Below are 111,049 nucleotides of genomic sequence, written 5' to 3'. Positions count from 1 at the left end.
GTTTTGTTGAGGATTTTTTTCATCTACATTCATAAGAGATATTGATATTCTGTCTCTGAAGGGGGTCTTAGGGGATTTCAAGTATGCTGTTGCTTCTGTCAACTTTTGGGACTTCTCCATGTGTGCTGTCAAAAATATTCAATAATGAAGAAGATTTGTTGGGGGAACCCCACAAAGTATTGTTTCATCCAAGCTCCCTTCTTTTTTTGTTTAACAAACATTGAGCACTTATGGGTCCATTATAAAAAAATAGATTGATAATTATGACCCTTTGGTCTCAAAGATCTGAGTTAACAAGGCAAGTAGTTAAATCTTTTTTGTATGTATAGGAGGGCTATCTCAATCTCATATATAGATGCTTATCAATGTAAGACCTGGTAATTTTATTTCTTTTCTGTCTTAGTTTAGTTTGTTTTACGGAACAGAATAATGCAGCTTTGGAAAAATCAATAGCATTGGTAAGATCTATCAGCACTTTCACTACAAATGTCAACTTCTATTTAATTGCATGGTTGCCTCTGCTTGTTAATAAGCAAATTCTTTTGAAGAAAATAAGTTATAACTATGATATAATAGGGCCCGAATTGAAGTTGCTCATCTACCAAAAGAGCCCAGAAAAATCTCAGGTAAATACCAACCATTGTTTCAGCAAATTCTGTTGGGCAAAAAATTTTTCCTAAGCGCGATTTAGCTCTGAAATAGATTTCCTAAAATAATGCCAAGAGAAAATTACTTTTTAGTTTATTTATCTTTTATGTAGAGACAATACATCCAGTGTTTGCTTGGATAATATAGTTTGATAGGCAATTTTACACAAGAAATTAAAAAGAGTGAAGGTTTCCTGGTGTATGGGCTATTTCTAAAAATCTGTTTCTATATGTGGAGAACCCTTGCACCTCCGTTCCTAACAAAGTCCATCAAGATGGGTATGTTTACTGCTATTTGTCAAAAGCCCAACTAGGTCATTTTTCCACCCTGGAGACTAGGAATAGGACTGTGCTTTTAACTACATTTGGAAAGATTTATTTTATGGAAATTTCAACACAATGCAATGACTTATCAAAGAAAAAAGAAGAAACTGTATTCACTCCTGTTCCTTCCCCCTCAGTTTTCCTTCTTTTAAAGTAACATTTATCATAATTAACTTTTTGGTGTCGTTAGCAAAATAATACAGACCCAATGTAGAAAATTGAGAAAATTCAGTAAGAAACATTTTGGTGCCACCATTTAGAGATCTCTATGTACATGTTTCTTTAAATGGCAATAAGGTGTTGTAAACTTATTTCCTCTTCCACAGCTTTCTACTTTTCTGCAACGACTGCCAACACCCCTTCTATACAGGCGGTCGCAGACCGGGTCAACCTTCTTACTTCCCTGCTGGCCTTGGCCAGCTGGGTGCCGCCCAGCCTACAGGGCGGCTGCAGGGCCCGAGAAGGCGCGGCCCCTTTAAGAGGCTGGCATTGGGCAGCCCCCACGCTGATTGGCGGAGCTCGGAGCCACGTGGCTTTAGGCAGCGGCTGCGGAGGTCCGGCTCCCGTTGTGGTGCTGGAGCTCCCGGGGGATCCCTGGGAACCCCCGCCGGTTGACACATGTGCGTGAGGAGATACCTGGTGGGCTTCACCTTTTGTACCTGTTACCTGGCTTCATACCTCACAAACAAGGTGAGGGGGGGGCGGGCGCGTGCTGGCTATGATCGCACATCGGAAACCTGAGCTCCCAAATCTTACGTGGAACAAATGTAGCCTCCTGCATTTTATCCAATTTCCCCCCTTTGTTGTCGGATAAGCTAACTCTGCGTGGGATGCGCTTTTAGAAATAGGAAGTTCCCTTGTTGGACTGTACTGTCCCTGTTTCCTGTCCTGTAAAGCATCTTTTATATCTCCTGGGAAACCAGATTTTCATTGATGGATTACCAGGAGCTTAATTTTGGGTTGTGTGGGCTACTTTTAAGGGAAAGAAAGCAACTGAACTCTGTTCCATTGGAGAAGGAAGACTTAGAGAAGAAATCAGACACATTCTGCCTTCTTTTCTAAAATAAGGTCCTGCCCCACAACCCCACAAGGTGCCAGAAGCCTTTAAATAATAGAGATCAATCTAGCTCCAGCCCCAGATCCCCTCACACTACTGAGTCCCAAGCCTAATTTTTGTGTCTCCATCGCAGGCATTTCCAGTATATTCAATTGTTTTTCCATGGAGTTATTTTTTTAAATAAAATATGAATTTTTTTAAAGTGATGTCATGAAATCATTTTTATGAAGAGTCAGAAAAGCAGTGGTACTGTGCTTTTGTTTTGTTAGGAGGAGGAAGCTGGCCTTGGATTTGGTACAGTGGGCTGCACACCAAGCCGAAGTGGTGATGCAAGGTCCAGGTACCTTCTCCCACTATAGGGCCTTTACTACCTGTCCCCCATTCCCCCAAAAAACAAAAAACAAACAAACAAAAACCTCTCTAATTCTCTGGAAAAGAACTCTTAAACAATAACATTTCCTTATACCCTTTCTCCTAATGTGAGTGGCTGTCGTTGTATATTAAGAGGATGCTCTGGAACCCCACTTCCCTGTTTAGTTGATTTTTAGTTATGCTGATGGATCTTTGAAGATCCATTAATACCTCCTTACTGGGGGCCAGTGATGGGTTTGCAGCCTGGCTCCACTTACATGACCTTTGGATCTCTAACCCTAAGTTTTTAACCTTTAAGATGGAATTAAAAAGTCCTCTTTAAAGGGTTATTGTGAGGATTAATAGAAATAATGTCTGTAAACTGGTTGGCCGCGGGTCCCACATCATGATAAATGCTCCATAAGGTAGGTGGAGGTTACTGCAGAAGAAGGAAGAGAGGAAGGAAAGACAGTTTTTTGCTTATGGTATGACACAGTAATTACTAGCTTTTAACAGATTTGTGTCTTCCTCTTGGGACAGGTAGCTAAACTAAAAGATTTTTTTTGTAGCATCTTCTCAAGAGTATATAAATTTGTGAAATCCTCTCCTTTTCATTTAACTACTCTATAATTTGTCTAGCTAATCTGATAGGTATATTGATAAAGTTTCACTTAAAAACAGAATGACCTTCCTTTTATTTTTATATACTTTTAAGAAGGGGTAGATGATATGTCTTTCATGAAAACCCACAAACAATGGCACTGGTTTAAAAAAAAAAAGTATATCTAAGCAAAAAATTGTATCTGTCCAGTAGGCAGGTAGCATTTAGTTTGCAGAGATTTATACCTCCTTTGAATGGATATTTGCATCGGTAGAATTATTTTTGTAGCTTTGGAGGCACCTCCCCATTTTATAATCAATGTAATAAAAACTGGGAACTTTCCATGTGTATCATGCCCCAAGGTGCTAGATAAAAATAAACCAAATTGTCATGTCCCCAGGAATATTTAATCTGAATAATAGAGATCATAGATTCCTAAGGACCCTCAGAATTTAAACAACATGCCAATGGCATCCTTCTGCTTTTTTCACCATGGTTTGGAGTCCTTTGAGAGATATCAGAGTAGACGGAGAGTAGAGTAAGGAAGAAGGCAGAGAGAAGGGGAGGCAAGGAGATTTTATCAAGGTGAAAGAGGAGGTGGAGTCAAGAGTGGTGGAGAGTGGATGCTAGGTAGGGGTGGGACTGCTAGTCATTCATAATGAGGCTCTGTAGGGACTTTGTAACTCTTAGATTGCACCATTGTTTCAACCAAGACCATCTTCTCAAGCCAGCATAGTCATGTTTCCTTCTGACAGCCTTGGTAGATTGACTTGGACCAGGTAGAGGCCAAGTGGGAAAGGAGCTGCCCAGGGGCTCCCATCATCAGCATATTCAACTGTGCACGTCTCTGCCAAATGAATATTCTTTTGAATTAGAGAAATTTTTTGTGTCTATAGCAGAGGATCCTCTCTTCCAATTTTTAGAAGACTCTGTGCTAGTTTCTTTATTTTCATATTTCTCAGTGTAGTTTTCTCAAATTGTTTCCCTATTGGTAGAAAGAAAATTCATTAAAAAAAAATCTTGTATATTCTTAGTCTCACCCCTTCTACTATTTAAAATTTGTCTGACCAGCAAGTGTTCTGGTTTTCCTGGCCCTTCTGGCCAGCCTTGTGGCGTGGTCCTCCATCCTGTGGCAGGTTCAGCAGTAACCAGGTCCAGGGCCATGGCAACCCCCAGCACTTCTTCCCCTCACAGCTAGCTACTAAGCCTTCAGTCTGGAGACAAAGCCCATGTCTGTTCTCTTTTCAAGAACTCCCAAATTGCTTTCTTTTTCCTTGAGAATCACTCACTTCTCTTTCACCAGCTAGCATTTTGCTCTGAGCCACACTTTTCAGTGACATGAGGAATTGCTGAAAGCTGAAATGGTTAGGACTTACATTCCATTTGTCAGAAATTTCTTTTCTCACTGTTGTTTCCCTATTTAACAAGGCAAGTAAGAGCATCAGCATTTTCTATCTCCATTAGTATCTAGGACAAAGCTCAGCACACAATAAACTAAATAAATATTTATCTTCATGAAGGTTGTTAAGGGCGTTGCAGGGCATGGCCCGGATGCTCACTTCATCCTTTATGTCTGTTTTAGAATGAAAATATCAGGGGAAAGTTGGGAAGAACATACTGAAATATGTGAGTAAATAAGCTCCAGAAATGAAGGTCCATTTCTAATAACTAAGCACCAGAGCACAGGTAGTTAGCTGCAACTGTGGCAGTTACAAGCTTGTAACAGGGGAGTTACACATAGGTTAATCCATGGAAAAAATAGATATGTTACCCTTGCCAAACACCAATCTACTCTCTTTTTTTTAAATCACATAAAGATTCAGTAGAGTCCTTGCCGAAATTTATTTAATGGTTTTAGACTTCTAAAAATTTCTTAGTGTTCAATAGTAGAAAAAATAGATGAAGATACCCAGAAGGACAAAACACAATTCCCCTATTCATGAAGTGCTGTAAATTCGATTAAAAGACATATTAGAAACACAAGCTGGCCTTAGCTGAACTGGTTAAAAAAAATACAAAAACCTTAAAGTATTAAATCACAGTGAAAACTATGACACTGAAGCAGAATTAGTTAGAAAAAAGATTCTTAGAATGTAAAAATCAAAATCCTAAAAATGGAGGAAAAACAAAGGACAGACAGACTAGGATGCAGTCTTGAAGAGAAACAAAGAAAGGTGGACATTTAAGTAAACAGAACAGTAGGGAGAATGGATACCCAGGAAAACAGTCTGCATCCAGGGGTTTGTACGGTTTTCTCAAGTTGCTGCAGTTGCTGCATGAACCATCTGGAATCGGGGAAGATGCTGAGTGGCTGGGCATCCCCCAAATCAGAGTCAACTGCTGTGTGTCTCAATTTGCTCAGACACTGGTTCCGTTTCCATGAGTGCTCGGCTTCCACTCTCTTTAGTATAACTTGGAAGGTCATTTTTTTTTTTTTTTTTGCCCAGGGAAGTTTACACCTTTTTGAAATTTGAGAATACTTGTGTTTCTTCCGCAGCAATGTCTTTGATTATATGGTCTCTCTGTTCTCTATCATTTGAAAATGTCCATTAATTTGGTGTTTGTTTTTCAGTATGTCCTCTCTGTCTTGAAATTTACCTACCCAACATTATTCCAAGGGTGAGTATTTTTTATGTTCTTTATTCACATTTGTAGGAAATGTCCAACCAGGATCATTAAATATTCTTTAAAATATTTTTAACGGCTGCATGGGTTGTTTTTTTTTTTGTCAAATAGACATACTGTAATTTATTTAGCTGTTTTATTAATGGGCATTAAAATTATGTCCCATGTTGAGTGTATGAAAACAGTGTTTTCAGACATTTTATATTCAAATCTGCCAAATTTCAAACTGTTTCTTTGGAAATTTCCTAAATAAGATCTTTGAGTTACAGAGTATGAACTTCTTTAGTATTTTTTTGAATATTAAATTCTTTCCCAGAAATGTTTATCAATTCACAGTTGCCCAGCCTGTATATGAAAGTTTCTGTAGTATGGTACCTGAACCATGGCTATTTTTTTTCCTCTCTCTGCTGATTTTCTGTGAGCTGAAAATGGTTATCACATTTTTATCACATGTCTTTTCATTTCTTAGATTATTCATGAAGTTGGACAGTTTTCTTATGTTTATTTTCCATTTGTATCTCTTTATTCATTGAGTTGTCTCTTTGTGCCTTTTACCCTTTTATTTATACTAGGTTTTAGTATTTTTCTTATTAATTTAATGAACTCTTCATATTTTAATGATGTCAACCACCTGTCCATCATGTTCATTGGAATCGTTTTTTTTTTTGCAGTTCTTTCCTTTTTCATTTTGTTTATAATTATTTTGATTATTTAAAAATTTTTAAGTGACATCATAAAGAATTTATTGTGTGAACTTCAGAATAAAGCAACAGAGAGACCCACAGGTGAATCCAGTGTGTGGTCTTGTGACTGAGGGATGCCTCATTTTTAGAAAGAAAACAGAAGGAAAAAGTGGTTCAGAGTCAGAACAACAGTCTAGATATTTTAGAAATAGCATGGAGGAAACTCAATGTTTCCCTTTTTCACCTGCCCCCCAGCTTAAAATGAATTTTAATTTTTATGTGGACAAATATATTGTTTCTTTTGTGACTGATATCATTACTTTTATGTTTATTTTTCTTTATCATAAGATTATATAGATATTCACCTATATTTCATTAAAGCTTTATTCAATTCTTAATCATTGCCTGTTTATTTTGGTGTTTGGCAGAATGTGAAGAAATCACTCTTTTCCTAAGAGTTTCATTTAAATTAGCCCCATTTATGATTTTGTATTGTATAATCCTTCCTTTGCCTTTGAGTTGTTAATATCATATAAAACATTATTTTTCTAGGATCTATGTTTGAGTACTTATTGGTTAATTTTTACAGAAAGGGGCTAGTGCTAAATTATTTTAATTATTATGTGGTAGAGCATCTCATCCCTAATTTTTTTCCTTTTTATATTTGATATTACACAAATAAAAACAAAAAGGCAAGAGTCATGATCTTAATATCAAAGTAGGTTAAATTCAGGACAAATATTAAACAAATAAGGTAAGATGTTATAATACTGGAGTATGCAGTTCAAAATGAAAATTACATAGTGATGAATATCTACCAAGCAGTCAATTAGGCATCCTATTTGTTAAACAAAAACTACAGGAATACCAGGGATAAATAGAAACCTAACTTTTAATAGAAGATAAATTTACTATTTTTCAATGATGGTTCAGTTGGGGAAAAAAACTAATATGTCTGTATATATATATATATATATACATATATATATATATACATATAAGCTAAATAATACAATTAATAAATACCAAACACTCTATCTTGAAAGTAGACATTTTGCCTTCTTCTCAAATGCTCATGGAATATTTGCCAGGAATAAAATGGCAGTTATTTCCAAAAAGTAGCAATTATACAATCCCAGTGCATCAAAAAGAGGAAGTTCCTACCTACAAATGGCTCTTGAATATATTAAAAGAGAGTCTTCATTCATAAGAAAAATATAATTGAAAACTACATTGAGAAATCATATTTTACCTGTAAGATGTACAAAATAAACCTTCAAAATTTGGTAACACAGCATTGGTGAGGATGTAGAAAATAGGTGCTCTCATACACTGATCATGGGGTCGAAGGTGGTACAAGTAGGCCTGAGCGGCACTTTGGCAGTATGTAACAGTACTGCAATGGTTTGAATCCTTTAATCCCGCAATCCCACTTCCAGGAATTTACCTGAGAAGTTTACTTGCACTAATGTAAAGGAAATATGTACAAAGACAAACATGTGAAACATTTGTGACAGCCAGCACTTTTACACAACCCAATTTTCATTTATATAGAGAAGTTATATCCCTAATGAAATACTATTCAAATGTTAAAAAATAATAAGGAAACTCATGTACTTGACATGCAAAGGTCTTCAAGATGCATTTAGTGGGGAACAAAAGCAAGTCCATAACAGTGCAGTCCAACACCATCTTATAGAAATATATGTATGCTTTCCTTATTTAAAAAAAGGTAGAGAAGAGTCTTCACCAGGACCTCCTAAACATCTTTAGAATTGTCCACCTTCTTCATCTGAATTGCTCCTTCCCGAGCTGCGGTCATCTCTCCGATCACTGTTGACATTTGAGCTGGGTAATTCTTTTTGGGGGCTGTCCTGCTCATTGTAGGGTGTTCGCAGCATCCTTGGCCTCTACTCACCAGATGCGAGTAGCAACCCTCTCCTCCCCACTCTGAGGTATGACAACCAAACATGTCTCCAGATTCTGCCAAGGGTTCCCTGGGGGTAGACCATACCATTGAGTGCCACTGCTTGAGACCCAACAATTGGAGGGCACGGCCCATATCTGCTCTGCTTAGCCGGGTCAGTGCAGGTTTCATAAAGGATACATAAAATTGGATCTTATAGGATGGGTGGGTGTTGTCCAACATACAAAGAGGTGAGAAGAACATTATGGGTTGCGGTGACAGCATGTGCAAAATCTTAGAAGTATGACATGGCCTGGCATGTCCCAGAGGCTGTGAGACCCTTGGTAGGGCTGGACTGTGGCTGCCCACCACAGCAGACAGACAGGAGCTGACCCGGGAGAGGGGTGGGCACAAGTCCTGGGAGGCTTGTGTGTCACACACACACAAGTGACTTTGTCCTGTAGGCCAGGGGTTCTCAGCTGTTGTGTTGCAACACATGGGTGTGTTGAAATTGGTTCTGAAGTGAAGTGTCTCAAGTCATAACTAAAAATAAGCTTTTGAAATTTATGAATGATTCACCTAAAATAAAAAAGCAATTAGTCACAACAGGATAAAGTTATGCCCAGAGTATCCCTGTCACCCATCTGGCATCTTGCTGTGCTTCTGCAGGGGACAGGGTGGGGTGTTTACTTTCTCACCTGTGCCTGGATGCTGCATGCTGACAAAGTGTCTCCTGTGAGCTTCGTGCCTCTCACGTACAGCAGAAAAAAGGCTGAGCTGCTGCCTGCGGCACTGGGAAGAATCTACCATTTTTAAAGCAAGGCAGTGACACAATTAAGTTTGCATTTTAGAGCAAACTCTTTGCTGCATGGTAGAGAATGGATGGTGGGGGACAACTCGGGAGGGGGAGAAGCACGGGTACTAGTGCTGTGGTAGGTGTTCCAGGGTGAGAGTCTGGATTAGGCAGAGAAAGAGGGGTGGAGATGTGAAGACTTTGGATTTGAGAGCTGCTATGGAGACAGATTCAATAGGATCTTGTGACTAGATGAGGCAGGTGACTGCGGAGAAGGGCTAGGATAACATTTTGGTATCTGACTTGGCTGAGCAGGACAGTAGGATGACCAAGATGGGGAGGGAGAAGTTCAAGGTAATGTCTTAGGCATGTCATCACTGGGAGCTCGTGTGTATCCTGATAAGATCATGGATTTGGAATCATCAGTGCATGGACAGTGGCAGAAACAAGTGACTTGGGTGAGATTGTTCAGGAAAAGTTTTGACTAAAAAGAGAAGAATATCAGTGTCAGCATTGAATGGTACGGCTGGACTCGGGAATGGTAGAGGTTGAGAAGGAAGGGTCTGAGAGGGGGATGATAATGAGGAGAGCAGGAGCTCTGTTAAATTTACGTGGGACCTTTTCCTTTTCAGGTGGCAGACATTAATTGGTGGCCTTTTGCTTCATGTGTCATGGAAACTGGGCTGGACAGAGATCAACAGCAGCTCAAGGTAGAACAGCTTCTTCCCTGCTTGATTCATGATTCATAGCCTGCTTCCTTTTCACATGATTTAATTTCTTACGGTGTGACATTGGGAACACAGATGTTTATTTGAGTTGTTTGATCTCTTAACCTTGAGAGTCAATGCTTTTATACTGAATAGAACTCAAGTAGTGTTTTCCTGGTTAGTAATGTCACTAACATAGTATTGAAATTAATTGAGATATACAATTTATAAAACTATATTACTCTGGCTTTGTTTAGAGCATAGGACCACCATGAATGGTTATTAAATGAGCTTAAAGGTTTTTTTGTAAATTTTTAATTTTGAAATTATTTACTGCTTACAGAAGAGTTAGAAATAGTACAAAGAACTTCCATACCCTTTACTTATATTCCCCAATTATTATTTATAGGTAATAGTAACAATTATTATTTATTTCATTCTCATATCATTTTCTCTTAATATATGGCTATATATATAATTTTTTCTGAACAGTGTGAGTGTAAGATGCCTCTTTTCTTTAATTCTGAAATCTTCAGTGGGTATTTCCTATCAGCAAGGACATTCTCTTACATGACTACAGCATAGTAATCAAAATCAGGAAATTAACACTGATATAATACTATTATCTCATCTACTGACTGTATTTATATTTTGCCAATTTTCTCAATGATATTCTTTATAACCCTCCCCAGGGTCCAACTCAGACCACACGATATATTAGTTGTTAAGATTCTATTAATATAGCTTTTCACATAGGTTTAAAAGGAATCTCAAAGACCAGGAAGGACAGTTTTCAGCCAAAATTATCATCTGAATGGGCCATCCACTCCTGCCTCTCACCTAGATGAGTCCCCATGATCCTTTGCCACCATCATGCCTTTCCTGAAATGATGCACAAAATGAAATGAAAATGAAGTCAAGATTTATGTGAATGAGGTAAACATCCCAAGTAAATGATCAGGTCACGTTCTCTGCAGTTTCTCTGTTAGATTAGCTGCTTAATTTGCCAAGTCACCCCTTTGCTTAGCATTCCAAAGAAGGCTTGAGATTGTGTCCAGTATAAACATGAACAATTTTGGCTTCTCCTGAAAATACAAAACTGGACAACAGAAAACTAGTATTAAGAGGTTTTATGAAGGACAAACCCTGAGAATATAGATTGGATTAATTTTCCTGACCTGATTACATCGTAGTCTATATTCTGAAAGAATATTCCACACAAGATGTTTAGTCCAAAGGAGTAGTACATCAAGTCATGATTTTGCACTTTTCATGGCGTAATGTCCCTCAACTTGAAAAAATAAAGATACTTTTGGGATTTTATATGTGATATTAAGCAAAGGTCATACTTTATACTCCATTGTTATGGTGGATAGTTCAGTGAGAACTGGGACTTCATTTCAACAAATATGAGTCCTGAGCTCAGTAGGCCTATATTTAGTTAAGTAATGAAGCATCCTGATGCAAAATGGTTCAATTTCTTCCTCTACAGAAGCAAGAGATTGGACTGGAGTGAGGGAATTGGACTGTCAGATTTTGGGCTGAGGTCTATTGGTGCTGATCAACAGGGGTCTTCCACTCTGTGTAATTATGTGTGCATATACAATATCATAGCATATATAACATGTAATATATGACTATATAATTACCTTATAATCTCTGACGTGAATTATTTACTTAATAGTAGTCTTTTAAACATCACCTTAGTCATGTTGCCTTACAAGCTATGCCATTTGTTCATACTTTAAAAAAAATGCTGTGGCAATATACACATAACAAAGTTTACCATTTTTAAACAATTTTTAAGTGTACAATTCAGTAGCATTAAGTACATGCACATTGTTATGCAACCATCACAACCATCCATTTCCAGAACTTTTCCATCATTCCAAATAAATTCTGTTCCTATTATATAATAACTTCCCATTCTCCCTTCCCTCTCACCTGTAGTAACCACTCTTCTACTTTCAATATCTATGAATTTGACTACTCTAGGTGCCTGATTTAAGGGGAATCATATAGTACTTGTCCTTTTGTGACTGGTTTATTTCACCTAGCATAATGTCTTCAAGGTTCATCCATGTTGTACCATGTGTCAGAATTTCATTCCTCTTTAAGGCTGAGTAATTGAATAATATTCACTGTACGCACACCACATTTTTTATTACCTTTGGGCATGGGGAATGACTGGTAGAACTGGTAGAAAAGGTTCTCAGGATTCTGTCCCTGGAAAAAGTCATCCTCTGACAGGAGATGTTTGAGACCCACTAGGCACTTGTCTCTTGAACCCACATGATGCTAGTTCTCAGAAGATCCATGATCAAATTCCCTTTGGGTCCTCTTGCTAACTCTTCACCTCTATTTCTGGGACTTCCTTAGATGGTTTCAAATTCATATACACCACTTCAGCTCAGTGAAGCTTCTTGCCAAAGATCCTAGTATCTTGGTTTGTAGTGGATCATAACTGCTGGCATGGCTCAGGACTTCCAGTTGCCACAGGCCCTTGGTAAAAGGGAGTTTCCAGAAGGCTTGCAGCAGGAACCCAGCCCCAGTTCCTGTGGGTGTGCCTGGCCTGGGCTTGTGTTCACCACACTGCTGTGTCCTCCTGGGTGTGCCTCTCTGACTATGTCATCAGCAAACCCCAGCCTGATTTGCTGTGACTGTAGACTCGTGCAGAGAGAGCAGCGGTTGGGCCCTGCTGAAAACAGAAAACAGTAGGAAGATGATTTGGAGCCCTTGAAGTCATCGTGGAGTGGGGATTATAAGGGTGCAGCAGGAGGGTGGGTCCCAAATTGGTACCAAATAGCATATAGCACAGAGAGCTATTCAGACTCTTCTTACAGCCTGGAGCACAGCTGAATCCCAGATTCCCTCTCAAACAAGGTGCAGAACCTGGCACCGCATGATGAAATCATTCTGCCCCCAGGATGTTTGCCCAGCAGTCGGTCATTATCACCGAGTGTTGGATGACACCCTGGAAGTCTTCTGTCCCGGGGAGAGAGCGCTAGCTTCCAACCACAGGCTTGTCACACTATGGCAGCTGCTGCTTTGCCAAGCCTCTGCAGAATGCTGAAGTGATTTTCCCAGCAGATGTTCAAGTCCTGTGCTGAATGCTTTCTGTAGTACTAAGATGTGATCCTAAAAGAACATAGGAACCCTGTTCATCTGACCAGACACCTGGTAGCACAGTGAGACCCTGGCACTTTGTATTAGATTTTCTAACTAGGACAGACTCAGATGTGATTTTGCTGTAGACTTCAGACACCAGCTTCAGGTTCCTGTGTTGCCAGCCTACATGTTTAAATAAAAACACAGTGAAAGTAATTTTTAACCGGCTTGCCACTTTTTGTCCACTGTACATAAGAGAGCATACTTTCAACTCTTGAGACTTTAAGTATGACAAATTCTAAGTTAAAAATTCTATGCAACAATACTTCAGTGACCAGAGATTTCTAACAGGTGAAGGAAAAGTCCCAGCCCTCAATTTTCCATTGAAAGTCTTTGCTGGAGAACCACACACACACAAAAAAAATCTGATAAAACCTTCAAATTAACTGAACCCTATCCCTAAAGAAATGAACAGTAAGCCAATAAATCAGGGTCCTGATATATTTCTTTTCAATGATTGATTATTTATTTGTTTTTAAGTGAGGTAGCTCATCTTCATGATAACTACTGTCACTGGAATTACCCCAATATGTTTTAATGTGCTGACATTTCATTTTGAGTGACTCTTGTAGTTTTATAAAAAGTTACCTTTGCTCACAGAGGAAAGTTAGCACTTAAGTTCATGTGTTTTTGGTATTTTTTGCTGTTGTTTTCTCTCCAGAGGAATGCTTTACTTATATGTGTAAAAATTACTTTTGGGGGAAAGTAAAACCAACTTTCAAAGCTTCCTCAGGAAACATTGAGAGCCACTGAAGAGACATAATAGTGAATAAACCTGAGTGGCTTTTATATGGTGATTATGCTAGTTTCTGGGACATCAGTCCACAGGGCCAGGGATGGTAAAAGGGACAGGATTTTTTCCCCCCAGCTTTTTTGAGATATAATTGTCAAATAAAAGTGTAAGATAATTAAAGTGTACATAGTGGTGATTTGACATACATATACTTTACGAATGAGTCCCATCATCTAGTCAACTAACATATTCATCACCTCATATATTTATCTTTTTTGTGTGTATGAGAATATTTAAATTCTACTCTTAGCAAAATTTCATTTATATGACACAGTTACCAAGTTTAGTCACCATGTTATCTATTAGAGTCTCAGACCTTATTCATTTTACAGCTGAAAGTTTGTCCCCTCTTACCCATCTCTCCCTATTCCCCAACCACTGGCCCCTGGCAACCATTTCTCTACACTCTGTTTCTATGAGTTTGACTTTTTTAAAAGATTCCACATACAATTCCAAATTCCATGCAGCATTTGGCTTTCCTTGGACAGGATTTTTTAATCTTCTATGTTTATTAGTGGCCCCAGGTTATGCCTGTACACCTAGTATATAGGAATCAACTGAACTCACACTTTAAATTATAGCCGAATCTCACGTCACTGTCACTGTGTGTCCATGCAACCCCTTTCTGGCCTCTTCACAGGGCTAATCAACAGTATAAAATGTAACCCCCCCCACCCCCGACCCCAACCTGAAATCAGAGATGTTGTTGTGTCTTGCATGTCAGCATGAGATTTGCAGTCACCCGTGGATGGTGTACCGGCAGAGTGCTTATGTGAGATTGTGAGATTTCTTTCTTTCCCTTGTTTGTTGGAAATGAGATATGCCTCACTCACTATTCCAGGACCTTGGTGTCCTGTATTTATTTTTACTTTTTGGACAGTTTCTGAGCACTAACATCTCCTCTGTTTCGGGCTGTCTCGCGGTCCATTTCCTAAGGCTCACTTGGTTGCACACCCAGCCTTGGCTCTGCTGGGTGAGGGGTGGGTGGGCTCCTGCTTGGACTGCCCGAGGGATGGACAGGCGTGGTCCTCCAAAGGTGGAGGTGTTGGGGGCTGGGCACTGCTTTTTCGGAGACTCTTTTTGGCTTCCAAGGCTTGTCAGAACCTCACTGGAGGGGGCGAGATTTCAATTTCAGCATGAACTGGGGTTTTTGGGCCAGGGAATGAGATGAGAAAAGAGAAGAAACAATTCCACATGGGAAGAACCAGTTATGAAAGTGGCTGAAAATGGAACTTTACAGAAACCCAGTGGTAACTGGGTTCTCTATGTCTTGCTAGGGTAAGTTCTGGAGGGTGTGGTCCAAGCTGCCTTACTCTAAATCAGGGGTCAGCACACAAGAGCTAGAGAATAAGTATTTTAGGTTTTGTGAGCCAGACAAGTCTGTTGTAACCACTCAACCCAAAGCAGCATAGACTGTGTAAGTGGATGGGTGTTTACCAATAAAATGCTATTTTCAGCAGCAGGCACCAGTTAGGATTTGGCCTGGGAGCTGTAGTTTGCTGTCATGCTCTGTGAGGAGCAGTGTCATCACAGAGATCTTGGGCTCAAGTGGTATTAGGGCTGAACTCTGTCAAGGAGTATGACCCTCTGTGAGTCAGGAGGGGAGTAGAGAATGAAGGGAAAATGTCTAAGAACAGGAGGACTAAGGGAGGACAGGGAGTAAGGCTCTTTGAGGACCCTATTCACCAGTAATGGATCAAAGAATGAAATCTAGGCATCTTCTGTAAGTAGGCAATTACCACAGGCAGAAGTCCTTGTAAATGTAGAGCAAATACTGACACAATTGTAAGGCGTTACTACTGTAGGCAACACCAGTAGGCAGCAGAGGAACGCTGGTATCTCGGTTGCCTGTTATTTTCGTGTTTGGAAACTGTGTTTTTGGTCCACCAGGTGTCAGTATAATGCAGAGTATTTTCAAGAACTGGGCTCAAGGAGCCTGTCAGACACCTAGCAATAGATAAACCTCTGAGTGTTTTCAGGGAGCAGATGTTCCCTCAATAATGCATGCTCTATTTGAAAAACAAGTGACTTAATTTAATTAGCCTTCATCTCAGTAACAACAGTTTTATAATTCATGCCAACAGACTGTTGTTAGCTTCTTGTAAGATGGTTTATTTCTCAGGGTTCTTAAGAGACGGTAGAGTGTCACAAACAAAAAACAAACAAGCACAGAACTCAAACAAAATGCAATATTTGTCCTTATAAATCATATTGGAAGAATTATGCATCTATAAATTATGAAAAATCATGCATTTATAAATTATGAAACTAATTTTCAAACCATATCTGGTGGCAAATAGTCCTTCCCCTCTAGGAGTTGCAGTGAAAGCCCTCCCTCCCCACACAGACACACTCTGTCACTGGCTCTGCAGCTCCCCAGAGGCCCTCACACCACAGACTCTAGGCTCTGCCTGGACCACCTACGGATTCTGTTCCATCCTGCCTTCTTTGTTAGTAAACAGGACAACGAAAGAAGAAATCAGCACGGGAGGCCTGGATGGTGCCACCTTGTGAATTAAAGGTGGAGAAAAGGTGCATTAATAATATGGACCTGGGGTATTCCTAGTGTGCGGCCTTTGGCCGTCTTCGAATCATACGGCGTTAGGGCCTTAAAGGGAGGTGTCTTAGATCAGGGGCTACAACAGACATACCACACACTAGGTGGCTCAAACAACAAATATTTGTTTCTCACAGCTCTGGAGAATGGAATGTCCAAGATCAAGGCGCCAGTGTGGCTGAGCTCCCATGAGGGCCTCACTGGTTTATGGACCACTTCTTGCTTGCTGTATCCCCACACGGTGGAGAGACAGAGAGAAGCTAGCTGTTCTCATATGAGAAGTCTCTTCTCATAGGGACATTAATCCCATCAGGAGGCCTCCAACCTCACGACCTCCAAAGGCCCCACTCCAGATACCATCACACTGGGGGTTAGGATTTCAATATATGAATTTTGGGAGGACACAAACATGTGGCCTGTAGCACAGGGTGTGTCAGCATAACCTCTGGAAGGTGATTTTGTAACCAGTTACAAACTTTAATGCATATATCTTTGAACAGCAGTTCTATTTCATAGAATTTATTCTGAATATTACAAAAACATGAATGTGAGAGAGGATATATTCAGGACAGCTATTACAGCATTAGCATAGTAAAAACTGGATTAACTTATGTGTCCAGCAATAACCTGCTATTCGGTTATTGTTAAGTTGGGGATAATTATTTGACATGGAAAGATGTTAAGTTAATCAGGTTATAAAAACAGTGTGTATAGTAGGATCCTGTTTTTGTTGAAGTGTTCTTAGGTGTGCACATGGGCACTGTCCAAAAGGAGATGCAGCTAAGTCTTAACAGTGGTTATCTTTGGGTAGTGGGATTGTAATTATAGTATTTTTCTTGATTACCTATACTTTCAAAAACTTGTAGCATGGATAGGTAAAGAGATAAATTGTGTTGTAATCTATAACCATGCAAACAGAAAACTAACTGCATTAAAAAGAACATGTTTTTCATCCATAGACATGAACCTTAGAACTTGGAATAGAGGCAGGTATTTTGTGACTTACAAAAAGATGGATCTTTTAAATACCTCAAGTAGTCTGTAGCCAAGTAGTACATACATACTCTCCAGAAAGATACCAGTTCGTATCTCACAGCAGTGTGTGAAGGCATTGATTTCATGATCCTCTATATTAGATACTAAATTTTAAAAATCACTAGTTTCTTGGGCAAAACCTAGTATATCATTGTTTTAATTTAAAGTTCTTTTATTATTAGGGAGGTTGAATAACTTTCCCTGTGTTTATTGGCCATGTGTATTCATTACTGGCCAAATACACCATAAAGAAAATCGAGAGATGATTAACAAACTAGGAAAAAATACTGGCAACATATAAAACAGGCTGGAGTCTAATACTGTTATTGTATAATGAGTGTTTACAAATCACTAAGAAAAGAAATCAACTACCAAAAAGAAAAACAGTTAGTGGATACCTTTAAGTGATGGATCTAACAATTCAAATTGTCAGCTGACTGATCTGAATTGGGGAATACAATTACAAATTTAATAAACATTTAATCAACATTCTTATCCCCACTATATAAATGAAAAATCCAAGTTCTCATTGCAAACTAGCTCTAGAGTTGAGCTATGGATCCAGGCTTACCTGACCACAAAGGCATTCTTTCCACTGTGCAAAACCCCTGCTCTGGACTTGGGTACCTTCCTGCCCCTCCCATGACTTAGGTGACCCCTAGGTGACCCCAGGCTTAAATGACCTGACCTGACCTAGGAGAAAGGGCACAGACCAGGGAAATGTGGGAGGTTTGGCCATCCCTTAGAGCCAACTGCTGGAACATTCCTTGGGAGTGAAGAAAGCTAATTATAATTTGCCAAGATTTGAGTAACCATGTAAATATTATAAGATTATGCTTACCAGTGCCCAGAGCCAGGTATGAATTCCATCACTTATTGCTCTATCAGCCTAGAAAATAATTCTCGGTTTTAGCAGCGCTAACTAGAATTTTAAAATTATAGTTTCGTTTCTTCCTGAAGAAATTACATTGTAAAAACCAGTTGAAGAGATGGCAAACATAAAGAGGCACCACTCCGTAGCTCAAGTTTCACCTTGTCTCCACCCTACCTGGAAAAGTATAGAAGACTCAGTTGCCACACATTTTATCTGCCCCGGGTTACTGTCGAAAGCTCTGACCCCTCCATGTTGAGATAGCACGTTAACAGTTGTGGAAACCTTGTAAGCCAGAGATCCAAATGCAAGTTTCTGAAGCAGCAAGTGTAAACAATTATTCAGGCCATGGAAGTGCAGCTGCTAACTGACTGACTGTTCTCCTTGCAGCTCTTTCATGGAGAGAGACCTGTGCGTGGGCTCCCAGGACTACCAGGCTGACTCCTGCCCTTCTGTCCTGCTAGCTTGTAGATTTCATGAGTGCAGTGTTGCCTAGAATTTGAGAATAAATATTTAATGAGGAATAAATTTGTGACAAAGTCTTTGGGGACCGTAAGAGACTCATTACTGTGAATAATGGACCAAAGGAGGAAATTAAGTTGAAGAAAATGTATTTGACTTGTACGCTTAAAACTGAGGAATAAGGGGATACAAGAGAACCCAATGTAAGACATATTTAATAGTCATTTTGCTCATTGGAGTACCTTTTGGTGAGAAGAGGAAACCTATTCTCTGACCCCAGGTCCTTACATCCATATCCCTACCTGACATCTCTGCTTGAATGTTCCAGAAACTTCTCAAGACTGAGTTGAGGATTTTCCCAGTCAAACCTCTTCCAGTTTGTTGCATCTAAGTGCACCACCATCCATCACACTCTTTAAACTGGAAACCTGGGAGTTATCGTTGGTGTCTTCTACACTCATCCCTCAGTGGAAATCAACACCAAGTCCTACTGATTTCTCAAATCAGTCCATTCTTTCCATCTCCATCATCTCTTGTCTGGGCCACTGCAGTGCCCCCCAGATCTCCTGCCTGCACATGCCAAATGCCATTCTAGTCTGTTCCCCATACTGTAGCCAGAGCAGTCTTTTCAAAATGTGAATAAGATCTTGTTACATCTACCTGCCTCTGGGTTTGTCTCTCCATCTACTCAAACTACAATTTCCTCTTGCCACAGGACCTTTGGATATGCTGTACTCAATGTATGGAATGTTGCATCCCTTCCACTTCTCTACCCCAACCTCTGTACCCAGTTTAACTTTGGATTCTATCTCAAATATCACTTATTTGAGGAATGTTTCCCTATTCTCACTAACTAGGTCAGATGCCCTTCTAGTATAGCATAGCCCTTTACTCTCCTTTGTAACACCTATCAGTGTAATAGTTTATATTCATTTGTATGAATAAAACACACATGGTTCCCACATTTATGAAACTTACAGTTTCTTTGAGGGGTAGGAGATGCATTAATAATATATGCAAAAGTTCCCTTATCTGACTCTGTTAGATAATTGGTGGGTTAATTTAAAGTCAGATAAATCAATGAATCATCTTTTAGTGAAACAATATTTTAATTTCAGATACATGAAATCCTTCTGGTAAGGATTTCCCTTGTGTTTGGCTTATTGACTAGTGTTCCCTGGAGCCTTCTTGCAAAAACTGCATTTACCATATACCCTATGATTTTCAGTGGAGCCAGAACTTTGATGATTTGGAACAATATACATGCAGAATCCTTCTTGAATTATGATTATTTTTCCTTCTCCCTCAATCCCTTCATACTTGTCTTGCCCACACCTGTTTTGACAGCAGTTTTTCCAGGGATTCGTATTTATTATTCTGTGTGGGGAAGGAAGGCAGCTTTCACGCTCATAAGAGCTTGGAGGGCTGAAGAGGCTCTGCAGCTGACCGTTCTCCTGCAGGTGTGAACTTCTGCCATTGGCACGCGTTGCTTTGACTTATCTCCGTTGGAAACAGGCCCTGAGCGAGAGCACAAGCTCCAGTGGCCCTGTGCCTGGGTCAGAGGCCTGTGGTTACAGCCAAATGCTTACATGGCCACCTGGTAGTATTTCCCAGGAGTCTCTTTGGATATATTTTTTCTAGTTAAAATGATTTCTTGTATATTTTAGGGTTGAAGGCTTAAAATACAAGATGTTCCCTAGCCATGTTTTCTTATTCCCGCCCATGGCCCCTCAGATGCCCTGATGTCTGTTGGAGTATATGACTCAGCAGGAGTTTGTAAAGAGGAATGGAGCACTTACCTTACAGTCCGAAGTGCTGGGCCTGCTGCAGCCGGCCAGTGACTGTTTTACCCAGCACCCTCTCCCTTCGTCACCAAGGCTCCATGCCTAACGTGCTCTGGGCCTCCTCTGGTGTGCAGCCAGCCATGGCCTGATCCCATCTCCTTGACCCTTGTGAGCTCTATGTCTAATGGGAAAGCCTTTTCCTAGAAGAGTAGCAATTGGCTGGGATGCTGACCAGTTAGGATGGAGGACAGCATCTTCCTCTCTGTGCTCACCTTTTGGTGAGAAGAGCAGAGATCAATTATTGTCGCTGGAGTAATAACAGAGAATATTCCTCAGATCATTAGCTGCTTGGTCTGCTACCAGAGCAAAATCATGTCATGTTTGCAGCTAATCTGATCACATGGCAGCTTCTCCCATTAATACAGTGTGGTCCTTGAGGGCAAAGTATGAAAGGGTGGCTAAAAACTAGGGCTTCACAGTCAGGCAGACTTCAAACCCTGGCTTTGCCATCACCAGCTCTTCTGACCACAGGCAAATTATTTACACCCTTTGCGCCTCAGTTTCCTCATCTACACGATGGGAATAGTAATTAATACTTTTCTCATAAAATGGTTGTGCAGATTTCAAAAAGATACAGGCTAGAAAACATTTAACACAGCGTCTGCTTTGTAGCAAATGCTTAATAAATGTTAATTGTGATGCTGCTGTTAATAATAATTCTGGTGAGGTCAGCACCTTGCAAGTTGCTTTAAGTTTTGGCTGAATAATATATAGGAGTAGAGTTTGAAGGCCTGAGTAGAGACTAGAAACATGTTAATGCTAGGTTGCCTGGGAAGTTGTAGAAAAGCAGGTCTTACCATAGATGGAGGGCCTGCCCATCCTAATAAAATAAACAAAGAACACTTCTTGAGCAGGTATCATCTCAGGAGAGAAGTTCATTGAGTTGGTTGGATTATTATGTTATACCCTGCTGGAATGGTTTCCTTTATTTATATCCATTATTAGAACTCTGGAAACTTGCCTTAGTGGACAGAATGCATTTGTAACTGCTGGAGGAAGCAAGTTTCAACCTCAGTGATATGCACTCCATGTAAAACTGGGATTTCGCTTTTCTTGAGGACAGCAAGATTCTAAACTCATGAAAAAGCAGCTCTTGGTGTGGCCGCAGTTAAATAAAAGAAGCGTGCCTTTTCGGAAGTCCTTAGAGATATCCTAAACTGGCATTCCAGGTTAATGGTTGATGACACCAGCACATGGCCACCAGCTGGAGTTCTAGCACCTTTAAAAATCTCATCCTTTGACACTGTTCCCTTTTGTTGTGGTTCCACAGAGCTGTTTGATATATTGCCTAGTTAAATAGCCTTTTAAAATTTTTAATAATTTGGTATGGGTTCAAAGCCTCTGGCTACTTAAAATCCAAATAATAATGTTCACTGCTCCTTCAAAAAACCCAGATCTGTTCTCTGCCAGCCCACAGGAAAGCTTCTTCCTTCTCAAGCCCATTTATGCCCTGTTGCGGGGTCAGTAATGCTGGGTGGTTGGGGTGTGATGGCTTTGTCAGCCTCCATCCCTGTCCGTGGCTACAGACCACGTCACACTTGACGAGCCACTCGGATAGTTAAGCCACCACTGTTGGTGCTTCAGTGCATAGCCAGGGTCATGCCTTCCAGATAAGTCTTTTAGACATAAAATGACAGAAGTATGTGGCCTTGTTCCTCCTTCCAGATCTGATGTTCTGATGTGGCTTCCTGCTTCGGTGCTGTTTGTGGGAATAATCTACGCTGGTTCCAGAGCACTGTCCAGACTGGTAAGTGTTAGAGGTTTGGGGGCAACAGCTTCTCTCTCCTCTTCGCCTTTGCCTTTTAACTTACCATGCCTCAGATCAGTTGGGACAAAGCATCTGCTTTAATAATGATACAGCTAGATTGGAGAACCAGTCTTGGACCTGGGGCCAGCATGGAGCCTGTTATCCCCTGCTTCCTGAGTTGAAGGTAAGCGGTTAGCAGGGAAGGGCCAAATAATTCTACAAGATAAAGAGACCCAGCTGGAGATGCAGGAAGAGCCAACAGCCATATTTGTGGAGGCTGCCATAGGGAGGGCCAGCCTGCTGTGCCTGAAAGCAGACTGTCCTCTGGAGCAGGAGAGGGTTCAGCCTGCTCCTTGCTTTGAGGAACCATAACACTGTCCGTTGGTAGTGTGGCCTGAGGTGTGCTGGGCTTGGTTGTGGATGTAAATGCCTGGCACAAAGTTGATACATAGTATATAAGGATGCTAGTAAATGAGTGTCCATCCTATCTGTCCACCCCAGCCACCCAGGATTGAGCTCCTCAAAGGAGGGAACTGTGAAGAGCAAACTTGACAGTTACATTATATGGAACTAAAATTTAGTTACTTTGCCATCAACAAAGAATCCATGAATACCACCACTATCCAGAGACTCAAAGTAAGTCTTAAAAATCAGGAATGGTAGTAATGCCTCTTCCTGTCCTCCCTGATTCTTAACCATTTTTATCTCTCAGAAAAATGACTGTATTCTGACTTTTGGAAAAAACACAAAATTTGGAAAACAATTTAGTCTTTTTATGTAAAGTTTGTTGTGCTGGTTCCTTAGATCTCAAATATGACAACAGTAAAAACAAACAAAACTGCCTAGCTGGATAATGATATTGTTAGGACAACTCCAAAGTTGCAAAACAGTGGTTGACAATTAATGGCAGTAATTTCTAAGTTGAATCATCATTTTTCTTTCATGATTCATAAGTTGAGTGGTGGGATGAGGTGTGCAATGGAGGGGAAATGGTGGGCCTAAGAAATGATCCACACTGGTGTTCAACCCAGAACAGGAGGCCAGTGCTGGCTTTCCGCTGCCTCTTCCTGATTCTGTCAGGTTCCTGCAAGTCTGTGGCCATACTTTGAAACCTCTGGCATGCAGAGGGTGCTTCTTGTCCTGTAGCAGAATATAGGATTTGATTAAAAAACAATGTGTTGTTGTCCAAAGGCTCTAAATTTTTTTATAGGATCTGGATAGTTATGAATGCCAGAGTTTTGAAGTTTTAATAAGCATGGTGTTGTGCCAATAATAACAGCGTTTTTTGTTAGTGCTTTTTCATATATTTTCCAGGTATTCCTCTGTTTCTCTCTATGTCATTCTCAGTTACCTGACAGGTGATGCATATGTAATCATCTGACAGAGGAAGGAACTCACATGTGCAAAGACTTGGTAACCTGCCTCTAGTCTAGATGGTGGCAGCTCTTCTGAGTCCCCACCTTTTGTCTTTTCAGATTTGACTCTTTAGGACCAACATGAGTGGATTTTGGAATGTGCCCAGGGTATAGTAGTCATGCATAATAACTTCAGACTCTTTGGGTTGCAAATGTTAGCTCACAAACTGGTTTAAGCAAAAGGAAAATTGACTGGTTCACATTCAGGAGAAGTTACAGGGTAGAGGTCTACTTCAGGTATGGCTTGATCCAGAGGTTCCAATGACATACTCTGAATCTGGTTTCTGTCTCTCTGTCTTCAGTTTTGCTATATTTTCACAGCCAGGCTCTCCTCTCATGGGTGTTGGTGACTCCAGGCTCACATCCTCACAATGGAAAGGATGGAAAGTATAATGGAAAGAAACTGTCTTCCACGTAGCTCCTGCATGAGTCCCAGCATTCACTCTGATTGCATCAGTGAAGGCCACTGCTTAGCCCAGTTCTGTAAGCTAACCAGGAGGATGGAATTACGCTGATTGGCCAGCCCCAGACCATGGTCTCCCTGAATCATTCCCTGTGGCTGGAAAGACCTAGAGCACTGTTTGGCCAGCCCTGGTCGTACAGGGTCCCCACCCTGATCCTATAGACTGAGAGAAGGTGTAGCAGATCCTCAGTATTGGGGTGCTTTACCAAAAGGGATAAGGGTACTAAGTGGCAAAAAAAAAAACCCTCTGAAATTCATTGTTAATGTCAGTCTGACACATTTTCAGGTAGATGGGAAGTGCTGTAACCAAGAACAGTGTTTCTTGAAGGGTGCTCCACAGTCTGTGAGCTCTTTGTTAATCTGTCCATAAGAAGATTGTGTCAGAATGTGCATCAACTTTGGCACTAAACACACTGCTTAGTTGAACTTCCGCCCCCCTTTTTTTTCTCACAGCAAGACTTTTTGAAGAAGGAAGCAATGCCCTGGTTTCCGTTCTGGTGCGAGCTCCTTATCTTCTGGAGGCCTGGCACTTGGAGCGGCATTGGTCTAGGGCACAGCAAAAAGAAGCTGCTGCCGTTCCTGCTCCTTGAGCAAAGGGAAACAACCCAAACCCAAATATACCCGTTTAGAGTGGGAGGAGGATAGAAAGGACACACCTATTTGTGGTTTTAGTGGAATAACTCAACCCAGCATCTTTTCTTTGTTTTCTGAGTTTTTTTGTTTTTACATAATTGCTTTAGAATTTGTAGAGTGGATTGAACATGAGACACTCATACAGCTTGTGTTAGATAGAAAACAGGCATCAATATGCTGGTGCCAAGCTGTCAGTTTAATGAATCCACAAGGAGCTGGGGGAAAAGTGTGCTGTGGAAATCTGTGGTTATATTGTTATGCAAAACACTGTCAAGGTAGTTCTGCTCCATAAAGGACTCCTTTATCTGACAAGACTTTGAAGCTCTGTTCTCCTGATGTGCAGCTCCTGAGAGGAAATCGGTTTAACTCAGCAAGGCGCAGTAGGCACAGTTCTTAAAAAAATTTTTCCACCTCAGACTCACAACTGAATAATATACAGAGTTAAGGAAAGGAGATTTGTCTTGTTGCTTTCTATTCAGCAAATATTTATTGGGGATCTACTATGCACTAGAGGCTTCAAGACAAATAAGATGTGGTCCCTGACCTTGAGGAACTTCAAGGGAACTTGGGGAGAGACACAGCTCACCACCGGAACAGACACCAGGAATATTCTGTTAGCATGTGCCAGGCACTTTCCATTGCCAGTTGCTCCCACTGACATATGAAGAAACTAAGATGCAAATTCTTTGGTCAAAGTCAACAACTAATAAATGTTAAAGCAGAGATGCAAACCAAGCCTTTCCAAACCTAACAGTTCATCTCCAAAGCTTACCTTCTTTCCTCTCTAAAGCATGCCAACCAGAGATGAGTTTATCAGGACTGACTGGAGAGGAGTGGAGAGAAACTGTGTTGTTGCTCTCCCTTCTGCTGGGGCTAACTTGGATCTGCTTCTCCAGCTTTCTTTCACTGAATAAGGTTGCAAGGATGATGACCTTATGGCGTGAGTGTCAGTCCTTGGGAGGACAGTATGACCTTGACCTGTTATTATTACGTATGTGACACTTTCCTGGCTGGATCCCTTGTCAGCCAAACAGAACTGCCTCAAGGCATGTGCTGGTGAGTGTTTGGATCAGATGTACAAATTCATACATTAGGGAACTTGCCACTGAGTGGCTGTTTTGCCTGAGGATTTCAGCCTCAGGAAAATTCACTGTGGATTCAATGAGACCGAGAAATGACAACGGAAGTTTTTGGGGGTGAAAGGGCTTATATGGGCTTTATTCTCCCAGTGGTAGGTCAAGCACTAGAATCACGTCTGCATCCAGCAGTCTGAAGGTCCGTAATCCACCTCTGTCTCTGCTTCCGTGCAGATCACTGGGCAGAACTCTTTATATAATGACTCAGTTAATAATAGCTCATTGCCTAGGGTGTGGAAGCATTAGCCTAGCAGTAGGCCAATTACATCATAAAGTACTTTAGCATCAGGTGAGGATCCAGACCATAGGAACTTCCATTTCCCCACAGAGGCTATCCTGGTGTTGGTGATTTGGCCACTCAAACCATGCTGTTTTCTTGCTTGGGGGAAGCCAGGGTCAGCAGCTGGAGGACTCCGCAAACCTAAGTTAAGACACCTTGACAGGACTGCACTTGTATTCTTATCCAGCTCTTTGATCTTGGTCCTTCCCTAATTGCTTGTCAGAATTTCTGTTTTCCTCAGTACAACATTCATTCAACACATTGGGATGGAGATTGGATATGGGCGTTGATGAGAAAACGCACTTGGGCGGTTAGACCCAGGTGAAGTAAGTTACGCAGTTAAGTAAACTGGAGCCCACGAGTCCCCTCCCCTGTGTTTGGCTCCAATATTATGTAAAGGAACTTGGATTCAAGGAAGGAAGGACTGTAAATGTTGATGTAGAATGTGGACTCTTCCCCTAATGTTCCTTGCTACTGCTGATTAGTGACAGCTCTTCTGGGTCACACTGTTTTCTTATCAGAAATGATCAGAGTCCAGTTGCAAAGATTACTTTTTAAGATGTGGACTCAGTGGCAAAATAGTAAACCCTTCCCCTGGATTTCAGTTATCTTCTTGCTCCACCTAAAGATGTTCTCATAACTCTTATAAAATGACTAATTAAAATGGAGGCAAAAAGCTCCATGACACTGGATTTGGCAACGATGTCTTGAATAGGACTCTGGAGACTCATGCAACAGAAGGAAAAAACAGATTGGACTTAATCAAAATAAAAAACTTTGTTGCATCAAAGGACATTATTAACCAAGTAAATGGGCAACCCACTGAATGGGAGAAAATATTAGCAAATCATTTGTCTGACAAAGGATGTTGAAATAGTTTCTAGGCCCAGGATGGAGCTGTTCCTACCCAGGGTACCACATCAGCAAATTGAGCTTCAGTGTTCCTGTAAATGCCCTGCTTGACCAGAAACCCAGAAATGCAGTGTACAGGTATCTCCCACTTTCTGAAAGTTTTGAGTTACAACAGTTTGCTTTTCCAAAAGACCTACATTAGTGCGTATGTAAAAGCAGAATTCCCCTTGACATTTCTTTTTGTTAGCGAAAAAAGGTATTAATGTATGTCTTTTGGAAAACTAAAGTATAATGGGAACTTTTGGAAAAGAGAAGATACATCTTGCTTTATGCCATTTCAGCTTATGAAAGGTTTCATAGGAACTTTTACTTTTGGAGGGTGGGGGAGACCTGGATCCAGTTAGCCAACCCCCAAATGCCAAGCAACTCTGTGCTTTATATGTACTTATTTCCTTGTTCCTTGACCTTCCTAAGGTCAGATATGCAACACCAGCCAATCGGCTGTGTTTCCCCGTTGCCACTTCTAATGCTCCGTAAGTCTTGCCCAGAATCCCCGAGGAAGAATGTTCCATTGCTTGTGAGGCATGGTGCTCCCCCATCCATGGATTGTTTTCCCTTGAGTAAAGGACATCAACTCATTACCAAATTGTTTTAGTTTGTCAGGGATTAATACAAAATATATAGAAATATATAGAAAACTCTTAAAACTCAACAACAAAAACCAAGCAGCCCCATTCAAAAATGGGAGAAGGATTTGAATGGACATTTCTCCAAAGAAAATGTACAGATGGCTGATTAGCTCATGAAAAGATGCTCAACACCATTAATCATTAAGGAGATGCAAACTGAACCACTTCATGCCCATTAGGATGCCTATTACCAAAAAAACAGAAAATAAGTGTCAGTGAGGATGTGGAAGTTTCACTGTTGGTGGGAATGTAAAATGGTACAGTTGTCATGGGAAACAGTATGGGAGTTCCTCAAAAATTAAAAATAGAATTACCATATGATAGAGCAATTCCACTTTTGTGTGTGCACCCAAAAATATTGAAAGCAGGGACTTGAACAGGTATTTGCACACCCATGTTCATTGTGGTGTTAATCATATTAGCTAAAAGTTGGAAGCAACTGAAGAGTCCATCACTGGGTACATGGATAAAAAAGTGGTATGCCCATACAATGGAATATTACTCAGCCTCAAAAAGGAAGGAAATTCTGCACATGCTACAACATGAATGAACCTTGAGGGCATTATGTGAAGTGAAATAAGGCACTCACACAGGGAAGAATGCTGTGTGATTCCACTGGAATGAGCACCTCCAGTCATTGAATTTATGGAGACAGAAAATGGAGTGCTCGCCAGGGGCTGGGGGAGGAGACAATGGGGAGTTAGGGTCTAATGGGTAACAGAGTCTGCAAATGGATGATGATGATGGTTGCCCAACAATGCACAGCAGTGTGAATACTGAATGCCACTGAACTGTACATTTTTGAAGGGTAAATTTTAAATGTATGCTTTCCCAAAATTTAAAAAATATAATTATAAGACAATCCTGTAGGATATGCATATTTAATTTGACTGAATTCATTTCTATGCACTTGGGTAAAAAGTATGAGAAAAACAGCAATTCACTGAGCAGGCCATTCTGCCCTCTGTTCCAGCCCTTGGATCTATGCCCCCACGGGAGTGAGCTGAGGGCTGCTGTGCAGCAAGGCCTTTTCTTATTCCCATGAATCTCAGCAAGCAGGAGGAGCTCTTTTTATTTTAAGATGCCTGTTTTTCATACAACAAGGCCTCTTATACACAAGTCAACTTCTTTATATGATTCATAAAGGAAGGACAGAGATGGCTTCCAAGCTCGCACCGGAGACTCTGGCAGAGAAGGAGTCTGGTCTTCTGCCCTCAAGGAGTTTACCATCTAATGACAGAGTGATAAAAATTAATGTAAATTAACACATCTTTAATTCATACAAATCAATTTATGAATGTTTTCTCATATACATATTCAGATACTTCACCCTCTTCCCAAAGGGATGTGTGGTGGCTTAAAAGAATAATTACAATTAAAATAAGGTAAACATTTTTTTAATAAAGAATACAATTTTAAAGGAAATCTAGGTAAAAGGCAATAGAAAAATGAGATGAAGCCACAGAGAGAGTTAACACATAGAAATTTATGCTGTAATATCTTGCAAAATAAATACAGCTGGGCCTTGAATTTAGCTTTCAGTTTTGTGTAGCCAAATAAAAGTTACAACACTCTGAGTGCTCGTAAGATAAGAGCAGAGCCATTGCTGACAAAAAGCAAAGCTCTTCCTGTCTCCCAGTTCCTGAGTCCTCATAAAGGTAGACCAGGTGCTTGGTGAGGCAGGACCTTCATAAACATCCTTATGACAAACACAAGGCTCACCTAGCTTCTGGGATTCTCAGTGCATTTGAGCTTGGCGATATAGCACAGTGTAGTAGGAGCAGTTCTCTACCGCTAAAACCACTGCTCTCCGGTTCTCTGGCTCCCTTCATGGGCAGCCAGACTGCCCTTAGGCATCCCCTAAGGAACATGATTCCTGGAAGGAATTTGATTTTGATAAAAATCCGGTAACAGACAGTTTAAAGTTACATTCTTTGGCAAGAACCTAGAGTGCAATTATTCTACATTGTAGCTTAAGGTCACACCCACATATTTGAAAACCACTGAAGGAGAAAGTGGGGTTGACATTCTTTGACAAAAATTAAGAAGCCGACCCAGACTCATGCTTGCCTAAGGGAGACGCCCACACCTCGGCAGAGCCACTTAAGGCCGTGCTTGTGGGTAGGGCCAGGATTTTCCGTAGGAAGCTGTTCCAAGTCAGTTCCAACACCTGAATAAATAACAATCAGAACTTCAAAATTCCACTCAGGGTAGCCTGTGAATAAGTAAGAGTTACCAACCTATCTTCACAGCCAAAGAAACACTTCCACTGGTACAGGTATGAATACTGAATTGTAAGCTAATGGACTGGAAGTGAGCTGCAAATTGTTCCCCCAAGTAACTAAATGAATTGTCCTGCAGGGTTGTTGTGTCAAAAATGATGTGTCAAAAATGTGTCAAAAATGATGACTTGGTCTTTATAGTAGTTGATGTTGGGCCACTTTTGCTGATGAAAAATAGTAGAACCTTTTTTTACCAAGGCCATTCCTAGAGTCGTGACAATGTGGAAGAGCATACTTATTTATCTGTTCTCTTTAGCAGCAATCAAGTGCCTAGATTGTTTAAAAGTGGTTTCAAATTATTAAGAGGCAAGTTAGGAAAGAGAACCAAAGTATATCTCTCCGTTTTCTCAACTGTAAAATGAGAATGCTAATAGTATCTACCTCTTAGAGTTATGCTAAATACATAAAAGCAGAATAGTAGCTGGCACATAATAGTCAGTATATATTAGCTGTTATTATTGCTGTGATCATTTCTCAGAACTTTTGTTCTGAGATGTTACTGATTTGACAAAAGTAAGTCCTGCTAAGCCTCACTCCATAAAGAAAGGGCAGGTTTTCTATAAGAATCAGTCACTAGCCGGTCTCCTGAACTAATAGCATAGTTGAGACTGGGACTTGTGCACAACGGAAAGTCAGTAATTAAGGTTGCAAGATGCCTTAATATGGGTTTTGATGGATCTCTGCAGAGGCTGATAGAGTCAGTTGTAGAATTACTGTTTCTAAAGCCTTGTTAGCATCTTGGTAGAAAAAAAAATGGTTTGAGAAATGCAGATTTAATTTTTTTTTAATAGAAATGGAAGATATCCCTTTCAAAAATGGCACAGAATTTACTCTGAGTTCACCCATTTTAGGTCATGCCAGTTTTATTACTGGAGGAAACAGACTGGCAGGATTTGGAACACACCAGTCATATGGGACTTTGAAGAACTGTAGGTCTAGCAAGTTTACACTGGGGGCTTGATGGAATTTGGGTATTACAACATTGAGGCTAGGAACATGGGCTTTGCAATTAGCCAGGCCTGGAGTGGAGCCATTGGCTGTGCCCCTGAACTAGCTGTGAGCACTCCAACAAGTTGTCTGATCTTCCAACCTTCAGTTTCTTCTTCTATAAATCAAGGTAATAGCATCCATTAATAGAGTTATCGGGAGGAGGTTTAAATAAGAGAATGCAATTAAAATAATTAGCACTGTGCTTAACACATTTTTGGTAACTATTATTAGTGTACTTTAAAATTAATTCTATATGTGTAGATGCTTTTCCAGAATCTGGTCAGAGTAGGGCCTAGGGAGATTGAGAAACCTGTCTACAGTTTATAAAATTGAGAAAATTAAGCCTCCTTGAGGTCTGGAGTTGGAGTCTAGAGTTCTATAATCTTAGTCCCAAATCCAATTTCCTTACTGATTTTATAGTCAAGGAGGCAAAAACATTTAAAATAAGGTCTTAATTTTAAGTAAAGAAGATCCAGGTCACCCTTTCATGTGCCCTTTCTTGTACCACATGATTACCTGTCCAAGATTTTTTTTTGCTTGAGATTTGCAAGATTTCTTGGCCCTTTTCAAGCCAAGAGTAGGAGGCCAGGGCCCAAGTTTGCCAAACATGGACCACTGGACAAAGCCTGTTTTAAAAAGTCTCTTTAATAATTGTAAAACACATTAAATAATTCAAAATATAAAAATGTAAGAGGTATAAAATGAAGCACAAAAGACAAATGAAAAATTAGAAAATTAAAGTATGATTTTAAAAGGAAAAAGCTGTTCGAATTGAACTTTCAATGAAAGATAAGAGTAGAGAAGGCAAGAAAAATATAAGGCAAGAATTTCAAAAGGAAACAAAACAGTGCAAGTTGAAACAAGCCAAGCAAACATGTTATTGTCTGCTTTGAAACTCCTAGCAGCTTCTAAAGTCCTCAGCAAGGTCCTTTTCCCTGACATGGCCCATGATTACCTCTCCACCTTCCTCTTCCCACCTTCTCCCTTCCACCTTACATTCACTATGCTGAACCCCTGCCAGGTGCCTGAGCAGTGGGTCCCCCCTCTCCTCTGGGCTGCTGAGTGTTCCTCTGCCTGCGGCACTCCGCCCCTCCTCTTGTTTGGCTCACTCGAGCTCACCACTCAGTTCTCCTTTAGATGCTGGACTTCACTTCCTTCATGAAGGCTTCTCTCCACACACTGGATTAGGTGCGCCTTCCTGTGCTCTGCATCATAGCTGTTCCCTTGATAGGGATCTTCCTATCATGTGACCACCTTGTTCTCAGGATGTGTCCCTTGCACCTGCCATGGTGCCTGACACAGTAGGTGCTTAATAAATTCGTGTTGAGAATATCCATAGGAGGGGAGCCTCTCCCTCTACCTTACCAAGAATGATGCAACAACAGAGAGCACTAATCCAGGCAGGAGAGCTTTTGCTAGACAGCATTATATATGTAAATGCCAGAAATTCCCACAGATCTTTATTTTTAAGTAGAAATCAAGTATTACATAATTATGAGTTCCAGTAAAATATTTTCATGCTTATTCTGTTTTCTTTCAGGTCATTCCTGTGTTTCTCACTTTGCACAATGTAGCTGAAGTTATCATCTGTGGGCACCAGAAGTGTTTTCAGAAAGAGGTAAAGATCATGCAAAATGTTGGTTTCACTTCCCTTACTTTAAATTTCAAAGAGGCACCTTTTTTTTTTTAATGGACAGAATTAGTGTCTACCTTTTCCTGCCATCTGTTCCCAGTTAAGACTGCCTGACAGTGGTCACTAATTTCAAGGACTGTGGTTTTGACATTCCTTCGGTTCACTGAACATATGTGGGAATGCTTGTTGATCTGAACGGAACTCAACGTCTGGCCAGGGCTGAGCCAGGGCCTTGGGATACAAGGAGGAATTCATTGTGGGCCTGGTGGGGGGACCATTCCCACCCACAGCTAATCCCTGAGCCACATGGAAAAGCTTGGCTGAGTGTCACATAGGCTGCTGGGAGCCCTCACCCACCTGGGGAAATGTCCTTTTTCCCCAGTCCCCACTCTGCCTCCCACCAGCCAGAGCAAGTTTCTTCACCCCTTCTGCTTTCCGTCTGTGCAAAGGGGATAGTGACCACACACAGCTCATAGAGTTATTGGGAGGATGCGATGTGACACACCTGCTAAGTGCTCCCAACAGTTTCTGGCACGTAGTAGGGGCACTGGGCATGTTAGCTATGTTAATGTTATTAGTGGTTTTAATTTGGTCCCTCTTCCGGGAGTTCCTTTTTTTAACATTTGTCCATTTGAAATGCTTTCGTATCAGTATTTTGGCACTTTTAACTAAAGGAAGTTTAGCCAGCCATTCAGGCAGCATGCTTTCTACAGGCAGGTATGGGAGAGAGACATGTGTGCCCCCCACCAGTGGCCCTCTGCACGCCTGTGCACCTCTGCCATCCCGCATGAGCTCCCACCCTCCCCTGTCCTGGGTGGACCCCCTCTCCCTCTGCCGGCTTACTTCCCTCAGCCCGCAAACACACTCAGTGTTCTCCATCCACCAAGGATGGAGCAGGCCTTGGGCGACCCCCTCATATTAACCCAGCTTTGAAGGCTGCGCTTATAAAACCATCGCCGACAGGAAAGCCAGCCTGCTGCCTGGCCCCTGTGCCCTCCCCCTCTTCCTCATCACACCCTTGCCCTTCCCGTCATGGCTCCTCAGAGAGGGTCAGTCTGGTGCTGTCCATGGCCTCATGACCCTCTCACCTTCCACCCACTCCTGCCCCTGCCTCCCTCCACCCCCATTACCCTGGAGTTGTCATGGCTGAGGTCTCCGATGGCTTCATTTATGGGACTCAGCTGGCTTTTCACACCATTCATCACCCCATGCCCTATTCTTGAGTCTTTTGGTTCTTTGACCTTCATTTCCTGTGCCTGCTGCTTGTCTTCCACGTCTGCTCTTCCTTCACAGCACCTGTCTTTCGTCTTTGGTCTGCCCCTCAGGCCCTCCTCAGGCTCTGCCTCAGGAGCCTTCTGTTCCACGCCATACACTTTCTGGACAGTCACAATCACACCCACGGCACCAGCCACCTTCAGTTCCCTGGGGACTCCTGAGCTCCCATGTCTGGCTCAAGTCTCTCTAGAGCTGGGGTCCCTGATCAGCTCGCCTACGGTTCTCAGCCTGGCTGTTTCCCAGCATCTGAAATGCAAAGGGATCAAATGGAACTGCTCTCTTTCCCTAACTTGCTTTTCACCTGTGAATCCCACTGCTGGTCATCACCACTCAAGTCAGAGATGTAGGGGTCCCTGTAGGCTCCTCGGTCTCCTGCCCCTCGTAGCTGTCTCTTTCTGAATCTGTCCCCTCCTCTCCATTCCCAGCTGCTGCCACCTTAGCTCAGGGCCTCATCTGCCTGTCTAGGAACTGAGGGTTGAGATCTTGATCCCCTGATTCCTCAGGGAAGCCAGGTGGGATCTGGAGTGAGCAGTCCTGGCTTTAGATGATCGTCGTTTTTTGGATATGCCATAACCTGGCAAAGGCTGGGGGGCACCAAGCCACCCAGATGTACGCAGTGCCTGGCTGGTTTCCCTGCCTCTGCCTCTCCCCCCATTACCTCCTTCCACAGTGCACCTGAGTGGCCTTTCTAAAACACAAATCAGGTCATGTCCCCCCGTATACAGCCCTGCAGGGACTGCCATGACCTGCATGGGGCATGCAAAACCCTTCACCCCTGGGCCCATCCACCTCTTGGGTTTTAGGAATTCCATCCACAGCCAAATGTCTCGCTTTTCTTAGGCCATGTCCTATTGCTCTCCTCTGATTTGTCAGCAGCCCTCTTAAACACCCCATTCACTCTGTGAATATCTTTGAACCTGCTTATGCACCCCCTGTGCGAGGCCCTGGGTGTAAGGTAGTGAGCAAGAGGCATGGTCACTGCTCTTCTGAACCATCAGCTGGGAAGGGGAGATAGACACTAAACAAATCATGAGACCTACTTGCTGGATTGTTGGCCAGAGAGGCCACTCTGGGGAAGTGACATTTAAATACAGACCTTGAAAGGTCAAGCAGGAGTTAGACAAGTAGGGATGGGGTCCAGGGGAAGTACCCAGGAAGAGAAAACAGCAGATACAAAGGACCAGATGTGGGAAGGTCACTTGGGGCCAGTGTGGCTGGAGCTTGGTAACAAAGCAGAGCGCTCAGGATGAGGCCAGAGGCTGGGGAGGAGCCTCAGTGGCGGAGCTAGCCAGGAGCTGGAATTTATGCTGGGTGCAGCGGGAGGCCACAGCCAGGGAGGCTGATCAGGTTCACAGTGTTCAAGGCACATCCAACTGACTGCAGAGGAGAAAGAATTTCAGGACACGAAAAGGGGCACTGTGGTGACCCCAAAGAGGCTCTCAGTACTGTAGGCTGATCTACATGCAGTTGGAGCCTTCCCCGTACCTCCACCTTCCTCTGTCATTTTACTTCTCACACCATGTTGCGATTTCTGTATGTCATCACTTCTAACATGTGCTGCTTTTTCTTCACATTAAAAAATTTTTTGCTTCTGAAACTGAAATGCTTTTATAATCAGTGCTGTGCCCTGGTCTAATTTTCTCTTTCTTAGTAGTCTATAGAAGAAAGGAAACTCTGTGATCAGTGGCATCCTAAGTTTAATGAAGTACAGGAGTTTTTTCCCTGTGTCTCTGACTGCTTGCTCCGAGCCCTCTCATTGTAGGGACCATGTGGTTGTGGCTCCAGGGCTCAGCCCCAGAAATGCTGCCCAGCTGAATATTCACTAACTAGTCACTAGTTTTAGGTTCAGAATCTCACCAAGAGCAGCTCAGGTTTGGGAGACTGGCTCAAGCCACTCAAATTCAAAAATGGCTTCTGATTCACAAAATAGATACTTTTTTTTGTGAATTAAAAAAATGAAGATTAAGATTTACCTGGTTAAGGGATGATATCCAGGCATCCCATGGGGCACTACTTCCTGATGAGACAGATGAGGGTGAGCATATAGGACAGGAGGCTGGAGAGTCCTCAGGGATTTTTCCATCAAGCCAAGAGAGCCTGTCTTTGGAAGGAACAGGATAGACACCAAAATATTTTGAATCTTCCGTTCCATTTCATCACTGACACAGAGCAACATCATTTCTTGTCAGGGCAAATTAAGGAACAGCTGGGTGGATTACGTATCTATTTAGTTATTTTTAAAAACCTCTCCTTTATGAATGTAAAGTTGTAGAAAGTGCAGAGGAAAAAATCCCCGAAACCAACTGTGATCTAAGAAAACTATTCTTTCAGGCTTTCTTTCTATGCACATGGGTAGACATACTTACACAAGTCATAAAATGCATCCAGTTTTTTCCATTGATGAACTTGTCAGAAATCCCTATTTATGTCCTCATTCCACTCCACATGGAATATGCTGTGTCGGCTGGTCCCTATTTGTAGACTTGTAGGTGGTTTCTAGTAGTTTGACTTCAACATCTGCTCTGTGGTAGATTGCTGTGATATGTTTTCAGTATGATTTATATTCCTGGTCATTCAGCCTAGAGCCTTGCCTAGGTGGCCAGATATTGTGAGGGACACAGTCACACGCCATCTCTCAGGCTTTGCTTGTGGCTCGCAATGAGAGCTCTTCTGTCCAGTATATCAGGTTTCACAAGAACCGACTTTGGACAGTAAAGTTGGCTTCCTCATGACCCCGTTCCCAGACGATGAGAATAACCTGTCTGGAGCTGTGGTTCATTGTCACCATCCACAACCTATCCTTTGTGTATGCATGCATAAACACATGTGCAGTTCGACTACAAGGTAATGTGTGGCTTGTGGAATTAGTCTCACTACCTTGCAGATAGATTTATCACAGTTTCACATTAGAATACTGCTATTCATTCATTTGTTCAACACATAGTAAGTATATACCATATATCAAACATCTTGCTAGACCTACACCTACAGAGATAGAGAGGACAGGTTTATCACTCTTGCAAAACTCAGGTTGTAAACATGTTGTCTGGTGCCCGAAGGATGACATATGGGCAAGAACAGGGGTGTGGGTAGACCAGGGTGACCACCTGTAAAGCCTGCTTGGAAAGGTCAGGCTAGATTTGAACCCAGAAACACAGACGCATAGGAATTTTCTAGGCGGGTGGGAGAAAGGCACTCCAGGCAGGCAGAGGGAGCAGCAAATGAAGACTAGTGGCCTGAAGAGGTCTCATTGCAGGACTGGCAGGCTAACTGTGGCAGAAGGGCATCATAAAAGGTCAGGCTCTGGAGCTAGATTTCCTTCGTGCAAACCCTGTGACCTTGGACAGCTTAGCTCATTTCCCATTGCCTCGGTGTCCTCATCGTAGCATATAACCGAAGACTTAATTAACCCGTAATGAAATGAGTCAGTACGTGTAGAGCACTTAGAAATGCACCGGCATGGTATAAGCGGCCCTCAGAGTGAGCTAGCTAACCCAGAGCAACATCAGCTTTTAGTGTTATTTTTGGCAATATGGCTTTTGAGAAGGTGAACTGACCCATTCAGAACACTGAGAGGTCATTAGACTTATTACTGGGTGGCTATGGGACTGAGGGGCCTGGGCCTGTCATGGCCTGACATTCACTTCACAGGTGTTTTCAATCCCTGGGGGAACAGAGTTCAGTAATGAATTTATTGCTTGTTTTCCCTCTCTGTGGCTCAGGTTCTGGGCTCTTTGAGTAGAGGAGTTTAAGATAAAACAGGATTCTCTCCTCTGGGGGCTGGGTGAGCTCCTCAGGCTCTGGGATGGTTTGCTGCCCTGAAACAGAAGCCCCCAGACAGCTGCGGGGAAACCTATTCCTCATGCATGAGTTGGAACATCCCTTTCATCTCAGGCCCCTCCATTCCTACTCTTGCACCAAACTGTTGAGATGTTGGCTATATTTAGCTCAGAATCTTTTAGTAGCACATTTCCCCATGGTGGTGGCAGGTATCCAGCTGTGGTGAGCGAGGTCACCTTTGAGTGTGTCATCCTTTTTGAAGGTAAAAGTGTCCCCACCAGGTGGCAGTGGAGTCACGGTTGGCATTGCCTCTGTACTCTCCTGAGGGGAGGTCCACAGGGTAAGAGATTAAAAGATATAAAGATCCAAGCCACTGCTTTGTACACAGACATAATCTGCTTATTATAACAATGCAAACTGGATTATTTAGTAATGCATGAAAAGTTGAGATAGTCTCCTCAGCAAACCACAAGTTTCTCTTGTCGGTACTTCACTTTTTAAAAATTGAGGTATAATTGGCATATAAGATTGTATTAGTTTCAGGGGTACAAAATTATGATTCGATATTTATATATATATATTGTGAAATGATCACTGCAAAAGTCTAGTTAACATCCATCACCACACGTAATTACAAATTTCTGTGTGTGTGTGTGTAATGAGTGCTTTGAAGATCTACTCTCTTTAACAACTTTCAAATATACAATACAGTGTAACTAACTATAGTCACCATGTTTTATAAGTTACATCCCCAGGACTTAATTATTTTCTGGCTGGAAGTTTGTATCTTTTGAGCACTTCTCTTTTTTTTTTTTTTTTTTTGAGAGGGCATCTCTCATATTTATTGATCAAATGGTTGTTAACAACAATAAGATTCTGTATAGGGGACTCAATGCACAATCATTAATCAACCCCAAGCCTAATTCTCAACAGTCTCCAATCTTCTGAAGCATAACGAACAAGTTCTTACATGGGGAACAAGTTCTTACATAGTGAATAAGTTCTTACATGTGAACAGTGCAAGGGCAGTCATATCACAGAAACTTTCGGTTTTGATCACGCATCATGAACTATGAACAATCAGGTCAGATATGATTATCCATTTGATTTTTATACTTGATTTATATGTGAATCCCACATTTCTCCCATATTTTTTTTTTAATAAAATGCTGAAGTGGTAGGTAGATGCAAGATAAAGGTAGAAAACATAATTTAGTGCTGTAAGAGGGCAAATGTAGATGATCAGGTCTGTGCCTATAGACTAAGTATTAATCCAAGCTAGACAAGGGCAACAAAACATCCACGGATGCAGAAGATTTCTCTCAAAACGGTGGGGGGTGAGGTTCTAAGCCTCACCTCTGTTGATCCCCAATTTCTCACCTGATGGCCCCCCTGCGACTGTGCCTGTCTTAGGTTGTTCCTCCCTGGAGGAATCTTACCCGTTTGAGCACTTCTCTTTTAAACAGTATGTTTATACTTCATACTTTATCTGGAGTCAAAAAATTGTAGTTTACCCTCAGCTAGCAAAAGAATCCTTTTGAAATGTCCAGAATTAATCTGTTATTCTAGCTGCCCATTTCCCCCATCAAATATAGAAAAATCATGCGTCTCCCTGCTAGAACTTTTTCCTGAGTTCAAAAGACAAATTCCCTTACATTTCAGACAGCTCTAAAATGCCCAGTTTCGATTTCCCCAGTCTGCCCCTTTCTTCTCTCTGAGGGTGGAATCAAATGTCCCTTCTCCTTTTTTCTGTTTCTTCCTTTATGCATCATACCAGAGAATGTATGGCACTTCAACTTCAGAGATGGATTAAGAAAAGAAAACTTAAAGAGAGAGATTGTAATCTAAGTTGAACAAGAGCTTAATTTCTTTTCTTACTCCGGTTACACCAATCTCTCTCTCTCTCTCTCTCTCTCTCTCTCTCTCCTCTTCTCGGTGTGTAAGATATTTGAAGGCTTCACCCCGGTGATATTTTGTGTTTTTGTGAGTAAATGTTGTTCTGATGGTGAGAATGGTAAACTGCATATCCAGTGTGCTGTGCCTCAGGGAATCAACTCTGCACCTCTGAGTCATCCTTCATTTTGTTCAAGCAGGAAAAGCCTCAATAAATACTAAAGTGTAGCAAGCTGTTAAGCCCCCAGTAACTGTGCTCGTAGTCTGTTTGCCTCTTGATCTAAGTGTTTTCTTTTAAGGAGGGGAAAAAAGGAGTTTTTAAGGACTAATTATAAGTCTCCTTGTTTTTATACAGAAAATTTCTCCTGCAAAGATCTGTAGGTAAGTTTTTTCTTTTTAAACCACAAACCAGTAAACAGATTTAACCTGATTTTGAACTTTGATGATAACTGTTAAGATTCATATTTGAGAGCTGACAGAGGAATTTGTTTTAAATACTTATATATCCCTATTTTGTGTCTTATTCTAAAATTTATTCTTTCCCTTTTTCTGAAATATTTTATTGCTAAGGGGAAAACAACCTGCAGTAGATTTCAGCCACTGATGCCCGGGCCTTCACTAGGAATTGTGCAATACTGGTGGAGAATGAAAATGGAAAACATGGAAATGACCTAACATTTTAAAAGTAATGTTTGCAGTTTATTGGGTTCTTAAGATTTCCCATGTTGGAAAAAGCACTGGCCTTTGAGTCCGGGAATCTGAGTGTGGTCGTGGGCCACAGCAAAGTGTGTATGGGCAGGTTTCATAACCCTCCATGCCTCAGTTTCCTCAGCTGAAACCTGAACTGGGCTGGACTCTCAGTAAGGTCCCTGTCCCATTTCCCCACCCCTGCCATGTGCGAATTTGGGTCTGCATGCCTGGTTCTCTGACTGCTTCCTGCCTCTTCTGCAGCAGCTGTGAAGCTCAGTCCTGCAGATGCAAAACTAACAGAGATGCCTTGATATGTGGATTTAGGACTTTTTGTTTCAACTATGTCTGGGCTCCATCCAGTCTCTTTCTTTGCCTTTATTATAGACTGCTACTTGGAAAAGACAAACACAAAAACAACAACATCAGGATTCATCCTCTTGTTTTAAAGATCAGCAGATGTTAAAGAGAGGCATCACAACCCACTAATGCCTGATAAGTCAAGTAGCACTCAAAGCCAAGTGTGGTGGGAAGCCAGGTCTCACAACTGGCTGTTCCCCATCTCCCCATAGCCCAAGGGGCGGCCTTTTGGGGAGTCTCTGCCACTCATGGCCTGTGGATGGGGAAGCATCCTATGTCCTATAATGTCTTCCATTGTAGGCAGACACCAAACCTATTTGAATTCTCCTCTGCTCACACCTAAAATCTGCCTGTTCCTATGCAGCCCCAGAAACCCTTCCTGACAACCTCCCTCCACTCACCCGCCCTTTGTGTCCGAGTCACTGGGCAGTCTGGTGCTTTGGAGTCTTCTGGTGGCCATTTATGTGTGTGCCTTGAAAGCTGGGGAGGCTATAGGCATCGGGCGGGTTGGACTGGAGAAGCTTCCAGTGCCTCAGGATGTCCCATGTCATCCTGACCTGCCCGAGGCCCTGAGAACATAGTACAACGAGCTCCCATCTACCTCTCACCTAGGTTCACCCACTGGTAATTGTTTTTTCCATTGGCTTTCTCTCTTCATACGTATACCTATACATATATTATCACATATAATATGTAAGGATATGTATATAACTATTCTTACTATTTTTTTTTCTGAACCATTGGAGAATAAGTGCAGAGATCATAAAACCTAAATACTTTAAAGTTTAAATCTGAAAAATAACAATTTCTTGTATAAAACACAATGCAATTATTAAATTTACAAAATCAACATCTTACCCAATACTATTATTGTCTTAATATTGACTCCGTGTTCAAATTTGGCCAGTCACCCCAATATTGTCTTTTATAGTAATCTTTTCCCCACAGATGTCATGTCTTCTCCATACCCTCCAGTGCTCTCTGTGGCATTATGTTTTCCGGAGGTGGCATAATTGTAGTCCGAATGCCCAACATCCCACTGGTATACTTTTTGGGGATCTGTAGTTTTTTTTGTTGTTGTTGTTTGTTTTTTTGTAGATAATTGTTTTTTATTGAAGGGTAGTTGACACACAGTATTACATTACATTAGTTTCAGGTGTACAACACAGTGATTCAACATTTATATACATGATAATTCTAGGTACCAGCTATCACCATACCAAGTTGTTACAATATTTTGACTATATTCCTTATGCTATACATTACATCCCGGTTACTTATTTATTTTACAATTGGAAGTGTGTACTTTTTTTTGTTGTTGTTGTTGTGAGGGCATCTCTCATATTTATTGATCAAATGGTTGTTAACAACAATAAAATCCTGTATAGGGGAGTCAGTGCTCAATGCACAATCATTAATCCACCCCAAGCCTAATTTTTGTCAGTCTCCAATCTTCTGAAGCATAACGAACAAGTTCTTACATGGAGAACAAATTCTTACATAGTGAATAAGTTACATGGTGAACAGTACAAGGGCAGTCATCACAGAAACTTTTGGTTTTGCTCATGCATTATGAACTATAAACAGTCAGTTCAAATATGAATACTCATTTGATTTTTATACTTGATTTATATGTGGATACCACATTTCGCTCTTTATTATTATTATTATTTTTAATAAAATGCTGAAGTGGTAGGTCGATACAAGATAAAGGTAGAAAACATAGTTTAGTGTTGTAAGAGAGCAAATGTAGATGATCAGGTGTGTGCCTGTAGACTATGTGTTAATCCAAGCTAGACAAGGGCAATAAAACAACCACGTATGCAGAAGATTTCTCTCAGAACAGTGGGGGTGAGGTTCTAAGCCTCACCTCTGTTGGGGGATCTGTAGTTTTAAAAATCTCTTTATTGTACATTTCACAGACAGTGTTTTTCTCAAGTGAGCCAGCTGTGGTTCTGCAGATGTCCTGCAAATGCCTGTCTGTGGGAAAATGGCTAGCCAAGCACTGGGGAAGGGACTGTCTGGTTACCAGTGGAGCACATAATTGGAAACCACATAGGCGGAAGGGTTCTCAGAGGATGACGGGTATCTGGGCTCGGTCTCACAGGAGCTTTGCCTTATCTACGCTCCAGCTGAAGCTTCCACGCTCTCTGGGAAGCCCTTTGATGTTGAAAAGTGAAGCTGTGTGTTCTGTCTCCTCCACAGCGCCCTTTTCCTCCTGGCCGCGGCAGGATGCCTTCCCTTTAACGACCCCCAGGTACGTACAGGTAACTCATTTGCCTTCCAAGGACTTTTTACTCTCCGAAGCCTGCATGTCTGAGCAGAATTGCCTAGTCCTTCCTTTAGTATCAGAGTAACCTGAGCATTTACAAGCTTTCAGCTGGGTACCTTTGGGCTGGGCCAACGCCCTCCTTCGGGCCTCTGCCTTCTCCCAGGGCTGCCGCGGGGTGGCGGAACTCTGCCTCTGGGTGCCGTGCGGGTGCTTGGAGAACCTGCAAGCCGGCACCCAAGAGGCCGCAGCCTTACGCATTGAGGCGAAGAGGCTTTTTCCCTCTCATACCTGATATGCAGAGGGGCTTTTGCTTCACTCCACTGAGTTGTTCTTGATTAGGCTCCGAGGACCCACCCCCACCCCCAGCAATCCTCTTACTACTGGATCTGCTGTCTTTTCTCCCGCAGCAATTATTCAGTCCCCATCAAGTGTCAGGCACTGAGCCAGTTTCTGGGAGCACAAAGAATTGCCCTCATCCGGGCACAAGTCAGAGTCTAGTCAGGGGAGGAGACCGATGATAAGCAGATAATGAGAACACAGGGGGGCCAGGACTCTGCCCAGGGAGCAGGGGATGCTGGGAGGCAGCTCCAAAGACTGGGGGACTCGGGAAGTAAGACTAGCTAATGATTGCTGGGAGCCTTCTGTGTGCCAGGCTCTGTGCCAGGGCTTGTGTGCTGACTTTATTTCAAATCTCACAAGAGTCCCACAAGGGAAGGGACTATTATTAGCTCCATTTCATGGCTAAAGAATAATGAGGCTGAAAAGGTCACCAGCTAATGAGTAAGTGGGGATTTTAGAATTTAACCCAGCTCTTCCTGATGCTGGAACCAGACTTTGCTTACTGGATTTACATCTTGAAGGCTGAGGAGGAGCTGGCCAGAAGGAAGCAGGTGTGGGCAAAGTCTCGCAGGCATCCTGATTACTCTGCAATTTAACTTTATTGAATACCTACCGTGTATGTTCCTGTGCAGATTCCTGCCCTTCTAGAATTTTGAGCTGGTGGGGAAGCATGCATGTTTGCAGGAAGTACAAATTCTCTTTCTCTGGAAAGGGGGAAGCTGATGGGACTGGAGGGGTGGGCAGGGGCTTGTCATAGAAATCCTGGGGTGTCATGAGTTTGCATTTTATCCTGGCATCACTAGGAGACTGTTGAATGGTTCTAAGTAGTAGGTGACACGCTTGGATTAGCCTTTTAGAGATTAGCAGCTTGGAGGCAGTGTGGAGAATGGGCAGGGGTGCTGGAGGCAGGGAGCCCTGTTAGGAAGATGTCAGAGGCAACTGGGTGAGCACTGAGGAGGGCCTGGCCCAGGGTCTCAGGAGCCCTGTCTGGGCACCATTGCCTGGAACTGTGCACTGACATTTAGGGTTTCTGTTCACCACTCTGAATTCTGCTTGTCTGTACTTACTGCCATTTTTTAAAATCCTGTGTTGCAGTTTGATCCAGATGGATATTTCTGGGCTGTAATTCATGTATTCTGTGTGGGTAAGTTTTAAAAGAATGCTTACTTAAGTATTTGAGCTTATTGTTTAGACCTAATTGTATACCCAAAAACTTTTTAGTGACCCTGAACAGCAGGAAGATTAAATACAGGGTGTCAAGGTACAAATTGAATGGGTGTTTTCTGGATTGATTTTCCTGTTTTGGGGTTTTCCTCAAATGTTTCCATCTCCAGGATAGTCTCCTCTTTTTCCTGACGACATTCCCTAACTCAGTGTGGCCCAGGTCCTGCTTTGCTTGGGTCCACTTTTGGGATGCTGGTTGGTCTTCCTAAAAATGGTGGGAAGAGACCCAGAAGGTTGTGCCAAAAGTACTCTCTCTCAGCAGTATAGCCCCCAAAATGTAAGTGGGCAAAATAAAAGCACCATCGGACTTTATTTCAAATCGTATATTCAGTGTTTCTGGTCTGTAGTCTGACAGAGGGAAGACCATGCCCTGCCTTTGTTGCACACAGTTCAGAAATCCAGTGGTCTTGCTCTTTCTCCTGCACACCATGCAAAGGAAACCAGAAGTTTCCTGTGAACTCTATCCATCTGTTGATCACAGCCTCTCGGCCCAGCACTCCTTGAAACCCTCTGGAGTGGTGGTGGTCTCCCCCAGTTGGCTGTGGGTGACTCTCATAGGGAAGAGGGACCCTTCTCCATGTGTGTTTTGTGTAGGATGCCCTGTACCAGTAACACATACTGCTTCATTTTCAGGGGCTTATAAAATACTACAGAAGTCTCAGAAGCCTAATGCGTTAAGGTAAACTTTGAAAGTTCGGTGAGTTGCTGTTTGGTTAAAGGCAAGAGGTGAAAATCATGGTATCGTTTGGCCCTAGACTGCACTTCTGGGTTGTAGTGAGGGCAGCAGCCTGGGCCTACGGGGCCATTTCTCTTGCTCTTGGGCTGTTCCAGGCCAGGCCTCCTCCTACCTGAATCATATCAGCTGTCAGCAATGTGCAAAGATCAGGGAAGACTATTCCTCCTTCAGGGGCAGCCATTCAGATGACATTTTTACAAAAATTATGTGACCAGCTGCTCTGGGCCCCGGTTTACTTCCTCCAGCTCAGAGGCCAACTCTTTTTTCTTGTTCCCCCAGCACCTTGCTCACTTGGTTTAGACCCAGAAGTCTCTCAGTCACTAGCTCTGTTGTAGGGTAAAATGAGGCCATTGTTGTGGGCATTCAATGGACTGGCCTTGGCAAATGTAAATGAAAAAGAGGAGAATTCAGAGCTCAGTTGGGCTGGAACCGCGAGGTCAGAGCCTCTAGACTGGCCCGCTGGCCTCTGGGTTTTGGAGCCCGCCTGAGGCCTGAAGAGGAAAGGTCTGAAGGGAAGGATTCCTCAGAGGTTAACAATCTGAGGGTGTGACTCAGTCTCTAGAGCACCTTTTGTTCTTTTAATAAAGTGTTTATGCAGCAAAGAGCCAGTACAGTTGCCCGGAAAAATACAGGATGCTCAGTTAATTTTGGATTTCAGGTAAGTAGTGAGTAATTTTTTTTTTGTAAAAGTGTGTTCCATGCAATATTTGGAACATACTTATACTAAAACATTATTCTTTATTTGAAATTCAGATTTATTTGGGTGTCCTGTACATTGACTTGTCGAATATGGCAGCCCTACAAACCAGTCCAGTGGCCTGAGAGAACTGACATTCCTTCTAAATGGCAGATGTACACACAGGAAATAAATCACCTCAAGTGGAAAAATGTGAGATAGGAGGACATATTCTTAAAAATGAGCTAGGAACTAGTTTTGAATATAAAGTTCTCTTCACACTATTTGTTGATAATTTATAAATGCAATAACTTACAAATAGATTTATTAATAGATGATAATGGCTATTTTGTGTATGTAAAATACTTCTATTATTTCAGGTTTTTCTTTCTTTTTTTTCCTCATTCCTTAGCGACATTGACCAGCAGTACTTAAACTATATATTCAGGTAAAGTATTATTTACATTTTCAAAGAACAAGTCATATCTTTCTAGAGCTAATGGGTTTTTATTTTCCCAACAATATTTTGATTAGGGAGTGCTGAGCCAGTGTGCCTGCCAGGAAGGCAAGCTAAATAATTTGTGAGATGATCGGAAGTTGAGGAAACCAAATAGTAGTGCTGCCCTTAGGCCAGATAAGAGGGGCCTTGTCCAGCCCGAAGCCTCAGAGGGCCATGCCTCTCCCCTTGGAATGTGGGGTCCGCAAGGCTAAGGGGACGTTTCTTTCCAGAGCCCAACCCCTGTCTTCTAGCAGGGCCCCTGGAATTCCCTACTCATATGGTCCTCAGCTGGATTCCGAGGCCTCCCTGGGCCTGTTTTTCCAACAGATTCCCAGACCCAAGCAGTGTCCAAAAAAGGCTGTTAGTAGGGGGAATGTGGATGAAGGAAGGCCTTGCACGCTGAGGTGTCCACACACAACTGTATGAAGCCCTAGTGTGCAGGATGGAAGAAGGGATGGAAAGAGAAGGGGCACATTGGGAGCTGGGAGCCTGAGGCTGGATCTCTCCAAGCTGCCGTTCTGACATGAAGCTCCAAGGACTCCATGAATTCTAAATTTTAATCTGGACTTCCAGGTTGTTTTGCAGGTATGTTTATTAAAGCAGGGTGAAGTTTGAGACTTGATTTATAACAGTTAAATATGGTATATGGACTTCCATTTGTGCCCTTGCCCTAAACTAACCGAGGAATAAGGTTCTGTCTACTAAAGAGAAAAGCTGGGGAGCATTCGGACTGTGCACTGCAGCACCTAACTGAGAAGCAGCGTGACGCGTGCTGTCAGGAGCCCATTTCCCGAATGTGGCAACATTCAGTCCGGAGGACCAAGGTCGGAGCTGTGCCTCTCAGCATTTGGTCATGCTGATTTCTGCAGGAAGTTACTTGGCTTAAAATGTTCAATATGAGCTGCATTCTCCATTGGCAGATAAAGCTCATAAATATCTTAGTATTTATTAAAATGCCTTTTTGAAAGGATTCACTCCCAGCATGGCTGTGAGCCTCTTTTGTACTCAGCTGAAAATCACTGGTTCCACACTGCCCAGGCCCACCAGCTGCCTTTTTGAGAGTTTTCTGAAAACGCAGGAGGCTCTTGGTGTTCAAAATGTTTCTGCGGCTTTGGACTACTTCAGGCGGTTGTTTTCCTCCACAAAACATGTTGCCCACTTGAGTAGTTAAGGAATAAGGGAGTGGAAAAATGAGCCTCTGTGATCCCCGGCAGGTTTTCCTGCCCACCTGGCTCTTTCCCCCGTGGGAGGCCATCCCTGCAGGGAAGCCTGGTGCTCGGGGCTTCCTGGCTGGGCCTCCCACACACCCCACTGAAGCCACAGTTCTATTTCTGAGGTTCTTTGGTACAAGTGATGGTGATGTGTGGGCCAGTATGAGGGCCAGTATTTGATTTCCCCTGGGCCCTGGACACCGAGGGCATCAGCACCCAGAGATGCGCAGTGCCAACTGGAGCTCCGCCTGCCGGGGCCAAGAAGCACTTGCATCTTCCTGTTATTTGCGAGAGGCCAACAGGTGAATGGTTCTCTACTTGGTACATACTCCTATTTTCTTGAGGATATACTTGCTCCCTGACTCTGACTTTTAGGTGTTTCTCATATAAATAAGAGGTTTAAGGTCTAAAGCCCAAGGTAGACGAGAAAGGGGGAAGAAGAAATAAGGAGGATGTTTTAGGGCTGAAAATGAATAGGATGTCTAAAATTGGTAATTTAGAGTTTGCTTTGACCAGCATTTTGAGAAATTTAGGTAATTTGTAAGGAATAAATATTATGGGATATATGCCTAGCACCATTTCTTTTTAATAGGAGCAGACACTAGTCTCTCCTTATCTCTTAAATAGAAGTTACCGTGATGTTCCCTGTTCATACTCCACCTCCTTATCTGACAGGTGAAATTGTGTGTGAGAGAGAGAGACAGAGAGAGAAAGGGAATATTCTCTCTGGGCTATGACTTTGTGAAACAGAAAAAATGTACTGGAGTTTAGCCTATGGAGATTCTATTTTTTATCATATGTCCCCATTTTATTTCCCATGAGCACAGGAATGTTTTCTGTTTTGTTCACTGCTTTATCCCCAAACTGGAACAGTACTTGGAACTTACTAGGCACTCAATAAATATTTGATGAATGAGTTTTAAAAATCTGCAGTTTATCTGGCATGAGATGCCTTTTATAATAGTGTGATTTCTTCATTAGAGTTTACATTCTTCATTACTTTACATTAGAGTTTAATATATAATCTTAGAAGTCCAGGGGGCTTCAGGTTGCATTTCTCTTCAAGCATATTTCTGCCAGAAATATGCCTAGAGGTGATTAATTGCAATGCAGAAAACGTATGGAGCACCTGCTATCTCTCTGGCCTTGCTATAGGCACTTGAGATCCAAAGATAAATAAAATATGGCTTTTGTCCACCAGGAGGTCACAGTGTAGGAATTAGTGGTGTGACACTACAGTTGCAAAATTCAAATTGGAATTAGAAACCAACTCTTTTGTTTAATTATTTCTTCTTATATTTACTCCGTAATATTTTATTTTAGGGTCTCCCTTTGCGGGTGATTCCAGTGATGGGATTTTTGAGTACCTTAGCAAGGCCTGGGAGGTGTTTTGGGATGGAAGAACGCTTTTCATATCCTGCCATAGGAGCAGTAACTTCTGCTGCTGAAGTTCAAACCAAAGGGGGCCCAGGGAGCTAAAATAATGGAGTATGTGTTTTCCATAGAAAGGAGAGATAGGAAGCAAAGGACAGAAGGTCTCTGGTCTCATTTATAGCATGTATATTTTTACAGCTACATGTCAACCCTGTCTTACTAATCTACAATTTCTGAACAACTATTCATATGGCTATTCTCCATTACCTTTCTCCTGACCCTCCTCTCCTCCAGCCTCTTCCCATGATGCTCCTCTAAACCATCAGGAAACCTGTGCTTTAAAGGTAGAGCAAAGGAAGAGCTTAAGGAAAACAAATGGTACAGGGAGATAACCCAGGAGCAGGGCAGGGCAGCGCTAACCAGCTAAGTGGTTTGCCCATTCAAAGCTATCTTCTGCTACATTGCCCATAATGTCAGCAATTAGAGATTTGTTGCCTTGGGTCCCAATCCTAGTGCACTTTAGAGCCACTAGGGGCCCTAACAAAGTAAAACAACTGATGCCTGGGCTATAGGCTCAGAGATTCTAGCCAGGATTTTGGGCTATTCTCATGTGCAACCAGAGTTGAGAACCAGAGTACACCTAACACTTAAAAAAAAAATTCCCTCCCATAGTTGAGTAAAAAGTTTTACTCCTAACCTCTAACTAGACCAGCTGCCTGGATGGCTTGGAGATGTGAAGGGTGTGAATGTGGGCTTAGGACAGCCTGAAGATACTATAGATGGACCCTGGGAGCTGGGAGAAGCTTCCAGAGAGGAAGATGGGAGAAGGCCAAGCACGAATATGGCCTGAATCAGAGGAATACTTCTTTCTCCTTTTTGGCATCAATTGCAGATCAGTCCAGGTAGTTTCCAGGCACATGATGGATGGGGTGGCTCATTTTGTGGGCTAGCTTCCTGGACATTTAACTTACCTTCTCTGCAGTTAATTTCATGGCACAAATAGATGCAGCTCACAGTCAACAGCTAGCTTTTAGTGTGCAGCTTATTGGTAATTGAAAGTTGCTTTGTCTAGCATACAAATACTCTTGGTAGATGTGGTGAGCATGAGAATTCTTAGCAGCATAGCTGACCTCAGAGGATGGGCACGGATCCTTGGTCCTTCATAGGGTAAATCAACCCATCTGCCAAAGCCTGAAGCAATTCCAGAAATTCTCTCTCACTGAGGAGTTGGATTTAGGCAGAATGGGACCATTTATTGCAGATAATTTGCTTTCAGGCAGATTTCACCGTTTCGGAGCAGAATGGGTGGAAACATCTGCTGTTTTCTGAGTGCTGGGGAAGCTTTCTTCACTACTCTGCTGTTTCTTTTTCAGTGTGGTGCTCCTGGCGTTTGCATCTCACCCCACAGGTAAAGGTCATTTTGTTTATGTTGCCCCTTCAGCCTGGTGCTCTGGCCCAGGTTATGTCTCAGAGATATTTTGTAGGAGATGTGGTTGCCTTCCAGGATGCCAAACTCAGAGTTTAGGAATGGCCCAGTTATTTGAAACTGTTCTTAATAATCCATTATGGATTTTTTTGCCTGGGAATTTATTCTTATTCCTTCTTGACTTTTGTTGTCCACATTTTCATCTGGTGTGTACTTGGTTATGCAGACAAGTTTATGATCTGCCTAATAAACTAGAACTTGCTTTCTCCTCTTCTAAACTTCCTTCTTCATGCATCCAGAGCTGCTCTCCAGTTCTGTTGCTAAAGGGTTTGATGAGAAAGTTCAAATTTGCTCTATTCCTAACTAACATCGTTTTCAAGATTGTATCATATGTTATCATACAATATCCATAATTGCAGATTAAAGATATAAGGTTTTAAAACTTACCTTTACTCTTGCTGCCTCAGTTACTCTGTAGTTGTGTCTCAGATTCAGGAATTGCCCACTATACTCCATTCCATTGTTGTTTTTTACTTTGAAAGGTTTTGAAGTTGATGCCAAAGATAAAGAAATAATATCTGTGTGTGCTGTGTCTGAATATACATGTTTTATTTGTCATGCTTCTTTAGGGTTATTGACCAGTTGTTCTGCATAAGGCATTTCCCCAAGCCCCCAAGGGCTCAGTATTCTTGCCTATAAAATGAGAAAAGTCACCAAGTGGTCAGCAGCTTAACGTTGTAGATCAGCCTGCCAGAAGAGTAATTTAAAATAAGCTTCAGTTTCTTTCTGAGGCGACGAAAATGTTCTAGAATTGGGTAGTGGTGGTGATTGTACAACTCTGCCAGAACCCTAAAAAGAATGTATGTCTTACAAGGGTGAATTTTAAAGTGTGTGAATTATATCTCAATTAAAAATGGATAGGGGATAAAAAAAGAAATCTCTGTTATTTGAGAACCTGTTTGGAGATCAGTTATGCCAGGAAAGGCTACTTGCAAGGATTAATTTTCCTCTAAATTACATTTTTAAGTTAAAAAATAAAAGAAGGGACTTCAGATGCTCGCCTCCTATGCCTTCATTGGCATCTCATGGTAAATGCCTGAGGACAGGCCTGTTGGGGGCAGTTCAGAGAGCTGTGAAGGCTGTGGGGTTCATCAGAGGGGGAGCCTTGGTACATGTCCCTGGCAGGATTCCTGGCTGCAACTTCGGTTTGTTACAGCTTTCAGGTAGCCAAGGTGGTATCTTTGAAGAGGCCAGGTATGGAAAGCTGGGCTTCTGAGAAGGGCTTTGCCGGCCTGATGAGACTGGCTTTGAATGTGACATGAGAGAAGGTGGAAGCTCAGAATCTAGAAGAGCTCTGGGGAGTCAGTCTTTGCCAGCTTTATAAACCCAGGTTGATTGCCTTAAACTCTTTGGTGGGTCCTGGTGATGTTTTCTCATAGTAGTATATGGTTGATTACAAAGTTTAAGCAAATAAAACACCTAAGGAGACTATCTTTCCTACAGAAATGTCCAAGTGTTCTGATTGGGTGGTTTCAGTTCCTCCCAGTTGGTTAGCTTCTTCATTGGATGCAAGGGTAGTCTAGCCTTTTTTTAAGATGAAACAACCCTTTATTCTTTTCGCTCTTTCTTATTACACTTCCCACCTAGAATGTGCACTGCAGGGCATGAGCGTGGGTCAGGGAGAGCATCTTCGTGTTCCCCACAGTTGCACCAGTTAAGACACAGTAAGAGTCATGGCCATGGGTGCAGTGTTTTATGAAGGATCTGTTTGTAATTACTGACATTTTAAAGCAGGGTTTTATTCTTTTTGGTTTCTTCTCACCTCTTCATTTTTTACTTTTAACTATTTGGTAGTACTTTTAAAACATTTAAAAATTGAGATACAACTTCTATATATCAAATGCACATTATCTTAAGGTCACGGCTTGGTCAGTTTTGACAAATACATACTCCTGTGATACTCACACCTTTATCAAGATATAGGGCATTTCTCTCACTAGAGAAAGTTTCCTCACACCCCTTCTCTGTCACTCCTTCCTCACCTACCACCAAAAGCCACCACTGATCTGATTTCTGTTACCATCAGTATGTTCTGTTTATTCTGGGGACTCATAAATCTAAACACACAGGAAGCGTTCTTCTGTGTCTGGTTCTTTCATTCAGTGAAGAGTTCAGAAAGTCATCCATGTTGTGTGTACCCCTGGTCAGCCCCCTTTTATTGCTGAGTAGTGTGCTGCTGTATGAATGTACCACCTTTTGCTTATCTCTTCACCTGTTGATACTCACCTGGGCTGTTTCCAGATTTTGGCTCTTATGAGTAAAGCTGCATGAACATTCCTCTATAAGACTTGTTGTGGACTTGTCTTTTCATATCTCTTGGAGAAATACCAGGAGTAGAATTTCTGGGTCATAGAGGAGATGTATGTTTAACTCTTTAAGAAAGTGTCTGTTTTCTAAAGTACTATTTTATGCCCCACCCAGCAGTGTATGAGAGTTCCAGGTGCTCCACACCTTCACTGACATTTGTTGTTGTCAGTCTGTGTTAGCCATTCTAGCAGGTGGATACAGATCTCTCAACAGTGGCTTTGACAGAACCAGAACTGCCCTTCTTGCTCCCTCCCGAGTGACTAGAAGAATACACATCCTTGTCGTTGCAGATGATATCGCTTGGGTTGCAGCCTGTGGGGCGCCTTGGGACAGAGTGGCAGAGGTCAGGTAGAGAGCTCCCCGTGTTGTGGGCACAGGCCCTGCCACCTTCCCTCTCTGGGAACTGGTTTTGCTTCTTGGTGGGTAGAAACTACCTCCCCTTCTGATCTTCCACCTTCAGGATTCACCCAGAGACTCTAAGAATCTTGGGACTTGCTTCCACTTGGACTGTTTTAAGAGCAGTAGAGAAACTCTTCCCCTGTTTGAAAAGTTCATTTCATATTTGCATGAGGCCCCTCTGCTGTGGTGTTCAAGAGAGCATTTCAGGAAACCAGAAGAGCAGGGAGACCCAGAGGAACCTGACTGAGAAGTGACCCTGTTACCTGGAATGCCTGTTGCTGGTGGGTGAGATAAAGGAAGCAACACCAATCGCTTCTCGGCACTGACCCGCCTGCTATCTTCCTGCCATCTCTCAGGGCTGAAATGTGGTGAGAGGCGATGTTCTTGATGTGTAAATATCAATTAGTCATGAATGTGGCAATGTAAGATTGTGCTACACTTTTCACAGTGGCCGTCTCATGCTCTCTAACCTTCCAATAAATGGGGCCCCTGCCTCACTTGGAAGCAGAATCTGAGCTGCGAGGCACAAAAGTGGAGGCTCAACTCAGACTTTATTTCACAAGCTGCATGTTGATGCCACAAAACATGTTTACAACTCCTGAACCATTTCATGTGTGCTTAAATTGTGCATTCGCACCAGGTGGTACAGAAGCACTGTCTTTTGAGCATCTTTACACATTTTTTAGGTGTCTGGATTTAGTTCTCCTATGGTTGAGCCAGCCAGCCACATATGGCAACATCTTTAGGGCTGTTTGTAGCACAGTTGTTAACCTTTGCTATTTAGAGGTTGGTGTGGACCCTCTCAGTTTAAAAACTCTACTTTAGTAAAAGAAGAGGCAGACTGAAGGCAGCAGAGGGGAAGCATTTGGGGTCACTTTGAATTAAGGACCAGCATAGCCAACTGGGAAGTGTTGGGGACATTCTCCCCAGGGAAAGCAAGAGGAGTTTGGGTCCCTCAGATACTCTCAGTTCAGTAGCGCTCATTGTATGTCAAGGATGGCCTGACACAGAGGATGTAAGTGGTGAGTGAGCTAGAGCCCCTGCTCTGAAGGACTCGAGAGTTCTAAAGGAGAAACAGGCATGGCATCAACTAAGTGCTGTGTGAGACGTTTAGAGATTTTAGAAATGGCTTAAAGATAACAGTGAGCTGTTCTCACTCAATAATTTATAGCATCGGTTTTCAGGATTTGGGTGAAGGTTATTATCTAACTGGCAAATTCCCTAGGACTGTGATTTTTTTTCTATCTTTTCCTCCCTTCCACCTCTGACACTCTACTGCTCTTTAGACCCATCCACAGCCTGCACTGGGCTGTAAAGGTTGCCAGTGCACCGTGAGTCCAGTCTACCTCCTTGGATCTGTCTCTGATGGGAGACTGGGTGCTGAGCAGAGGCAGTGCCTGAGGAATCTTGAGGTCCTGAGTTTAATTGGTCTCCTCTCTGCCGTTCTCATCATCACACTGACTGCCCTGCAGTGCTCTCCCACTGAGAGGGAAATTGGGAAAAAGCCAAGATCCAACAGCTGCCGAAGAGACAGAGCAAATCCTCTATGGGCGTTCCTTCACCCGCCGGAACAGGGGACTCTGGCCGCCCTCTAGGACTAGGGAGCCCAGGGCTGCCTCAGCTGTCACTTCTGTGGGGGAAGGGACTTCAGAATAAATGGTGCTCTTCATGCCCCAGAAGTCTGCGCCTGATGGTGTTGTTTACAAAGCCCCTCCACCAATATAGGTCTTTAGTAGACAACAGAGGTATTCAGTGGAGTGGAAGCAGAGAGCGCAAGAATTAACCTCTTATTAGGCTGCGTGAAAACCAGATCCCAGGAGAACCTTTCCTTTTAGTTAAACACTCACATATGCACATACAAAACAAAACAATAGTCACACTAAAAAAACAACCCTCTAGGGAAGGAATTCAGATGGTTGAATATTTGAAATCACTGAGGTCCCTGAAGAGGGATAGTAGTCCATTGCATCTTTTGTTCTGAAACCCTTGCTAAGTATAGTGAAAAGGAAAGCTAGCCTGTATATTCCACCGCCCGCCTGCCATGCCGTGACTAGTCAGGATGACCAGCCCTTGTGCCAGTCCATCCAGAACTGAGAGACGAAGGCCAGGGGTCTGGACCTGGCTCCTCCAGGCTCAGAAATTCCAGATTTGGAAGGATTAGGCTATCTGCTGTGAAAATGCTGAATTCCTTTTCTCTGGACGTTTTTGGAAGGCCTTCTGCTTTTTTAATCCCCTGACTTCTTGTTTGTGACTAAGTTCAAATTCCAGAGAGGGAAGCAGCCAGTATGTGTGATTATTTCCTCTTGCACCAAGTGGAACTAAAAGAATGAACTTACTTCACTAGAAATAAATGTACCCTTTGGACCTTAAGCCAAAATGAGTATGCACAGTCAGTCTGGCCCGTATGCCATTTGTGCAGTAATTAAACACAAAAATGAGAAAAAGAGGTCCGTGGCATGCATTCACAATCTTTATTTTAGATATAAGGCAGAAAACAAGAGAAGAATCTTTAAAAGATTCTTTTTGTCCTAACTCAGCCATAGGCAGGGATGACTGCCTGGTGAAGAGGAAAGGATTTGGAGTGATTAGGGTGCATATTCTGGCCCCCCACCTCAAGGGTAATGTTATCTTAGACAAATGGCTAAACTTCTTTGAGCTCCAGTTAAGACAGAGGTAATAAAACCTCAGAGAGTTGTTAACAAAGATTGAAAGAGGTAATGTGCAAAAAGCTTTTAAGCATAGGGCTCTGCACAGGGCAGATTCTCACTCAATGGGCTTTATTATTATCAGACTGTTATTATAGGCCAATGCCAATAACAGAAACTTGAGGAGTGCCAGAGGGAATTCAGTGCTGGGCAGCTCAGTGCTTACAGGGCTGCTGTGCTAACAACCCTGCCTTGTGTTTCCAAGCCAGCTGGGGCAGGGGACGTGCAGGCCATGGTTTCACCCTTGCTCTGCCCCACAGGTGATCTCCTCAGCGTTCTGGACTTCCCGTTCCTGTATTTCTACAGATTCCATGGCAGCTGCTGTGCCAGGTAATCTTAACTCACAAACTGTCCTACTATTAATTTGTATGTTTCTGTACCACCAGCTGTGGCTTCCTGAAGTCTAAGGTCACAGCCAGGTATCCAGATGAGCGGCTGGAGGGAGGTGGCGGGTGTGGGTGTGGCAGCAGCCCCTCGGCCATCAGTGGGTCGTTAGGAATATCCCCAGGCTCCGGGAGCCTCCTGGGCCGGAAAACCCCTGTCCTCACCAGGGCAGTGGCTTTCAAACTTGTAGGAGAGCTAGGATTCCCCCACTTTTTTTCCTCTACAACCAAGTCTTCTCTAGAACTTCAATATGTAAAATGATGAAACAGATTCAGTTCAAGGGCAGATTTGGGCCTAGAATTTCACCCTCTCCACTTCCACTTTGGTTTCTCTCTTGTTCCTGAAGTGCAACCTCCAGAAATCCTTGACTGAACCCTCAGACTCTTAAGAAGCAAATTTTGGAGACCAATGACTAGGAGATGTTTAGACAGCAAGATGGTCAGTAGTATTTGGCCATGGGACATATCCAGGGACATAGACCAATTAGAAGAATGCATTTAGATACATAGAAGTTCATACCCACCCTAACCCTCTTTCCTGCCACCATCCCCACTTTGCTTGACTTTATTACACTGAGAAATGGAAAGGCTTCTGTAGACAGTGTCAAAGCACGTATTCTGATGTGGTGCCAAGATTGTAGTTAGGTTGAATTCCAGCCTTGCTGCTTGCTAACTTGTGGTTTTGGGTCAAGGCAAAACATAGTTTGTATGTTACACAAGCCTTAGTGTGTATTAAATAAGATATGTAGAGCCTGAAGCATCTTGCCTGGCTTAGTAAATGATGGTCATTATTATTATCTGCTCAGGTTGACAGTCAATAGTCAACAAACCATGAGCAATTGCTACCCAAGTCAGACCACCTATTTCCACACATTAATATTGTACCTTGTGAAGTGATCCTTTACAGAAAGTCGAAAAGCTGGTACGTAGCTAGGTGCTGTTTCTCATGGGTATGTTAGGACAAAAAGAAATCAGTATTATAGAGTTTATTTATGCATTTGATCCTCGGAGTGATTTATCTGTCAGCCTCTGAAAAGTGTCAGAAAAACACCAACAGAATTCATCTCAGTCCCTGTATATATCAATATGTCAGAAACAAGCCAGGCCTCATCACTTGCCTGACTCTGGTGCCCGTGGGCTGGTTTCCCCTTGGATCTGGTTCACTGGCAGCACAGAGAAGCCAGGTGCCAAGAGGAGGCAGCCACTGTGTGGTCATGTGCAAGAGAGCAGCCCAGTTCACAGCCCTTTGGTGGGCTCAGGGGGTGACGCTTTAGCTCCATTGGTGCACCTTTTCATCTGCAACTTTCTCATAACCCAACATGAAAAATCAGCTTTTCTGTTTTGGTTTTTCACTTTTAAAGATTTAGAAATCTTAATTTGAATAGATTTAACTTTCTATTACCTTCTACCCCCTGGTTTCAGTACAAAGCTTAACTTCTTTTAAGAATGTGTCAGTTTCCCCCACATCATCTCCTTCATGACTGTATCTCGGGCTAAGAATTGTCACCTTCAGAGGTCCTGGGGGAGCTGAGAAAGGGTCATGGAGGCCGGAGGGGACAGTGGTAGCCATGACCTGGACACCCCATTAGCAGGGGGCCCAGGCTTTTGCACTTGTGAGATCCTCCCATTCCTTTTAAGATCTGCCTCCATAACAAGGGATAGAAGAGCTGATATTAGAAGGAGAAAGAAGAGGGATCCATGAGTAATTTAGAAATGATTCACTGACATACAAGTCAAGTGAGGGAGGGACTCATGTGTGCTCTCCTGAGTGTGTCAGTCACACCAGGAATAGCTCTGTTCCAGAAGAGTCTGTGCAGAGGGAAAGGTGAACATGGAGGCATGCCCTTCTGGCTTCAGGCAGAGAGGAGAGGAAAAGACCGGAGGGAAAGGAGGCATGGGAGCTAACAGGACAGGCACCTCCTTGGATGTAGCGGGCGCAAGCCACCAAGAAGTACCCTGCAGCGCGGGCTGCCTCACTTCCCACTTGGCCCCGGCCCCTGGAGCATCTCACTCGGGCTCCCTGGTCACAAGCACATTGCCATGGGGAAGTTTGAAGAGCTGGGGAGAACTGTTGAAAGAGACTGGAAACCTGGACACTGTTTGTGCCAGTGCCTCTGTTTCTTGTTAATAAACTGAGGTTTGATGGGGAGGGGGCAGCTTTCTTTTCTCAGAGTCTGATTCCCATCAGGTGGGGTAAGGACCTCTGTGCTCATTCTGGCTTTCAGAACACAGAAGCTGAGGCGAAAGAAGAAGGGAGGAAAGGGGGTTGTGGTCAAAGTTGTGAGGGTCAGCAAGCACAGCCAAGAACAGAAACCCAGGCCCCTTGATTTTCAGCCTACTGCTTACCCACAGGGGCCCCCTCGCCTTTCGGGTGTGAGTGACTCAACGACTTGTCCCACAGCTGCCCAGCCTCCATGACTGCCGGTGTGAACCCGAGTGAGCTCTGCAGGTCACCTGGGCCAAAGAGGCTGAACTGTAACAAGGGGGACCTAATCCCTGCCTCATCGTGTCCCTGGATAGTGGCTGGGAACTAATCTAATGAAGTAAAGGCACATATTTCTATGAAATTTAGCCTTAGGTGTGTTTAATTCAATTCAACTTTCCTTTAAGTAAACTTGTCAAGCATTTATGTAATAGCCACTATGATCCAGGCCCCGAGTTTGGCCCTTTTGGGGAAAGTACAGAGAAGCTCATGGCTGGGCCCTGCCCTCTCAGAGCTCACAGTCTGGGTTGGAGCCGCACACCAGTGCCTGGACTGCAGGTCAATGTGGCCCTCTAGGCCCTGGAGGTACGGATGAGGTGCAGCTCATACGAGCTGCCTCTCTGGTTAGGGCACAACTGCAGTCCTATCCCGTGCATTTCAATTTTCAACTTCTAAGGAAAGTCACACTCAAGCCCCTACGTGTGCATCTTTGCAGGAAGTCGGCTTCTATCCTGCAGACTCTCTACTACATTTTCTTCCCCAGTTTCTCTGCCTGCAAATGCAAGGGAACATGACCATTCTTTTGGAGTGCCCTTTGCTTGGAACTTGACCACACACTGATGCTTTAAAAAATGGTACTTGTGCAGGCTACAGCTTCCCCATTCGCTGGTGTGCCAATGCCATGCTTGTCCAGACCCTGAATAACCCCTGAGATGCTGCCTCAGCCTCAGGCTCCTGTGGTGGGGGCTCTTTCACGTCAGACACATGGGCTTAGGCATCACTGCAAAGCATAACTTCTCTGTGGGTCGGACTTCTGTTACTGGAGCCAGCCCTCTGCTTCGGATTCTTACCCTGAACCCAGGGGCCAGTCTAGACTCTCTGTCCTCATATGGGGAGTTTCACTTTGGGGATCTTTTCCTGGCAGGTTTTTCTGCTTGAAAAAAATCGGAGCTCTACCCCGGCCGGCACCAAGCTCCAGAAACAAAATGGGAGGGGCAGAAGGTCTTGTCCTCCATATTTTTTTCTTTCATAGTTTAGCCAGAGGCCTCCCAAATTTCTATACCCCACCTCCCCATTTCAGTGAAACACTCTCCTTATAGCTCCTTAGAAAAATAGAGTTTGAGTTTTTAAATTTTGGATGTTTTTATCCAGAGATGACTAGACTACACAGATGAGATAGAGGTTGTATATAATTAGAAATTGACTGGTAAAATGTAACAGAAAATGGCTATTGGCTAAAGGAAGATAAGCCTCACTAACAAAAGAATATTTTCTCCTTCCAGTGGATTCTTAGGATTCTTTCTCATGTTCAGCACTGTGAAGCTAAAAAGCCTTATGGCCCCAGGACAGTGTGCAGCCTGGATTTTTTTTGCTAAGGTAAGAAAGAGGGAAGAGTTGGGAAAACTCTTACCTCAGGAGCCTTTGTAGGCAATGTTCTTAGAGCCTGTGTAATGTCAGCTTTGATCTTCAAGAAATCATTTCCAGTCCCAGGCCCAAGCCTGATCCTCCACTCATTCAGGCAATAATGTCTGAGGCCTTCTGGCTATTTTATCAGCATGACATAATTTTTATCATGCTCCTGAAAGGTGACCTGGGTAAGCCCCTTAACTTCCCTGAGCCTTAATTTGTCCACTTGAACATGAGAGGTTTTGTCCAACAAAATCTCTAAGGCTTGTCCAGTCCTAAAAGACTGGATGCATGGGGAGGTTCTTACCTTCCTTCCTTGGGACTCTGAGGGTGTCCAGAGCTCAAATGACTTTCCCAAGAGATCCAGACAGGAGTGACAGAGAAAGAAAAATAGGCAGCTGGCCAGGTTGGGCAACTCCAGTGAAGCAGTCAGAAAAGGGACTATTAAAAGAGTGCCCATTGCATTTCTGATTGACCATGGTTGGAGCATAAGAGAAAGAGGTGGGAAAATAAGGAGCAGAGAAAGCAGCTGTGGGATGCATGACCTTAACTGAGATGTTTGGAATTAGCTTCTTTCCAGTGGAGCATTTCAATTCCCTGATGTCTGTGAAGGAGTCAGGTTACAGGGCCCACAGTGTAGCTTCCAAGGAATAAGATTTCTTCATTTAATCTAGTGAAATAACCATTTAAGCTTGTTCCTTTAGTCATCTTCATATTTGTTGGCTGACTTTTTTTCCCCAGAAAACAAAAACAAACATTTTTCTTTGAAAAATCAGATTTCATCCAGTGATATTTTTACCTGCATGGTCTACTTTCTAAAAGTATTAATAATGCTAATTCCAGCAGACGGTGAAGAGAGGCTGAGATGCTGATTTCCAGCAGGATGGAATGAGAAGGTTGCCAAATTCTCTCCCCAAAAAGCAGCTAGAAAGCTGTGATAAGATTGTCAAAAATATCCATTTCAGCTCTCTAAAAATTGACCAAGGCATACAGCACGCTGAGAAGCATTTGTTCATGAAAAGTACTAAACTTTGGGTAGAAACAGCATGAGCAACCTGCTCCCATTCCCTCCTCCCCAGGTCTGTCAGTGTGATATTTCAACCAGAGCAGGGCAGGCTGTGAAAACCAGCAGACTTGCTGTCACTTCCATAATACTCTATTTGGAGTATTTTTAGTTAAAGTGGCCATGTCAGTGGTTAAAATTATAGAAAGAGTTGGGAGTTCCACTCTCTTGAGTTTACAGTCCTCTTCGGGGCAAACATTGGATCAGTGGTCTGGCTGGAGACTTAATTGGTAGTCTTGGGAGGTGAGACAGCTGTAAGGGCTTCATAGCTCTGCATATATCCTAGATTGACCTTAGTTTGTATGCACAAGCAGCAGAGATAAGAGTGTGTCCAAGTCACCCACAAGTACCTGGCCAACAGAGCTTGTGTGCATACACAGAGGACATGTGAGAGAGCCAGCAGAAAGTAAAAGCTGGGACAGATACAAAAGCAGCCTCAAGTTTGAATGTGCTCCCCAGCCCCCACACAGACTCAGAAGCAGAGAGAAGCCTTTTTGGCTCAAGGTGTTTGAGCAAAATGTCTGACTAGTGTTTGCCAGAACACTAAGCTATACAGACATGGATATGACCCTTAGAAATCCAAGCTTAAAAATAAAAACAAGAAAAAATTGAGAAAAGACATGAACAACTGTACCTTGTACGGGGGATGTTTCATGGACTTAGTCCACACAAATTACTAAACAAGCAAAATAATAATACCAGTTAACAGTACTCTGGGGAAAAAGTCAGAATCCAGAGTTGCTATCATATGTTATCTAAAATGTTCAGTATTCAGTGAAAAAATTAGAGGCACTCAGAGAAACAAGAAAGCATGATTCATGCACAGATAAAAGAGCAGTTAATAAGAACTGTGTTTGCATGTCTGTCCTCAGATAAGATTTAGCAGAAAGAGCCTGCAAAGCAGCTACTTAACTATGTTCAGAGATATAAAGGAATCCATGTTTAAAGAATTAAAGAAAAGACCCGGTGAATACAGAATCTCAATAATCAGATAGAAATAATTTTAGAAGAAACAAATGGAAAATCCAACACTAAAAAGTACAGTAACTGGAATGAAATGAGAGAATTCTGTAATGGTACTCAAACAAATTTGAGATGGCAGAAAAAAGAATAAGTGACCTGGAAGGCAGAGCAAAAGAAATTATTCAGTCTAAAGAACAATTTTTAAAAAGTGAACAAATAAAAACAGAGGCTCAGAGACCATTTATTTGGAAATTAAATAACATACTTCTAAATAGCCTATGAGGCAAAGAAAAAAATCACAAGGGAAATTTAAAATATTTTGAGCCAAATGAAAACAAAAACACAGCATGTCAAAATGTAGGGATGCAGCCAAAGTAAAGCTTAAAGGGAAATTTATAGCTCTAAACACCCATCTCAGAAAAGAAGAAAGATCTCAAATTAATAACCTAAGTGTCCACCTTAAGAAACTAGAAAAAGAAGACCAAACTAAACCCAGTGTAAGCAGAAGGAAGGATATGATAGTTTAAGTAGAAATTAATGAAATAGAAGACAGAAAAGCAATAGAAAAAAATCAGTTTGTTCTTTGAAAACATCTACAAAATTGACAAATCTCCAGCTAAACTGACTAAGAAAATAGGAAAGAAGATACAAATTATCAAAATTAGAAATGAAAAAAGAGACATCACTACCGGTCTGATAGAAACTAAAAGGATTGTATACTATGAATAACTTTAGTCATGCATGTTATGAGTAACTTGATGCCAGCAAATTAGACAATTTGGATGAAATGGACAAATCCCCAAAAAGTTACAAATTAGGAAAATTCACTCAAGAATAAATGGAAAATACTGTAATTAAAATTCTTTCCACAAAAAGCTCAGGCTCAATTGGATTTATTGATGAATTCTATTTAAGGATGAAATTTTTTCTTCACGAATTCTTTTATAAAGAGGAAGAGGGACCAACTCACAATTTATTCTATAAGGTGTTATGCTGATACTAAATACCAAACCAAAAAAAAGAAAAAAAACCCTAAGAAAATTTAGGCCAATATCCTTCATAAACATAGATGTTTAACAAAATATTAGCAAACCAAATTTGGCCACATGTAAAAAGGATTTTATACCATTTATCCCAGAATGTAAAATTGGTTTAACATATGAAAATTAATATAATACATTATATTTATAGAATAAGGAACAAAAATACATGGTCATGTCAATAGGTGCAGAAAATCATTTGACAAACTCTAACACTCATTCATGATAAAAACTCTCAACAAACTACTAATAGAAGGGGACCTCCTCAACATGATAAAAGGCATCTGTGAAAACCTATAGCTAATATACTTATTAGTGAAAGACTGAATACTTACCCCTGAAAACTGGGAACAACACAAGAATGTTTGCTCTCACCACTTCTATGCAACATTGTACTAGAGGTTTTGGGGAGTTCATTAAGCACCTCCCAACACACACATACTCAAAGACATCCAGATTAGAAAGGAAGAAATTAAATAGCCTGTATTCACAGATGACATTATCTTATTTGTAGAAAATTATAAGGAAACTATAAAAACACTAATTGATCTAATAAACAATTTATCAAGGTCTCAGAATGCAAAATCAATGTAAAAAATCTATTGTAGTTTTATAAGTAATGAACAGTCATTTTTATAAAAAAATGAAATTAAGAAATTCCATTCATAATAGCATCAAAAAGAAAAAAGTTACTTAGAAATCTAACAAAGAAGTTCAAGATTTAGACACTGAAATTTATAAAACCTTTCTGAGAAAAATTAAAGATCTCAATAAATGGGGAGACTTGGTATTGTTAAGATAGAAATTCTTCCTAACCTGATCGATAGATTCAGTGTAATTTCTACCAAAATCTCAGGAAACTTTTTGTGCAAATTCACAAACTGATCCTAAAATTTATTTGGAAATACAATAGACAAAATAATTTTGTGAAAGAAAAACAAAGCTGGGTGACTTAAATTACACAATTTTGAAACCCACGTAAAACTAGAATAATCAAGATATTGTGGTATTGGTGTGAAGATAGGCATTTGTGGTCTATTGATTTTCAAGGAAGGTGCCAAAGCAATTCAATGAGGAAAGGATTTTCTTTTAACAAATGATACTGAAACAGATATTCATATGCCAAAAAAAAGGACTTAGACCCTTACCTCACATTGTTAACTCAACATGGATCATAGACCTAAAGGTAGGAGCTAAAACTAGAAAACACAGGAAAAAAAACCTTAATGACTTTGTTTTAAGCAAGGAGTTCTTAACTATGACACCAAAAACATGAGCCATAAAATAATCGATAAATTAGGTAACATTGAAACATTTTGCAACTCAAAAGACACCATTGAGAAAACAAAAAGATAAGCCATATCCTAGGAGAAAATATATGCAAATCATATAACTGATAAAGGACTTGTATCCAGAATATATGAAGAGTTCTTATACTTCAGTGAGACTACATACAACCCAATTAAAAAATTCAAAAGGTGTGAATAGACGTTTTATTAAAGAAGAGAGATGAATGGTTTATAGTCCAAGAAGGAGCTCAACATCATTAGTCAATTAGGGAAGTGCAAATTAAAATGATGATGAGATATCACTACACATGCACCAGAATGGCTATAATAAAAAATATAAACACTATCAAGTGCTGACAAGAATGTGGAGAAACTGGAACCCTCATAAGTTGCTAGTGGAATGTAAAATGATATAGCTACTTTGGAAAACTGTTTGGCTGTATCTTAAAACGTTAAACATGAATTGATTATACAACCCAGCAATTCTATTCCTAGGAATCTACCCAAGAGAAATGGAAACTTATATCCACACCACAAAAAGCCTTAAAACATGAATGCTCAGAGCAGCATTATTTGTAATAGCCCCAAACTGGAAGCAATCTAAATGTCCATCAACTAGTGAATGCATAAACAGGATATAGTGTATACATAACAATGGAATACTATTCTGGAATAAAGAAGAATGGACTGCTAATACATTGCTACAATGTGGATAAATCTAAAGAAACATTATGCTAAGTGGAAGAAGCCAGTCACAAAATAATACAAATAGTATGATTCTGTTTATGTGTACTGTCCAAAAAAGGCAAATTTATAGAGACAAGAAACATATTTGGTTTCTTGGAGCAGAGGATCGATTACAAATAGGCTTCTGGGAGTTTTTTTTAGGTAATGAAAATGTTAAAGCTGAGTCATTGTGACCGTTACCATCATTGAAATTAATTTATTAAACGTGTTCATTAAAAATCATTGAATTTTACATTTACAGTGGATGAATTTTATGGCACGTAAAGCATCCCTGAAAGCTGTAATATAGTGGTGCTCAAACAAAGTGCATTAATCTTGTGTTTTAGGATTAGGAAGTACATTTTTCCTGTGTATAGGCTTTGCCTGTTTAGCCACTATTTTGATGAGTCTCCTTTTTATTTATTTTATTTTTTCTTTTCTCCTTAAACTCTGAGGGAGGTTTATAATTTTCTCCTCTATAATTGATTCAAAAGTGGAAGGATTCTTAATTGGCTGCTGTGGTTTAATGCTCATACTCCTTAAGTATGGAGGATTGGATAAATGTGCCATTACAGTCTCTTGAGGCCTCAGTACATCAAGCAGTATCTCTCTCTCTCTCTCTCTTACTCTATCTCTCCTTTTTTAAAATTAAATTAAATTAACTTATTATTATTATTATTATTGATATTGTTAATGTACAATTACTTGAACATTATGGTTACTAGACTCCCCCTATTATCAAGTACTCCCCACATATCCCATTACAGTCACTGTCCATCAGCATAGTAAGATGCTTCTCTCTCTCTTTTTTCTTTTTTCTTTTTCTTTTTTTTTTTTTTTTGAGAGGGCATCTCTCATATTTATTGATCAAATGGTTGTTAACAACAATAAAATTCTGTATAGGGGACTCAATGCACAATCATTAATCAACCCCAAGCCTAATTCTCAACAGTCTCCAATCTTCTGAAGCATAACGAACAAGTTCTTATATGGTGAACAAGTTCTTACATGGTGAACAGTGCAAGGGCAGTCATATCACAGAAACTTTCGGTTTTGATCACGCATCATGAACTATGAACAATCAAGTCAGATATGATTATCCATTTGATTTTTATACTTGATTTATATGTGAATCCCACATTTCTCCCATATTTTTTTTAAATAAAATGCTGAAGTGGTAGGTAGATGCAAGATAAAGGTAGAAAACATAATTTAGTGCTGTAAGAGGGCGAATGTAGATGATCAGGTCTATGCCTATAGACTAAGTATTAATCCAAGCTAGACAAGGGCAACAAAACATCCACGGATGCAGAAGATTTCTCTCAAAACGGTGGGGGGTGAGGTTCTAAGCCTCACCTCTGTTGATCCCCAATTTCTCACCTGATGGCCCCCCTGCGACTGTGCCTGACTTAGGTTGTTCCTCCCGTGAGGAATCTTACCCGTCTCTGGCTAACCAGCCATCTTCCGGGGCCATACAGGGAAATGTAAAGTTGGTAAGTGAGAGAGAGGCAATATTCTTTGGAAAGGTTAGCTTTTTACTTCTTTGCAGATTTATGCCCTGTGGCTTCTATGCCCAGCATTTGTCTTGAGGTATCTTTACCACTTGGAAGAATTACGATACTTGGTAATTTTTGATATGAGGCATGAATTCTACTAAAGTCTTTTTTCTTTTTTATATGAAAATGAGCTGTTATCCTCAATGGCATAATATTTACCTATTCTTTGGGCCACCTACACATCAAAATGTGCTGACATTTGAAGTACAACAAAATTGTACTTAACAAGACAGCATTTCCCCATGGTGTCCTTGCGACTCTCCTGGGCACCAGCATATTCAGAAAATGTCTCGGAAGAATGTTCCCTTGGCCCCAGAGGAGGATTTGGTTCTGTGGAAAAACTCCAAGGTACACAGGCAGGGAGGTCATTCAGAAGAAAGCTGAGGGTACCTTCTTCCTGGCTCCCAAAGGACCCATTCTGGACATTCTCCAAGGAGCTGTCACAGCAGCTTCATCTCCTCCAAGTTCTGAGAAAGGCATCCATGCTTCTCTCTGGTCCTTGTCTTTCTGAGTATCTTCTTTGGGTCTGGGAATGCTCAGCATGGAAAAAATGTGTAAGTCATTTTACATGTGTTACCACGATTATTATTGTATTTCTCTCTGGGAATTTGAGAAAGTCTAAGAAGCCAAAAATAACAGAATATTTAGTATCTTCTTTTTTATTTCTCCCTTCGTTTTAATAAATGCAAGCATGTGAAACCGAACTGCACCTTCACAAAATCTTGGGATCCCTTCCCACTCATAATGTAAAGTATTGATACAGGAAAGAGTGACTGAGTTAAGGAGAAAAGCAATGAAATGTGTAGCCATATAGAAAGATGGGGTATGAGTGTATGTTTTTCTCCTAGGCTTTCTCCAGCAGATTTAACATCTCACATGAGAATTTTTCCTGGATTAAACAGTGCCTTGTCTCACCCTTGTTAACTTCAAACTGACCGGGGTTCTCAGCATCCATGGGAAAGAAGCAACTGAGGTCAGAGTGAATTTATGGTAAGAATGAGCCAGGAGAGGGGAGGTGTCCCCAGACAGCAGCCCCAGTCAATCCTCTAGGGTTCTTAGGAGCCAGTGTTTGCCCCTGTCTCAAAGCTCTGACTGTAAGAAGGTTTTCCTCCTCTAAGCTAATGCCATAGTTGGTGCCACCACTTCATGCCCAGAAGGCAATGGTAGACCAGAAAACCGAGCCCCAGTCTGTTCTTTTCATGACCCTGGGCATAATGAATGCCTGTCAATGTCACATCCCAGGCGCCTGACTTGCCTCCCTTAGTGTCTTGACTGACACTGTCATAATTTACCACCTGCCTGAAACAGCTGTTAATTCCATGGGATTTTAAGGTAGATTCTCATAGTTTTGATGGTATTAGAAGTGTCTTATATCAAAGTATTTGGTCTCGCTCTGCATGGTCTTATTTTGGGACCATTCTACCCATCAGTCAACAACATGAGGGAAACCTTTGGAGAGGGAGGTGGGGGGCATGCATCAGTGCGTGTGCAGTGTGTGTCTAAGCTGTTTTATGATCTGGAGGAGAAGGTGAAAGTGTCGAGGGTGAGACCTTTTGGGGACATTGCTGAGCCGGGTGGTGCTGATTCAGGCCCTGGGAAGGGGAGAGCTCTGAGGCCGAGGCAGTCGAGTGGCTGACTGGTTCCTACAAGCCCGGGTTGCTGGGAAAGGTGGAAGAATGGAATAAGGGCCTCCCAGGATGAGAGGCAGGGACCCCAAGGCAGGATGTGCAGCTGGAGGACCATGAGAAAATAAATTTGACTGGAGAAGGAGAGTGGAGAGGTGTGGGGGGAGTTGGGCCCAGAAGAAGCAGCATAGGAAGCCCTAAACGCGAGGCCACCTAGACCACTGTGAACCTTTGGATGAGACTAATGGTAAATAATGTTTCATCAGATAATATGGCAATGGTGCTTTAAATAGATTGGAAATGAGTTCCAAGCATTTAGAAGGGACGTAAACCAAGGTAGTGATGGCAGGCATAAAGAGAAAAGGTCAACTTGACCAACAATTTGAATAAAAATAAGTATTAATGTATCATATAATTGGGTGATATGATAAAGGAATTAGATAACAAAGACTCAGATCATGTTAGACAAGTAGGGAGTGTGTAATGATACAGGGAATGATGGATAGGGAAGATCCAAATGGTCCTAAGGTTTGTAGCTAGAGACACAGGAATCCACAGCATTACAGACAGAAATGGGGTGATTGTGAAAGAACCTCTTTGGGGAGGAAGTGATTGGGGATAAAACATCTAAACAGCTGTTTGTGTTGGACACATGGGATAAAATGTAGTTGAGAGTCAGGGCTTTGCGTGTCTGTTTGGGCTTCGCCTGTAGATATGGTGTTGGAATCAAGAAAGTGAATAAATAGATGAGCTCACTGAGAGGGGGGAGGGATTTGGGCAGAGCAGGGGCCTAGGACTTCTCCTGGGAGATGCTTAGATGCCAGGGACCGGTAATGAGTAGAGAGAGGAGTAGTCCCTGAGAGGCAGAATGGGAAACCAGGCAAGTTCAGGGTGGGGAAGTCTCAGAAAGAATTTTAAGGAGTAAAACCAAATGCCCCCAAGAAGTCACAGAGATCCGGATTGAGAAAAGACCAAAGTGCGGACATTGCTAGCCTTTGAGGAAGCAGTTTTAGTAAAAGGGCAGGAGTGGGAGTAGGCAGAGGATGGATCAGAAATGCCCAAGAATACATAGGAAGTGGACAGAAGGTTGTGATTGGTGATGGGCAGGTGGAGAGCTGGCTCTAATGGAGATAATTTCTTTTCTAGGAAAAGAAAGACTTGAGTAGGCTTGAAACTAGAAAAGAAGACACCCATAAGCAGAGAGATGCGAAAATGCTAGAGAAGGAGGGGAAATCGGGAGAACATATTTCAGTGGGCGGTGGAAGGAGTGTGGCAGCTAACTTTAGAGAAAACAGAAGCCTTCTTTTCTGAACCTTAGCAGAGGGGAGCTGATAGATGGGGGGAGGCTTTCCCCTGAGACGAGTAGCAGAGGGAGTGGGATTTCAGGGGGTAAAGGAAAGGGAAGAGCACTCATGGACTGGCTTTGGTCGCTAAGTGCTGAACCCCTCCGGTTCTCAGTTGTTTCATCCGTAAAGCAAGGCATCTGGGCTTAGAAGCTACCTAAAGATAGCTCAAAGCCGTTTGACTACAGTGAGCTCTGACAGCGTTGACTGTGTCTGATATTTAAGACTAAGTGCAGATGGCAATTACATTCCACTGTAGAATTATATATAATGATGATAGGCTAGAAGCCATATCAATAACTATCAGTGCCTACTTAATCAAACATTTGCTGGATTTTAAAAGTCTTTAATAGATACAATCAGAATAAAGTAGGAAACCATTCAGTAATCTGACCTTCCATTTCTATCACCAAATTCCCCCTTCTCTTATGGAAGACTATGTGTAAATGCTACAAGCGGTTAATTGGAATGTTTGTCCTTGTTTTATGTAGGGTTTGGACAGTCAAAATTTGTGCTTATGGGATGAGATTTCCTTTCCCATTGCTGCTTAGGAAGAATGCTCACATGGTCCAGGTAGAAGACAGGGAAGTCTTCTTACACACGGTCCCATCTGAGTCTTCAAACCTGGAGCGTTTGCCAGGTGCAGAAATGGGGCAAGCAAAGAAAGATCAAGGGGAAAATACTGCAATATTAGAAAATTGTAGAACCTGGACTTCTCAATGTTTCAAGATAAAGGAGACTATATGAGATAATGTATGTGGAGATAGCTGGGGTGTTCCAAATGCTGTGCAAACATAGAGCATATGGCAGAGTCATATAAACCTGAACCACGACTTAGTTTTAACTGGGCTTTGAGTCTCAGACCTGCCACTTTCTAGGTGTGTGCTTCATCTTCTCATCTGTAAGCAAATATAGCAATAATATCTACCTTATGCGGAGAGTTGCATAATATTTAGACAGCTCTAGAATAATGAATGCCTGCAGTTGGCAGATCCTACTTGGCCCTGTCAACCACTAGTATAATTCTTTCACCAAATTAACCAGTGATTTCCTGAGTCTGAATCTATCATTTGTATTCACAAGCTCCACATAGTGAATTTGGTTGTGATTTGCCTATTCTCGACACAGCTCAGAATTCGGCATGCAGGAGAACAGGTCTTTCATAGCACATTTAATCAAACACTGTCTAACAAAGGAAGCAATTGATGCACCATTCACAATGTTTTTAAACCTATATAAAGAGTCATTGATTCAGAACAGTTGCTGTGCCTGTGAACATGTATGTTTGTTGGTTTCCATGGAGACCACCCTGCTGGCTGTTGTGTGATCGCTAGCCTTAATTATACACTGAGATTGCCAGGGAGCCTTCAAAACTATCTCCATAATAATACTGCCTTGTGTAGTAACACCACTGCCATCCTGAACCGTGTTTCCCATACAGGAGTTTCTCTTAAAAGAGTTGAGAAGATTCTGCTGAGTTTCAGCAGAAATTTATCCTTATGAAGAACTGGATAGGAATTTTTCTGAGTTTTGACTGTCTATCTCTCAGGCTCTTTTCCCAGGTCTCTGGAGCAAGCCTACAGTTTCTTCTTTCAGTGAAATGTTGACATTCCCTCTTGACCTATTGCCAATATATTGAACTAAGAAGGAGTCTTGACTATGTCAGTTTAGTAGGTAAAATTAAGCCTGTTTTAAGTACACATGAACTTGTTAAAAGCATTGTCAACAGATACTGTTAGAGTTTTATGTTTGGACTTTTAAAATCTCTCCAAGACCATTGGTAAAACTCTTGCTTTTTCTGGTACAATTTTTTTTTAACAAGAAGAGACAGCTTAGTGTCTTTTTTACATGAAATCACACAGATTCTATGACTTCCATAAAGCATAATTTTTTTGCTCTCCACTTAATCTTTTAGATGTATTTGTAGGGAAATTCCAAAGCTTAACAGTGAATCATACCTTGAACTTCTGAGGAGGTGACAAGTAAACAAATCTTTCAGGTTCTGAAATCAGGCTTCTTCACTGGCCTGCATGTGTACACACACACACACACACAGACATGCACACGCACATGCACATGCAAGACCAGGCTACAGAAAAATCCTGGGAGTATAGTAATGATGCCCAGTGTGTTTTGCCCTCCACAGGTCATCTGTGCTGAATAGAATGTTAGTTCCCTTCTGCTTTCTAGTCTGTTACTGCTATTCTTTTTGTCCCATTTTATTGAGGTATAACTGGCATATACCATTGTATGAGTTAAGGTGTACAGCATAAAGATTTTATATTTGTATATATTGTAAAATGCTCACCAAATGAGTTTAGTTAGTATCCATCACCTCACACAGTCACAAAAAAAAACCCGGAATGCTTCACCAGTTTGCACGTCACCTTTGCACAGGGGCTATGCCCCTCTGCTCTGTGTCCCTCTAACATCAATATCTGTGCTGCCCAGGGGATGGGCATCTTTATTCTCACCATCATCCCCATCATCGACTGCACTCTCTGTTGGGCATGGAGCCCCTGGGGCTCTTTCTTTACCTCCTGGGTGGAGAAGGTCCTCACGAACCTGGGGCTGCACCCCCTCAGTTCACTGTTGGCACTTCTTCACTCTTCTCAGCCTCTCAGACTCCTCCCCCTCTACCCGGCACGTTTAAATAGATGAGTCAATATTTAACTATTTGAATAGATAACTTTCTGTGTCTTGGCATAGTCCTCTTTTCCTCCTGCCTTCAGTTGTCACTGTGCCCCTTACCGTGCTCTGGAGAGGGCTGATGAAAATGAATTGTTAAACCCAATGAAGCTGTGCTGTCTGTAACTTTTATGTTGAAAGAGTGCACTTAAAAATCTAATTATGGCTATTTCCTAATTAAATCATTTTTCTTTTGCACAGTGTAGGCGGCTGTGGCAATGAGAATAATTTTTGATGGAAAATTAAAACCTAGAGGCAGCAGCATAATTTCCTTTACAGTCTCTAGCCAGGCAATAATAACAGCATGTCAATGTCTTTCCATGACATCACTGTTGAAGGGACAGGAACATGAAGCAGCAAGTTTGGGAGCTGCTCTGTTACTGGTGAGCTGTATGGAAACAATCAGCAAAGAAGTTAGTTATCTGGGGATTATTTGTTTATGAACAAGTTTTCCCAGAGGGCACATGGGAGGGGAAATACAGTTTTGGAATAAAAAAAAATTGAATTCCATTTCCTGTTGTCAAAATAATTCATAGGGAAGTGAGTGATGTTAATGGACACTTGGTTATTTTGGATAAGGTTGTTTTTCTTGTTTCCGATTATGAACTTCTAATTTTTTTCTGGGCTATTTTTAGTGCCATTGATCATCACAGTGTTCCGTGCTGCAAAAATATGATAACAATTCTGGGTTTCACAACTCTTGACCTGAATGAATTTGCTAGTTCATTTATGAAGGAAATATCCCGAATTTCTGTAAATTTCCGGACTGCAGTGTTTATATGGGTGTTGTTATCATCCAAGATAATTTAAAATGACTAAAGTTGAAGTGCTTTTTGCAACAAGAAGCTCAGTTAATTGGGAAAGTTTATAAGGCCTCTGTTGGGAGAGGAACTGATGTGTGCTGGGTCCATTGTAGGATAACACTGAATGAGTGCCGAGTGAATGCTCAGATATACTGGTCTTATTTCACACACCTTTGTGGTTTTGTGCACTCATGTCAGAAATAGAGGAAGGTGGGATTCTGCCTGTAACTTGTGAAGGAGCCTCAACTGCCCCCAGGAAAACTCTTGTGGGGCACATACTCCTTTCTTCAATTGTGCCTTGTATACTGTTTCCCTGTGAAGACCCTCTCTCCGGATCCCAGAACTAAGTTCTCCAAGGTGTGGCTGCCACTGGGTAATCAGCCAAGAGCTCAGGACATGGACAGGCCCAAACCAGAGGGCAGAATATGGGCAGGACTGGGTGCCAGTGTCATGAGAGAATGAGCTGTCATAGTCAAAGCCAATAAAATGAAACAGTTCTTGGAAAATCCAAAAGAGCAGACCTCTTTTAAATTATGGGAACGCTGAGTTTTGATACATGATAGAAAGGAATGATATGGATTTGAAAGATTTTTAGTAGATATTTACTTGGTGTGACATTGTGAAAATAACTTTTCTATCCCATTATGCCCGGAGACACTGTTGGTGGCCTAGCGACCCAGGTGTGCCACGTACCTTACCAGCACCTTCCCCCGCTTGTTCTCCTGGTTTATCCCCCAAAGTGGAATTTGTTTAAAGTATTCTCATTTGCTCATTTTTTTTCTGCTCACAGTTTTTCTCTTCCAGAAAGTCATCCAATCTTGCCTTTTCCCCTCTTGACTCTTTATCAGCTCTTTGAATGGACCAAGCATTCTTCAGATTAAGATTTTGATGTTTTTGTTTATATATAAGTAGACTGCCTCTGAATGTAAGGCCTGACCGTTAAGTACAAGCAGGCTGTGCTTGTTTTTCTGCTCTGACTCCAAAATAGCTAGTTAGTCAAATATGTGGCAAGAGCAATTTTCAGTCAGTGATGAATTGCCTGGCACCTTGTAAACACAACAGCTGGTAGACTGTGTTTGTAATTTTCCTTGCTTGTTTGTGTGCACATCTGGGGAGTGTCTGGGAGAGGTGGTGAGGGGAAAGGATCTCCCCAGCTATGTTTTCATATCTGCCTTCTTGTCCTGTGACTTACAGGGGATCGGGTCACAGGAGAGCAGGCGCATGGTCACATCTGTCTCCAAGGAGAATCCTCTTGTTTCTTTCTTGCCCCACCTCAGGCCATTATTCTCTGTTTGAAACTCTGTTTTCTGCACAGTTTTCCAGGTATGTGGTTATGTTTGGCCCAGAATGTGGTGGGTAATCAGTCAGGTTTGATAGATGAAATGCCCACCTCTTTCACTCATGATCATGTCAGGAGAAGAAAAGTACGGGGAGGGGTCGGGCTAATTAGGAAAATAATTATCTGGTCACTGTACTTCCCAGCCACCCACCTGGGTATCAGCTTGTGCGCCCAGGAAGGCAGGGTGTATCCTACTCAAGGTCCCTAACACCTAGCAGAGTACCCTCCTCTCCATAAATACGGCCTAGAGAATACTTTAAAGGGTAAGTTTTTTCCCCAGATGTGTAATTTAGAATGCAAAGGATTTGGTGACTGCTAAAGTACCTTTTACATTTTTTAGTGAAAATGGAATTAGGAGCCATTGTTCTCAAGTCTTTAGTTAGTCCTTAGTACAACGACTACCCTTCCTCCTCAAAAAAAGAAAGAGAATTTACTTCCTTTCCCACCGTGTTAGATTCATCTTCTTGGAATTTGAAATCCTCAGTGTCAGTGATCCAATCCCCTGTTGTATCAGCGCCCCACCCCCTGCCACCAAAAAGGATTTTCATCTTTGAAAACAAGTGAGAGTAAGAGGTGTTCTTGTGACCTCAGGCCCTGCGTTCCCTCCGTAGACACCTTGCTGTGAGCAGTGCTGGCACGAGTATTCCAAGCTGCTGCCACTGGGCTGCGCCCTTGGGAGCTCTTTACTTCCCTCTGTGCACCCTTAAAATGTTGGAATTTGGGAGATCAACACTTTGGGAAGGAGGGTTGGGGCAGTTAACTCGATTTCACCTTTCTTTGGAGTGTGCTTTGTAAGCTTCGCCCTTCACAGATGGCTAGAACACTTGAGAAATTAGTGAAGGAGCTCACGCCAAAGAGTGGAAGAAGGGGACGCCTTCTTGCATTTCCGACAGCACCCAGCCCAGCTCTGAGCCCACAGTCCGAGAGCAGTCAGTGTTCCTCCACTCCACTGACGTGTTCTCTGCCCTGGCACCTGAGTTAGGCCCCAGCCGTGTGAACTGCTCAGTTCTGATGAAGGCCTGCTGCATCTTCTGTGAAGTTAGTCGTGGTTACTCTTATTTTTCTCAGGTTATGCCTGGGCTGTTGACTGTTCACTCTAGGATTATATAATGCATGACCCCATTTCAATCCTCACGCTTCTTACAAGTATTTTTTTTTCCCCTGAAAAAGTTGTTTTCAAGTTGCTCTGTGCAAAGATGTTATGTTCAACAGATTTATGCAGCAAAGATTTATAGAGCGAGCTATCATATTCCAGGCTACAAGAAGGGACAGTAGAGAATAGTGACAAGTAGCCCAGCATTTCGGAGGCAGAGAGACATGGATAGGAATCGCACTCTCTGCATCATGACCTTGGAAAGATTGCTTAGCCTCCATATGTATCAGTTTTCTTATCTGTAAAATGAGAATAATTGTATTAACTTCACAGAAATGTTGCAAGGATTATATGAGATAATTCTGTTGAGCAGTTAATATTTGCTATTATTACTTGAAAAGAATGAGCCTTTCCTTTGCAGATGGAGAAGTGTTTGGGGTGTGATTTGCATTTGGAGTTTGGCTACAATTTGAGAGCTGCTCATCTGTGTCCATAGAGAATCCTCACCTCTGCTTTATAGCATTTTGCCATTCTGGTCTCAAGAGAAATTTAAAATGACCAAATTCAAGTGCCAGATCCATAGGTTTAAATTTTTTTTTCAAAATTTTCAATTAACTGAGGGAACCTAGTTTATCATTTCGTTCACCATTTTGGCAGTCCTACACAGATGTTTGTTTAAAAAAGAAAAAGAAGTTTCAGCCGTAAGATTATTGGATGAGTCTTCTGTCAGGAAATTGCAGCTTTCAGGCTATACCAGGTTATTTGCAAGAGAATGGGGAATAGAGACAGAAGTGGTATTGAATCTGATAGGAAACCACCCACCCACCAGAGTGGCTAAAATTAAATAGAATGACAATACCAAGTGTTGATGAGGATGTTCAATAACATTTCTGGTTTAGAAAACAGTAATCTAAACAAGCAGTCCCATTCCTAGTGTATACCCAAGAGAAATGAAGACATATACCCACAACAAGACACATTCAGTGTTATGGAATTAGGAAGAAGTGATGGTTGCTCAACTGGGTGAATATACTAAACACTAGTGATTTGTGTGTGTTAACTGGGCAAATTTTATAGTATGTACATTGTATCTCAGTAAGACTATTATTTTTTGAAATGACATATTCAAGAAAATCCATACCAGTTTCATTCTTTGTCAACCCTGGCTGGAGGAAATAGTTCATACATCAGTCGGGGAAAAATAAATTATGATCTATCCAGGCAATAGAACAGTACTCTGCAATAAAAAAAAAAAAGCAGCATGCAGCTGCATAGGGGACTCAGGATCGGATACACTGGTCGGGAAGGGGCCTGAGGGAGCATAGGAGATGCTGGAAAGGGTCACATTCTTTGTGAGTGGTCATGTGGGAGTTCACAGATGTAAACATTCAATGAGCTGTACATTTAAGTTTCAAGTTCTTCATGCACTTTAGTATATTTATGTTGCATTTCAATTTAAAAATATGATGTGGGTGCTGGAATGGTGCCATCCTCAGAAGGCACAGCCCACAGCTGTCAGTCCCTGGGCAGGCCCAGGTGTTGGGCACAGCAGCTTTCCCTGCAGACCTCTCCTGCCTCTTGCTTTGACCTTGTCTTTGTACTGCAGGTGGTCCGGGGTGTTACTTACTTGGGAAAGGAAAGAACCCATCAGCTGATGGCATGCTCTTCTGGGCAGTGTCCACCAGTTCTCTTGAATGCATGGTTGGACAGGGTTTCCAGTAAATATTCAGCTCTGTGCCAAGGTAAAGAAAGTGAGTTCAGGCTTCCTGGTAGCATTGCAGTATTTATTATTCTGCTTATGCTCTGCAGGTGAGAACCATGCTGTCAGGTACACTCTCCCTTTAGTGGGTGGGTAAATTAAGGAAAACAACAGGTGCACCATGCTAGAAGGCCATGCAGCCTGGTTAAAGGAGAGCTCTGCTTCTCTTGCTGGGCCTGGCTGGGGGGCCTCCCTGGGGGCTGCTGGGGGTATGCTGGGGGATGCTCTCTGGCTTGCCCTGTGGGGTGGACCTCCTCATGCCTCTTATGGCTTTATGGCTGTGGAGCTAGGGGTGGTCACATTTTGAACAGGCTCACCAAGTTGTGATGCTCTTCATCCCAGCATGTCCAGATACACATGTGTGTCAGTGTGTGCGTGGGTGCCTCAGGTGAGGAGGTGACTGTCAGCTTTACATGGGGGTGGAGGAGGCCTAGAGGTGGGGACCAATGCGGGCAGGCCGGCAGACTTACTCAGGCTCCATCATCAGGCTGCACTCCAAGCTGTGGGCTCCTTCTGCAGAAAGAGGGTGAGGGGCATCTTCGTCCTACTCCCTCTGCCCTGCACTATGTGAGGGCACCTTCACCTTTTCAAGCAAACAGAAACCCTGCCCTTCTGTCTTGTGCTGTTGGCAAAACAGTATAATTTTTACTCCATAGATAGCAGCTCATTAATTAACGAGACTTTAGATTCAGAGCTACTTAACGCTCATCGAACACCTGATATAATAAAAGTACAAACAGCAGTCACAGCTAACACTGCCTGCATGCTCACCGGGTGCCAGGCCTTGTGGTAGGGACTTAGGCACACATTTCTTACTTAATTCTTACCATGGTCTTGTGTGGTTCAAACCGTGTAGCTCCTCTTCCCCATTTAGCCATGAGGAAACAAAGACATTGTGCAAGGTGTCTAAGCTAGGACAAGGGAGCCTGGACTTGAGCCCAGGTCTTGACTGCAAAGCCTGCTCCCCTCCCATTGAGCCTCTTCGGGAAGACTGGGTCATGCAGGGTCCCGTTTGCAGTGTGGGTGGCTTTTGAGAGACTGAGTCTGAATGCGATTATAATGAGCGTGATCCTCCAGGAAAGGCTGTATGGGGACTGGAGTCCCCGCACATTACTGCATTTGTCCTTAGTGGCTGGCCACACAGTAGAGAAACAGCTCTGGGAACCTGGGAGGTGATACAAGACTAATGGGGAATCAAATCCCAATCATAATATAAGTTGGTCATGGGACTGGAAGTGTACCGTAGGGAATATAGTCTGGTTCTATAACATCGTTCTGTGTTGACAGTAACTGCACTAATTGGGGTGATGATTTAATAATGGGTGTAACTTTGAATCATTGTGTTGTATACTTGAAACCAATACAATATTGTATATCAACTGTACTTCATTTTTTTTAAAAAGACTGATGGGGGAACAGAGGCCAGGAAGGGAACTCACCTGCTGCCAGCAGAGCAGCACCGCACAGTCGGTCCCGTCTCAGGAACACCCGTGGCAGCCGCAGAGCAGCTGCGTCCAGGCTGGGCCCCTGGGCTGTGGGAATGCAAAGGGCACAGTTCTTAGGTCTTGAATTTCCTGGTGGGTGTTTAACTGTAGGGTGTTTTCTCCATGACTGAAGAAAGTGACTTTTTCCTTAATGTGTGACTTGAATTTGATCCATGACACCTCTTAGAGAAAAACCTTAGAAACCACTTAGTCCAACTCCCTTCACTAAAAACAATCCAAAAGGCTTATAGAAATTGTAGAAAGTAAAGTTAAAAGAAAAGGCTTGTGTGATCCCAGCACTGTGGACATTTCAGGGTATGCTTTGGGGCTTCATGCAGCTGGGTTTTTAAGTCTGTTTTTACAGACATGGGCTCATTCTCTACTTGTTGATTTTTATGGAACATTATGGGGAATATTTCCCCCTTCTTGGGGTGCATGAGGGAACTGAGGCCCTGTGGTGACCAATTCACTCAGGGCATCTCACACCAGGCCTGACCAGTCCCCAGAGCCCGCCTGGCCTGAGAGAGGCCTGAGGCCTGGGAGTGCAAGGCAGCAGGCTTCCCCGGGGCGTAGGCACCTCGCACAGTGCCTGGCCTGTGATGGGCCCTTGACAAAGGAAAGAATGAGAGAAGGAAAGCGGCCTGTGGCCTCAGCCTCTCTGCCAGCCCCCTGCCTTCACGTGCAGGCCGCCCAGTAGTCCCTTCGGAGCCGCTGCCTTGGCGCCCTGCCAGCCCCGCTCCCAGGAGTTACCTTCGTGGTGAACTCAGAAGTCTCCGAAGCTGGCCAAAGAGGCTGTGTCTTCCCTCTAGTGGCTGTCGAATGCCTACATACCCACATTCTAGCAGTTAAATGCCACTCACAGGGATGAGTTCTGATTTCATAGCTATGCCACAAGGCCCTGGGGAGCCGTGACAGCTTGTGGTGGTGACTGCGGGGCAGACCCTGGTTTTCCACGCTGGCAGCTGACCGGGTTCTTGGTCGAGATTCTGAGCAGACCAGAGTTAACCCAGTGAGTGTTTTCAGTGGTGTGGCTCAAAAGTCCTATACTTAAAAATAAGTATTATAGTGGTCTACTTCTGTAACACTGTGGGTTCCTGGACCCCACAGGTTGACCCAGCCTCACGTTCTGAGAAGATCAACAGATGTCTGATGGTGGCCCTGAAGAGATCAGCATAGAGGCTAGCCTCTCATTTTTGCTTCTCCGTTTAACTCCTTGTTGGAACTGATATTTCTTGACTGAAACTGGAAAGGGGAAGAAGATGCACTGAATGTCTGAGCAAACTTTAAGGTTAATGCCACATGAACTGGCTGCAGTGTCTTCATCAGAACAGATGAATGAACACTCTCCTTTCTAACCACTTTCTGTCAGTCCTGTCCAAACACACATGAGAGGAGGTGATGTTCCATATGTCCCCAAAAAATCCATCAGTGGAATCCTCCCCTTTGAATCTCAGGAGTACATTTCCCAGAACCTCAGGGAGCCGCATCTCTGGGTCTCACACATTTGCTTTCTCGCCTTATACTGGGTGAGGGCAAATAGCTCCTGCCTCCTTGCTGGGCCACATTGGCCATCTGGGTTCATGTATTCACTCAGCAGACATTTGTTGAGCACGTGCAGGTTCTGGGCCCTGCAGAGCCCTGGGGACTGAGTAGTGATTCAGTCACAGCCCTGCTTTTGTGGAGCTTGGAGGGTATTTGGTTTGTCCAGCACCTTGAGCCTGTGTGGGAGAGCTGCCCCAGGTCCACGAAGACCTTTCACTGTTTCTGGCCTTGCTCTTTGGCTTCCAGCCGCCAGCATCCAGCCACCTCCAGCCTGGCTGCATTTACACTGTCCTGAGCCTCTGTCTGGAGGGGTGATTCAGAGATTGAAAAGCCAATGTATCTGGTTGACAAGGCCTGGAGAGAGCAGGCACTCTGTTCTCACTGGTGGAGATGTCGGTTGTCTCCACCCAGTGGAGGGCTGCTTGGCAGTCCTCACTACACTTCCAGATGTGTTTACTCTTTGACTCACTACTTCTGCTTCTAAGAAGTTAGTTACCCTTTAGGTAGATTTCCTACAGTCTAAAATGGCAGATGTACAGGGTTATTAAACAGCATTGCTTATAGGAGCGAAAGGCAGAGAGCTGTCCCACTGTACATCAGTAGGGGGCTGGGCACCATAGGGCCAATGGGATAGTGAAAAAAAATCAGTGATGCTCTGTATGTCTGGCAAGGGAATGACATGTAATCATATTACTAAGTGAAAAAGGCAAGGAGTAAAACTTGTATATATACCGTACTAGCTTTTGTGTGAAAAATAAAAGAAAAAACAGAATCTGTATTCATATTCACTTACGCATAAAGAAAATCTAATACATAAGAGACTTGGTGGCCTTTGGTGGGAAGTAAGAACTGAACAGATGGGGACCAGGTGGGCAGGGAGAGAGATGCTTCACTGTGCCTATTTTTACAGTTTTTGGTTTGGGAATCATGATTGTATTACCTATTTAAAAATGACATTTGAAAAACAAAATAGGTTGCAGTATGCCCCCTGAACCTGGGTATGAGAGTTTTGAACCGGAAATTGTTGATTTTTTTGCTAGAAACCTGTAATTGAAAGAAAGAAAACAGAAGTAGCAATGAGGGGGTCTCATTAGGAGGGAGAACAGGATGCCAGATAAGGTGACCTTCCAAGTTAAAGGCATGTGACCTCTGAGCTCACTAGCAGAGAAGGCTGGTACTGCAGATGGTACTGTGTGAAGTACTGAGGATTCCCCCAAAGGCAGGCAGAAGCACTCTTTGAATGTGAGTTCTGTGGTGGGACCACACAGCGGAGTCTTGGCATCACATGGCTCAGGAGATGACCAGCTGAAGCATGTAATACATACAGGTGCATTACTGGCACCAAGACACAATAAGGCTTTCAGCAGATTCCTAGTGCCTAGGAGAATAAAGCGAGTTCCTTTGGGGTACTGCCAGGGGGTGAAATCTACCCTTACTGCATGTTTGCATGTGCCTGGGCCCACAGGCTTTTACATCTCTTCAGTGAAATATGGCACTGATGAGTACTTCCTAATGGAGGAGGGCGCTTGGCGGGCTCCTGGCTGCACCTGGAGGGGAGCCGGGCCAACCAGCAGGCTGTGCACGGACTTTCTGACAGGACCCAGGTGAAAACCACAGTTCAGATTTCTCTATTTTTAGCTTTCTAAGTTTTACAAGGAGTGTACCTTGTAAATTGGTTGGAGACAAGGCATTTCGTTTCTTGGCCATTGACAAATTTCCTAAATTAACTGCTCTCTGCTTTGTAAAAACAAATATTTGAATGTCTATAACTGTAAATGTCTGTTTTCATTTTAAAGTTAGGAGACAGACATAATGGGGGGGTAGGAGAAAGGGGAGGGCTGTACAACACAGAGAAGACAAGTAGTGATTCTACAACATTTTGCTATGCTGATGGACAGTGACTGTAAAGGGGTTTGTGGGGGGGACCTGGTATAGGGGAGAGCCTAGTAAACATAATATTCTTCATGTAATTGTAGATTAATGATAACAAAAAAAAAGAAAGAAAAGGGGGATTACTCCCTGATAGGATAAAACTAACTGCAAATCAACAACTAATGCATGCTTTAAATATCCTTAATTTTGATCATTTAAAGGGTGTCAGATGATCAGCTATGGAAGTACATTTTTCTGATAATATTCCTTTCTCTTAAAAAAAAAAAGCAGTTCCTGTGTGGTGGTTTCCAATAAGTTCTTCACAATGGTATAAAGGGCATATCAAAGTGTGAGCAAAGGGTTTGTTTGTGTTTATACAGAGGATCAAAGCCTAATTTGGCTACCCAGAAAACAAATTAAGATATGATATGAAGAAGAACTTCCAACATCAACATTCTCTGGAAGAGTCATTCCAGAAGATGATCATCAAAAAACTTCAACGAAGATCCTGGTGCTGTTGCAGTTGTAGCTGCATTCATCCCACCAGTTCCTGGACTTGCCATTGGAATGAAGAAGGAGATATCTAAGCTGGCCTGTGCATACAGTAAAACAACAAATTCGACTGGATCTGTACTGTCGGAACTCAACCAAGAATTAGGAGAAGTGCAAGTTGCAGCACTCCAAAATCTTGCGACTATAGACTATCTACTGTTAAAAGAACATATGGGATGTGAACAGTTCCCAGGAATATGTTGTTTTAATTTGTCTGATTTTTCTCAAACTATTCAAATTCAGTTAGACAATATCCATCATATCATTGATAAGTTTTCACAAATGCCTAGGGTGCCTAACTGGTTTTTTTGGTTTTACTGGATATGGCTGGTAATTGTAGGTCTGCTTTGGTTTTGTAGCTGTATTCCTATTATGTTAATGTGTGTACACAATTTAATTAGTAGTTTAAAACCTATACATGCTTATGTTACTCTACAAGAAGATATGTCAAAGAAATAATCTTCCCATATTTTCTTCCATATGCTACTTCTATAGCTTTTCTTCTTCCTTCCTAATTACAACCCTTAAGTAGAATTCGTGCCTCATATAGAAATTACCGAGTATCATAATTCTTTCAAGTGGTAAAGATACCTCAAGACAAATGCTGGGCATAGAAGCCACAGGGCATAAATATGCAAAGAAGTAAAAAGCTAACCTTTTCAAAGAATATTGCTTCTCTCTCACTTACCAACTTTACATCTCCCTGTATGGTCCCAGAAGATGACTGGTTAGCCAGAGACGGGTAAGATTCCTCAAGGGAGGAACAACCTAAGACAGGCACAGTCGCAGGGGGGCCATCAGGTGAGAAATTGGGGATCAACAGAGGTGAGGCTTAGAACCTCACCCCCCACCGTTTTGAGAGAAATCTTCTGCATCCGTGGATGTTTTGTTGCCCTTGTCTAGCTTGGATTAATACTTAGTCTATAGGCACAGACCTGATCATCTACATTTGCCCTCTTACAGCACTAAATTATGTGTTCTACCTTTATCTTGCATCTACCTACCACTTCAGCATTTTATTAAAAAAATAATAATAATAATAAGGGAGAAATGTGGGATTCACATATAAATCAAGTATAAAAATCAAATGGATAATCATATCTGACCTGATTGCTCATAGTTCATGATGCGTGATCAAAACCGAAAGTTTCTGTGATATGACTGCCCTTGCACTGTTCACATGTAAGAACTTATTCACTATGTAAGAACTTGTTCCCCATGTAAGAACTTGTTCGTTATGCTTCAGAAGATTGGAGACTGTTGAGAATTAGGCTTGGGGTTGATTAATGATTGTGCATTGAGTCCCCTTTACAGAATTTTATTGTTGTTAACAACCATTTGATCAATAAATATGAGAGATGCCCTCTCAAAAAAAAAAAAAAGTTAGGAGACAGAGTAACATTAAATGGGTTCTCCTGGGCTGCGGGTTTGCTTGTATCTTAGAGCCACCTAGTGTGTGATCCCTCGTGTGCCAGCCTGCCTTTCGCTGCCAGAAAGTAGGTGACCCCACGCAGGAGCCCCCTCCTGCGCTGCCTCTGCAGCCCTCTCACCACCGCATAGGTGGATGACTCTGGTGTGGACTTGGGGCAGTCATCTCTGCCTCATCTCTGCCTCCCTGTTCTTGTTTTCTCCTTTCTTCATCTCTCTTATCTACTTCTGATTTTGTCTGTAACAACTGTCTTTTTAAGCTTATTGAATATTCTCACTGGAACAAGTCAGGGAATGAATGAAATTCCTTTTCCCTCTTCCAAAAAATTTTAAGAGAATAAAATTCAGTCCCTGAGAAATACTTTGTGGATGATTCCTTTGCTTATGGAGGGGAGACTGAAATCTAGATTAGGGAAGCCTGCGTGAGGCTCCTCAGTGATGGTAGCACAGCAAGGGAGTGGTAGGTGCCCAGACTATGCCCACTGCCCTCCCTCAGACACGGGCAAGAGCAGAAATGGGCAGGAGATTTGGGCCAGCTTTTTTGAAGTCCAAGTCCAGGTTACCTTTGGCATGCTGATAAAGGGACATGCCCAGCCATCCTGGTACCAGCTGCCCATCTTTGAGTAAGTAGGGCCCTCCATGGGGTTTTCTCAGTGCCTTGCTATTGTTTTTTTCTCTCTCATTGGACTTCCTTTGGCTTTAACAGTGGCCACTACCCACCTCACACTTTGCACTTCAGTTGATACCCAGTGACTTAGAGTTTGCTGATCATATTCATACTGTTCTTTCTGGGTGGAAAGCCCTTCTCATCCTCCCTTACCAGGTAATTCTTATTTGTCCTTCAAGATTAGCATAGGCATCATCTCTATGTGGGGCTTGTTCCCATTGCATTCAGAGTGTACCCGTAGTCTCAGCACTTACCATATTATGTTGAAATTATTTGCTTAGTAACCTGTAGAAGTGGTGAACCTGGAATAGTGTGCTGTGAGGGCAGGCTCTGGCCTTTCCATTTTGCCTCTCTAGTGGCTAGTGAGGTACTCAGTGGACATGAATTTGGCCTCAGCTTCATTCCAGCAGTAACTCAAAAACCTTTTCCATTTTCATTTCTAATTCAGTGGCAGCTTCTTCTGAAACAGTTAGTCTTTGTTTTTTTAACTTTAATTTGCTTTCCAAAAAAGCAAGGAATAATGTCTTAGCTCAGGTTGCCATAACAAAATACCATAGACTGGGTGGCTTAAACAATAGACATTTATTTCTTGAGGTTCTGGAGGCTAGAGTCCACAATCAAGGTGCCAGCAAGGCCAGTGTCTGGTGGGAGCTCTCTCCTTGGGTTGAAGATGGCTGCCTTCTAACTGTGTCCTCACATGGCAGAAGGAGAGAGAGAGAGGGAGAGAGAGGGAAGGAGATGGGGAGCTCTCTGATCTCTTCTTATAAGGTCACTAATCCCATCATGAGGACCCCACCCATGACTTCATGTAACCCTGATTGCCTTCCAAAGGCTCCATCTCCAAATGTATCACATTGGAGTTAAGGCTTCAATATATGAATTGGGGGTGGGGGGTACCATTTAGTCTTTAGCAGAAAAGTTCACAGGTGACCCACTGACATTTTGCAGAATGTCAAGAGTTACGTGGCAAGGAGCAGAAAGTCTTCATGATTTGTGTAAGTCCCTCAAGTGGAATTGAGATGGTAGAATGAGTCTTGTGCAAGCTTTGTACAATTCTAAGGAGATCTCATTCTCTGTTCATGTAAAACTGTTACCAGACCTGGAGCCTGGGTACAGCCCTTGACATCAGGGGCTCACTTCTCCCAGCTGGTATTTCTTCAGGAATTGTTGGGATTAAGGAAGCACGTGGGTTAAAAGTAGCAAAAGGGTTTTTACCAAATGGGGCCCACATTTCCTCTCTGTAAACATTGCAAGGAGGTCATGACATATATCTTTTGGCAAATCTATTCTTTCATTTCCATTATTACTAAGTATAACAGTGTGAATTGAAGTTACTGTTACATCAAAAGGAAATTTTTAAAAATCCTCATGGCCTTGTAGTTAGTATAATTATGGTGCCTTTATTAAAAGCTCCTTTGAGCTTAAATTCATTCCATTTCTAAAAATAGACTGCAGGGATTATATCTATCCTTTGAGTGAATCAAAACACTTAGAAAATAAAAACACCTTAGCTACATGCCCTTCCTTTCCAGAAGCACAGAGTACTGCTTAGTTTGGGAGACTGATAGAACCTTTAATCAGCAAGACAAAAGTGTGAAAAATAACCTTGGCTGAAACCCATCATTATAAAAGTAAGTCTCTTGGTAGTTGAGTACATTTACTGAACAAAATGAAACAGAAAGTTGAGAAAAAGCACTAGAATGAAGAATCTGCTGGCTGTACACCAGGCTGTATTGAGTTTGAGGGAAAATTACAGTAGTCTCTATTTTTCCATTCATCTTCAACAATTGATATTCTAAGTATATGTACATTATCTTGTTCTTAACATTACTTGGCAAAGAAGCAATACTGGGCAAGTTTATAGAGGCTTTAATGAAAATTTTAGTATATTATGGAAAATCAAACAATCAAGTCAGGTGTTTTAGGAGGAGCTGAAGTGGAATGCCCACAGAGATAGATAAGAGGGAAGAAGCTCTTCAAGGTACCAGGAAACACCACTTCAGTTGACATGATATTAATATGTCCTTGAGAAATGTGAGTTCTAAGGAGAAAAGTGTGACCCTGAGCCTGGGAAATAGCAACACCTTCTGCACAGCTGTGCCAGGAAGATTGCAAGTTCAAGAGAAAAGGTTCAAAGTTCCACACACTTCTGAAGTTATAACCAAAGGATCAGTGTCAGATGGTTGAAAAGACACTGAGGAATTTTTTTTTAATTGTAGTGTCATTGATATATATGCCTATATTGGTTTCAAAGGTATACAATACAGTGGTTCAACAGTTACCCATATTATTAAGTCCTTACCCCCTCTAGTGAGGTTACTATCTATCAATGTAGAAAGATGTTACAGAATCATTGGTTATATTCTCTATGCTGTACCACCATCCCTGTGACCAGCTTATATTGTGATTGAGAGTTATTGTGCCCCTTTATTGTCCTCACTCTTCCCCTACCACTTGCCCCAACCCCTCCCCCTTGGTAACCACTAGTCATTTCTCAGTGTCTATGAGTCTATTGCTGTTTTGTTCCTTCTGTTTTTCTTTGTTTTTATATTCCACAAATAAGTGAAATCATATGGTATTTGTTTCTCTCTGCCTGACTTATTTCACTGAGCATAATACCCTCTAGATCTGCTCATGTTGTTGCAAATGGCAGGATTTCTTTTATTTTTTTTATGGCTGAATAATATTCCATTGTGTGTGTGTGTGTGTGTGTGTGTGTGTGTATATATATATATATATATACTTTTTCTTTATCTACTCATCTAATGGATGGACATTTTTGTTGCTTCCAGTTCTTGGCTATTGCAAATAGCACAGTGATAATCATAGGGTGCATATATCTTTTTGAATCAGGGGTTTTGTTTTCTTCAGGTAAATCCTAGAAGTAGAATTACTGCATTAAATGGTATTTCTATTTTTAGTTTTTCTGAGAAAGACACACATGTCTTTTTAGTTCAGCATGTTTTTAATACATAGTTCAGAGTTTTGGTACTTGAATTCTACTCCCCATTTCTCCTCCCAGGACTAAGGAATAGTAGGCAAGGAACATATGGACAAGGAGTACTAGGCAAATGGGAAAGAAAGTCGAGGTGAAAAGCTCAACCTTAGTTTAGAAACTTAAGACTTTCTGCTCCCTGTAGGAGGCATGGTTTTCCTCCCCATCCTCCACTACCACCCTCAACAGAGAGAGACAAGTCAAGAGAATTTTATTGCAAGAATTCACAAAGAGAAAGAAAGAAATGTGGAATCTGGATTCTTGCCTTTAAAGCACTAGAATCCCACTAACTAGTGTAATGATTCTCCATAAATGTAAAATCAGGTGAATAATTCTTCCCATCAGAGTGAACTTGGAAGGGAGTGAAAGGATAGAAAGCAGAAGAGTTTCCTCTCCCTTGGGGAGAGAGAATCATGAAGGGAAGAAACTGAATATTCTTCTGACCTCCAGCATGCTTTACTAATCACCGTCAGTTGCATCAAATCTGAAAGTCTGTGTCTGAAGAGAAAGAGATTGTGCCCTTGAGAAAGTCTTATTGCCCCAGGCTTGTATTACAAGATCCTAGTCCATGATTTCTTAAAAAGCTAATTAAAATTGCAGTGATGAGTGAATAAGATTGGCATTGATCAGGAAGATGTCCAGAAAATAATCAAACAAAGCCTACCCACCTTCCCTCACCGTGACATCCAAGGTGGATCCAGGGAAATAGTGGTCAGCCAAGCCTGGTGTGAAAACCAGTGGGTTATTATCTCTCTCAGTCTTAGCTTTCTTATCTTATATAAAGGGTAACATTTGACTTCAGAGTAGAATGTTGTAGACTGTGACAAGCCAACATTCAACTGAAACAATTAGGAGGAGAAACAAGTAAATTACAAAAATATATAGTTTTAAAGAAATCAGAGATTGATCTGTGAAAGCAATGAGAACTAAATTAAATTTCCAGGGAACGAAAACCCTTTTGAGGTATACTGAGTAACACAGGCTATTTTCTTCATGGAGGTGGGGAGAGAGGGAGGATATCTGCTGACTCTGGGTGTGGGCTAAGGATCTGGCTTGCTCCAAGAAGAGGAAATATTCTATGGGAAAGAGAAACTAGTAGAGCTTTTGGCAGTCATGTGGAACTGGCTTGATTGGAAATTAGAGAAGCACCAAAGGCAAGTCTAGTATTGCTGTTAGACATCTGCCAAGTTCTGGAGGAGCAGTTCAGGAGGCTTCAGTCTGGCCCAGAAAAGCAAAGTGAAAACTCTTCTAGTCTTGGGTGCTTAGGAGACAAAATCCTACTAGAAGGAGGAGCCTACAGCAACTATACAATTAGTCTTCCCCTAAAGACAGTTCTCAGATTTTGGACATATGTGGGATAGGAAGCTAAAAAGTGAAGGTCATAATTTCTGAAAGCAGAACTTTCAGGGATGAGGAGACAAGAGATCCAGCAACCTCTTAAACACAAGTCTGGGAGGGCCATAACTGAAGGACTAGATAAAATAGTGAACTGAGTCTGACTAGAGCTGCAGCCCATTTCTGATTCACTCAATTTGGATTGAGTGGTTGAGCCCTCGAACAAATCACCTGACTGGATTGAGCCCATCATTAGAGGAAAACCACAACACTTCTGGGTATAAGCTGTCATCTGGAGCCTCTGCAGTTATTTTATATACAATGTCCAATATACAAAGTTATAGATATGTGAAGGAGCAGGAAAATGTTACTGATGATCAACGGGAAAAAATAATAGGAGCAGAACTCCAAATGATCCAGATGTTGGATCTAGTGATAAACTTAAAAATGACTGTGAATAATATGTTTTTAAAAATAGAGGAAAAGTTGAATTAAATGATGGGGTAATTTCAATGCAAAATTGGAATTTGTAAAAAAGAAATAGTTATTATTAAACTGAAAAAAATGTATGTGAATTTGATACTTATTGGGTGTCTAAGGGCAAACTGGTGGACACAGTATTGTAGTAGGATTAGTGAAGCATTAGTAAAGAGTTAAAAAGAATAGAAAGAATAGAACAAAGCATAAGAATCATGGGAGAAATTGTTTAAAAGTCTAATATATGTATAATTGGAGTTCTAGAAGCTAAGGAGAGAAATTGGACAGCAATAATTGAAGAAATCATGACTGAGAATTTTGCTGAAAGACATCAACCCCAACTTCAAGAAGCTTATCAAACCCCAAACAAAAAATACAAAGAAAACCATACTTAGGTTATCCTAGTCAAACTGCTGAAAACCAAAGATTAAGAGGAAAATCTTAAAATCAGAGAAAAAAGACATTACCTTAAATAAAAGGAATAAATGACTTTTCAATTGCAACTATGAATACCAGTCGACAATGGAATGACATCTTTAAAATGCTGAAATTTAGGGAAAAATTAGGTATCAGTACTCCATTCCTTTATTCCTAGTTTAAAGAACTGGTTACCAATCTCTTCAAAATTACTATGAATCCATCTGGAAAATTACTACATGAGGTTTTTCTAGACTCTTTCATTAAATATGTGTTTATTTGCTCTAATCCTCAGATTTCTGTTGAATCAGTAAACCTTGGATTTATTTCACATAGTATGATATTGGCTTCTTTCCTAAAATCACAATGGAAGCTCCCTATAAATCAAGTAAAGTAGTACCCCTTTGGGTAGAAAGATTCTGTTCTAAAGTAGAATATAAATGTTTGACAATAGAATGAATGAATTGCTTAATAAAAAGGGAACTATGCTAAAACAGTATGATACATGTACAGTGTTAGTTAAGGTGTTAGATGGAATAGTGATAGAGTTCCTTGCTACTTAAAATGTGGCCACAATACTAAAAGCACAAGCAACAAAAGGAAAACTAGATAAATTGGACTTCATCAAAATTACAAACTTTTGTGCTCAAAGGACACCATTAAGAAGGTGAAAAGACAACCCATAGACAACCACATATCTGATAAGGGACTTGTATCTAGAGTATATAAAAATAACTCATAACTCAATAGTAAAAGGACAAATAACTCAATTTTAAAATGGGCAAAGAAGCTGAATAGACAGTTCTCCAAAGAAGATAAACAAATAGCCAATAAACCTATGAAAAGATGCTCAACATCACTGACTGTTAGGGAAGTGAAAATCAAAACCACAATGAGATACAACTTCACACCCACTAGGATGGCGGTAGTAAAAAAGACAAATTAGAACAAGGATGTGAATAAACTGGAACCATGATACACTGCTGGTGAGAATATAAAATGGGGCAATAAGTGATGCCCATGGTGATGATGGTGACAACTGTGAGAGTAAGGATGGTGTCTCATTTACCAGGTTCTGGCCTGTTCATCAGTGTTATAAATTGGTTCTGTGAGTTTCGGCAGTTGTATGGACACTTTGACTCAAATTGATAATGCATCAGTAATTAAGGATTCAACCTTCCTTCATATGTGATTTACTAAGGGCATCTAAAAATTGCTGATACCTGGCCTCATGAGATACTCCAATTTGATTGACAGAGTAGAGGACTTTAGTTTGCTTGTTTTTAACTCCTCAGGAGATTCTTGTGCAGTCAAGGTTGAGAACTCCTCACTCAAGCTGACATCTCCAGGGTTAAGCTAAGCCACCGCTGAGGGTTCGCTTGGAGTTAGAAAGCAGGGTGGGTACAGGAATCAGGGATCTGGGTTTTAGTCCCCACACTCCCCTTGTGACTGTGTGCTTTGAGCAAGATATTTAACCTAGGACCTTCAGTTTCTTCCTCTCTAAAATGTGACTAAGCACCCTTCTCTGCAGGATATTGGGAGGAGGAGCACATGAGCCCATATGTGTGGCACTGCAGAGCCTGATGTCTGGGACTTTTTTTCCCCCCTTTTAAATTTTTCTTATTTTCTTCTCTTACCTTCCATGTACTAGATATTCATGTCACTTTTTTTTTTCTGATTTTGTTCTATTATTTATTCTTCTGTAAAATTTAGGAGTTTGTTAAAAGTCACCCTTTTAAGCCCAGGGATTTAAAATGAATCCTTCCTTCACGTGATGCTAATCGCTTTTTGTTCCTCATCTGTGTTCTCAGTCCCCTTGTACTTTTGGTAAATATTGTTTTCCTGATACCTAACAAAATTAATGACTTACTGTATATTTCAATAACATGATACCAAATACCATTAATAGCCACAGCCAGAGTTTAGCATGAGTTATCTATCATTAATAATTACACTGATCATGGTAATAAATCATATGGTTGGTAATAAGGTAGTAAGGGTTAATTAAATATTTTTAAAACTCCAAATAGGTTCTCAAGCTTGGCTATGGTTTCTGTCTGGTGGACTTGGTATAGTTCCTTGTGTCCTAGGAGAAAATCTCAGATTATAAATATTTATTAGGTTTATTTATTAACCTAAAAGAAGGGCCATGTTGGTGATATTCATCTGTGAGTCTGTGACACAGCTGGACTGCAGGACAGTGTAGCATATGCCTCCAGCCCTGTGAGAGAGCTAGAGGCTGCCCTTTCTCGGTGATGCGCTGAGAAGCCACACACCAGCCGGACAGAGTAGTTCTTGAGGCAATACTGTAGAAACAGAGCAGAACTCCTCACTATGTATGTAACATGCATTCATATCACCTGGTGGTCTGTGCCCATCATAGATTCAGGAGGTCTGGGGTGGGGCCTGAGAGTCTGCATTTGCTACAGGCTCCTAGGCAATATTGATGCAAGGGTATAGAAAACATCTGTTGTTCCATCTGCCCAGCATTTTTTCTATCTTCCTCCAGAGAAATGTTCCTTCCTCCATTCCAGCCATGAAGTTCAAGAGTGAGCTTCCATGTTCTTACATTACTCTGCCTCTCAGGCCACACAGTCCATTGGTCCAGGAGCCAATTAGAATCTCTCCCAACAGTTTTGGACTTGGAACCAGAGAGAGCCAGACTCAGATCCTCTCTGTGGAGCTCTTTCTAGCTCCATGGAGGTAATGGGTCAAAGAGACAGAGATGAGGAGCAGTTTCCCTGTGGGTCTCAAGTCTGGGTTTCAACTAATATGTGAAAAGTGATTGAAAAATAAACAATATTGTGACCTTTGTGTTCTGTTGCCAGCTCTAGGATCTGGTGAATTTCCATAAAATGTCCCAGGCACTTAGAATATGTGGGTCTGTGTTACCAGGCCTCGAACATAAACAAAGATGAATAGCACACTTGCTGGCTGAGGGCACCACACACTTCAGTAGTTTGGCATGTGCAGCGGAAGGGGTCATGGAAGCCACTGAAACAGGCACCTCATCTGCCCAGATATCTGGATGGGGGCCAGGTTCAGGAAAAGTTTTCTAGAAATGGATTTGGAAAAGGTGAACAGGAATTGTGTGGGGAAGCCTGTGAAATTATTCCAGGCAGAGAGAGTTTGGTGAGCAAAGGAAAGATGATGGTATGAAACTGGGTTTTAAAAACAACTAGTGTACGTGGGAGGTGCCTGTCTGTGACTGAGGTCGCTGCAGTGAAGCACCTTGTCTGCAGGCTGTAATCAGTCACTTTTTTTCTTCATCATGTGTATTTAAAGAACAACAAAACAATAACAAACAACACACCTGAATCCGATTCTCCCTCAAATACATGACTGACTGGCAGGATCCCTCTAAAACCACTCCCCTTTATTTTCCCTTAAACAGAGCATTTGTCTTAGGATAGGAGTGAATGTTTAAAAAACAAACCTGAGATGCTTTAAACACCAAAAGCTGTTTCAGTTACACAGAGTTTGTGACATCCGTTGACAAGGCCCGGGAGCTTGCAGTGCTGAGCTCTGCTGTCGGCACCGTCCGTCTGTGGCAGTCCTGGTGTGTGTTGCTCAGCTCTGAGTGTGCAAACGGGACATTCCTCAGATCGCAGGACTCTCTTGCCTGGGGAAAATTCTGTGTATATAAAAATGCTTCTTGAAAACAAGAACAGCGCTTGATAGTAGCGACTGCTACTTATGTCTCTTGGATGGCAAGTCCCAAGAGTAATTTGAAGTCTTTTTTTTATGAGCAGATTTTAGCCACTTTAAAGACTTTTTCTAAGAAAGTTTATGCTTTTACTGATAGTCAGCTCTAGAGCTTTTTCATCATACCAAACTCAAACTCTGTTCCCATGAAACATGAACTCCTTGTCCCTTCTGGCCCTGATAACCTCATTTTGCTCTAAGTTTGACTCTATGAGTTTGACTACTCTAGGTACCTCATAGAAGGGAAATCATATTTGTCCTGTGACTGGCTCATTTCACTTAGCATGACATCTTCAGGGGCCCTCCATGGTGTAGGGTATGTCAGAATTTCCTCCCTTTCTGAGGCTGGATAATATTCCATTGAATGGATATACCACATCTGCTTATACATTCATTCATCAGTGGGTACTTGGGTTCCTTCTAAAGTTTGGCTATTGTGAGTAATACTGCTATCAACATGGGTTTGCAAATACCTGTTCAAGTCCCTGCTTTCAGTGGCTTCTTTTTTTCAAAAAAGTTGTATGGAGCCCAGGTAGGCCCTTTCTTGAGTTTCTGGCTGTAAGGGAAGGCTCAGGGCCTTGGTTCTCCTCACTGCTGTTAAGTCTCCAGGCCCCCAAACCAGTCACACACCATCTCTGGGTCACAGTCTCCCCACCTGTGATCTAGGGAGTCCCTTCCACCTCTTGCATTCTGCCCCTGGGTGACTACACATGGGACATCCTGTACCCAGACCTGCCCACTCAGCCACTCCTGGCTTGTGCTTGTTCCTCAGTGGCCTTTGAAGTGGAGTGGACTCTTAGCACAAGGAGATGCATCATTCACACTTCAAGTGTTCTTGAGCAGCCCTGGCGGCCCATGGCATTTAGAAATCTGGCACTTTGCTGAGGCATGAATTTGAACAACACATGTGGTGAGGCTGACATGTGGGTGCGAGACACTTAGTGGGTGAGATGGGCTGGCCAGCAGCCCAGTGTCTGCCCTTGGCAAAGCGTGTCAGTGGCTGCTCACCCCTCCCTGTGCAGTGACTTTTATGAAATGGTAGAACTTGGGTGGCTGTGTGTGTCTGAGAGAGAAAATGCCTCCGAAAGGTTGCTGACCACTAGGGCTGGTGATGGAAGTAAAAGAAAGAGGGGAAGTCTGATGGTTTCTTCTGAGTTGATTAGAAAGTGGCCCATTAACTCCACACAATAGCCTTGTAGTACAGACAACTCCACAGAAATAAAGACAAACCTAGTTGTGGCATTTCTGTGAGTGTCTCAGTACACAGAGCATTTGCTCATTGAGAGGTAAGGTAAGAGACTGGACAGACATTTCCAGGAAGCAGACAGGGGCAAAGGCACCAGGGTGGGTACTAAGCCAACCTTACATTCAAGTAAGGGCTAGTTTGAAAGTTTTAAGATGTGTTTTTCTTGGCAGAGGTGCAATTAATAGGAATAAGTAGGCCAGTCATTTGTCTCATCGCAGACAGGATTTCTCCAAACCAGAAGATGCTCACAGAGGAGCAGAGGCACAAGTCCCAGGCTTGCAGGACACGTGGGAGGGGCGGCTTCCCAGGCTGGACTGCAAGTCCTATGAAAGAGGCACTCAGTGTAAGGATTGAAGCTGATCAAAGAAGGCCGAGAAGAGCTGGTAAAAAAGGGCAAAAGAGATGAAGATGATGGTGAAGAATTAGGAGACCTGGTTGGGCCCTTCATACATTTAGTGAGATGTTCTGTTACGCCCGGCTGCCAACGTCGCTGAACCCGTCAGCAGAATGGGGCCTCTTTCAGCAATTCCAAGAAATACATCTCCACTGGCAACATCCCAGGAAATGCCCAAGAAGTTGAAAAAGAGGTACGATCAAGATTAACTTGGTTAAATCTAAGGAAGGCAAAAGTAGGAAGAGACAATGGCATTAAAAGTAAGAATAAAAGAAGAGGTAATAAAAACAACCACAAATGAGATAAAATCATATTTCTCCAAACAGATAATGGCAATGAGTTGGAAAGCCCTGATGAAATACATTTTTGGAAAAAGTGAAAATGACAGACTTATGTCAAGGAGAAAAAGACCTCATTAGGACAGTGGCCTCCAAAGGCCACCCCCAACTAGAATCTCCAGGTCCAGAGGCGTTCAAGTCAGGGTTTGCTTCCACACTAAACATCGTCTTCATCTATTCAGGAAAATAAGCAGGGAAGATGCTGAATGGACTTACATGGTTAGTATAACCTTGTTCCCAAACCAGATGATTGCCTTGCAAGGCCGTAGAATTTTAGGCCCACTTCATTTAGGACCAGAGAGGTATACGTCCTAAATAAAATGTTAAACAACAGAAAGGTGGGTGGGGAGAGATGGAAGAACAGGTGCCCCACATCATGCTCTTTAAGATAAAACCCGCCATTCAGCACTTTTCAAAATCTCTTTCCCCTTGTCTTTTGAGTTCTGCTTTGCAATGGTCTCTCTGACCCGGTTTCCACCTCATTTTTACTCCTGAAGACAACATAGATCTTTCTTGTTATTAAGGTTTTTGCTGAAACTCAACGAAGAGAAGCAAACAGAAAGTGACCTCAAATGCATAAACTACAAAGGTTCTGAAACCTCACAAAGTTCTATACCAAAATTTCTTGGGTTATATTTCCAGACTTCTTTTTGAGATAGTAAGTGAATGAAGATGAGATGCATTAAACATACTCCCTTCCTTCTGACCATATGCCTGCTGCCTTATTCCCAGTTTGGGGACCTGAAGAGCCCTCCAAGATAGCATATGACTTCCCCTTGAGTGAGACAGGAGTTGACATTTCCGAGGGTGTCCAGCCTGAGTGACCCATCCAGTATGGCCTGCTTCTCACTTCTCATTGCGAGAAAGCAAGTCCTTAGTTGACCTTCCTAATGGAAGCTGTTTGGCAATACAGAAGATAGAATTCTGGGAAAAAAACACCTTTCCTTAGGAGATGTTCCAGGTGTTGGCAAAGCTGGGTCTTTGGTCCGTGCACACTCTTTGTGCCAACTTTCTAGAGGCACCACGGGGGTCTGAGTCCTGTTACTGCCATTCCATTGCAGGGACTTTCCTGTAATTTCTAGCTCTGAGAGATGTTGGGCTAACCTCTTCCCTCTCCTTTGGCTTCTAGCTATTTGCAAATAATTAATTAAGGATTTAAATGTTCCCTCTCCCAGGAAGCACCTGGTTTCTTAGAATGTGGATCATGGGCCAGAAGGATGGGGCACGAGGCCAGGGGGAGAGATGGTGCTGCAGGCAAAGGCAGGTTCGTGGCTAAGATTTTATCTGCAAGATCTGGGAACAGGTTAATGAGCTCAGGTGCCTTTGGGGAGTATTTGTGCACAGCTGAGGCAAGGCAGAAAAGAGGGTTCTTACTGTGCCTCTGCCCTGGAGAGAGATGCTGAAATGCTGGCGGTGTGCCTCCTCTGTTAAAGAGCTTGGAAGTTAAAGGCTTCTTTGAAGATTCTCACCTCCAAAATAGACTAGGATTTAGCATTTTGCACACCAAACACCAAATGCTTTGCTCAGAGGCAGCACTACATGCAGGGGACTAGAAAGTGTGTGGGGCAAAGGACAAGAAGAAATGGCTAATGTCGGGGACGTGGACTAACACGAGCTAAGCTCGTGAAAAATGACTGGAGAAGGTTACCGAAGTCTTGCTGCTCAGACGACCTTTTGTTGAAATTATTTCTGCAGGTGCTCACAGCAGGTTTATCAGTATTGCTGTTTGATGCGATCCTGACCAGTGCGGCCATGGGGTGGTAAGTGTTTTGCATAGAGAGAGAAAATCTAATTCATTGTTTGGGTTTCATCAGGATACTAATTTTTGTTCTGAAATGTTGAGGAAAGAGTGTGTGTTCTGGGTATGTATTTTATTGACATACAAATATACACTCAGAAGAGTGCATGTATCATGTAACCTAGTGAATTTTCACAAATTGAATGTACCACGCCTACTATAACCAGCCTCTAGATCGAGAAACAGAACCTCACCAGAGCTACTCACCCACACAAGAGTAACCCCTGTTGGGGAACCACTAATTTATAAATGTACAAATATATATAAACACATATTTTTATACGAGCCACTATATATATAATTGTATGGAGGTCTTTCTTTTATCCTTCGATTCATTTTCTCTTAGACAAACTCCAAACCACCCTTGTTTAGAACACAGTCACCCGCTTACTTAAAGACAGCACTGCCTCTCCTACCATAGTTAAGCAGGGACCTGAGGGAGTGAGAGAGTGAGCCATGGGGATGTCAGGGCAAACAGCACGTGCAAAGGCCCTAAAGTGGGAGTGTGCTTGGTATGCTCGAGGAGTAGTGAGACTAGAGCAGGCTGACTCAGGGGAGAGCAGCTGTAGGAGATGAGGCTGGAGAGGTAGTTGGCAGCTGACCATTGTAGGGGCTTAGCTTTACCCTGAGTGACAGGGAAGCAATTAGAGGATTTTGAGCAGAGAGCCACATGCTGCTGTGTTAAAAGCACATTCCTCTGGCTGCTGTGTGAAGGTAGGCTGTAGAGATCTGTCCCTGAACCCTGCACAGACTCTGCCCATTGGAAAGCTGAGCAAGCTAAGACCTTGATCTACTCCAGATTACTTTTCAAACCCATTGATGTGATCGTTAGCAAGGGTCCGGATAGCCATGTGCAGAGGTGTGAAGGTGAGATGAGGAGCGAGGGTGAGTTTAAACTGTTAAAACTGCTGCTGCTCCCCTTACCAGTGGGCATGCTTCATTTGGGGACTATACACTTATTTTTAAACTGTATAATAATATATGCTCTTTGTAAGGCATTTAAAACAGTAGAGAAATAAATCAAGTAAAACATAAAGGTCTGTCTGTTACCCTCTGCCCCCGCTCTTGCCCTTCATCAGAAGTCACAAGTTTGGTTTAGCGTTTGGCCAGGGGTGCATATTCCAAGTGAGGTGGGCTCTGTTGTCTGCAAAACGAAACCACCTTGAGTGGTGCTTGCCAAGCAAGGTGAGTCTCTTGTCACCAGGAATAGTTTAGTTCCCGCTGAGTGCCTGCTGACACGCAGCTTTCCTTCCCTGGGACCGGCTGCCTGCAGCCTGGCCTGAGTCACTGATGCAGCACATCGGAGAGAAGAATTCATTTTTGTTGTTGCTACTTAATAGTCTCCTAACTGTGGTTTAAAAGGAAAAGCAAGCCTGACACACCTTAAGATAATGCATATTTCCATTCCAGATACACGGCTGGGCAGCTTTCTGCCCCACCCCCTCTACCACCACCTGGAATGGCATTCCAAAATTGAAGTGCACACAAGTTTTAGGATAGGTTTTCACACTTCTTTACCAGTATTATGGAAAGAAAAGCAAAGGCCGTGAAGTGGGAGTGTGCTTGGTATGCTCGGGGAGCAGTTTTATTTAGCTTTGCTCAAACAAAACATAGTTTGAGAACATCGGTAGTTGCTCTCATGCTTGGGATCAGAGTAATCCTAAGAGCTGCTTCCCCTCACCCTTTTTGCATTTGTTTGCATGTTGGACCTGCAGAACTGTGACCTGTTTGACTGAAGGCCACAGTGCTGGCTGGTGGGGCAGACGCTGGTGCCCGGCTGTATGTATGGCAGACGCTCTCCCAGGACCGCTTGTGACTAATTCCCTGGTGCTGTGCTAGCCACAGAGGCAACAGCATCACTTTTAAATGATTATCCTGCAGGATATTCCTGCAGGATAAATGTGAGAAGAATCAGGCTTTGTGCAATACTATGATGACAAGAAATGAGTTTGCCATTTCGTGTGGCCTTGAGCTGCAAGGGGGTTTGTTCAATAAACAGATATTTACTGAGGGCCTAACATGTGCCAGGAACCGTTCTTGGATAAAAGTGAAAAACTGCTGTCCCTGTGGAGTCTCTACAGGCAGACCTCAGCAATACTGGGAGTTGGGTTCCAGAACACTGCAGTAAGGTGAATATCAAACATGCACATCAAATGAATTTTTTGGTGTCCTGTCCCAGTGCATATGAAAGTTATGTGTACACTATACTGCAGTCTATTAAGTATGCAATAGACTGATATGCAAAAAAGCAATGTACATACCTTAATTAAAATATACTTTATTGCTAGTAAATCCCGAGCCTCATTTGAGCTTTCAGCGAGTCATAATCCTTCTGCTGGTGGAGGGTCCTGCCTCGATGTCAATGGCTGCTGACTGGAGGGGTGGTTGCTGAAGGCTGGGGTGGCTGTGGCAGATTGTTTACATTAGACAACAATGAAGTCTGCCGTGTTGGTTCACCCTTCCTTTAGTGAACTATTTTTCTGTAGCACGCAATGCTGTTTGATAGCATTTTACCCACAGTAGAACTTCTTTGAGAATTGGAGTCAACCCTCTCAAACTGTGCCACTGCTTTATCAACTAAGTTTGTGGAATATTCTAGATTCTTTGTTGTCATTTCAACAGTCCTCACAGCATCTTCACCAGGAGTAGATTCCATCTCAAGGAACCACTGTCTTTGCTCATCCATAAGAAGCAGCTCCCCATCCATTCAAGTTTTATCATGAGATGCAGCAATTTAGTCACATTCCCAGGCTCCACTTCTAACTCCAATTCTCTTACTATTTCCACCACATCTGCAGTGACTTCCTCTGCTAAGGTTTTGAAAACTTCAGTTTGTAAAAAACACAGTATCTGTGGAGCACAATAAAACAAGTTTTGCCCATAGTTGTTCATCTGCTGCCTGAGGGCAGGTCCAATTCTAAACGATACAAGACTGACAGAAATGAGCATTTCTGCTCACAGTGTTCAGTAAAAGGAATTTTCAACCTCTCTGAGGAGTCCCTGATGGAGGGATTTCCTGCCTCAAGAAAAGAAAAATTCAGGAACACTCCTACACCCCCCTGTTCTTCCTCTTCTGGTGTCTCCTCTTCTTCCTTTTAATAATAATAACTAACCATTTATTGAGCAACTACTGTGTCATACATTTTTTACGTTAATATTATCTCATTGACTTTCACAAGAACCCTCCAGGTTATTCCCACTTAAAGGTGAAGAGGCTGAGGTTCAGAGATACTGAAGCAGTTCTCCTCAAGATTTAATAGCTGCTAGGTGATTGGACCAAGATTAAAACCCAGGTCTGTGTGTGTCTCAGACCCCATAACCTTCATGTACCTCCCTAGAACTGATTGGGGAAACACCAAAGGTTTGCCTGCAGTGTAGATAGAGTCTGGGTAGAAACAGGTTGTCAGTGAGAGGTATAAGGGAAATCGGTCTAAATGGACCTTTTCTCACCAGTGTTATCATCTGTAAAGAGCATTGAGATGACTGACAGCTGAAGAAGGAGCATTACCCAAGCCAAGACAGCTCTGTTTCTTGTTCAGAGGCTGACATGGTGAACAAGAACATCCCCGGAACATTTTTAGGGAAAAGATCTCATTGTCTTAAATTTATAGTACTATAAAGATATGGTTCTGTCAGTCAGCAAAAAATGTTTATTCAGTGACTGCTGCATGCCAAGTATGTGAAAGTCATGAAGAAGTATGAGATATTGTCCAGTCTCAAGGAGTTTTCAGGGGAAGAGGAAGTCATAAAGATAATTTCTGGGATAGGACAGTGACTGGATGCCCAGTGAATGTGAGCTTGGGGAAGAGGACGAGGTGTTAGGAGGGCCTTGGGACTGGCTGGAAGCTGGACCTTATGCAGAAGGGAAAGACTTGGCTCGGCTCTGGTTTAAGAGGATTTGACCCTTCTGGCCCTGGGGAGACAGGAAAAATGGAGGAGCACGAGGTGCCAGTGGGGTGACGTGACGATTTGGAACTGGAGCCAGGCTGAGGGGCAGGGAGGTAATCCTGTGTTTCCTCCTCCTCCCTCTGCACCTGTCCTTCTGGGAAGGCAGACTGACACCCAAAAATCCAACTGCCAAGATATTCTGGTACATTCTTGAGACTTCCCAGATTTCGGGGGCTTGACCTTCATAGTGACAGTCTCAGTTCTCGACAGCATTTTTTCTTCCTTATGCATAAGCCTTCATCAGTGATACTTTGCACTGAATTTCAGAATGAACTAAAAGAGGCCAGGTATTGAGCTGAGTGTGAGCAAGAGTGAGATGCTGTCCAGGTGGAGGGAATGCTAGGTCTGAGGAACACTGTGCAGGCAGCCTGTAAGCAGCCTTACAGAGGCTGTTCGATCCGCACCTGTAGCCGTCTGCAAGAGACAGTCTCTCCAGGCTGCTCGTATCCTGGGAACTTGATGGGAAGCCCTGAACTAAATGGAAGGAAAGGCTTGTGAACCCAAACCAAGGAACTGCATGTGTGATTATTGCAAAAGGAACCTTGACTTTGGAATTTCCTGCTTTTTGAGACCTCTGGACCGAAAGATGGTGTTTTTCAGCCTCAAAGAATTTTCCAACCACAGAGTGAACCACCAGAAGAGGATGTCAGACTAGTGCAGATGGTCTTGTGCACAGAGCTGGTCTGCCTTGTCCATACCCTGGGTGTGTTCAAGTGTGACTGGTGACTAGTTCTCAGATCCCAGGCAGGGGCAGGGCTGTGCTCTGCCCTGTGGGAGCTTAGACTGATCAGAAGTCACAAAGGGCAGGGCCTGCAGACCTGTTTTGTTTGGACCTAACGGGTTTGCCTGTGTAGTTATTGTCTCTTGTTTTTGGCTTCTCAAAGTTCAGTTAACATTTAGAAATCAGGTGATTTCCCCATAAAAGACCAGATTTCCAGATTCTTTTGAAAATGTGGACCAGCTGTTACATTGGGCCTGTACTTCCACGTGGCGGCAGCTGTTGGAATGAGCAGAGGCTGGGCCACGTGTAAAGAGGCTCCCCGAGTCAACACAGCCTCCACCCCTCTGACCAGACAGCCCTGTATCAGCTGACATCCTCGCATCCACTGGCTTGTATGTTCCGTCATTCGTTCATTCACCACCAAAATGTACTTGCTGGGCTCTGAGGCCACAGATGGTCCATTACCCCAGGAGTCACCATCTAGGAGAGGTGTGCACATGTCATTACCCACTTTCTTGGGTGGGCAGCTGCTTAGCTGCACAAACTAGGTCACCATCTAAGGCAGGGTTTCTCCCCCTCGGCACTGGTAACTTTGGGGCCAGATAATTCTCTGTTGTGGTAGATGATCCTGTGCCCTGTAGGACTTTTAGCAGTAAACCTGAGCCCCACCTTCTAGATGCCAGAAGTATCCCCTCAGTTAGAACAGCCAAAAACATCTGCAGGCATTGCCAAATGCCCTGTTGGGGGCAAAATAGCCCCAGTTTGGCATCACAGATCTAAAGGTTTGTGGTGGTTAGTGGAGAAAATGCCATTGGGAATTTCAGCATGATCTTAAGGAAGTTGCTTATCTCCTAACTGGAGACTTGGGTCAGCACAGGTGTCAAGTCCTCAGCAGCCCCTCCACCCCCTCTGTGCACAGGACCACGTACCACCTGGATGTGACAGCTGGATGTGAACCCCCGTCTCCCTGCCGGCTGTGAGCTCCTTTGGGAGAGGAACCACGTTTCCCTCCTCTTTGCATTTCTCTACCTGGTGCAAAGTGCTCGCTGAAGAAATGAGCGGTCAGCCTTCTAAATACTGTACCTAAGAAAAATTATAAACCTAAGTACACATGTTGGTCAACTTTTAAAGTCTTTAAGTAAGAACAACTGCTCTTGTCCAGCTAACTGTCTTGTCTTTAATTACAAAAACAATCTAGTGCAAACTCAGTAATTTAAATATCCAGAGTAACATTTAATTACCAGAGTTTTATGGTATATACTGATATGAATTCCCTCTATCCCAAAATTTCAGTGAAGGAGATTCTGTACATACCAAAGAAAAATTTTCTGAGCTGGGAGAGTGCCCCTGTGGAGGAGAATTAGTTGTGGGTGCCTCTTCTTTCCATCCTGTTTGGACTGGGAGAGTCACTCTTCTCTCTAGGGTAGTTTAGGTATCGGGAAAGAAAGGGTTAATCAAAACACAAGCTCTTTGTTCTTAGGATTCTGTGATGGGCCTCTTGTTTTTGCCAGTCATTCACTGAGCCTACAGTCAACCATGGGTTACCCACAGGAGGATCACTTGAATTTGATCCTAGCACAAACCTCACAACACCCACAGTCTTCCAGAAATGATCTTACATCATCTTTGAGTAAAGACATCTTATGCCTTTAATTTTAGGGGAATGCATGGAGAGTGCCCATCTGTTTATAGGAAGAATGAATTTAGGGGTGAAGAAAGAACTTCCCCCAACATACCCTAGAATGCATTTAAGATCACAGTGACTGAAATTTATTAACTTTCCATTTGAATTAAAAATGTGAACCCCCCCTCTTTAAAATGCTGAGAAGGGTTCTCTAAATAACTATTGCTTATTACCTCTCAACATACAGTGATTTATCAGATTGTGAATGGTCATTCAGCAAGTCCCCAAGGGAATGATACCTTAGGCAGATAGGTTTTGGTGAGGAAAAGAGAGAGAAAAAGTTTGGAGCATGATGGGAGAAGGGGAACAAAGTGTAAGAATTCCATCATCCACTGAGTGCTGTACTCAGTCCTGGGAAAAGGGGTCAGGTTGCCCTCTGTCTAGTGAGTAGGAATTCACTGAATAACCACCGTAACAAATGTAAAGTTGAGAACAGAGTCTTTGGCTCCCAATAGGAGAAAAGAGAAGGACTGGAGAAATGCTGAACATAAATGCTTGGAAGAGAAGCTAGTGATGAATATTTCTGGCTGAGTGTGCTCCGTAATCGGATGTTTATGCCTGAGTTACATGAGGTCTGTTCACTTCAGGAATGATGAGGATTATAAGACTTGCAAACAGTCCAGGAAAGCTCTGACTTAAATAGTTGTAAAGCTATTAAATTCCTGCACCCTATGTCAGCAACTCCCTGCTGTTCCGAAAACAACATCAAAGCTCACCTCCCTGGCTCTCTTAACTGTAAACTGAACCAAGGGCTGTTTGCTTTTTTAGCATTCCCTACTCTGCTTTGGTGTTTCATGAAACAGCTAAGCTGAAGGGCTGAGATGCCAGGTTATTACACTTCAACGTTGTTCTAAGGCTATGGGCGTAGAGGTGGCAGAAGGCCTGCCGATGCCCTGTTCTTCACCCTGGTGATTAAGGAGGATTAAGGGAAGCTGTGGGGGTGATTGAGCCCCCACTTACATTTGCAGAAATAATACCCCCCCAAACCCAAAGCTCTGTGCAGGGCGTGCGCGCAGGTTACGGTGGCTCCGCGCTTGCCTGGGTGTTTAAGAAGATGGTGTATGTGTCCTTCGAGGGCTGATGAAGGGAACAGCAGCTGTGTTTAGGAAAAGCCAGGTCTTTGGAGGTGGGCCCTGTGTATGGAAACCACAGCTTCCCCTTCACAGTCACCTCTTCATCCAACAACAGAACCTTCCAGCGCTGGGTCCTGAACTAGACCAGGGACAAGCACAGACGTGTTGTCTTTTGGGACTTCGACCCCATTTTCTCACAGAAACAATCCTAAAAACGATCAGATCCTAGGAACATCCTTAGGGATTTATTTGGTTCATAACATAGACACTGAGTTCAGCTACATTATTACGAGTCGAGAATTTATTGACTTGCTGTCACTCGAGTATTTCTGTGAGAAGGGGGAGAGCACACCCCACCCTGGAGTGCTAGCTGTTAGGCACGCCTCTCACCCCTCCCCTTCCTGTCCCAGGTGTCAGCTGGGTGGGGTGACATCCTCCCAGCCCCCCAGTGACTGGCTACTCGACCAGCACCTCTGTACCCTCAGCCGGGGGCCATTAGCAACAGGCAGAGACGCTGGTGGTGCGGGGGATTTCCTGCTCTCTCAGGTTGGCAGGTGGGTGGTGGACATTTGTTCTCTGCTGTTCTAGAAAGCAGAACTCGGGCCCACAGGCAGGGTTGTAGCAAGTAGCTGTTGGGTCAGTATGAGAAAGGTCTTCCTCCTGGAGGGAGGAGCGCATGCCCAGGCCTTCCACAGGCCAGATGTTCATGGATACTGGCTTTGTCCCATGGCCAGAGCTGCTCAGCAGTGGGACTGGCTTGCCGTGCACCACAGGAGGCACTGCTCACTAGAAGTCTTCAAGCAGAGGTTGGAGGCCAGGTGTGAGGGCCACTGAGGAAGGGATGCTGCTCTGAGAAGGCAGTCAACTGGGGAATAAGTATATTTATGGCTTGTCATTTATAGGCCAAGCACGGGCCGGGGTAGGTCATGATTATTTCCTACGGTCAGATGAGGAAACTAAAGTTGGATAACATGCACAGGATATGTAACTCAGAGACACCTGTGCCACAACTGGAGCTTGGTTTTTTGCTTTTATAGTCTCACACTTAGTCACTTTGTTTCTATGCTAAAAGGGATAACTGGAACATGTTATCTTTTTGTCGGAGTCACCCACATAGGTGACATTTCTCACTGGGAGGATATAATGTGCCTGGCCTATGTGTGCTTCATATATTTGGTACCCCAAATATGTGTTAGAAATATAAAGGTGCCATAGCCTGAACATGTGTGCCTTGTGTATGCGAGTATAGGACATTAGGATGTTGGACGGTAGGTGGAAGAAGAAAGGAAGAAAAATCTAGAAGTAAGGGCCATTGGCACCTTGAACAAGAGCATTCCATTGGCAGGGACCCTCTATCATAACCCTGTATTGAGGGCCCAGCGCATGCCTCAGAAGTGCTTTTTGGGATGAATGACAGATTCAGACAGACACTAGCATGTCTACTGAGAAGTTTAAAATAGAAAATGTACAGAATTTGAATGTATTAAATTTCAGGCATTTAAAATATTCAACTCACACATAATGTGGGGGGGGAGGGCACGGGGAAGGCAGTATAACACAAAGAAGACAAGTAGTGATTCTGTAACATCTTACTATGATGATGGACAGTGACTGTAATGGGGGATATGGGGGGGACTTGATGGAGGGAATCTAGTAACCATAATGTTGCTCATGTAACTATATATTAATGATACCAAAATAAATTTTAAAATTTCTTTTTACCCAAATAAAAAAAAATTAACTCCTCTTTTCTTCAATCTGAAGCATTCCCTCTACTTTTCCATTTTCAAATCCATGACCACGTTTCTTTCTGCTCTGGTTGGAAATTCATTATTCTCCATTTATATTTTCATCTTTCAATGTTCTGTTGGTCTAAATGAAATATAAGGATTCAGAGAGGGTCACCTTAATGATGATAGGACTCTGGGATACCTGCATGATTTCATACCCATCAACCCTCCTTAGCAAGAAAGCACCAGACAGCTTTGTGGGGAACCCTCCTCCTATCTTTCCATCATTGAACCTCTACCTGCTCAGCAGAAGCCAGACTCAACACCTTCTTCTTGAAGGAAGGTATCAAAACCCACCTCGTAGCCCAGTTCCCTCCCCCCCGGGCAGAGTGTAGGTTTACTCGGGGTGACTGGGCAGTTCCTGGGCCTGACCTGAAAGCCAGGCAGTCTGGCCTGGAGATGGGAGTCCTGGCCACAGGGTGTCCCTTGCCCTGCTGGCTGTGGGTGTCCGGCAGCTCAGTGGTCTGCAGCCGCGGGGCTCCAGGGAGCAGAGAGCTGACCTCCTGTGTTTTTGCAGCCTCCTGCTTGGTGGTCTTGGTGAACTCTTGCTGGTTTTCTCAGAGCGGAGGGGCTCCTGAAGACGATGGGCGTGCAGAACAAGTAGGCCCACAGGCCGTTCCCCATGGCCCCTGGGCTTCGGAGCTTTCTGTGGAGTGTGTCAGAAAGAAGAAAGCAAGGAGGGAGACCACCGCTCCTCAGGGCGTCGGCTCCTCACCGCTCCTCAGGACTCTTTCTGGGGGTCTCTGAGCTGCCTCGGAGAATGCACCGTGCTGTGTCTTCTCACGCGGAGGGGCTCCCTCACGTCCTGCTGACCGCGCACGCCCACTTGTGCAGAAACAGAGGCAGGATCTCCCTGTGTGCGGATGGGGACGCTCACCTGGATCAACCTGCGGGTCTCTTATTAAACGCCCTTCACTTAACACTGCAGGGCTGCCCAAAGTATTTTGTTGCATTGTTTTGTTCTGTGTTTTTTACCTCTTTGCAGGCTCTTCTGGACATCCTTTCCTTGTTCTCATGCTGACTTATCTAGAGCCCCTACTTACCCTCTTATGAACACAGAGAAAATTCCTGGTGGGGGCTTGCACTGGGGGCTGGGATGGAGATGGGGGGCTGAGTGGGAGTTCTGGGACAGGTAAGAAGCCAGCAAGACACTATTACTCCAGAGTGAGTGCCAAAGTCTTTTTGTGGTTGTGTGTTGTGTTGTGTTGAATTTTGCACTCTTTTTTGCCCACAATTAGATAAACTTGGTACTAAGTGGTCATCAGAAGGAATAGCATTTATAAGCACTGGGCAGTGACAAACACAAACACATCTGTATGCACAAACATATTTATATTCATATTCCTCAACGCTTTTGATCCATTTAATTCCCTGATATCTCAGAGAAGTTTCAGATCATTGAACACTGAAGTCTGTTTTTCAGTCCAGATCAAAATTGAGTTGCAACTCTAAACCTCGCCTCTAAGGAGTCAGAAGAAATGCATTTGCATTGAAATGGTCATTTGATTCTGAATCCACAACGAAGGTTTAAGAAAACAACATCTAACTGCAAATATTTCTGCTCCTAGTAGGTGTTTTGAATACCTTACTTCTCTGCAGGTGTCAGGGTTGGTCATTTTGAGGTGTAGAAGGTAGTGAAGTCCAGTGAGTTCTCACCAGGCAGGCAACCAGGCCCTGCAAAGCTGGATACTCGTGTCCCTGGGGGAGAACTGTCCTCAGCATCTGGAAAATAAGCCTTGTTCATCCTGTGAAGAATCAGGTCAACTCAGACTGTGCTCATTCTTTCTGCAGGTTTTCTCCAACTCGTTGAAAAAAGCAACAGAAAATGAAACAGATAGGAATTGACTAGTACGTTTGGAACTTGAGTAACTTAAATTCATTTCCTTGTCTTTTCCTGTTCTCTGCTTGTCATTTAAGGTGAAGATGTTCAGAGTTAGACCTTTACATATATATATTTATATAATTTCAATTTGCTTTTTGTCTTTCATCTGAGGCATCGAATTTTCTAAAGGCAAGACCAAACAAAAATCTGAGTTTAGCATTTTCCTTGTTCTTCTGCTCCCACAAAACTCTCTCTGTACATTTGAGGGCAGTTCTCCTCCATTTGCAGAAAGTGGCATCTGTCCAAATGTCATGCTATGCCTGCGTTTCCACGTGCTATTCAAGCAAACGGAGATTCTCAGGCTGGAAAGAACCATGCACAGTTTATAAGCCTTGAGCCCTGTTTCCGGCGGGACTGACTTCAGAAACTTTGACTGCAAAGTTTTAGATGTTTTTTTAAAAGAATCTCTAGCAAGGATTTTGTTTGTTTGTTTCTGTTTGTTTGATTTTTTTTTAAATTGCATTCCATAGTCCCGTTGTTTTTAAAATCTCAGGCCTTTTCTTACTTGACATGAGGCAGAGGATGAGGTTTTTCTTCCATATAACATCCTGTTTTCTTCAGCTGCCATCTCTTCTTGGGCTTTTCTCTGCAAGCCTTAACCACCACCTTTCATGGCCAAGTCCCATGCCCCACTCTGAATGCTGAGTGAGCCCAGAGGTCTGTAAATCAGGGGCTAGCCCAGATCACTGAGGGCGCCTTAGCGCTCATTTTCCTGGGCCCCGGGCCCCCAGGCAGGGAATCTCCAGCTACCCCAGGCCTCCCTGGTACCCAAATGATCGGTTGGGATATGTCCCGTCTGGGTCCTGATGACCTTAGGCCTTGCTGGCCCCACACCAAAGCCAGAGTGTTGTCTTTTTTTATTTGTACAAATAAATAGTTTGCTTTCTTTCAAAAGAGGCAAGATTTTGTATGATTGCTATCAATAATCTGCTATAGATATAAAGGAAAATAAACATTTTGGGTTTTTTTTTTATAATTTGCCTATCTGTTCTCTTCAACCTTGGCAGGAGAATATTGGGAAAAGGTTGTTATCCTTAGGAAGGGAGTTCTTGCATCTTAAACACAGGCCAGACTTGGACCAACATCCAGGCCACTTAGCTCTGAACCGGGAAGGCAGCCCAGCTCCTTCCAGACCTGTGCTGTCTGTAGTCACGCGTGGCTATTGAGCACTGAAGTGAAGTGGGTTCAAATTCACATGTGCTATAAATATAAGTACATACCTATTTCAAAGATTTAGTAATAAAAAAAGGATGTGAAATATTTCATAAGAATTTTTATTTCGATTAAAGGATATAAAATGTCTCATAACAATTTTTCTATTTGGTATATTGGGTTAAAATCAAAATGAATTTCCCCATTTCTTTTTACCTTTTTTAATGAGCCTACTAGAAAAATTTAATCCTTCTGACTCCCATGATGCTTCTGTTGGTCAGTGCTAATCTGGAGCAGTTTATCTACACTCGGGCCAAGGAAGTGGCAAAGGAGAGGCGTGCTGCCAGCAACTGCTGGGATCACCAGCCCAATGACAGTATGGAAGACTGTCACCGAGGTCTTGCTATATGCCATGCACTGTGCTACGTCCTTTGTTTTTTTTTGTTTTTTTTAAGGTATCATTGATATACACTCTTATGAAGGTTTCACAAGAAAAACAATGTGGTTATTACATTCACCCTTATTATCGAGCTCCCCCCCCCATATCCCATTGCAGTCACTGTCCATCAGTGTAATGCCACAGAGTCCCTTTTTGTCTTCTCTGAGCTACACTGTCTTCCCCATGACCCCCCACACACCATGTGCACCAATCATGATGTGCTAGGTCCTTTGTATGCCACATGTCATCCAGTCTTCCCAATGGTGGACAGGCAGCATTGACCACATTTTACCAAGAAAATTCAGAGAGATTCATAACTTTTCCAGGTCACCCAGCAAGGGCTGAAATGCAGGTCTTTCTGACTAACCCTGTTCTTTTCATTTTCACCTTAGAGTGTTCTGTTGAGAGGGAGAAATGAAGTACCCCCATTTTATGCGGGGTTGTCAGTTCTCCGTGAAGGTCTCCATGTGGATTCCTAATATCAGTGAGGTCATTTGTGACCTCCTCCTTGGACGCCACATGCCCTCCCTTTGCCAAGGGGTAGGGTCTGTGGCCTGAGTCGCAGCTGCCCTCCTAGAACATCCCAGTACCCACCAGCCTCCCCCTCACGTCGTGTCTGAGATCTGCCTGTGTGGGGTTGGAGCAACCAGGAGCGTGGTGTGATCTGAACTCCAGGATGGGAAATAACATTTGTACATGTCCATGACGCTCCAGACAGCGTGCAGGTGCGTCCACACATAGACTGTTCCCACCAGAGAATGGTCTGTCTCACAGATGAGGCCTCCCAGACCCTGACAGGACAGGAAACAGCTCATCTGCCCCAGCCCCTCCCATGTCTTGGGTC

At 42.6% G+C, this 111,049-nt stretch overlaps 1 protein-coding gene and 1 long non-coding RNA gene across 10 annotated transcripts; one reads left to right on the top strand and one right to left on the bottom strand.

Annotated features, from left to right (window-relative positions):
* The first annotated feature begins 1,377 nt into the window (after window positions 1-1,377).
* On the top strand, window positions 1,378-109,584 carry TMEM241 (transmembrane protein 241). Of its 9 annotated transcripts, XR_008998318.1 has the most exons (16): window positions 1,379-1,661; window positions 5,553-5,599; window positions 9,620-9,697; window positions 22,090-22,171; window positions 32,452-32,529; window positions 39,848-39,873; window positions 42,745-42,796; window positions 44,246-44,294; window positions 45,008-45,053; window positions 46,199-46,234; window positions 50,244-50,278; window positions 56,028-56,097; window positions 59,856-59,949; window positions 97,414-97,478; window positions 106,831-107,015; window positions 107,250-109,584. XR_008998318.1 is itself a non-coding variant. In XM_036905763.2 (15 exons), exons 2-15 carry the CDS (start codon window positions 2,356-2,358, stop codon window positions 107,308-107,310), a joined length of 750 nt encoding a protein of 249 aa, XP_036761658.2. In that variant the 5' UTR covers window positions 1,380-1,661; window positions 2,298-2,355; the 3' UTR covers window positions 107,311-109,584. The 9 variants fall into 9 exon arrangements, 8 of the variants coding, with proteins under 8 accessions (XP_057360068.1, XP_036761658.2, XP_057360069.1 ...); XM_036905763.2 differs by lacking the exons at window positions 22,090-22,171; window positions 106,831-107,015 and adding an exon at window positions 2,298-2,368 and having other exon boundaries at window positions 1,380-1,661; XM_036905759.2 differs by lacking the exon at window positions 106,831-107,015 and having other exon boundaries at window positions 1,410-1,661.
* Window positions 28,816-66,065, bottom strand: LOC130684141 (uncharacterized). Its single transcript, XR_008998319.1, has 3 exons — window positions 60,287-66,065; window positions 35,793-35,920; window positions 28,816-28,869 (listed from the first exon to the last, which is right to left on the bottom strand). It is a non-coding gene; the product is annotated as an uncharacterized LOC130684141 (long non-coding RNA).
* Window positions 109,585-111,049: the final 1,465 nt, after the last annotated feature.

Source organism: Manis pentadactyla, chromosome 6 (assembly GCF_030020395.1).
Source record: "Manis pentadactyla isolate mManPen7 chromosome 6, mManPen7.hap1, whole genome shotgun sequence".
NCBI lineage: Eukaryota > Metazoa > Chordata > Mammalia > Pholidota > Manidae > Manis > Manis pentadactyla.
Note: the sequence above shows the minus strand (reverse complement) of the source record. Positions and strands in the feature narration are given on the sequence as shown.

Excerpts from the sequence above, each read along its gene's own strand:
- TMEM241 (XM_036905759.2), top strand. The coding sequence starts at position 1,590 with ATGTGCGTGAGGAGATACCTGGTGGGCTTCACCTTTTGTACCTGTTAC. Across the intron at positions 1,662-5,552 it reads CTTCATACCTCACAAACAAG|TATGTCCTCTCTGTCTTGAA; the intron begins GTGAGGGGGGGG and ends TTTGTTTTTCAG. Across the intron at positions 50,279-56,027 it reads GTTTGCATCTCACCCCACAG|GTGATCTCCTCAGCGTTCTG; the intron begins GTAAAGGTCATT and ends TCTGCCCCACAG.